General features: G+C 42.8%; 3 protein-coding genes across 5 annotated transcripts; 2 read left to right on the forward strand and 1 right to left on the reverse strand.

The window, feature by feature from the left end:
- Window positions 1-9088: 9088 nt before the first annotated feature.
- Window positions 9089-90834, forward strand: LOC106563177 (Kv channel-interacting protein 1). Of its 2 annotated transcripts, XM_014128483.2 has the most exons (9): window positions 9089-9422; window positions 9780-10139; window positions 86980-87104; window positions 87960-88029; window positions 88155-88225; window positions 88723-88830; window positions 88923-89027; window positions 89170-89232; window positions 89776-90834. In XM_014128483.2, the coding sequence occupies exons 2-9, from the start codon at window positions 10052-10054 to the stop codon at window positions 89821-89823; spliced, it is 678 nt and encodes a 225-aa protein (XP_013983958.1). In that variant the 5' UTR covers window positions 9089-9422; window positions 9780-10051; the 3' UTR covers window positions 89824-90834. The 2 variants fall into 2 exon arrangements, with proteins under 2 accessions (XP_013983958.1, XP_013983959.1); XM_014128484.2 differs by lacking the exons at window positions 9089-9422; window positions 9780-10139 and adding an exon at window positions 77125-77483.
- Window positions 90835-96817: 5983 nt separating this feature from the next.
- npm (Nucleophosmin) lies at window positions 96818-101211 on the forward strand. 2 transcript variants are annotated; one of them, XM_014128465.2, is made up of 11 exons: window positions 96818-96986; window positions 98127-98206; window positions 98330-98449; window positions 98557-98650; window positions 98799-98902; window positions 99177-99205; window positions 99286-99340; window positions 99449-99520; window positions 99724-99846; window positions 100020-100094; window positions 100336-101198. In XM_014128465.2, the coding sequence occupies exons 1-11, from the start codon at window positions 96947-96949 to the stop codon at window positions 100384-100386; spliced, it is 843 nt and encodes a 280-aa protein (XP_013983940.1). In that variant the 5' UTR covers window positions 96818-96946; the 3' UTR covers window positions 100387-101198. The 2 variants fall into 2 exon arrangements, with proteins under 2 accessions (XP_013983940.1, NP_001133620.1); NM_001140148.1 differs by having other exon boundaries at window positions 96932-96986; window positions 99446-99520; window positions 100336-101211.
- A 4395-nt stretch (window positions 101212-105606) lies between these two features.
- LOC106563176 (T-cell leukemia homeobox protein 3) lies at window positions 105607-113392 on the reverse strand. Its single transcript, XM_014128481.2, has 3 exons — window positions 112692-113392; window positions 109885-110122; window positions 105607-107066 (listed from the first exon to the last, which is right to left on the reverse strand). Exons 1-3 carry the CDS (start codon window positions 113131-113133, stop codon window positions 106853-106855), a joined length of 894 nt encoding a protein of 297 aa, XP_013983956.1. The 5' UTR covers window positions 113134-113392; the 3' UTR covers window positions 105607-106852.
- Between the last annotated feature and the right edge of the window lie 19108 nt (window positions 113393-132500).

Here is a 132500-nt window from a genome sequence, read left to right on the forward strand (position 1 = left end):
TAGGTGGCTATACCTGTGTTTGTTGCTTATCATTATAAAGCAGGTTGCTAACGTGGTACACAGCAGTGTATTTGGGTGCACTGAGAGTATAGAGTATATGGCTTTATGAGTGTGTTTCTATGCGATAGTGTTTATATTTGTCCATGCATGTGCCTGTGAGCATGACTGAGCAGTGCTTAATTTGTAAATCGGGATGTTCCGGAACAAACAGTGAACACGAGAGGGGGTTGACCTAGGGAGTTCTGAGGTTCCGGAACGCATAAAATAAAAAATAATAAAGCATTGCATTCATATCATCGCATTTGCGTAGTGACATAGAGCAGTAGAGTAGAGACACTTACAGAAGTGGCACACATGGGAAACATTTTTAGTAGCATAATGTCCTGGAAAATGTTGGCTATTTATAAATGCATTTCATGCAATTCTACATGACTGGATACTTCGGCAGAATCTTTATTAATACAACACAAATGATCGAAATATCAGGCTACATTGACACTGACAAACTGAGAATCAGAGATCAATAAAAACAACCTTGTCTTGAATCCATCAATAGCCTAGGCTAGGTGTGTGAAGACACATATTGTAGGCTACAATATGAGGAGAAAATTATAGTCCTAAAAATGCTTTCCAGTTTCACTGACTCACCCAATGATGCACAGCTCATTCACTGGTGATGGCTCATGCACTCGTGTCAAAAGCTCATCTCTCATTCGGTGGCCTACAGCACGGAGTCTAAATAAATGATTAAGTGCAACGCTTGAGAGATGAGAGTTCAGGCTCATGTCTATCAGAGCAGAGGGAGAGAGATCATAGTAAGTGAATCTCATTTTAGTGTCATGACTTTACTTGAATTAATCTGTAGACTGTTATTTATCTAATCAACTAACTATGTTTAATTGTTACCAGATTAAATTAATCATGTAACAATTAACTCATTAGGATTTGGGGCACCACGAGAGCAGTTCTTTAAAGAGTTACCATCTCCTGAATTAAACATCCATAAACAGTCAACTTATTAATCATAACCTCGTATTATATCATCAGTCTGAACAGTCGTAACCTTGCATGTGCAAAAACCTGAGCCTTACTTATGATTCAGTAATACACAAATTTGTTTAATTATTTATTTACTAGCTAAATAAATGGTAACACAGGATAAACATACACACTTTTTACATTAGAAACAGGTCCCTAGCGGACTGACAACAATATGGCTGCTCATTACAAAATACATGGAGAGGGCGAGAGAGAGAGAGAGAGAGAGAGAGAGAGAGAGGGACAGACATAATATACTGCTCAAAAAATAAAGGGAACACTTAAACAACACATCCTAGATCTGAATGAAAGACATAGTTGAATGTGCTGACAACTAAATCACACAAAAATAATCAATGGAAATCCAATTTATCAACCCATGGAGGTCTGGATTTGGAGTCACACTCAAAATTAAAGTGGAAAACCACACTACAGGCTGATCCAACTTTGATGTAATGTCCTTAAAACAAGTCAAAATGAGGCTCAGTAGTGTGTGTGGCCTCCACGTGCCTGTATGACCTCCGCCAACTCCTGGACAGTCTGTGGTGCAACGTGGCGTTGGTGGATGGAGCGAGACATGATGTCCCAGATGTGCTCAATTGGATTCAGGTCTGGGGAACGGGCGGACCAGTCCATAGCATCAATGCCTGCCTCTTGCAGGAACTGCTGACACACTCCAGCCACATGAGGTCTAGCATTGTCTTGCATTAGGAGGAACCCAGGGCCAACCGCACCAGCATATGGTCCCACAAGGGGTCTGAGGATCTCATCTCGGTACCTAATGGCAGTCAGGCTACCTCTGGCGAGCACATGGAGGGCTGTGTGGCCCCCCAAAGAAATGCCACCCCACACCATGACTGACCCACCGCCAAACCGGTCATGCTGGACGATGTTGCAGGCAGCAGAACGTTCTCCACGGCGTCTCCAGACTCTGTCACATCTGTCACATGTGCTCAGTGTGAACCTGCTTTCATCTGTGAAGAGCACAGGGTGCCAGTGGCAAATTTGCCAATCTTGGTGTTCTCTGGCAAATGCCAAACGTCCTGCACGGTGTTGGGCTGTAAGCACAACCCCCACCTGTGGACGTCGGGCCCTCATACCACCCTCATGGAGTCTGTTTCTGACCGTTTGAGCAGACACATGCACATTTGTGGCCTGCTGGAGGTCATTTTGCAGGGCTCTGGCAGTGCTCCTCCTGCTCCTCCTTGCACAAAGGCGGAGGTAGCGGTCCTGCTGCTGGGTTGTTGCCCTCCTACGGCCTCCTCCACGTCTCCTGATGTACTGGCCTGTCTCCTGGTAGCGCCTCCATGCTCTGGACACTACGCTGACAGACACAGCAAACCTTCTTGCCACAGCTCGCATTAATGTGCCATCCTGGATGAGCTGCACTACCTGAGCCACTTGTGTGGGTTGTAGACTCCGTCTCATGCTACCACTAGAGTGAAAGCACCTTCCAGCATTCAAAAGTGACCAAAACATCACCCAGGAAGCATAGAAACTGAGAAGTGGTCTAGGGTCCCCACCTCCAGAACCACTCCTTTATTGGGGGTGTCTTGCTAATTGCCTATAATTTCCACCTGTTGTCTATTCCATTTGCACAACAGCATGTGAAATGTATTGTCAATCAGTGTTGCTTCCTAAGTGGACAGTTTGATTTCACAGAAGCGTGATTGACTTGGAGTTACATTGTGTTGTTTAAGTGTTCCCTTTATTTTTTTGAGCAGTGTACTTTGGTACATTTAGAAGCTACTCTCACAGTAATCATATACTTTTCACACAAACCCTTCCCTGTAGCTCAGTTGGTAGAGCATGGTGTTTGCAACACCAGGGTTGTGGGTTCGATTCCCACGGGGGGCCAGCACAGAAAAATAAAAAAATGTATGAAATTGTATGAAATGTATGCATTCACTACTGTAAGTCGCTCTGGATAAGAGCGTCTGCTAAATGACTAAAATGTAAAATGTAACCCCCGCCCTCTTTGAGTAAGAAATCATGAATGTATTTAAGTGAAATGCCTTGGTTTGTCATGTATTTCTGTCGGAACCAGTCCGCTTTGGAAAGGGAGTTGGGCCTTTTCGCGGCACAATTGTAAGGATTTGATTGTCCAAAAGGGGTTCCCACCTGTCTTCTACTGTTCTTCTCCTCTGCCATCGTCCGGTGTCTGGTGACTTGTCATGTAGTTCTGAACAGAACTACAGTTTATTCTACTTCCATTCGCTCTGGAAGATGCTTCTTTGAAGATAGGCTAGCCAGCCGTGTCGATGGTTCCCAGTGGGGTGATGAGAGTAGCGTACTACGGTGATTTGAGAACAGTAGTAGAATGGTCCCACTTAAATTCACTTTCGAAGATAATTTACTTAGGACAGCTTATCAGCCGTGACCAGTGATTGTCCGGGAGGTGACTATCGTCTCTACCTCGTGTTGAGATTCAGAGTTCAAACCACTTTAAACGTGAGCTGTAGCCCGACGTCACTCTGGTCTGATATGTTAGTTCTTAACCCACCATTTTATACAGTTCGTTCAAAATTGGCGGTTCTGTCAGGCTAACACGCTCTCTGACAAAGTTATAGAAACTATGTTATAGATTGTTATAGATTTCTGTCACGTCCTGACCAGTAAAGGGGTTATTTGTTATTGTAGTTTGGTCAGGACGTGGCAGGGGTGTGTTTGTTTAGAGTGTTTCGGGGTTTGTTGGGCTATGTTCTGTTTTGAGAGGGGTGTTTGTTTAGAGTGTTTCGGGGTTTGTTGGGCTATGTTCTATGTTAGTATATTTCTATGTTTATCTAGTATGTCTAGTTCTATGTTTAGTTTATAGGGTTGACCTTCAATTGGAAGCAGCTGCTCCTAGTTGCTTCTAATTGAAGGTCATATTTAAGAGGGGTGTTTTCCTGTGGGATTTTGTGGGTAGTTGTTCCTTGTTTAGTGTTTGTGCACCTAACAGGACTGTTTCGTTCTTTTTTTGTATACGTATTTATTTGTTTCTCCTTTTTCAAAATAAAAAGAAGATGAGTATACATATTCCTGCTGCATTTTGGTCCAATCCTTACGACAACCGTGACAATTTCCTCTTATATTTTCTCAAATTTAAACCCGCCATATGCATATGCACACATACTCAGCTGTGGGGCTTACAAGACTCGAATGTCATATACTTTTCAAGATATCAATGTAGCAGTAGAACAAACATATCACAATCACTTGATTTGATATCAGAATATACAGTGCCTTCAGAAAGTATTCAGACCCCTTGACTTTTTCCACATTTTGTTACGTTACAGTCTTATTGTAAAATTGATTAAATACAAGAAAAACCTTCAACAATCTACACACAATAACCCATAATGACAAAGTGAAAACAGGTTTGTAGAATGTTTTGCAAATGTATTAAAAATAAAAAAAACTGAAATACCTTATAAGCATAAGTATTCAGAACCTTTGCTATGAGACTCAAAATTGAGCTCAGGTGCATCCTGTTTCCATTGATCATCCTTGAGTTGTTTCTACAATTTGATTGGAGTCTACCAGCTCCATTCGTCTTTTGTTGGATACGCTATGAAGCACATATAGCCTGTCCATAAATATTTTTAAATGTTTGATAGCTCCCATCTCTTTTACCACATCGCCTACTGTGAGCTCAAGCCTGTGTGCCGAGCAGTGCCAAACAGTTATATTGGGGAAGAGGGCCTGGAGCCTTGCTGTTACTCCGCTCTTGCGTCCCAGCATGACAGACGCACCATCACACGTAATTCCAATTAGAGTTTTGGAGATAAAGTCCTCAGTAAACTTTACACCCTCTAATGCAGATAACAGATTACGGACAATTCCCCCTGCAGATAATTCCTCCAGTTCCACAAGATCAACAAAAACGTTAGCTGGTACGTTCTTATCTGCCAGCTGAAGTTTGATGTATACAATCAAGGCACTCTATTTATTCAAACTAGTAGCTTCATCGAGCATTAGGCTGATTTTGGGAGAGCACTGTACTATTCTTTCAAATAGTTTTCGCTTCAATTCGGATTAAATATGCTGCTGTACAGTGCCTTGCAAAAGTATTCACTCCCTTGGCATTTTTCCTATTTTGTTGCCTTACAACCTGGAATTAAAATAGATTTTTGGGGCGTTTGTATCATTTGATTTAAACAACATGCATACCTCTTTGAAGATGCTAAATATTTTTTATTGTGAAACAAACAAGAAATAACACAAAAAAACTGAAATTTGAGCGTGCATAACTATTCACCCCCCCAAAGTCAATACTTTGTAGAGCCACCTTTTGCATCAATTACAGCTGCAAGACTTGTTTTCCCTTAAACCACTCGAGTGTTACTTTAGCAGTATGCTTCGGGTCATTGTCCTGCTGGAAGGTGAACCTCCGCCCCAGTCTCAAATCTCTGGAAGAGTGAAACAGGTTTCCCTCAAGAATTTCCCTGTATTTAGCGCCATCCATCATTCCTTCAATTATGACCAGTTTCCCAGTCCCTGCCGATGAAAAACATCTCCACAGCATGATGCTGCCACCACCATGCTTCACTGTGGGGATGTTGTTCTCGGGGTGATGAGAGGTGTTGGGTTTGTGCCAGACAAAGCGTTTTCCAAAAAGCTCCATTTTAGTCTCATCTGACCAGAGTACCTTCTTCCATATGTTTGGGGAGTCTCCTACATGCCTTTTGGTGAACGCCAAACGTGTTTGCTTATTTTTTTCTTAAGGCAATGGCTTTTTTATGGCCACTCTTCCGTAAGTCCAGCTCTGTGGAGTGTATGGCTTAAAGTGGTCCTATGGACAGATACTCCAATCTCCGCTGTGGAGCTTTGCAGCTCCTTCAGGGTTGTCTTTGGTCTCTTTGTTGCCTCTCTGATTAATTCCCTCCTTGACTGGTCTGTGAGTTTTGGTGGGCGGCCCTCACTTGGCAAGTTTGTTGTGGTGCCATATTCTTTCCATTTTTTAATAATGGATTTAATGGTGCTCCGTGGGATGTTCAAAGTTTCCGATATTTTTTTATAACCCAACCCTGATCTGTACTTCTCCACAACTTTGTCCCTGACCTGTTTGGAGAGGTCCTTGGTCTTCATGGTGCCGCTTGCATGGTGATGCCCCTTGTTTAGTGGTGTTGCAGACTCTGGGGCCTACACTGAGATCATGTGACAGATCATGTGACACTTAGATTGTATATAGGTGGACTTTATTTAATGAATTATGTGACTTTTGACGGTAATTGGTTGCACCAGATCTTATTTAGGGACTTCATAGCAAAGGGGGTGAATACATATTCACGCACCTCTTTACCATTTTAAATATTTTAACATTTTTTGAAACAAGTTATTTTTTTCATTTCACTTCACCAATTTGGCCTATTTTGTGTATGTCCATTATATGAAATCCAAATAAAAATCTATTTAAATTACAGGTTGTAATGCAACAAAATAGGAAAAACACCAAGGGGGGTAAGTACTTTTGCAAGGCACTGTATGTTGGAACAAGCAACATTGGAATGGAGAATTGTCCCCATGTCAAGTCTATTTAACTCCTGACAGTCAGTATCTTGCTCAAAGCCGTGAGCGGGTCTGTGACATTTAGCATCCTTGTAAGCTGTTCGCAAGACTCTGGCTGTAGTGTCTATGTTTTTATTTTGAGCGTTAGCTACAACCTGTGTGAATAGTCCTCTTTAGTCTTGTCTACAATGCTTGCTGCCGTTAAATGGGACTTGGTTTGGACATGATCAAAATACTTTTTTCTGAGGGCTTTTTGTTGCTTTTTTACATCGGAGGCAGAGGATGTTACTGTGTTACTTTCCACCCACTCTTTTCTTAGTTTCTATGTTGTCCAGCCCAGCTTTGAATTTTGCTTGACAAGCCGGGGGTTATAAGTTTGCTTGGTCTTGAACTGAGCCTCCATCCAAATTACACCTGCTCCAGGGACTTCGTCAGTAGATGGACTACCACCCGCTCCCCGTCCGCCTCTCCCACCAAGTCTGACTTGCTAGTAGGCCTACTAGCTAGTGGAGGTGCCGGTCGTGATGCTGAACTAGCGGGATAAGCTGCGCTGCTAGCTATGTCATCACCATCAGGAGCAGTTTGCTTTTCACTCCTCTCATCCGGCACTGACAATTCTCTGGCTCGTTTCGGGTTCGATTCACCATGTTTTTCAGGATTTTTGGACTTGATAAACTTCACTAAAGTTGATTGCCTTTTCTTATTCTTTTCTGATTTGGCTTTCCCTCAGTTTCAACTTCAGTAGGGAGACGACTAGCCTTGGCTATGTGACGTGTTTACACAGGGACCTCTTCACTGTGCTTTTACATGATGGTTTTTCTGGTAGGCGGGAGAAATAACCAGGAGGCAACTTGATTTAACTCTGATTGCTTTTCCCCCCAAAAAATACAGTGCAAACAGTGAACAAATTGTATAAATAATGCCGTGTGAGGTACGTGAGCCGGGCAAATAGGTGCCTGAACAAACAAGGTCAAATCTGAGAGGTGCCGGATCCTGTCCCGGCAGGATCCAGCTCAAAAGAAGCACTGTGACTGAGATCACCTTTCATGCATGATAAAGTACATCGATGTTTTTCCACATTGTCCCCATGATCAAAGCCAAAAGCCCTACTCCCAAACACCCCTCCCCTCCCCCGTGAGTTTCTAGTAGATAGACCATATGGTTCAAGAGAAAATAGCCTAATTAAAATGAAAATGCATCTAATCAACAGTTCCATTATTTACAATTAACTTTGCAACTCTTCCAACTATTTACTTTTTTCACAACTGCCACCAGTTTGGTGCCACAACATTGCGGAAACTCTATATCACCAATGGTATTCACTAAGTTTATATTTAGGCTAATGTTTTACAGATTTTGTCATTCTATTTTTTATTTTAGAATGATCTTATTTCATTATTTCATACATTTTACACGTGATAAGGACACACAGAGGGCCAGATATAATTACAGACACCTGTTGATAATCTAAAGTACCAAAAATGGCCACTAGATGTCTTGTGATAAATTACATAAAATCCTTGAAAGTTACCAAAATGATGGTAGTTTACTAGTAAACTTTGAAAGTTTCCAGTAATTTACCCTCCTTTGCAACCCTAATCCTGGCTGATGTTTCTGCTCAACCTACCCCCACATACAGTTATGGTATTAGTGTTTGGTTGTGATATTATTATACAATAAATAGTATTCATATGAATAGTTTCAGTAATTGCAATGTGAGATATGCCTTCCCGTGGGGATAATCCACTTCTGAAACTCGTACCATGGACCCAGCAAAGCACAACACTAATCTGGACTTCAAATACAAATGTGAAAGGCTTTTTAAAAGCATATCATCTTCTGACCTCATACCTATTCCCCACCTCCAGCCTTCTATCCATCCCTCTATCCCGTCCTTCCACAGCCTCTTCACACAATAATCCCAATATCTCGTCCTACTTCACTCTTATAAAAAAGGTGCTATCTAGAATCTAAAAGGGTTCTTCAGCTGTCCCCATAGGAGAACCTTTTAAAGAACCCTTTTTGGTTCCAGATAGAACTCTTATGGTTCCAGGTAGAACCATTTTGGGTTCCATGTAGAACCCTTTCCACATAGTAACCCAAAAAGAGTTCCACCTGTAACCAAAAAGGGTTCTTTCTACCTGTAACCAAAAAGAGTTATCTTATTGGGACAGCCGAAGAATCCTTTTGGATCCCTTTTTTCTAAGAGTGTACTGTCATCTCAGTGGCTTCCTCCTCTTGCAGTCACAATCCCTGCAGCTGGCTGGCGTATTAACCCGATGACTGCAAATAATAATCAGTGGCTTAAGGCTCACATAAAATAAATTGAAATAATAAAAAAAGAGATTACATGGTGGAAGGGGAAGATGGAGCAGAGGGATGTCAGTTTTTGGGGGGGCTCATCTGCAAGTGGGTATGCGCCAGAGTGGGGTAGGAAGAGTGTGTATGTGTGTGAGAGAGAGAGAGAGAGAGAGAGAGAGAGAGCGAGAGAGCGCAAGCGGTCGGGGTGGTGGCTGGTGTTCTCTGCTGCAGCGATCTGTCCTGGAGCAGAGCTACACAGATACACTACACAGCAGCACAGCACAGCCGCAGGGCTCCAGCTACAAGCAGCCCAGAGAGGACCAGCCAGCACAGAGAGAGAGAGAGAGACCCCGCTTTCTGTCCACAGGGACATGCAGAGAAACACACCAGAAACTGAGACAGAGAGGGAGAGATAGAGGGTGATCAAATAGACATAAATACAGAGGAGAGGAGGGGAGAGGAGGTACTCGTCATCTCCATGGACACAGGGAACTTTCAGCAGTGCACTGGGCTCTCCACGATGGTTATTCATATTTCCCTTCTCATCCGACAGCAGAAAACAACTTTTCCTTTTAGAAGTTTGAGAGACGGAGGTCTGAGTATTTCTTACCTACCAACATCTGTTTGTGTCACTTGTTGGCTGTTTTGTGTCTGTACAACAGAGCATGTGTGTGTGTGTGTGTGTGTGTGTGTGTGTGTGTGTGTGTGTGTGTGTGTGTGTGTGTGTGTGTGTGTGTGTGTGTGTGTTTTGAGTGTTTGAGTGAGTGGGTGGGTGGGTGGGTGAGTTAGTGTTGGTGAGGAAGTGTATTAGTGAGTGTGTGATTGAGTGTATAAGTGATTAAGTGAGTGTTTGTCTGAGTGAGTAAATGATTGAGTTTGAATGCATCAGTGTTAGAAAGGCTGGAAGACGGGTACCTCTAACTTACAAGCAACTTCATCTTTCCTCACAGTTTTCCCAGTGAGGATCCAATCTCTTCTCTTAGGACCGTATCAAGAAGATTTGTGTTTTCTACCAGGATCATTTTAAAGGGTACCTCCTTCGCGTGTAAGGAACCAGTGGATATATTTATCCACCTTAGACTCCCATCAACACTTTGAAGGAGGCATTCCTCTCTCCTATAAGGACCCTTTGAGAGACTCGTTTACCTACTCTACTCTATTAGGAGTGGGTGAGAAGGACAGTGGCAGATTTTCTCCAGGGATTTTCTCTGTCTCTGTCAGGATGGCTGGCTGTACCTGCCGCTGCAGACAGGGGGTGCTCAAGTTCATCCAGTCTTTACGCAGACTTGTCTTTGGGACCCTCACTAAAGGTACTGCACCCTCCTCAACTAACACTCATTTAGCTCTTCTGCTTTTTTTTTGTTCTTTTATCCTTCTTTACCTCCACCTTACGTATCGTAGATAAGATATTGTACATAATATAAATAATATATGGAAGAGGAAGTAACTAATGGTCTGTCTTTGCATAATGTCCTCTGTAGGGTAGGTCAACTTTCCTGTAACACTATATCTTATAAAGAGAGGTCATATGAACTATAGGTTAATGTAAACTTTAGCTAAACATTGACATTAGCTAGTCTAATATTGACATTAGCTAGGGTAAAAGTGACATTAGTGAGGGTAAAAGTGACATTAGCTAGGGTAACAGTGACATTAGCTAGTGTAATAGTGGCATTAGCTAAGGTAACAGTGACATTAGCTAGTGTAATAGTGACATTAGCTAGGGTAACAGTGACATTAGCTAGTGTAATAGTGGCATTAGCTAAGGTAACAGTGACATTAGCTAGTGTAATAGTGACATTAGCTAGGGTAACAATGACATTAGCTAGTTTAATAGTGACATTAGCTAGGGTAACAGTGACATTAGCTAGTGTAATAGTGACACTAGCTAGGGTAACAATGGCATTAGCTAGTGTAATAGTGACATTAGCTAAGGTAACAATGACATTAGCTAGTGTAATAGTGACATTAGCTAGGGTAACAATGACATTAGCTAGTGTAATAGTGACATTAGCTAGGGTAACAGTGACATTAGCAAGTGTAATAGTGACATTAGCTAGGGTAACAATGACATTAGCTAGTGTAATAGTGACATTAGCTAGGGTAACAGTGACATTAGCTAGTGTAATAGTGACATTAGCTAGGGTAACAATGACATTAGCTAGTGTAATAGTGACATTAGCTAGGGTAACAATGACATTAGCTAGTGTAATAGTGACATTAGCTAGGGTAACAGTGACATTAGCTAGTGTAATAGTGACATTAGCTAGGGTAACAGTGACATTAGCTAGTATAATAGTGACATTAGTTAGGGTAACAATGACATTAGCTAGTGTAATAGTGACATTAGCTAGGGTAACAGTGACATTAGCTAGTGTAATAGTGACATTGGCTAGTGTAATAGTGACATTAGCTAGGGTAACAGTGACATTAGCTTGGTGCTGGGTCAAGCTTGAGGCTGACAGTAGTGAACAGTGGTGTCACATCCATCCAGTGATGCCCCGTTGTTGCCCCGTCATCGCCCCTGAGGAACTAAGTGATGAGCTCAAGTTGTGACACTGGCGTATCCTCTGTTTACTCCCCATAAGCAACTTCTTTGTCTTTACTCTCTACCTCCCCCTCCTGTTTCACCAGGTCCTCTCCTACGCCTGTCCTTTATCCTTGCATTTTCCTCTCTCCTTACCTCCTTCACACAGCTATCTGATTGTATCTGTCTCTTCTCCCTCTGGTGTCAGTGGCCTGCTGTCTCTATCCCTCACCTCCTATCACAACATCAGCAGAAAAGCGCTGCATGCTGTGTCACGATGGCAACACAGCTCATGGAGACCTGACAGATAGCTAAATGCTGCTCTATTTCTATATACAGCACTTGGCCACTCTGACTAATAAAGCTCCTCTTATCACATACAGTCTATTGTCCACTTTATCATTCTCTTCTTCACACACTGCCTGCTCTACCTGGTGTCTGCAGAGGGCTGTGAGAGTGGCTGGAGACACGGGCTCTGGCTTCTCAGGATCAGCACCCTTTTATTGAGCTTCTTCAATGAAGAATAATCAAATGATTCAGATGCTGGACCATTAGTGTATGTTCTCAATGATATCACAGGCTGGAAAAAGTGAGAACAACCTGTGCACTTTCTCTGGGCTGCAAAATCTACACTAGTCATTCCATCACTGTCAAATGAACCAGGCAGTATTAGATGGCAGTTAAATTAAACCACAATTGTGAACATTTCACTGGAGCTAAGACTTTCTGACAGAGCTTGATAACACTCAGTGGTATTTGAGCAGTCCCTCTAACTGACAGTTTTGGTTTGATGCTTGGTAATGCAAGTGTTGAAAACTAAGCATAAAGGCTGGCTAGTTCCTGGCACTACTGTCAGAGTCTCTCTCTCTCTCTCTCTCTCTCTCTCTCTCTCTCTCTCTCTCTCTCTCTCTCTCTCTCTCTCTTCTGCAAAATGAACACACTCTGGTTCCTCTCTGGATATGCTGTAACCTTTGAACTCTCCTCCGAGGGACAGTCAGTATAATGGAGTGTGAATTTACATTTTACGTTTTAGTAGACACTCTTATCCAAAGCAATTTACAGGAGCAATTACATTCAATTAGATTAGATAACTTTATTAGTCACATGCACAGGGTCACAAAGGTAATCGTAGGGTACAGTGAAATTCTTAGCTCCAACAGTGCAGGTTAAAAAAAAGAAAAGTGAACGAGACAATAATAAAAAATAATCATTGTAATAAAAATAATATATTTTTTATTTTTTACCAAAAAAATTTGCCCTTATTTTACAAAGTAAGTTGACTGAGAACACATTCTCATTTACAGCAACAACCTGGGAAGTAGTTACAGGAGAGAGAAGGGGGGATATAGAGTACCAGTCAAGAGTTTGGACACACCTACTTATTCAAGAGCTTTTCTTTATTTTGACTATTTTCTACATTGTAGACATCAAAACTATGAAATAACACTTATGGGATCATGTAGTAAACAAAAAAGTGTTAAAGAAATCAAAACATATTTTAAATGTCAAATTCTTCAAAGTAGCCACCCTTTGCCTTGATGACAGCTTTGCACACTCTTGGCATTCTCTCAACCAGCTTCACCTGGAATGCTTTTCCAACAGTCTTGAAGGAGTTCCCGCATATGCTGAGCACTTGTTGGCTGCTTTTCCTTCACTCTGCGGCCCAACTCATTCCAAACCATCTCAATTGAGTTGAAGTTGGGTGATTGTGGAGGCCAGGTCAGCTGATGCCGCACTCCATCACTCTCCTTCTTGGTCAAAAAGCCCTTACACAGCCTGGAGGTGTGTTGGGGGTAATTGACCCGTTGAAAAACAAATGATAGTCCCACTAAGTGCAAACCAGATGGGATGGCGTATCACTGCAGAATGCAGTGGTAGCGATGCTGGTTAAGTGTGCCATTAATTCTAAATAAATCAATGACAGTGTCACCAGCAAAGGACCCCAACACCATCACACTTCCTCCTCCATGCTTCACAGTGGAAACCACACACGCAGAGATCATCCGTTCACCTACTCTGCGTCTCACAAAGACACAGCGATTGGAACCAAAAATCTCTAATTTGGACTCATCAGACCAAATGACAGATTTCCACAGGTCTAATATCCATTGCTTGTGTTTGTTGGCCCAAGCAAGTCTCTTCTTCTTATTGGTGTCCTTTAGTAGTGTTTTCTTTGCAGCAAATCGACCATGAAGGCCTGATTCACTCTGTCTCCTCTGAACAGTTGATGTTGAGATGTGTCTGTTACTTGAACTCTGTGAAGCATTTATTTGGGCTGCAATTTCTAAGGCTGATAACTCTAATTAACTTATCCTCCGCAGCAGAGGTCTTCCTTTCCTGTAGCGGATCTCATGAGAGACAGTTTTATCAGCGCTTGATGGTTTTTGCAACTGCACTTGAAGAAGCGTTCAAATTTCTTGACATTTTCCACAATGACTGACCTTCATGTCTTAAAGAATTTATGGACTGTCTTTTCTCTTTGCTTATTTGAGCTCTTCTTGCCATAATATGGACTTGGTGTTTTACCAAATAGGGCTATCTTCTGTATACCATCCCTACCTTCTCACAACTCAACTGTGCATATTTACAGCTGTTACAATGATAAGTGTCCATTGGGAGGTTGGGGCAGGACAAATGTTTTTGACTGTTTCCACTGTGGCCCTGTTGATGAGGATGGGGGAGTGCCCAACCTGGTTCCTCCTGAAGTCCACAATCAGCTCCTTTGTTTTGCTGATGTTGAGGGAAAGGTTGATTACCTCATTTTTGCACTCAAGCCTTGCTTAAGGGCACATCCACATATATTGCTCAAAAAAATAAAGGGAACACTTAAACAACACAATGTAACTCCAAGTCAATCACACTTCTGTGAAATCAAACTGTCCACTTAGGAAGCAACACTGATTGACAATAAATTTCACATGCTGTTGTGCAAATGGAATAGACAACAGGTGGAAATTATAGGCAATTATGCAAAACACCCCCAATAAAGGAGTGGTTCTGCAGGTGGTAACCACAGACCACTTCTCAGTTCCTATGCTTCCTGGCTGATGTTTTGGTCACTTTTGAATGCTGGCGGTGCTTTCACTCTAGTGGTAGCATGAGACGGAGTCTACAACCCACACAAGTGGCTCAGGTAGTGCAGCTCATCCAGGATGGCACATCAATGCGAGCTGTGGCAAGAAGGTTTGCTGTGTCTGTCAGCGTAGTGTCCAGAGCATGGAGGCGCTACCAGGAGACAGGCCAGTACATCAGGAGACGTGGAGGAGGCCGTAGGAGGGCAACAACCCAGCAGCAGGACCGCTACCTCCGCCTTTGTGCAAGGAGGAGCAGGAGAAGCACTGCCAGAGCCCTGAAAAATGACCTCCAGCAGGCCACAAATGTGCATGTGTCTGCTCAAACGGTCAGAAACAGACTCCATGAGGGTGGTATGAGGGCCCGACATCCACAGGTGGGGGTTGTGCTTACAGCCCAACACCGTGCAGGACGTTTGGCATTTGCCAGAGAACACCAAGATTGGCAAATTCGCCACTGGCGCCCTGTGCTCTTCACAGATGAAAGCAGGTTCACACTGAGCACGTGACAGACGTGACAGAGTCTGGCGACGCCGTGGAGAACGTTCTGCTGCCTGCAACATCCTCCAGCATGACCGGTTTGGCGGTGGGTCAGTCATGGTGTGGGGTGGCATTTCTTTGGGGGGCCGCACAGCCCTCCATGTGCTCGCCAGAGGTAGCCTGACTGCCATTAGGTACCGAGATGAGATCCTCAGACTCCTTCTGAGACCATATGCTGGTGCGGTTGGCCCTGGGTTCCTCCTAATGCAAGACAATGCTAGACCTCATGTGGCTGGAGTGTGTCAGCAGTTCCTGCAAGAGGAAGACATTGATGCTATGGACTGGTCCGCCCGTTCCCCAGACCTGAATCCGATTGAGCACATCTGGGACATCATGTCTCGCTTTAGTCCAGGATGCTTTAGTCCAGGTCTGGGAGGAGATCCCTCAGGAGACCATCCGCCACCTCATCAGGAGCATGCCCAGGCGTTGTAGGGAGGTCATACAGGCACGTGGAGGCCACACACACTACTGAGCCTCATTTTGACTTGTTTTAAGGACATTACATCAAAGTTGGATCAGCCTGTAGTGTGGTTTTCCACTTTCATTTTGAGTGTGACTCCAAATCCAGACCTCCATGGGTTGATAAATTGGATTTCCATTGATTATTTTTGTGTGATTTTGTTGTCAGCACATTCAACTATGTAAAGAAAAAAGTATTTAATAAGATTATTTCATTCATTCAGCTCTAGGATGTGTTATTTTAGTGTTCCCTTTATTTTTTTGAGCAGTGTATTTTCCAACTAGTCGGCTCGACCCAGAAACCTTTCGGTAACTGGCCCAACGTTCTTAATCGCTAGGCTAACTGCCACTCCTAAATCCAAGAAGCCCATAGTGTGTGTGTGTGTGTGTGTGGGCGTGTGTGTGTGTGTGTGTGTGTGTGTGTGTGTGTGTGTGTGTGTGTGTGTGTGTGTGTGTGTGTGTGTGTGTGTGTGTGTGTGTGTGTGTGTGTGTGTGTGTGTGTTTGAACACCTGCACACAAGCAAAAACTATCACACATGGACAAAGAGACTCAATAACTGAAAAAAGAGTTCCCAAAAACGGCCCGCAACAATTACAATCAGCCATTGAAAATATGCTAATTGTGAGCTGTTTCCCAGTTTCCCATGGCAACACTAATCTAGGTGCCACGGTCGGTTTAGCATGGCCTATCGTGGAATGGTGTGTCTCTGTTTGATGGTATTTTACAGTGAGCAAAAACAAGACTGGCTCTCCTATTTTTCACCCTGCTACAGCTTCGTGTGGTACAATAAGATCAGTGTGGTACAGTAAGGTCTATGTGGTACAGTAAGATCTATGTGGTACAGTAAGATCTATGTGGTACAGTAAGATATATGTGGTACTGTAAGATCTATGTGGTACTGTAAGATGTGTGGTACAGTAAGCTCTGTGTGGTACAGTAAGATCTATGTGGTACAGTAAGATCTATGTGGTACAGTAAGATCTGTTTGGTACTGTAAGATCTATGTGGTACAGTAAGATCTATGTGGTACAGTAAGATCTGTGTGGTACAGTAAGATCTATGTGGTACAGTAAGATCTATGTGGTACAGTAAGATATGTTTGGTACTGTAAGATCTATGTGGTACAGTAAGATCTATGTGGTACAGTAAGATCTATGTGGTACAGTAAGATCTGTGTGGTACAGTAAGATCTATGTGGTACAGTAAGATATATGTGGTACAGTAAGATCTGTGTGGTACAGTAAGATATATGTGGTACAGTAAGATATATGTGGTACAGTAAGATCTGTGTGGTACAGTAAGATCTGTGTGGTACAGTAAGATCTGTGTGGTACAGTAAGATCTATGTGGAACAGTAAGGACTGGAGGATAATGAAAAAGTGCTTGACATTTTTTGAAAATCAATCAATCTGGCCCTTTTGGAGGTAACACCAGAAGTAAAACCATTTCCCTCACGCTCTGACGAAAAGCATTGTTACCTGAGTGCTTTTTACCCTTCAGGGGTTTGTGTGTGTGTGTGTGTGTGTGTGTGTGTGTGTGTGTGTGTGTGTAGGTGTGTGTAGGTGTGTGTAGGTGTGTGTAGGTGTGTGTAGGTCTGTGTAGGTGTGTGTAGGTCTGTGTGTGTGTGTGTGTGTGTGTGTGTGTGTGTGTGTGTGTGTGTGTGTGTGTGTGTGTGTGTGTGTGTGTGTGTGTGTGTGTGTGTGTGTGTGTGTGTGTGTGTGTGTGTGCGCGCGTGTGTGCGTGTGGCCACATTACTTTTACTTAAATGCTGTATCAGCCTTCAATGTGATTTTTCAGCATAAGCTTGTCTGCGTGCCTGCGCTGCCTTTGTGGATTGTGCAAAGTAGTGTGTGTGTGGGGGCGCGTGTGCGCATCTGCGTGTATGTGTGTGTGTGTGCATATAAGTGTGTGTGTGTGCGTGTGTGGATTCTAAACCTGAATTCATGCAGGACTAAGACCTTCCTCTCACAACCCTCTCCTTGAGGCTAAAGACACAATTGAAGTGTCAGTTTACAAGATGTTCTTTACTGTTCCCATTTCAGGCTTCTTTATCTTTCGCACCCTCTCCCTCCAACTCTCTCCTGTTTATTTCCTTATGTTCCAGTATCTTTCCTTTTTTACTGTACCCTCTGTCCTTTCATCCTCTCGTTACAAATACTTTTTCTTCTCTCATTGGCACAGCTGGAATGTTCTGATGCCAAATCTTCTCCGGCAGTGTCTTATGTAACATTAGATCCAGCAAAAAAAAAAATCAGGCTCACAACACTACCTCCCTTCTCTTCCACCTCTTCTCTTTCCTCACACAATGAGTAAATAATGAATACAAGATGATTGTGCGTATACAGGTATTTACGTAGGTTTGTGTGTATTTCTGGATTAGTGTGTATGTGTATGCCTGGGGTGCATCGTGACCTCAGCCATAAACACAGGCTGATAGGACCTGACCTGAGTTGCCACCTATCTGCGGGGCTGGCTAGGGTGTCTCTTATCTGCAGGCTACATGGTGCTGGCTAGGGTGCCTCTTATCTGCAGGCTGTATGGTGCTGGCTGGGGTGCCTCCTATCAGCAGGCTGCAGGGACTGGCTGGGGTGCCTCCTATCATCAGGCTGCAGGGACTGGCTGGGGTGCCTCCTATCAGCAGGCTGCAGGGACTGGCTGGGGTGCCGTGGGACTGCTCCTCTGCTACACCAGTCATCCACTCAGCACACACAGAAACACTTAGAGAGAGCAGGTGGAATGAGAGGAGGGAAAGTTATAGAAAGAGGGAGCAATGGAGTGAAAAAATGAGAGTGCACTAGCTTCCTGGGGGAGGAGGAGAGAGAGAGAGAGAGAGAGACAGAGAGAGAGACCACAGATACAATTAGCTTGTTAGCGGCTGGTGTGCACAACAGGTTCTTCTTTCTCGACCTTGGAGGAAACCCTCCCTAACTTAGACTCAATGGATTCTTACAAAGATTTGATACCAGTCAGAGAAAGTATTTAGTTTGGCACATTAGACATCATTGCTCAGTGCTCACTGTCCATTTGAGCTTACAAATTAAACACACATATTTAAATATGTTGACAATGACACATCATTGTGGTCTATTGCTATATGGTATTGCTATTGCAAATCGCTATGACCCCCCCCCCCCATGTTTAAGCCTTTATTACATTCAATGGCAGTGGGGGTACTAAACTCTTAAAATGACTTATGACCTCCTTGGCCCAACGCCTATCAATTCTTTACAATCACAGCAGGTCCAAGACAACAGTAAAGGTCCATGTTTTCTATTCAACCCATTGATATAATTAAAGGGCATTTTTGTGTCTAAGGTTAAAGCAGCTGTATGATATTCCAGTGTTTTTACTCTGGATTGAGAAACGTATTTGATCCGACAGAATTGTCACTTTAGTCTCTCCTTGTACATTACTCCAAATGTGAAGACAAGGTGTAACTATTTCCTAGAACACCAACACCGCCATACGGACAAGCTAAAATCCTTTTTCTACGGCTTTGAGCATAACAACTCGGAGCTGACGAGGAGAGCCCCTGAGGACAACGAGGGATACGTGCTGACGGTCTCCACGGAGGACGTATGGAAGACATTCAAGCATGTTAACTCTCGCAAGGTATGACTAGCCGCACCCTCAGAGCATATGTAGACCAGATAGCTGTTGTGTTTTCAGACATTTACAATCTCTAGCTCAGGCTGTTATCCCAACCTGCTTCAAGATGTCGACTATCATCTCTATGCCCAAGAAAGGGAAAGTAACTGAACTGAATGACTACCGACCCTTAGCATTCACTACTGTCATCATGAAGTGCTTTGAGATGCCAGTCATAGACTACATCACCTCCTCCGTCCCCGACACACTCGACCCTCTCCAATTCGCCTACCGCACTGACAGATCCACAGATGACACAATTGCCATTGCACTGCACACTGCCCTCACCCACCTGGACAAAAGGAATGCATAGTATGTGAGGATGCTGTTCATCAACTACAGCTCGGCCTTCAATACCATAGTGGCCTTTAAGCTAATCACAAAGCTCACGACCCTGGGACTGAACTCTACCCTATTCCCTATTCCTAGACTTCCTGACGGGCTGGACCCATGTGGTGAAGGTGGGAAACATGATCTCCTCCACACTGATCCTCACCACTCGGGCCCCACAAGGGTGCGTCCTCAGTCCCCTCCTGTACTCCCTGTATACCCATGAATGCGTTGCCTCATTCAGTTTCAACTCCATTATCAAGTTTGCTGACGACATGACAGTACCAGGCCTGGTTACCAACAACAATGAGATGGCCTACAGAGAGGAGGTAGGCACTCTGGCTGCATGGTGCCAGGTAAACAACCTCTCCCTCAACGTCAGCAAAACAAAGGAGCTGATTGTGGACTTCAGGAGGAACCAGGTTGGGCACACCCCCATCCTCATCAACAGGGCAGCCGTGGAGACGGTCAAAAACGTAATGTTCCTCAGCATACACATCTGCGGTAAGCTGAAATGGTCAAACCACACAGACACTGTGGTGAAGAAGGCATGGCAGAAGCTGAAGAAATCCAGCCTGTCCCAGAAGGCCCTCACAGTGTTCTACAGGAGCACCATCGAGAGCTGTTGGGCTGCATCACTGCATCTGACCGCAAGGCTCTACAGAAGGTGCTCACTGGCTGCCCTCCAGGACACCTACAACACCAGGTGTCACAGGAAGGCCAAGAAGATCATAAAGGGCCTCAAACACAGAGCCAAAGCCTGTTCTCCCTGTTTCCATCACAGACATGGGCAGTATAGGAGTATCATGGCAAAAACTGTTAGACTGGCAAATAACGTCTACCCCCAGACCATCAGGCTGCTGAATAGCCACTTTACCTGCTACCTTCCACCCCCTCCTTCCCCCCGGACCTCCTACCCCTGCCCCATCACCCCCATTTCTGCTACCCTTATTAAAAATCTATCCCCCCCTTAACATTTACCCTGCCCCCACACCCCAATGGACTTTTATAATTGTTACCGCTGTAAATATGTATTTTTATTTTTTTATTGTTTCATTCACTTTTCAGTTCCTCCCCTGCTATGTTACAGTCTGAATTAAAACAAAAATAATTCACCCATCTACACACAATACCGCATAATGAAAAAGAGAAAACATGTTTTTAGAATTTCTTTGACATTTATTGAAAATGAAATAACACATTTACATAACTATTCACAACCCTAAGTCAATACTTTTTAAAAGCACCTTTGGCGGGGATTACAAGTGTGAGTCTTTCTGGGTAAGTCTCCAAGAGCTTTCCACACCTGGATTGTGCAAAATTTGCCCATTATTATTTTCAAAATTCTTCAAGCTCAGTCAAATTGTAACGGTCGTCGTACGTAATGGACCAAGGCGCAGCCGGTTGAGTGCTCATCTTAACTTTATTTGAACACATACGAAACAAAACAAGAAAACGATCGAACGAACTGTATTGCAGGCTACACACAGCTATGCAACAACAACTTCCCACAAAGGGACAGGTGAAAACAGGGCTACTTAAGTATGACTCTCAATCAGAAACAACGATGTACAGCTGTTCCTGATTGAGAGCCATACCAGGCCAGCAAAGAAATACACAACATAGAAAAACATAGAAATACAAAACAAGAACATTACCCAAAAACCCCGGAACACATAAATCAAACACCCCTCTTACATAAATGCATATCCCATAAACCCCGAACCACATAAAACAAATACCCCCTGCCACATCCTGACCAAACTACAATAACAAATAACCCCTTATACTGGTCAGGACGTGACACAAATTGGTTGTTAATCAACGCTAGACAACCATTTTCAGATCTTAACAGATATTCAAGTAGATTTAAGTCAAAACTGTAACTCGGCCACTCAGGAACATTTATGGTCTTCTTGGTAAGCGCCTCCAGTGCAGATTTGGCCTTGTACTTTAGGTTATTGTCCTGCTGAAAGGTGAATTCATCTCCCAGTGTCTGATGGAAAACAGACTGAACCAGGTTTTCCTCTAGGATTTTGACTGTGCTTAGCTCCATTCTATTTGTTTTTCATCCTGAAAAACTCCCCAGTCCTTAACGATTACAAGCATACCCATAACATGATGCAGCCACTCCTATGTGTGAAAATATGGAGAGTGGTACTCAGTAATGCGTTGTATTGGATTTGCCCCAAACTTAATTTTGTATTCAGGACAAAAAGTGAATAGCTTTGCCACATTTTTTGCAATATTACTTTAGTGCCGTGTTGCAAACAGGATGCATGTTTTGTAATATTGTTATTCTGTACAGGCTTCCTTCTTTTCACTCTGTCAATTAGGTTAGTATATTGGAGTAACTACAATGTTGTTGATCCATCCTCAGTAACTGTTTTAAAGTCCCCATTGGCCACATGTTGAAATCCCTGAGCGGTTTTCTTCCTCTCCGGCAACTGAGTTAGGAAGGACGCCTGTATCTTTGTATTGACTGGGTGTATTGATACATCATCCAAATTGTAATTAATAACTTCACCATGCTCAAAGTGATATTCAATGTCTGCTTTTTATATTTTTAACCATCTACCAGTAGGTGCCCTTCCTTGTAAGGTATTGGAAAACCTCCATGGTCTTTGTGGTTGAATTTCACTGCTCGACTGCGGGACATTACAGATAATTGTATGTGTGGGGTACAGAGAGGAGGCAGTCATCCAAAAATAATGGTAAACACTATTATTGCACACAGAGTGAGTCCATGTGACTTTTAAGCATATTTTTACGCCTGAACTTATTTAGGCTTGCAATAACAAAGGGTTTGAATACTTACGGACTCAAGACATTTCAGATTTTCATTTTTAATTCATTTGTAATAAATTCTTTAAATTCTTAAAACATAATTCCACTTTGAAGTTATGTGGTATTGTTTGTAGGCCAGTGACCAAAAAAATCTAAATTTAATCCATTTTAAATTCAGGCTGTAACACAACAAAATGTGCAAAAAGTCAAAGGGTGTGAATACTTTCTGAAGGCGCTGCACCCTGCCCCCACCCCCCCAATGGACTCTAATTGTATTTATTTGTTTAACCTTTAACTAGGCAAGTCAGTTAAGAACAAATTCTTATTTACAATGATGGCCTACCCCGGCCAAACCCTCTCCTATCCCGGACAATTCTGGGCCAATTGTGCGCCGCCCTATGGGACTCCCGATCACGGCCGGTTGTGATACAGCCAGGGATCGAACCAGAGTCTGTAGTGACGCCTCTAGCACTGAGATGCAGTCCCTCTGATTTACTTACCTGCACTGTTGGAGCTCGGAGCAAAATAAGTTCACTGTACCCTGTGATGACATCTGCGACCCTGTGCATGTGACTAATAAACCCATCTAATCTAAATTCTAATCGCACAAATTACATCCCTTGGAGTCGTGAGGTGTTATTTTTAGCAAATCTGTCCATTGGACTGTGGCAGATCTGATTTCCTCAGGCATATCTAAACTGCTGAATTAATAAATAAAATAATTCCAAGCTAATTACCATGGATGTGCTTGAGCTGTATCGGTTACCATGGTTATGGTTAACAGTTATTTTTGAAAGACCTTTCAGGGGTCTTGAGGGGGAAGCTGGAGGGAGTGAAGCGAAACATTGAAGTGGGAGTGAGGGCAACAAGAGTGGTGCTGCTGACTGCATCTTCTGCCCAATCACTCAGCTCTCTCCCAGAGGAGTATGGGTAAAGGTGGGCGATTCTCTGGAGAGACCAGAGTAGCACAAACTGAAAACAGACTCACACGCTTGGACACACACAGAGATACAGACACATTCTCTCATGAACAGGCAAACACAATGAAGAGTCTTACGCACGCAGACACACACACACACACACACACACACACAACACATGCAAAACTCTCATGGGCCCACACACCTTGATACACACATCTATGTTCATATGAATGTTATAAGGTCTGATCACGCATATTGTCATACACTTCGGTGAGTTTAGCTAGAAGACCTGGACTCAGGTCCCATTGGGTGTGGTGTGGGACCAGAGTAAGCCCATTTCCCCCCTATCCCTGACCCTTACGTATTCAACCCCCCTCCATCTTACCCCCCACTGCTCTCTGCTGAATCATCTGACTCTGCCCTTCCAAGACATACTCACTGTGACTCAACCTTCTCAACAGTACATCCTGGACCACTCTCCTTTCCTCTCCTCCGCTTACACTCTGGTTTCTACACCTCCCCAGTCCCCACTCTGCATTCTACACGTTCTCTCTCTCTCTCTCTCTCTCTCTCTCTCTCTCTCTCTCTCTCTCTCTCTCTCTCTCTCTCTCTCTCTCTCTCTCTCTCTCTCTCTCTCTCTCTCTCTCTCTCCAGTTGAATTTGAAAGTTTGCATACACTAAGCTTGGAGTACCACTCCACAAATATTTTGTTAACAAGTCAGTTAGGACATCTAACTGGTAAGTCTAACTGGCAACTCAGTGCCTCTTTGCTTGACATCATGGGAAAATCAAAAGAAATCAGCCAAGACTTCAGAAAAAAGTCTGGTTCACCCTTGGGAGCAATTTCCAAACGCCTGAAGGTATTGTACAAACAATAGTACGCAAGTATAAACACCATGGGACCACGCAGCCGTCATAACGCTCAGGAAGGAGAGGCGTTCTGTCTCCTGGAGATGAACGTACTTTGGAGCGAAAAGGCCAAATCAATCCCAGAACAACAGCAAAGGACCTTGTGAAGATGCTGGAGGAAACAGGTACAAAAGTATCAATATCCACAGTAAAACGAGTCCTATATCGACATAACCTGAAAGCCGCTCAGGTAGGAAGAAGCCACTGCTCCAAAACTGCCATACAAAAGCCAGACTACGGTTTGAAACTGCACATGGGGACAAAGATCGTACATCTTGGAGAAATGTCCTCTGGTCTGATGAAACAAAAATAGAACTGTTTAGCCATAATGACCATCATGTTTGGAGGAAAAAGAAGGACGCTTGTAAGCCGAAGAACACCATCCCAACCGTGAAGCACAGGGGTGGCAGCATCATGTTGTGGGGGTGCTTTGCTGCAGGAGGGGCTGGTGCACTTCACAAAATAGATGGCATCATGAGGTAGGAAAATGATGTGGATCTTTTAAAGCAACATCTCTAGACATCAGTCAGGAAGTTAAAGCTTGGTCGCAAATGGGTCTTCCAAATGGACAATGACCCCAAGCACACTTCCAAAGTTGTGGCAAAATGGCTTAAGGACAACGAAGTCAAGGTATTGGAGTGGCCATCACAAAGCCCTGACCTCAATCCTATAGAGAATGTGTGGGCAGAACTGAAAAAGCATGTGTGAGCAAGGAGGCCTACAAACCTGACTCAGTTACACCAGCTCTGTCAGGAGGAATGGGCCAAAATTCACCTAACTTATTGTGGGAAACTTGTTGAAGGCTACACGAAAGGTTTGACCCAAGTTAAACAATTTAAAGGCAACGCTACCAAATACTAATTGAGTGTATGTAAACTTCTGACCCACTGGGAATGTGATGAAAGAAATAAAATATGAAATAAATGATTCTCCCTATTATTATTCTGACATTTCACATTCTTAAAATAAAGTGGTGATCCTAACAGACCTAAGGCAGGGAATTTTTACTAGGATTAAATGTCAGGAATTGTTGCCTTACAACCTGGAATTAAAATAGATTTTTGGGGCGTTTGTATCATTTGATTTACACAACATGCCTACCACTTTGAAGATGCAAAATATTTTTTTCTTGTGAAACAAACAAGAAATAACACCAAAAAAACAGAAAACTTGAGTGTGTATAACTGTTCACCCCCCAAAGTCAATACTTTGTAGAGCCACCTTTTGCAGCAATTACAGCTGCAAGACTCTTGAGATATGTCTCTATAAGCTTGGCACATTAGCCATTGGGATTTTTGCCCATTCCTCAAGGCAAAACTGCTCTAGCTCCTTCAAGTTGGATAGGTTCCTGCTGCTTTACAGCAATCTTTAAGTCATACCACAGATTCTCAATTGGATTGAGGTCTGGGCTTTGACTAGGCCATTCCAAGACATTTAAATGTTTTCCCTTAAACCACTCGAGTGTTACTTTAGCAGTATGCTTTGGGTCATTGTCCTGCTGGAAGGTGAACCTCCGCCCCAGTCTCAAATCTCTGGAAGAGTGAAACAGGTTTCCCTCAATAATTTCCCTGTATTTAGCGCCATCCATCATTCCTTCAATTATGACCAGTTTCCCAGTCCCTGCCGATGAAAAACATCCCCACAGCATGATGCTGCCACCACCATGCTTCACTGTGGGGATGGTGTTCTCGGGGTGATGAGAGGTGTTGGATTTGCGCCAGACAAAGCGTTTTCCTTGATGGACCAAAAGCTAAATTTTAGTCTCATCTGACCAGAGTACCTTCTTCCATATGTTTGGGGAGTCTCCCACATGCCTTTTGGCGAACACCAAACGTGTTTGCTTATTTTTTTCTTTAAGCAATTACTTTTTTATGTCCACTCTACCGTAAACCCAACTCTGTGGAGTGTACGGCTTAAAGTGGTCCTATGGACAGATACTCCAATCTCCGCTGTGGAGCTTTGCAGCTCCTTCAGGGTTATTGTTGGTCTCTTTGTTGCCTCTCTGATTAATTCCCTCCTTGCCTGGTCCGTGAGTTTTGGTGGGCGGCCCTCTCTTGGCAGGTTTGTTGTGGTGCCATATTATATTTTTAATAATGGATTTAATGGTGCCCCGTGGGATGTTCAAAGTTTAGGATATTTTTTTAGAACCCAACCCTGATCTGTACTTCTCCACAACGTTGTCCCTGACCTGTTTGGAGAGCTCCTTGGTCTTCATGGTGCCCCTTGCTTGGTGGTGTTGCAGACTCTGGGGCCGTTCGGAAGAGGTGTATATATACTGAGATCATGTGACACCTAGATTGCACACAGGTGGACTTTGTTTAACTATGTGACTTCTGAAGGCAATTGGTTGCACCAGATCTCATTTAGGGGCTTCATAGCAAAGGGGGTGAATACATATGCACGCACCACTTTTCCATTTTGTTTTTTAAGAATTTTTTGAAACAAGTTATTTTTGTTCATTTCACTTCACCAATTTGGCCTATTTTGTGTATGTCCATTACATGAAATTTAAATTACAGGTTGTAATGCAACAAAATAGGAAAAATGCAACAAAATAGGAAAAACGCCAAGGGGGATGAATCCTTTTGACTGGTACTGTATATATATATATATATATATATATATATATATATATATATATATATATATATACAGTACCAGTCAAAAGATTGGACACACCTAGTCCTTCCAAGGTTTTTCTTAATTCTTTAAATATTTTCTACATTGTAGAATAATAGTGACGACATCAAAACTGTGAAATAACACATTTGGAATCATGTAGTAACAAAAAATGTGTTAAACAAATGAAAGTGTATTTTATATTTGAGATCTTTCAATGTAGCCACCCTTTGCCTTGACGAATGCTTTGCACACTCTTTTTTATTTGAGTTACTGTTTGTTTTGGCAAATGTTTCTTTGAAACAACGCAACCGTATTTTCTTCTAACGTGGTTCCTGCTATCGATATTTGCAACCGTTGTGTACGTGTGCTGCTTCTGTGAGCCACAGCCGAGGCGTTCATATTTGAAAAACTTTCCTTCACACCACCATCGGTAGTGTAACGCAACACATAAGACATTTGGGCTACATTGCTGATGTCTGTCATCTCGTCAACCATGATGGTTACAAAGGGGGTTTTCTTCAATTCTTCCTTCATGACATCTGTCATTAAATTTACAACCGTGTGTATCAGGTCATTTTGGATTTTGCTGGAAGTGCCTGTGAACACGGTAGCCGTAGCCAAATGGTAGTTTAACGTGCTGTCGTACTCAACCAAGAAATCCAATATTTCCAATTAGTTTCCCTTATTACCTGATTCTTTACCCTCATCATGTCCTCTGACTGTTTTTTCTTTCTTGCCTAAAAACACAACTGTATGAATAAGGCACTTTAGAATCTCCCAGTTGTGCCTGACTTTATCATTGAGAGCAAGTGTCTCATTGCACCACTGCTCGTTAAGAAGGTCTACTCTTGTTTCCCCAAATGGTTTTAAAATCACTGTAGCTCGCAGGTGTGAAGAGGCTAAATCTTTGAAACCAGTTGTCCAGGTTGAGCTATTATCAGTGTTGAAGAGAAAGCAATTCCAACTGTAAGCTTTTTTGTCAGCTCACAGCCGGTTATCCACGGATAGCGCTCATAATTATTAACTTGAAAATGCCTTTCAAAACTCTTTCCTCATTGCACCAAATAGGCAGTGCAGGAGTTGGTCTCCCGGTCTGTATAAGATTTAACTTTTCATAAAAAGTTAGTATTGAAAAGGGCAATGCTAACAATTTAGCCACCACATTGTCCTCGATTACTCTCTCTGCAGTTGCCATCGTCATCGTTACATACACTCACTGCAAAGAGCTAGCCAGCTAGCTAGGCTCAAGCGTGAGAAAACAAGATAATGCTCACTATTGGCTCTGAATTAGTGACTTATACTTAGGCCTTGAGGCATCATACAATTGTCCTACCTATTACAAGACAATTTGTGATTGGTTGATTCTACTGTCATTCCAAAATGCTGCTCTAATTGAAGTCAATGTCTTCTTTTTCCAACACAAACTGAAGAAATTCAATAGGAAGACCATTACAATTAAGACAAAAAAAGATTAAATCAATGAAAACAAAATTACAAATGATAATATATAAAAATATATACAGATAAGCATCTATCCTAAGGCCCTCTCTGAGGGCGTAGAGGGCCCTGACGGTTCCCCACTGTCAGATACTGATCCTGTCATTGACAAGATCTTCACTGCCCTTTTCTCACCCCTGTTCCTAGTTGTAGGCTCAAACATAGGTGTTATTTAATTATTAGGTCGATTGTACAGGAGGGTATGGCACTACGCTCGATTCGGTATGGTATAGTACTTTATAGTATGGTATGGCAAGGTACACTACACAATTATATAGTATAGTATAGAATGAGACAAATAGAGGGAAGAAATGCACTCTTTGTGTTCTATTACGTTAGTTAATTTGTTGTACTTCCGGTATTCCATTCAATCATAAGGAAATGAGAGATCATTGGCTAGACGTGATGATGACAGGAGGATGATTAAAGCTATTATATTGGGTCGATATATGATTAAATAGAATATTGTTATATTTTACATTTGATTATATATTGTGATATGGAAGACTATACTCTATTTGAACTTTACAAATCAAAACTGTGCAGTTTTATCAGTTAGGCTGTATCAATATGTTGGAAATGAAGTCTAAGTGAATTATCTAAGCCATGTTTTTTCGCCACAACAAAGATTCTTTAATGAGAATCCGACTATAATATGTTAAATAAGCACAAAAATTGCACAGGCTGGAATTATTTAGTTATTAACGCCACAAAGTGATTATATCGGATATGGCCATATTTGGAGTAGCATATCATAGAAGAGATCTCACCCAACCTTAATTGCAATTGTCTACAATGCTGCCACCTGTTGGTCATGAATTGGCACCACAACAACTTATTACAGGCACTGCTACACTGTGTGTGTTTGTGTGTTTTCTGTGTACCAGTGTGTGTGCTCTGTGTTTATGTGCTTTTATGTGATAAGTATGTATGCTTCATTGTAATGCAACTCTTATAATCTCAACAGCTTTGGTAGAGATACATTGATCTATTAGAGATGCAACTCTCAAATACAGAAACCTGAGTTTACAAAATGTGAAGAAAATAGAGCAATACGTTTTTTCTCCTTTGTCTGAGGGAGAGGTGGGAGGAGTGCTTGATTGATGATAAGTGAAGGATGCTCTCTGTTAGGAGCTGGATCAAGATATGTATGGCATGGTGATCTCATGTTTGTGGCGCTCATAGTGGCCGGGGACTTTAATGCAGGCAAACTTAAATCAGTTTTACCAAATTTTTACCAGCATGTCACATGTGCAACCAGGGGGGAAAAAAATCCTAGACCACCTTTACTCCACACACAGAGATTTTTTTTAATTTATTTTTTTATTTAACCTTTATTTAACCAGGAAGGGCTCATTGAGATTTAAAATGTCTTTTTCAAGAGCGTCCTGGCCAAGATAGACAGCACCAAGTCATTACAAAAATGACAGACAAACAACATCAAAAACTACAAGTAATCTAGTAAAAACCATAGAATTCACAAAAGTATAACAAAATCAAAAACAGCAAATTAAAAACATTGACAGGTCAGGGAATCAGACTCAAGATCATTCATCAGTGATTTAAAAATACCAATTGGGACAAGTTCTTCCAGTTTAAAAGTATTTTGTAAGGCGTTCCAAGACGATGGCGCAGAGTACATAAAAGCCCTTTTACCAAATTCAGTTCGGACATTTGGAACAGTTAGCAGGATAAAGTCCAGCGAACGAAGAGTGCCCACCACATTTCTGAACAATAAAGATGCCCAAATAAAAAGGTAGTAAACCCAAAATGGCTTTGTAAATAAAAGTATACCAGTGACTGAGCCTACGAGTGACTAGAGAAGGCCAGCCAACCCTGGTATACAAAGTGCAGTGGTGCGTAAGGGTTTTGCAGTTTAAAATAAATCTCAAAGTGCCATGGTAAAGGGTGTCAATTGATCTCAAACACTGAGCGGAAGCATTCATATATAAAATATCCCCATAGTCTAGTAAAGACATAAATGTAGCTGATACTAGCCTCCTGGCTTCAAAAGAAAAACAAGCCTTATTCCTAAATCCCAATTTCAGCTTACATTTTTTTGTAAGTTGTTGAATATGCATTTTAAAAGAGAGGCCATCATCAATCAAAATTCCAAGATATTTATATGAGGTTACAACCTCAATCTCCTTGCCCTGACAGGTAGTAATAGGTGAAAGGTTCAGAGGTCTATTTCTTGCTTTAGAAAACACCATTAGTTTAGTTTTGTCAGTATTGAGGATAAGGTATGTTGAACTGTATAAAAAGCAGTTTGCAAGTTCTGGAAAGCTTTTGTAAGAGACGAGGCACAACAGTAAATAACAGTATCATCAGCATTTTGGACATTTTTGTCTAAATTATTTATATAAATAGTGAATAAGAGAGGACCAAGTACAGAACCTTGGGGCACTCCATTAAAGACAGATAATTTAACAGACCTAAGCCCATCAAATTGAGTGCACTGAGTTCTATCAGACAGATAGTTAACAAACCATGCAACTGCATGCTCTGAAAGACCTACACTCGACAATCTCTGCCTTAGTATAGCATGATCAACTGTATCAAAAGCCTTAGAGAGATCAATAAAAAGTGAGACACAATGCTGTTTTTTGTCAAGAGCTTCAGTGATATCATTTAAAACCTTCATGGCTGCTGTAATTGTGCTATGCTTCTTCCTGAAACCCAATTGGTACATTGATAAAATAGAGTTAGTAAATAAAAACTATTTTAGCTGTTCACTCACAAGGGTTTCAAGTATTTTCACCAGGGGTGACAGCTTTGAGATTGGCCTATAATTATTTAAAAGAGTTGGATCTCCCCCTTTTAAAAGTGGCAGGACAAATGCTGATTTCCAGATCTTTGGAATTTCATTACATTCCAGTGTTAGATTGAACAGATATGTAAGTGGTTCAGCTATGCAATCCGCTGCCAGATTTAAAAAGCAGGGATCCAAAAGATCAGGACCTGCAGGCTTTCTCTGATCTAAGGATTTCAGGGCTTTATGTACCACCTGCACTGAAAATGGCAAAAAGCTAAAAGTTAGACCAGCTCTCACTGGTTCATCTACACAAGGTTGTACAGAGACAGAGGACACTGAATCAAACAGCCTACCAGATGATACAAAGTGCTCATTGAAACAATTCAGCATTTCAGTTTTGTCATATATAGCAACAGAGTCCTTCAAAGCACATGACGGTAATTCATTAACATTACTGTTACCAGACATAGACTTAATAGCATTCCAAAACTTTCTAGGGTCATTCAGGTTATCAGTGGTAACAGACATAAAATATTCAGACTTGGCCTTCCTAAGAAGAAAAGAACACTTGTTTCATAACTGCCTAAAAACAAGCCAATCAGCCTCAGAGCACGATTTCCTTGCTTTAGCCCAGGCTAGATTACGGTCGTGAACAATACAAGACAGCTCAGAAGAAAACCATGGATTATCCCTCCCTTTAACCCTGAACCTGCGGAATGGAGCATGTCTGTTTACTATTTGGAGAAAACCATCATGATAGAATTTCCAGGCAGTTTCCACATCAGGGATAAGCTCAATCTTGCTCCAGTCAAAATAAAACAAATCCTGAAAGAAAGCCTGCTCATTAAAACACTTCAGATTTCTCTTACGAATAAAACGTGGGTTTGTCTTAGGAATCTTAGTATTTATAACAGCAACAACAGAACAATGGTCACTTAAATCATTACAAAAAACACCAACTGCAGAATATTTATGTGGAACATTTGTCAATATCAAATCAATCAGGGTAGATTTGTCTGGGCATTATAGATTTGGGCGAGTGGGTGAGTTAATCAACTGGGTAAGATTCATAGAATTACAAAACATTTTTAAATCATCAGACACCAGCATTAGCCAACACCAGTTGAGATCACCAATCAAGATCATTTCACTGTAAAGAAGTTTAGACATAAGGTGCGTCAAAGAAGAAAATGCATCACAGAGAGCAGAGGGGGGTCTATAACAGCCAATCACAGTTACAGAAAGACCCTTTGAAACCTCAATATTCAAAGCAAGAAATTCCAAATGTTTACAAATAGTTTCAGACTTTGCCACACTTACAGGGAATTTCGTTTTTACATATATAGCCACACCCCCACCTTTCTTAACTCGATCAGTGCGATAAACATTGTAACCACTTATACAAATATCCTTATCAAGAACAGACTTGCTGAGCCAGGTTTCAGAAAACACAATTACATCAGCATCAGTTGATTTAGCCCAAATCCTAACCCCATCCTTTTTTGACAACAGGCTGCGTACATTTAAATGAAAAATACCAAAACCAGATCTTGATTTAAAATCAGAGGGGGTTTGGAGACATTGCATATCAGGGCCAGGGTTAGGCTGCACGTTACCTGATATCAACAAAAGAAGAATAACTAGGCACCTCTGTTTAATAACTTTGCACGGCTTCTCTTTTTTAAGAGACCTACTGCAAGTGAAGTCTACAAGTGAGTTTCCAGACAATACAAAACAGTCATTTAAAACCATTAGACTTTGGTAGTGACACAAATTCGTACTGTTCATATCATGCCACAAATAAATCGGCACTTGGACAAGTGGAACGAGTGAAAAAGAGCGAGTTCCTGCAGACAAAATGTCCAATGGATGGAAGAGCACATTGTCAGATGTACTCACCCAGCGACAATGTTCGTTTTCTCCAGAGCTCAGTAAAGTCAGTGCACAAAGCAATACCACGAAAATTGTCATTTTCTCTGACAAATGTAAATAATAGAGCCCAACGAAGGTAAGGGGAGAGAGGGACAGCGTATATGTAAGTCTGAATGTGAGTATTTGCACGTGTGAGTAGATTGGGTGTTGAGGTCGATTGAGAGAGCGGGTTGGGGATTGTTGAGCTGCCACTGACAGCCAGGCGAAGAGCAAAAAGCAGCGGCTTGGACGAGACACTCCGTGGACGAAGAAGGAACTCAGGCCAGCCAGAGATAGGGTTACTTTGGTAAACTTCAAGTAATGAAGTGTCGAGTTGAGGAAGACCCGTCCTCCATTTGGCAAATCTGACCATAATTATATCCTCCTGATTCCTGCTTGCAAGCAAAAACTAAAGCAGGAAGTACCCGTGACTCGCTCAGTACGGAAGTGGTCAGATGACGCGGATGCTAAACTACAGGACTGTTTTGCTAGCACAGACTGGAATATGTTCCGGAATTCATCCAATGATGAATCCTGTAGATTTGTCTAAAGCTTTTGACACTGCAGACCATGCGATACTTTTGGTTATGCTGTCGTCAATAGGAATGGGATTGGATGCCTGTTGTTGGTTTCATGACTAAAGGATAGAAGTCAGGCTGTTGGAGTCGACGGCATCCAGTCGGAGCCATTGGAGTTGGTTAAAGGGGTCCCACAAAGTTCTATACATGGTCCATTACTGTTCACTCTCTACATAAACAATATCGGTGATGAGATATGAAAGTATCTGAATTCATTTAAATGCTGATGACACTGTCATGTACTCTATCGCTTCAATGGCTGACCAAGCATTATCACTATTGGAGACAGATTTTAAGATATTACAAAGGTCTTTTATACAGCTGAAACTTGTTTTAAATGCAAAGAAAACACATTTTATGATTTTTAATTGGTTCAAAAAGTTGGTTGAAAATACACTTGCACTTACGAGCTTAGATGGTTCTCGAATTAATCAGGTCTCTGCATATAAATACTTAGGGATATGGTTGGATGATAAACTGTCTTTTAAAATCCATATTGACAAACTTTGTAAACGGCTAAAAATCAAGCTAGGCTTCCTCTATAGAAACAGGAGATGTTTGCCGTCTACAAATAGAAGACAAATTGTGCAAGCAACTTTTATGTCTGTTATAGATTATGGGGATATTATCTACATGCATGGTACGGCATCAACACTTAAATCGCTGGATGCTACTTATCATTGCGCACTTACGTTTATTACGGGTGCTAGCAACAGAACTCACCACTGTGTTTTATATCAAAATGTGGGTTGGACTTCGCTGTCCATGAGACGAGAACAACATGCTCTCGTGTTTGTCTATAAAGTACTTCTGAATAAACTACCTTCTTATTTATCATCACTCATCAATATTAGAATTAGAGTTCCTAAAACCAGGTTTCAAGCATGGTGTAAGGGGGTGAGTGACTGGTTGCCGAGAAGTCAGGCGCAGGAGAGCAGAGATGGGTGATAACAGGAGAACTTTAATATACACCCTGGCCCAAAGGCACAGGCGAGGCAGCACAAAGCACAACCACGGTAACATGAACCGGATAAACAAAACAAACCAACCTATAGCGTATCACCCTACACAAAGAACAATTCCACACACAGACATGGGGGAAACAGAGGGTAATATACATTTAGTCTGATGAGGAAATGTGAACAAGGTGTGTGGGAAAACAAGACAAAACAAATGGAAAATTAAAGGTGGAGCGGCGATGGCTAGAAGACCGGTGACATCGACCGCCGAACGAACAAGGAGAGGGACCGACTTGAGGCCCATGCGATTTCCACAGAGTTGGGTATGGCTGCCTTTTCCTGTTATGCTCCTTGCCTATGGAATACCCTGCAGACTAACTTAAACTTGAGACTCTTGTCCCCCTTGCCCATTATAAACATTTATTGGAGGATTTTTATTTTTGTATTGCTTGTAGCTGTTTCGGGTAATGCAAGTTCTTGTGCTGTTAGGGGAATAACCTATGTGTGAGCGGACCAAGTCATTTGGTGTCCCTCTAAAGTGGAAAGGTGGAATAAACGAGTCCAGAGTAGGTTTTCTTGATTCAACACAGTTCTCTATTGAGGGATTTCTGACAATACAAACACTCCAACACAGTCAATGAGAATCTCCAAAGGAACAACATACATCTTCTTTAGATTACACAGGATCACATTACGATTATCTTCAAACTATAACAACAATCACATATTCGTCACCGTCTTAATGGCTCTTCTTGGATAGCACCTCTCTCTCCATAGCCATTCTCCAGAGATAGTTTATCTTCCCCCCTTCTTGCTGGTTCCATCCTCTCTCTTGTAGGGGAAAGAGAATATCTCATTAGTACCGTCAGCTGTGCTTAATTGACTCTGGTTACCTTGTCTCACATGCCTTGTTGGGCTACTATCCGTGAGCCCAGCTTGCCCTCTGGTGGTCCTTCCACATATGTGTAGATGTAATAATCTGCTGCTGTATTTTTTGTGATCGTTTTGTTTGTCTTGTGTACAGTAGTTTCTTAATCATTGTACCTAAACTGTATGTGTAAACAATGTATATGCAGGGCCCTGCTGTAAAAGAGACCTTGGTCTCAGTCTGTGTTCCTTGTTGAAATAAAGGTATAATAATAATTTAGGAATACACCACCTCAGTCATCGGCTTCATCAATAAGTGCAACGATGACGTCGTCCCCACAGTGACTGTACGTACATATCCCAACCAGAAGCCATGGATTACAGGCAACATCCGTATCGAGCTAAAGGCTAGAGCTGCCATTTTCAAGGAGCAGGAGACTAATCCGGATGCTTATAAGAAATCCCGCTATGCCCTCAGACGAACCATCAAACAAGCAAAGCGTCAATACAGGATTAAGATTGAATCCTACCACACTGGCTCTGATGCTCGTCGGATGTGGCAGGGCTTGAAAACTATTATGGACTACAAAGGGAAACCCAGACTCGAGCTGCCCAGTGACGCGAGCCTACCAGATGAGCTAAATGACTTTTATGTTCGCTTCGAGGCAAGCAACACTGAAGCATGCACGAGAGCACCAACTGTTCTGGATGACTGGTAGCCAATGTGAACAAAACCTTTAAACAGGTCAACATTCACAAAGCCGCTGGGCCAGACGGATTACCAGGACGTGTACTCAAAGCATGCGCGGACCAAATGTCAAGTGTCTTCACTGACATTTTCAGACCGAGTCTGAAATACCAACATGTTTCAAGCAGACCACCATAGTCCCTGTGCCTAAGGAAGCGAAGGTAACCTGCCTAAATGATTACCGCCCCGTGGCACTCACGTCGATAGCCATGAAGTGCTTTGAAAGGCTGGTCATGGCTCACACAACAGTATCCTCCCAGACACCCTAGACCCACTCCAATTTGCATACCACCCCAACAGATCCACAGATGACGCAATCTCAATCACACTCCACACTGCCCTTTCTCAGCTGGACAAAAGGAACACCTATGTGAGAATGCTGTTCATTGACTACAGCACAGCGTTCAACACCATAGTGCCCAAGAAGCTCATCACTAAGCTAAGGACTCTGGGACTAAACACCTCCCTCTGCAACTGGGTCTTAGACTTCCTGACGGGCCGCCCCCAGGTGGTAAGAGTAGTCAACAACACATCTGCCACGCTGATCCTTAACACTGGTGCCCCTCAGGGGTGTGTACTTAGTCCCCTCCTGTATTCCCTGTTCACCCATGACTGCGTGGGGAAACACGACTGCTGCTTCTCAGTGTTTGTTTGTTACCTATGCATATGCTTCGCCCCCACCTACATGTACAGATTACCTCAACTAGCCTGTACCCCTGCACACTGACTCGGTACCGGTGCCCCCTGTATATAGCCTCGTTATTCTTATTCTTATTGTGTTACTTTTTATTATTACTTTTTATTTTAGCCTACTTGGTAAATATCTTCTTCTTCTTCAACTGCACTGTTAGTTAAGGGCTTGTAAGTAAGCATTTCACGGTAAAGTCTGCACTTGTTGTATTCGGCACACGTGGCAAATAAAGTTTGATTTGATTTAATAGTTATGTATGAGCTAATGTATTTATCTGTATATGCTGGTGGTGTGGTGTGTGTGCATATAAAGCAAATTGTTGTAAAGTTGAGAGAGAAATAGGCTTTTGTTGGGGTTGTAAATGATCAAGTGTCAAGTACACGAGGTGTGTAAATCAATATTAAGAAAAGGGCATGAGGGGGAACGTAGAGAGAGAGAGATACAGGCTCCTCTTCTCTACCCTCCTCTCCTCCTAATTCCTCTTTGCTGGTTGGTGTCCTCTCCTCTATCCTCCTCTCCTCCTAACTCCTCTTTGCTGGTTGGTGTCCTCTCCTCTATCCTCCTCTCCTCCTAACTCCTCTTTGCTGGTTGGTGTCCTCTCCTCTATCCTCCTCTCCTCCTAACTCCTCTTTGCTGGTTGGTTTTCCTCTCTCTGTCAGGACCCGATGTGACGAGAGGGAAAACGAGAACAGAGCAGGAGAGGGATGGATGTTAAGGTTAAAATTATAGAGAGGGGGGGAGAGTTATAGGAAGATGAAATGATGAGGGTTCTTGTGTGGACAGATTAAAGGGGGTTCGATTGAGGCCCAGCAGCACTGAGGCTTGTTACACATATGGCAGCTGACTGTACCATCCACATAGACAGGGGAAAATGCAAAGTCTCATAATTTCCCCCTGATCTCCAGCACTCCCTCCTCGCTTTCTGAAGATATTTTCTCGTCAGATCATCAGTTTCTCTATTCCCTTTTCTCCGTGGAGCCATCTTTTTCCCTCATTTAAATGTTCTCTACCAACTCATAACCTTTTCTTCCTCACATCATTACACCATCCAAGGATGACGACACACAGCGAGAAAGTGAACAAATGTTATAGTTTTTTCCTCATAACAATTATTGTCCCTTCCAGTGCACTCCAATCTCCACTGTATTGTCCTGTGTGATGATCATCCCTCTGTTCTCCCTGTAGGGGGAGATTTAGTCAGTGATACACAGATTAACACATCTTTTCACCCTCCTCCCAGAGGTTTCTAATTAACTATCTAATTTAATCTATGTTTAATCTTCACAGCTCTGGGCCCGTATCCACAAAGAGTCTCAGAGTAGGAGTATAATAAATAATAATAAATAATGTATTTTTCATTACGATCTAAAATTCAAAACTGATCCAAGATCAGCACTCCTACTCTGAGACGCTTTATGGATACGGGCCCTGATCTCTCCTCAGTGTCTGAAGAGCACTGGGCGTGTTCGACTCGCATCCCTGACAGATGCATACAATAGCTAGTGTGGGACTGTTGTCATTGGCAAAGGGTAGGGGAACTATCTCTGTGAATACTGTTGTACTGAAACTGAGCGTGTGTGGAGAAAAAGGACAGGACATGGTCAGGAGCATTCTGGGATGTGTTAATTAATCTGCTGTCAACTTTTCATTATGAAGTACTGCTGTAGTTTGTTGCATTTGAATGAGCGTGTTGGCCAACTGTTCCCAAGTACTGTATGTTGTGTTAATTAGTGCTGTTGACTTTCATGAACGAAAGATGAAGGGATGAAGAGTTCTTAGGAGGGAAAGAGAAACCATTGATCTATCACAAAAAAGGGTTTAACAATAATCTCGTCTCCTTCACATCTTTAGGGATTGTGTGAGATAGTGGGTACTGAAGAATTTAGACGAGAAGGAGAGAAGTACAAACTGTGTTAATCAAATGTGTATCCCTGCAATACGTGCATATGTGAAAATCCACAATAAAGTAAAGGAGGGGGAACTAGAGAGGAGGATTCAGGGAGCAGAAAAAACAGTCGGAGAGAGGGAGAGAGGAAGAGTGAGGATCACAGATTTTTGAAACAAAGACAATGCTTTACAACAGAGAGGAGCATACACTTGTGTATTAGAGCAACAGAGACTGAGAGGTATAGAGAACAGAATAACAGAGAGGAACTCAGAAAGACAGGGACGGAGAGAGGTAGAGAACTCAAAATTCTTGAGAAGAAGACCTAGACATTGAGATGGGGGTTGTGCTGGGGACTTTCCCCATGCACACCAAACAGGTTGACTACAGATGACAAGGTATGAGAATGTATCATCATATACATAAACGTGTGTGTGTGTGTGTGTGTGTGTGTGTGTGTGTGTGTGTGTGTGTGTGTGTGTGTGTGTGTGTGTGTCTGTGTGTGTGTGTGTCTGTGTGTGTGTGTGAGTGTGTGTCTGTGTGTGTGTGTGTCTGTGTGTGTGTGTGAGTGTATGTGAAATGACCAAGTCAATAGTGCAGCACTATCCAAGAGACGTATTTCAGGGCTTGATTATAGACTGTTCACTTATTGATCATTGATTTTGTTTATGAGGATTCAGGACATCAGTCTTTACACACATTTAAACTTTGATGTGAGTGGACCACTTGAATTTGTTTTAGAGGAGTTACTTTGTGTGAATGTGTTTAATACAGTGTGAGGGTGCTGTGAGTGTGTTTAATACAGTGTGAGGGTGCTGTGAGTGTGTTTAATACAGTATGCGGGTCCTGTGAGTGTGTTCAATACGGTATGAGGGTGCTGTGAGTGTGTTCAATACAGTATTATGGTCCTGTGAGTGTGTTTAATATAGTGTGGGGGTCCGGTGAATGTGTTTAGTACAGTATGAGGACGCTGTGAGTGTGTTTAATACAGTATAAGGGTGATGTGAGTGTGTTTAATACAGTATCAGTGTGCTGTGAGTGTGTTTAGTACAGTGTGAGGGTCCTGTGAGTTTGTTTAATACAGTATGAGGGTGCTGTGAGTTTGTTTAAAAAGTATGAGGGTGCTGTGAGTGTGTTTAGTACAGTATGAGGGTCCTTTTGGTGTGTTTAATACAGTATGAGGGTGCTGTGAGTTTGTTTAATACAGTATGAGGGTTCTGTGAGTGTGTTTAATACAGTATGAGGGTGCTATGAGTGTGTTTAATTCAGTGTGGGGGCACTGTGAGTATATTGAGTACAGTATGAGGGTGCTGTGAGTGTGTTTAATACAGCATGAGGGAGCTGTGAGTGTGTTTAATACAGTATGAGGGTGCTGTGAAAGTGTTTAATTCAGTATGAGGGTGCTGTGAGTGTGTTTAATACAGTATGAGGGAGCTGTGTGTTTGTTTAATACAGTATGAGGGTGCTGTGTGTTTGTTTAATACAGTATGAGGGTGCTGTGAATGTGTTTAATACAGTATGAGGGAGCTGTGAGTGTATTTAATACAGTATGAGGGTGCTGTGAGTGTGTTTAGTACAATTTGAGGGTGATGTGAGTGTGTTCAATACAGTCCGAGGGTCCTTTTAGTGTGTTTAATACAGTATGAGGGTGCTGTAAGTGTGTTTAATACAGTATGAGGGTGCTCTGAGTGTGTTTAATACAGTGTGGGGGCGCTGTGAGTGTGTTTAGTACAGTATGAGGGTGCTGTGAGTGTGTTTATTACAGTATGAGGGTGCTGTGAGTGTGTTTAATACAGTATGAGGGTGCTGTGAGTGTGTTTTATACAGTATGAGGGCGCTGTGAGTGTGTTTAATACAGTATGAGGGTGCTGTGAGTGTGTTTAATACAGTATGTGGGAGCTGTGAGTGTCTTTAATACAGTGTGGGGGTGCTTTGAATGTGTTTTATACAGTATGGGGGTGCTGTGAGTGTGTTTAATACAGTTTGAGGGTGCTGTGAGTGTGTTCAATACAGTATGAGGGTGCTGTGAGTGTGTTTAATACAGTATGAGGGTGCTGTGAGTGTGTTTAATACAGGATGAGGGTGCTGTGATTGTGTTTAATACAGTATGAGGGTGCTGTGAGTGTGTTTAATACAGTATGAGGGTGCTGTGAGTGTGTTTAATACAGTATGTGGGTGCTGTAAGTGTGTTTAATACATTATCAGGGCGCTGTGAGTGTGTTTAATACAGTATGAGGGTGCTGTGAGTGTGTTTAATACAGTATGTGGGAGCTGTGAGTGTGTTTAATACACTATGAGGGCGCTGTGAGTGTGTTTAATACAGTTTGAGCGTGCTGTGAGTGTATTTAATACAGTATGTGGGTGCTGTGAGTGTCTTTAATACAGTGTGGGGGTGCTTTGAATGTGTTTTACACAGTATGGGGGTGCTGTGAGTGTGTTTAATACAGTTTGAGGGTGCTGTGAGTGTGTTTAATACAGTATGAGGGTGCTGTGAGTGTGTTTAATACAGTATGAGGGTGCTGTGAGTGTGTTTAATACAGTATGAGGGTGCTGTAAGTGTGTTTAATACAGTATGAGGGTGCTGTGAGTGTGTTTAATACAGTATGAGGTTGCTTTAAGGGTGTTTAATACGGTATGAGGGTCCTTTGAGTGTGTTTAATGCAGTTTGAGGGTGCTGTGAGTGTGTTTAATTCAGTATGAGGGTCCTTTAGTGTGTTTAATACAGTATAAGGTGCAGTGAGATTGTTTAATACATTATTATGGTGCTGTGAGTGTGTCCTGTGAGTGTGTTTAATACAGTTTGAGGGTGCTATTAATACAGTATGAAGGACTGTGAGTGTGTGCAATACAGTATGAGGGTGCTGTGAGTGTGTGCAATACAGTATGAGGGTCCTGTGAGTGTGTTTAATACAGTTTGAGGGTGCTATTAATACAGTATGAAGGACTGTGAGTGTGTGCAATACAGTATGAGGGTGCTGTGAGTGTGTGCAATACAGTATGAGGGTCCTGTGAGTGTGTTTATTACAGTATGAGGGTGCTTTGAGTGTGTTTAATACAGTATGAGGGCGCTGTGAGTTTGTTTAATTCAGTATGAGGGTGCTGTGAAAGTGTTTAATACAGTATGAGGGAGCTGTGAGTGTATCTAATACAGTATGAGGGTGCTGTGAGTGTGTTTAATTCAGTGTGGGGGCACTGTGAGTATATTGAGTACAGTATGAGGGTGCTGTGAGTGTGTTTAATACAGTATGAGGGTGCTGTGAGTGTGTTTAATACAGTATGAGGGTGCTGTGAGTGTGTTTAATACAGTATGTGGGAGCTGTGAGTGTGTTTAATACAGTATGAGGGTGCTGTGAGTGTGTTTAATACAGTATGAGGGTGCTGTGAGTGTGTTTAATACAGTGTGGGGGTGCTTTGAATGTGTTTTATACAGTATGGGGGTGCTGTGAGTGTGTTCAATACAGTTTGAGGGTGCTGTGAGTGTGTTTAATACAGCTTGAGGGTGCTGTAAGTGAGTTTAATACAGTATGAGGGTGCTGTGAGTGTGTTTAATACAGTATGAGGGTGCTTTGAGGGTGTTTAATACAGTATGAGGGTGCTGTGAGTGTGTTTAGCACAATTTGAGGGTGCTGTGAGTGTGTTCAATACAGTCCGAGGGTCCTTTTAGTGTGTTTAATACAGTATGAGGGTGCTGTAAGTGTGTTTAATACAGTATGAGGGTGCTCTGAGTGTGTTTAATACAGTGTGGGGGCGCTGTGAGTGTGTTTAGTACAGTATGAGGGTGCTGTGAGTGTGTTTATTACAGTATGAGGGTGCTGTGAGTGTGTTTAATACAGTATGAGGGTGCTGTGAGTGTGTTTTATACAGTATGAGGACGCTGTGAGTGTGTTTAATACAGTATGAGGGTGCTGTGAGTGTGTTTAATACAGTATGTGGGAGCTGTGAGTGTCTTTAATACAGTGTGGGGGTGCTTTGAATGTGTTTTATACAGTATGGGGGTGCTGTGAGTGTGTTTAATACAGTTTGAGGGTGCTGTGAGTGTGTTCAATACAGTATGAGGGTGCTGTGAGTGTGTTTAATACAGTATGAGGGTGCTGTGAGTGTGTTTAATACAGGATGAGGGTGCTGTGATTGTGTTTAATACAGTATGAGGGTGCTGTGAGTGTGTTTAATACAGTATGAGGGTGCTGTGAGTGTGTTCAATACAGTATGTGGGTGCTGTAAGTGTGTTTAATACATTATGAGGGCGCTGTCAGTGTGTTTAATACAGTATGAGGGTGCTGTGAGTGTGTTTAATACAGTATGTGGGAGCTGTGAGTGTGTTTAATACACTATGAGGGCGCTGTGAGTGTGTTTAATACAGTTTGAGCGTGCTGTGAGTGTATTTAATACAGTATGTGGGTGCTGTGAGTGTCTTTAATACAGTGTGGGGGTGCTTTGAATGTGTTTTACACAGTATGGGGGTGCTGTGAGTGTGTTTAATACAGTTTGAGGGTGCTGTGAGTGTGTTTAATACAGTATGAGGGTGCTGTGAGTGTGTTTAATACAGTATGAGGGTGCTGTGAGTGTGTTTAATACAGTATGAGGGTGCTCTAAGTGTGTTTAATACAGTATGAGGGTGCTGTGAGTGTGTTTAATACAGTATGAGGTTGCTTTAAGGGTGTTTAATACGGTATGAGGGTCCTTTGAGTGTGTTTAATGCAGTTTGAGGGTGCTGTGAGTGTGTTTAATTCAGTATGAGGGTCCTTTAGTGTGTTTAATACAGTATAAGGTGCAGTGAGATTGTTTAATACATTATTATGGTGCTGTGAGTGTGTCCTGTGAGTGTGTTTAATACAGTTTGAGGGTGCTATTAATACAGTATGAAGGACTGTGAGTGTGTGCAATACAGTATGAGGGTGCTGTGAGTGTGTGCAATACAGTATGAGGGTCCTGTGAGTGTGTTTAATACAGTTTGAGGGTGCTATTAATACAGTATGAAGGACTGTGAGTGTGTGCAATACAGTATGAGGGTGCTGTGAGTGTGTGCAATACAGTATGAGGGTCCTGTGAGTGTGTTTATTACAGTATGAGGGTGCTTTGAGTGTGTTTAATACAGTATGAGGGCGCTGTGAGTTTGTTTAATTCAGTATGAGGGTGCTGTGAAAGTGTTTAATACAGTATGAGGGAGCTGTGAGTGTATCTAATACAGTATGAGGGTGCTGTGAGTGTGTTTAATTCAGTGTGGGGGCACTGTGAGTATATTGAGTACAGAATGAGGGTGCTGTGAGTGTGTTTAATACAGTATGAGGGTGCTGTGAGTGTGTTTAATACAGTATGAGGGTGATGTGAGTGTGTTTAATACAGTATGTGGGAGCTGTGAGTGTGTTTAATACAGTATGAGGGTGCTGTGAGTGTGTTTAATACAGTATGAGGGTGCTGTGAGTGTGTTTAATACAGTGTGGGGGTGCTTTGAATGTGTTTTATACAGTATGGGGGTGCTGTGAGTGTGTTCAATACAGTTTGAGGGTGCTGTGAGTGTGTTTAATACAGCTTGAGGGTGCTGTAAGTGAGTTTAATACAGTATGAGGGTGCTGTGAGTGTGTTTAATACAGTATGAGGGTGCTTTGAGGGTGTTTAATACGGTATGAGGGTCCTTTGAGTGCGTTTAGTACAGTATGAGGGTGCTGTGTGTGTGTTTAATACAGTATGAGGGAGCTGTGAGTGTGTTTAATACAGTATGAGGGTGCTGTGAGTGTCTTTAATACAGTGTGGGGGTGCTTTGAATGTGTTTTATACAGTATGGGGGTGCTGTGAGTGTGTTCAATACACTTTGAGGGTGCTGTGAGTGTGTTTAATACAGTATGAGGGTGCTGTGAGTGTGTTTAATACAGCTTGAGGGTCCTGTAAGTGTGTTTAATACAGTATGAGGGTGCTGTGAGTGTGTTTAATACAGTATGAGGGAGCTGTGTGTTTGTTTAATACAGTATGAGGGTGCTGTGTGTTTGTTTAATACAGTATGAGGGTGCTGTGAAAGTGTTTAATACAGTATGAGGGTGCTATGAGTGTGTTTAATTCAGTGTGGGGGCACTGTGAGTATATTGAGTACAGTATGAGGGTGCTGTGAGTGTGTTTAATACAGCATGAGGGAGCTGTGAGTGTGTTTAATACAGTATGAGGGTGCTGTGAAAGTGTTTAATTCAGTATGAGGGTGCTGTGAGTGTGTTTAATACAGTATGAGGGAGCTGTGTGTTTGTTTAATACAGTATGAGGGTGCTGTGTGTTTGTTTAATACAGTATGAGGGTGCTGTGAATGTGTTTAATACAGTATGAGGGTGCTGTGAGTGTGTTTAATACAGTGTGGGGGTGCTTTGAATGTGTTTTATACAGTATGGGGGTGCTGTGAGTGTGTTCAATACAGTTTGAGGGTGCTGTGAGTGTGTTTAATACAGCTTGAGGGTGCTGTAAGTGAGTTTAATACAGTATGAGGGTGCTGTGAGTGTGTTTAATACAGTATGAGGGTGCTTTGAGGGTGTTTAATACGGTATGAGGGTCCTTTGAGTGCGTTTAGTACAGTATGAGGGTGCTGTGTGTGTGTTTAATACAGTATGAGGGAGCTGTGAGTGTGTTTAATACAGTATGAGGGTGCTGTGAGTGTCTTTAATACAGTGTGGGGGTGCTTTGAATGTGTTTTATACAGTATGGGGGTGCTGTGAGTGTGTTCAATACACTTTGAGGGTGCTGTGAGTGTGTTTAATACAGTATGAGGGTGCTGTGAGTGTGTTTAATACAGCTTGAGGGTCCTGTAAGTGTGTTTAATACAGTATGAGGGTGCTGTGAGTGTGTTTAATACAGTATGAGGGAGCTGTGTGTTTGTTTAATACAGTATGAGGGTGCTGTGTGTTTGTTTAATACAGTATGAGGGTGCTGTGAAAGTGTTTAATACAGTATGAGGGTGCTATGAGTGTGTTTAATTCAGTGTGGGGGCACTGTGAGTATATTGAGTACAGTATGAGGGTGCTGTGAGTGTGTTTAATACAGCATGAGGGAGCTGTGAGTGTGTTTAATACAGTATGAGGGTGCTGTGAAAGTGTTTAATTCAGTATGAGGGTGCTGTGAGTGTGTTTAATACAGTATGAGGGAGCTGTGTGTTTGTTTAATACAGTATGAGGGTGCTGTGTGTTTGTTTAATACAGTATGAGGGTGCTGTGAATGTGTTTAATACAGTATGAGGGAGCTGTGAGTGTATTTAATACAGTATGAGGGTGCTGTGAGTGTGTTTAGTACAATTTGAGGTTGCTGTGAGTGTGTTCAATACAGTCCGAGGGTCCTTTTAGTGTGTTTAATACAGTATGAGGGTGCTGTAAGTGTGTTTAATACAGTATGAGGGTGCTCTGAGTGTGTTTAATACAGTGTGGGGGCTGTGAGTGTGTTTAGTACAGTATGAGGGTGCTGTGAGTGTGTTTATTACAGTATGAGGGTGCTGTGAGTGTGTTTAATACAGTATGAGGGTGCTGTGAGTGTGTTTTATACAGTATGAGGGCGCTGTGAGTGTGTTTAATACAGTATGAGGGTGCTGTGAGTGTGTTTAATACAGTATGTGGGAGCTGTGAGTGTCTTTAATACAGTGTGGGGGTGCTTTGAATGTGTTTTATACAGTATGGGGGTGCTGTGAGTGTGTTTAATACAGTTTGAGGGTGCTGTGAGTGTGTTCAATACAGTATGAGGGTGCTGTGAGTGTGTTTAATACAGTATGAGGGTGCTGTGAGTGTGTTTAATACAGGATGAGGGTGCTGTGATTGTGTTTAATACAGTATGAGGGTGCTGTGAGTGTGTTTAATACAGTATGAGGGTGCTGTGAGTGTGTTTAATACAGTATGTGGGTGCTGTAAGTGTGTTTAATACATTATGAGGGCGCTGTGAGTGTGTTTAATACAGTATGAGGGTGCTGTGAGTGTGTTTAATACAGTATGTGGGAGCTGTGAGTGTGTTTAATACACTATGAGGGCGCTGTGAGTGTGTTTAATACAGTTTGAGCGTGCTGTGAGTGTATTTAATACAGTATGTGGGTGCTGTGAGTGTCTTTAATACAGTGTGGGGGTGCTTTGAATGTGTTTTACACAGTATGGGGGTGCTGTGAGTGTGTTTAATACAGTTTGAGGGTGCTGTGAGTGTGTTTAATACAGTATGAGGGTGCTGTGAGTGTGTTTAATACAGTATGAGGGTGCTGTGAGTGTGTTTAATACAGTATGAGGGTGCTGTAAGTGTGTTTAATACAGTATGAGGGTGCTGTGAGTGTGTTTAATACAGTATGAGGTTGCTTTAAGGGTGTTTAATACGGTATGAGGGTCCTTTGAGTGTGTTTAATGCAGTTTGAGGGTGCTGTGAGTGTGTTTAATTCAGTATGAGTGTCCTTTAGTGTGTTTAATACAGTATAAGGTGCAGTGAGATTGTTTAATACATTATTATGGTGCTGTGAGTGTGTCCTCTGAGTGTGTTTAATACAGTTTGAGGGTGCTATTAATACAGTATGAAGGACTGTGAGTGTGTGCAATACAGTATGAGGGTGCTGTGAGTGTGTGCAATACAGTATGAGGGTCCTGTGAGTGTGTTTAATACAGTTTGAGGGTGCTATTAATACAGTATGAAGGACTGTGAGTGTGTGCAATACAGTATGAGGGTGCTGTGAGTGTGTGCAATACAGTATGAGGGTCCTGTGAGTGTGTTTATTACAGTATGAGGGTGCTTTGAGTGTGTTTAATACAGTATGAGGGCGCTGTGAGTTTGTTTAATTCCGTATGAGGGTGCTGTGAAAGTGTTTAATACAGTATGAGGGAGCTGTGAGTGTATCTAATACAGTATGAGGGTGCTGTGAGTGTGTTTAATTCAGTGTGGGGGCACTGTGAGTATATTGAGTACAGTATGAGGGTGCTGTGAGTGTGTTTAATACAGTATGAGGGTGCTGTGAGTGTGTTTAATACAGTATGAGGGTGCTGTGAGTGTGTTTAATACAGTATGAGGGTGCTGTGAGTGTGTTTAATACAGTATGAGGGTGCTGTGAGTGTGTTTAATACAGTATGAGGGAGCTGTGAGTGTGTTTAATACACTATGAGGGCGCTGTGAGTGTGTTTAATACAGTATGAGGGCGCTGTGAGTTTGTTTAATACATTATGAGGGTGCTGTGAGTGTGTTTAATACAGTATGAGGGAGCTGTGAGTGTGTTTAATACAGTATGAGGGTGCTGTGAGTGTGTTTAATACAGTATGAGGGTGCTGTGAGTGTGTTTAATACAGTATGAGGGTGCTGTGAGTGTGTTTAATACAGTATGAGGTTGCTTTAAGGGTGTTTAATACGGTATGAGGGTCCTTTGAGTGTGTTTAATGCAGTTTGAGGGTGCTGTGAGTGTGTTTAATTCAGTATGAGGGTCCTTTAGTGTGTTTAATACAGTATAAGGTGCAGTGAGATTGTTTAATACATTATTATGGTGCTGTGAGTGTGTCCTGTGAGTGTGTTTAATACAGTTTGAGGGTGCTATTAATACAGTATGAAGGACTGTGAGTGTGTGCAATACAGTGTGAGGGTGCTGTGAGTGTGTGCAATACAGTATGAGGGTCCTGTGAGTGTGTTTAATACAGTTTGAGGGTGCTATTAATACAGTATGAAGGACTGTGAGTGTGTGCAATACAGTATGAGGGTGCTGTGAGTGTGTGCAATACAGTATGAGGGTCCTGTGAGTGTGTTTATTACAGTATGAGGGTGCTTTGAGTGTGTTTAATACAGTATGAGGGCGCTGTGAGTTTGTTTAATTCAGTATGAGGGTGCTGTGAAAGTGTTTAATACAGTATGAGGGAGCTGTGAGTGTATCTAATACAGTATGAGGGTGCTGTGAGTGTGTTTAATTCAGTGTGGGGGCACTGTGAGTATATTGAGTACAGTATGAGGGTGCTGTGAGTGTGTTTAATACAGTATGAGGGTGCTGTGAGTGTGTTTAATACAGTATGAGGGTGCTGTGAGTGTGTTTAATACAGTATGTGGGAGCTGTGAGTGTGTTTAATACAGTATGAGGGTGCTGTGAGTGTGTTTAATACAGTATGAGGGTGCTGTGAGTGTGTTTAATACAGTGTGGGGGTGCTTTGAATGTGTTTTATACAGTATGGGGGTGCTGTGAGTGTGTTCAATACAGTTTGAGGGTGCTGTGAGTGTGTTTAATACAGCTTGAGGGTGCTGTAAGTGAGTTTAATACAGTATGAGGGTGCTGTGAGTGTGTTTAATACAGTATGAGGGTGCTTTGAGGGTGTTTAATACAGTATGAGGGTGCTGTGAGTGTGTTTAGCACAATTTGAGGGTGCTGTGAGTGTGTTCAATACAGTCCGAGGGTCCTTTTAGTGTGTTTAATACAGTATGAGGGTGCTGTAAGTGTGTTTAATACAGTATGAGGGTGCTCTGAGTGTGTTTAATACAGTGTGGGGGCGCTGTGAGTGTGTTTAGTACAGTATGAGGGTGCTGTGAGTGTGTTTATTACAGTATGAGGGTGCTGTGAGTGTGTTTAATACAGTATGAGGGTGCTGTGAGTGTGTTTTATACAGTATGAGGGCGCTGTGAGTGTGTTTAATACAGTATGAGGGTGCTGTGAGTGTGTTTAATACAGTATGTGGGAGCTGTGAGTGTCTTTAATACAGTGTGGGGGTGCTTTGAATGTGTTTTATACAGTATGGGGGTGCTGTGAGTGTGTTTAATACAGTTTGAGGGTGCTGTGAGTGTGTTCAATACAGTATGAGGGTGCTGTGAGTGTGTTTAATACAGTATGAGGGTGCTGTGAGTGTGTTTAATACAGGATGAGGGTGCTGTGATTGTGTTTAATACAGTATGAGGGTGCTGTGAGTGTGTTTAATACAGTATGAGGGTGCTGTGAGTGTGTTTAATACAGTATGTGGGTGCTGTAAGTGTGTTTAATACATTATGAGGGCGCTGTGAGTGTGTTTAATACAGTATGAGGGTGCTGTGAGTGTGTTTAATACAGTATGTGGGAGCTGTGAGTGTGTTTAATACACTATGAGGGCGCTGTGAGTGTGTTTAATACAGTTTGAGCGTGCTGTGAGTGTATTTAATACAGTATGTGGGTGCTGTGAGTGTCTTTAATACAGTGTGGGGGTGCTTTGAATGTGTTTTACACAGTATGGGGGTGCTGTGAGTGTGTTTAATACAGTTTGAGGGTGCTGTGAGTGTGTTTAATACAGTATGAGGGTGCTGTGAGTGTGTTTAATACAGTATGAGGGTGCTGTGAGTGTGTTTAATACAGTATGAGGGTGCTCTAAGTGTGTTTAATACAGTATGAGGGTGCTGTGAGTGTGTTTAATACAGTATGAGGTTGCTTTAAGGGTGTTTAATACGGTATGAGGGTCCTTTGAGTGTGTTTAATGCAGTTTGAGGGTGCTGTGAGTGTGTTTAATTCAGTATGAGGGTCCTTTAGTGTGTTTAATACAGTATAAGGTGCAGTGAGATTGTTTAATACATTATTATGGTGCTGTGAGTGTGTCCTGTGAGTGTGTTTAATACAGTTTGAGGGTGCTATTAATACAGTATGAAGGACTGTGAGTGTGTGCAATACAGTATGAGGGTGCTGTGAGTGTGTGCAATACAGTATGAGGGTCCTGTGAGTGTGTTTAATACAGTTTGAGGGTGCTATTAATACAGTATGAAGGACTGTGAGTGTGTGCAATACAGTATGAGGGTGCTGTGAGTGTGTGCAATACAGTATGAGGGTCCTGTGAGTGTGTTTATTACAGTATGAGGGTGCTTTGAGTGTGTTTAATACAGTATGAGGGCGCTGTGAGTTTGTTTAATTCAGTATGAGGGTGCTGTGAAAGTGTTTAATACAGTATGAGGGAGCTGTGAGTGTATCTAATACAGTATGAGGGTGCTGTGAGTGTGTTTAATTCAGTGTGGGGGCACTGTGAGTATATTGAGTACAGAATGAGGGTGCTGTGAGTGTGTTTAATACAGTATGAGGGTGCTGTGAGTGTGTTTAATACAGTATGAGGGTGATGTGAGTGTGTTTAATACAGTATGTGGGAGCTGTGAGTGTGTTTAATACAGTATGAGGGTGCTGTGAGTGTGTTTAATACAGTATGAGGGTGCTGTGAGTGTGTTTAATACAGTGTGGGGGTGCTTTGAATGTGTTTTATACAGTATGGGGGTGCTGTGAGTGTGTTCAATACAGTTTGAGGGTGCTGTGAGTGTGTTTAATACAGCTTGAGGGTGCTGTAAGTGAGTTTAATACAGTATGAGGGTGCTGTGAGTGTGTTTAATACAGTATGAGGGTGCTTTGAGGGTGTTTAATACGGTATGAGGGTCCTTTGAGTGCGTTTAGTACAGTATGAGGGTGCTGTGTGTGTGTTTAATACAGTATGAGGGAGCTGTGAGTGTGTTTAATACAGTATGAGGGTGCTGTGAGTGTCTTTAATACAGTGTGGGGGTGCTTTGAATGTGTTTTATACAGTATGGGGGTGCTGTGAGTGTGTTCAATACACTTTGAGGGTGCTGTGAGTGTGTTTAATACAGTATGAGGGTGCTGTGAGTGTGTTTAATACAGCTTGAGGGTCCTGTAAGTGTGTTTAATACAGTATGAGGGTGCTGTGAGTGTGTTTAATACAGTATGAGGGAGCTGTGTGTTTGTTTAATACAGTATGAGGGTGCTGTGTGTTTGTTTAATACAGTATGAGGGTGCTGTGAAAGTGTTTAATACAGTATGAGGGTGCTATGAGTGTGTTTAATTCAGTGTGGGGGCACTGTGAGTATATTGAGTACAGTATGAGGGTGCTGTGAGTGTGTTTAATACAGCATGAGGGAGCTGTGAGTGTGTTTAATACAGTATGAGGGTGCTGTGAAAGTGTTTAATTCAGTATGAGGGTGCTGTGAGTGTGTTTAATACAGTATGAGGGAGCTGTGTGTTTGTTTAATACAGTATGAGGGTGCTGTGTGTTTGTTTAATACAGTATGAGGGTGCTGTGAATGTGTTTAATACAGTATGAGGGTGCTGTGAGTGTGTTTAATACAGTGTGGGGGTGCTTTGAATGTGTTTTATACAGTATGGGGGTGCTGTGAGTGTGTTCAATACAGTTTGAGGGTGCTGTGAGTGTGTTTAATACAGCTTGAGGGTGCTGTAAGTGAGTTTAATACAGTATGAGGGTGCTGTGAGTGTGTTTAATACAGTATGAGGGTGCTTTGAGGGTGTTTAATACGGTATGAGGGTCCTTTGAGTGCGTTTAGTACAGTATGAGGGTGCTGTGTGTGTGTTTAATACAGTATGAGGGAGCTGTGAGTGTGTTTAATACAGTATGAGGGTGCTGTGAGTGTCTTTAATACAGTGTGGGGGTGCTTTGAATGTGTTTTATACAGTATGGGGGTGCTGTGAGTGTGTTCAATACACTTTGAGGGTGCTGTGAGTGTGTTTAATACAGTATGAGGGTGCTGTGAGTGTGTTTAATACAGCTTGAGGGTCCTGTAAGTGTGTTTAATACAGTATGAGGGTGCTGTGAGTGTGTTTAATACAGTATGAGGGAGCTGTGTGTTTGTTTAATACAGTATGAGGGTGCTGTGTGTTTGTTTAATACAGTATGAGGGTGCTGTGAAAGTGTTTAATACAGTATGAGGGTGCTATGAGTGTGTTTAATTCAGTGTGGGGGCACTGTGAGTATATTGAGTACAGTATGAGGGTGCTGTGAGTGTGTTTAATACAGCATGAGGGAGCTGTGAGTGTGTTTAATACAGTATGAGGGTGCTGTGAAAGTGTTTAATTCAGTATGAGGGTGCTGTGAGTGTGTTTAATACAGTATGAGGGAGCTGTGTGTTTGTTTAATACAGTATGAGGGTGCTGTGTGTTTGTTTAATACAGTATGATGGTGCTGTGAATGTGTTTAATACAGTATGAGGGAGCTGTGAGTGTATTTAATACAGTATGAGGGTGCTGTGAGTGTGTTTAGTACAATTTGAGGTTGCTGTGAGTGTGTTCAATACAGTCCGAGGGTCCTTTTAGTGTGTTTAATACAGTATGAGGGTGCTGTAAGTGTGTTTAATACAGTATGAGGGTGCTCTGAGTGTGTTTAATACAGTGTGGGGGCTGTGAGTGTGTTTAGTACAGTATGAGGGTGCTGTGAGTGTGTTTATTACAGTATGAGGGTGCTGTGAGTGTGTTTAATACAGTATGAGGGTGCTGTGAGTGTGTTTTATACAGTATGAGGGCGCTGTGAGTGTGTTTAATACAGTATGAGGGTGCTGTGAGTGTGTTTAATACAGTATGTGGGAGCTGTGAGTGTCTTTAATACAGTGTGGGGGTGCTTTGAATGTGTTTTATACAGTATGGGGGTGCTGTGAGTGTGTTTAATACAGTTTGAGGGTGCTGTGAGTGTGTTCAATACAGTATGAGGGTGCTGTGAGTGTGTTTAATACAGTATGAGGGTGCTGTGAGTGTGTTTAATACAGGATGAGGGTGCTGTGATTGTGTTTAATACAGTATGAGGGTGCTGTGAGTGTGTTTAATACAGTATGAGGGTGCTGTGAGTGTGTTTAATACAGTATGTGGGTGCTGTAAGTGTGTTTAATACATTATGAGGGCGCTGTGAGTGTGTTTAATACAGTATGAGGGTGCTGTGAGTGTGTTTAATACAGTATGTGGGAGCTGTGAGTGTGTTTAATACACTATGAGGGCGCTGTGAGTGTGTTTAATACAGTTTGAGCGTGCTGTGAGTGTATTTAATACAGTATGTGGGTGCTGTGAGTGTCTTTAATACAGTGTGGGGGTGCTTTGAATGTGTTTTACACAGTATGGGGGTGCTGTGAGTGTGTTTAATACAGTTTGAGGGTGCTGTGAGTGTGTTTAATACAGTATGAGGGTGCTGTGAGTGTGTTTAATACAGTATGAGGGTGCTGTGAGTGTGTTTAATACAGTATGAGGGTGCTGTAAGTGTGTTTAATACAGTATGAGGGTGCTGTGAGTGTGTTTAATACAGTATGAGGTTGCTTTAAGGGTGTTTAATACGGTATGAGGGTCCTTTGAGTGTGTTTAATGCAGTTTGAGGGTGCTGTGAGTGTGTTTAATTCAGTATGAGTGTCCTTTAGTGTGTTTAATACAGTATAAGGTGCAGTGAGATTGTTTAATACATTATTATGGTGCTGTGAGTGTGTCCTGTGAGTGTGTTTAATACAGTTTGAGGGTGCTATTAATACAGTATGAAGGACTGTGAGTGTGTGCAATACAGTATGAGGGTGCTGTGAGTGTGTGCAATACAGTATGAGGGTCCTGTGAGTGTGTTTAATACAGTTTGAGGGTGCTATTAATACAGTATGAAGGACTGTGAGTGTGTGCAATACAGTATGAGGGTGCTGTGAGTGTGTGCAATACAGTATGAGGGTCCTGTGAGTGTGTTTATTACAGTATGAGGGTGCTTTGAGTGTGTTTAATACAGTATGAGGGCGCTGTGAGTTTGTGTAATTCAGTATGAGGGTGCTGTGAAAGTGTTTAATACAGTATGAGGGAGCTGTGAGTGTATCTAATACAGTATGAGGGTGCTGTGAGTGTGTTTAATTCAGTGTGGGGGCACTGTGAGTATATTGAGTACAGTATGAGGGTGCTGTGAGTGTGTTTAATACAGTATGAGGGTGCTGTGAGTGTGTTTAATACAGTATGAGGGTGCTGTGAGTGTGTTTAATACAGTATGAGGGTGCTGTGAGTGTGTTTAATACAGTATGAGGGTGCTGTGAGTGTGTTTAATACAGTATGAGGGAGCTGTGAGTGTGTTTAATACACTATGAGGGCGCTGTGAGTGTGTTTAATACAGTATGAGGGCGCTGTGAGTTTGTTTAATACATTATGAGGGTGCTGTGAGTGTGTTTAATACAGTATGAGGGAGCTGTGAGTGTGTTTAATACAGTATGAGGGTGCTGTGAGTGTGTTTAATACAGTATGAGGGTGCTGTGAGTGTGTTTAATACAGCTTGAGGGTGCTGTAAGTGTGTTTAATACAGTATGAGGGTGCTGTGAGTGTGTTTAATACAGTATGAGGGTGCTTTGAGGGTGTTTAATACGGTATGAGGGTCCTTTGAGTGCGTTTAGTACAGTATGAGGGTGCTGTGTGTGTGTTTAATACAGTATTAGGGAGCTGTGAGTGTGTTTAATACAGTATGAGGGTGCTGTGAGTGTCTTTAATACAGTGTGGGGGTGCTTTGAATGTGTTTTATACAGTATGGGGGTGCTGTGAGTGTGTTCAATACACTTTGAGGGTGCTGTGAGTGTGTTTAATACAGTATGAGGGTGCTGTGAGTGTGTTTAATACAGCTTGAGGGTGCTGTAAGTGTGTTTAATACAGTATGAGGGTGCTGTGAGTGTGTTTAATACAGTATGAGGGTGCTTTGAGGGTGTTTAATACGGTATGAGGGTCCTTTGAGTGCGTTTAGTACTGTATGAGGGTGCTGTGTGTGTGTTTAATACAGTATGAGGGAGCTGTGAGTGTGTTTAATACAGTATGAGGGTGCTGTGAGTGTGTTTAATTCAGTATGAGGGTCCTTTAGTGTGTTTAATGCAGTATGAGGGTGCAGTGAGTGTGTTTAATACAGTATGAGGGTGCTGTGAGTGTGTTTAATGCAGTGTGAGGGTGCTGTGAGTGTGTTTAGTACAGTATGAGGGTGCTGTGTGTGTGTTTAATACAGTATGAGGGAGCTGTGAGTGTGTTTAATACAGTATGACGGTGCAGTGAGATTGTTTAATACATTATTATGGTGCTGTGAGTGTGTCCTGTGAGTGTGTTTAATACAGTTTGAGGGTGCTATTAATACAGTATGAAGGACTGTGAGTGTGTGCAATACAGTATGAGGGTGCTGTGAGTGTGTGCAATACAGTATGAGGGTCCTGTGAGTGTGTTTATTACAGTATGAGGGTGCTTTGAGTGTGTTTAATACAGTATGAGGGCGCTGTGAGTTTGTTTAATTCAGTATGAGGGTGCTGTGAAAGTGTTTAATACAGTATGAGGGAGCTGTGAGTGTATCTAATATAGTATGAGGGTGCTGTGAGTGTGTTTAATTCAGTGTGGGGGCACTGTGAGTATATTGAGTACAGTATGAGGGTGCTGTGAGTGTGTTTAATACAGTATGAGTGTGCTGTGAGTGTGTTTAATACAGTATGAGGGTGCTGTGAGTGTGTTTAATACAGTATGTGGGAGCTGTGAGTGTGTTTAATACACTATGAGGGCGCTGTGAGTGTGTTTAATACAGTATGAGGGTGCTGTGAGTGTGTTTAATACAGTGTGGGGGTGCTTTGAATGTGTTTTATACAGTATGGGGGTGCTGTGAGTGTGTTCAATACAGTTTGAGGGTGCTGTGAGTGTGTTTAATACAGTATGAGGGTGCTGTGAGTGTGTTTAATACAGCTTGAGGGTGCTGTAAGTGTGTTTAATACAGTATGAGGGTGCTGTGAGTGTGTTTAATACAGTATGAGGGTGCTTTGAGGGTGTTTAATACGGTATGAGGGTCCTTTGAGTGAGTTTAGTACAGTATGAGGGTGCTGTGTGTGTGTTTAATACAGTATGAGGGAGCTGTGAGTGTGTTTAATACAGTATGAGGGTGCTGTGAGTGTCTTTAATACAGTGTGGGGGTGCTTTGAATGTGTTTTATACAGTATGGGGGTGCTGTGAGTGTGTTCAATACACTTTGACGGTGCTGTGAGTGTGTTTAATACAGTATGAGGGTGCAGTGAGTGTGTTTAATACAGTATGAGGGTGCTGTGAGTGTGTTTAATGCAGTGTGAGGGTGCTGTGAGTGTGTTTAGTACAGTATGAGGGTGCTGTGTGTGTGTTTAATACAGTATGAGGGAGCTGTGAGTGTGTTTAATACAGTATGAGGGAGCTGTGAGTGTGTTTAATACAGTATGACGGTGCAGTGAGATTGTTTAATACATTATTATGGTGCTGTGAGTGTGTCCTGTGAGTGTGTTTAATACAGTTTGAGGGTGCTATTAATACAGTATGAAGGACTGTGAGTGTGTGCAATACAGTATGAGGGTGCTGTGAGTGTGTGCAATACAGTATGAGGGTCCTGTGAGTGTGTTTATTACAGTATGAGGGTGCTTTGAGTGTGTTTAATACAGTATGAGGGCGCTGTGAGTTTGTTTAATTCAGTATGAGGGTGCTGTGAAAGTGTTTAATACAGGATGAGGGAGCTGTGAGTGTATCTAATACAGTATGAGGGTGCTGTGAGTGTGTTTAATACAGTATGAGGGTGCTGTGAGTGTGTTTAATACAGCTTGAGGGTGCTGTAAGTGTGTTTAATACAGTATGAGGGTGCTGTGAGTGTGTTTAATACAGTATGAGGGTGCTTTGAGGGTGTTTAATACGGTATGAGGGTCCTTTGAGTGAGTTTAGTACAGTATGAGGGTGCTGTGTGTGTGTTTAATACAGTATGAGGGAGCTGTGAGTGTGTTTAATACAGTATGAGGGTGCTGTGAGTGTCTTTAATACAGTGTGGGGGTGCTTTGAATGTGTTTTATACAGTATGGGGGTGCTGTGAGTGTGTTCAATACACTTTGACGGTGCTGTGAGTGTGTTTAATACAGTATGAGGGTGCAGTGAGTGTGTTTAATACAGTATGAGGGTGCTGTGAGTGTGTTTAATGCAGTGTGAGGGTGCTGTGAGTGTGTTTAGTACAGTATGAGGGTGCTGTGTGTGTGTTTAATACAGTATGAGGGAGCTGTGAGTGTGTTTAATACAGTATGAGGGAGCTGTGAGTGTGTTTAATACAGTATGACGGTGCAGTGAGATTGTTTAATACATTATTATGGTGCTGTGAGTGTGTCCTGTGAGTGTGTTTAATACAGTTTGAGGGTGCTATTAATACAGTATGAAGGACTGTGAGTGTGTGCAATACAGTATGAGGGTGCTGTGAGTGTGTGCAATACAGTATGAGGGTCCTGTGAGTGTGTTTATTACAGTATGAGGGTGCTTTGAGTGTGTTTAATACAGTATGAGGGCGCTGTGAGTTTGTTTAATTCAGTATGAGGGTGCTGTGAAAGTGTTTAATACAGTATGAGGGAGCTGTGAGTGTATCTAATACAGTATGAGGGTGCTGTGAGTGTGTTTAATTCAGTGTGGGGGCACTGTGAGTATATTGAGTACAGTATGAGGGTGCTGTGAGTGTGTTTAATACAGTATGAGGGTGCTGTGAGTGTGTTTAAAACAGTATGAGGGTGCTGTGAGTGTGTTTAATACAGTATGTGGGAGCTGTGAGTGTGTTTAATACAGTATGAGGGAGCTGTGAGTGTGTTTAATACAGTATGACGGTGCAGTGAGATTGTTTAATACATTATTATGGTGCTGTGAGTGTGTCCTGTCATTGTATTTAGTCCAGTTTGAGGGTGCTATTAATACAGTATGAAGGACTGTGAGTGTGTGCAATACAGTATGAGGGTGCTGTGAGTGTGTGCAATACAGTATGAGGGTCCTGTGAGTGTGTTTATTACAGTATGAGGGTGCTTTGAGTGTGTTTAATACAGTATGAGGGCGCTGTGAGTTTGTTTAATTCAGTATGAGGGTGCTGTGAAAGTGTTTAATACAGTATGAGGGAGCTGTGAGTGTATCTAATACAGTATGAGGGTGCTGTGAGTGTGTTTAATTCAGTGTGGGGGCACTGTGAGTATATTGAGTACAGTATGAGGGTGCTGTGAGTGTGTTTAATACAGTATGAGGGTGCTGTGAGTGTGTTTAATACAGTATGAGGGTGCTGTGAGTGTGTTTAATACAGTATGTGGGAGCTGTGAGTGTGTTTAATACACTATGAGGGCGCTGTGAGTGTGTTTAATACAGTATGAGGGTGCTGTGAGTGTGTTTAATACAGTGTGGGGGTGCTTTGAATGTGTTTTATATAGTATGGGGGTGCTGTGAGTGTGTTCAATACAGTTTGAGGGTGCTGTGAGTGTGTTTAATACAGCTTGAGGGTGCTGTAAGTGAGTTTAATACAGTATGAGGGTGCTGTGAGTGTGTTTAATACAGTATGAGGGTGCTTTGAGGGTGTTTAATACGGTATGAGGGTCCTTTGAGTGCGTTTAGTACAGTATGAGGGTGCTGTGTGTGTGTTTAATACAGTATGAGGGAGCTGTGAGTGTGTTTAATACAGTATGAGGGTGCTGTGAGTGTCTTTAATACAGTGTGGGGGTGCTTTGAATGTGTTTTATACAGTATGGGGGTGCTGTGAGTGTGTTCAATACACTTTGAGGGTGCTGTGAGTGTGTTTAATACAGTATGAGGGTGCTGTGAGTGTGTTTAATACAGCTTGAGGGTCCTGTAAGTGTGTTTAATACAGTATGAGGGTGCTGTGAGTGTGTTTAATACAGTATGAGGGTGCTTTGAGGGTGTTTAATACGGTATGAAGGTCCTTTGAGTGCGTTTAGTACTGTATGAGGGTGCTGTGTGTGTGTTTAATACAGTATGAGGGAGCTGTGAGTGTGTTTAATACAGTATGAGGGTGCTGTAAGTGTGTTTAATTCAGTATGAGGGTCCTTTAGTGTGTTTAATGCAGTATGAGGGTGCAGTGAGTGTGTTTAATACAGTATGAGGGTGCTGTGAGTGTGTTTAGTGCAGTGTGAGGGTGCTGTGAGTGTGTTTAGTACAGTATGAGGGTGCTGTGTGTGTGTTTAATACAGTATGAGGGAGCTGTGAGTGTGTTTAATACAGTATGAGGGTGCAGTGAGTTTGTTTAATACAGTATTATGGTGCTGTGAGTGTGTCCTGTGAGTGTGTTTAATACAGTTTGAGGGGGCTATTAATACAGTATGAAGGACTGTGAGTGTGTGCAATACAGTATGAGGGTGCTGTGAGTGTGTGCAATACAGTATGAGGGTGCTGTGAGTGTGTTTAATACAGTATGAGGGTGCTTTCAGTGTGTTTAATACAGTATGAGGGTGCTGTGAAAGTGTTTAATACAGTATGATGGAGCTGTGAGTGTATTTAATACAGTATGAGGGTGCTGTGAGTGTGTTTAATTCAGTGTGGGGGCACTGTGAGTATATTGAGTACAGTATGAGGGTGCTGTGAGTGTGTTTAATACAGTATGAGGGTGCTGTGAGTGTGTTTAAAACAGTATGAGGGTGCTGTGAGTGTGTTTAATACAGTATGTGGGAGCTGTGAGTGTGTTTAATACAGTATGAGGGAGCTGTGAGTGTGTTTAATACAGTATGACGGTGCAGTGAGATTGTTTAATACATTATTATGGTGCTGTGAGTGTGTCCTGTCATTGTATTTAGTCCAGTTTGAGGGTGCTATTAATACAGTATGAAGGACTGTGAGTGTGTGCAATACAGTATGAGGGTGCTGTGAGTGTGTGCAATACAGTATGAGGGTCCTGTGAGTGTGTTTATTACAGTATGAGGGTGCTTTGAGTGTGTTTAATACAGTATGAGGGCGCTGTGAGTTTGTTTAATTCAGTATGAGGGTGCTGTGAAAGTGTTTAATACAGTATGAGGGAGCTGTGAGTGTATCTAATACAGTATGAGGGTGCTGTAAGTGTGTTTAATTCAGTATGAGGGTCCTTTAGTGTGTTTAATGCAGTATGAGGGTGCAGTGAGTGTGTTTAATACAGTATGAGGGTGCTGTGAGTGTGTTTAGTGCAGTGTGAGGGTGCTGTGAGTGTGTTTAGTACAGTATGAGGGTGCTTTGTGTGTGTTTAATACAGTATGAGGGAGCTGTGAGTGTGTTTAATACAGTATGAGGGTGCAGTGAGTTTGTTTAATACAGTCTTATGGTGCTGTGAGTGTGTCCTGTGAGTGTGTTTAATACAGTTTGAGGGGGCTATTAATACAGTATGAAGGACTGTGAGTGTGTGCAATACAGTATGAGGGTGCTGTGAGTGTGTGCAATACAGTATGAGGGTGCTGTGAGTGTGTTTAATACAGTATGAGGGTGCTTTCAGTGTGTTTAATACAGTATGAGGGTGCTGTGAAAGTGTTTAATACAGTATGATGGAGCTGTGAGTGTATTTAATACAGTATGAGGGTGCTGTGAGTGTGTTTAATTCAGTGTGGGGGCACTGTGAGTATATTGAGTACAGTATGAGGGTGCTGTGAGTGTGTTTAATACAGTATGAGGGTGCTGTGAGTGTGTTTAAAACAGTATGAGGGTGCTGTGAGTGTGTTTAATACAGTATGTGGGAGCTGTGAGTGTGTTTAATACAGTATGAGGGAGCTGTGAGTGTGTTTAATACAGTATGACGGTGCAGTGAGATTGTTTAATACATTATTATGGTGCTGTGAGTGTGTCCTGTCATTGTATTTAGTCCAGTTTGAGGGTGCTATTAATACAGTATGAAGGACTGTGAGTGTGTGCAATACAGTATGAGGGTGCTGTGAGTGTGTGCAATACAGTATGAGGGTCCTGTGAGTGTGTTTATTACAGTATGAGGGTGCTTTGAGTGTGTTTAATACAGTATGAGGGCGCTGTGAGTTTGTTTAATTCAGTATGAGGGTGCTGTGAAAGTGTTTAATACAGTATGAGGGAGCTGTGAGTGTATCTAATACAGTATGAGGGTGCTGTGAGTGTGTTTAATTCAGTGTGGGGGCACTGTGAGTATATTGAGTACAGTATGAGGGTGCTGTGAGTGTGTTTAATACATTATGAGGGTGCTGTGAGTGTGTTTAATACAGTATGAGGGTGCTGTGAGTGTGTTTAATACAGTATGTGGGAGCTGTGAGTGTGTTTAATACACTATGAGGGCGCTGTGAGTGTGTTTAATACAGTTGGTGCTGTGAGTGTGTTTAATACAGTGTGGGGGTGCTTTGAATGTGTTTTATACAGTATGGGGGTGCTGTGAGTGTGTTCAATACAGTTTGAGGGTGCTGTGAGTGTGTTTAATACAGCTTGAGGGTGCTGTAAGTGAGTTTAATACAGTATGAGGGTGCTGTGAGTGTGTTTAATACAGTATGAGGGTGCTTTGAGGGTGTTTAATACGGTATGAGGGTCCTTTGAGTGCGTTTAGTAAATCAAATCAAATCAAATTTATTTTTATATAGCCCTTCGTACATCAGCTGATATTCTCAAAGTGCTGTACAGAAACCCAGCCTAAAACCCCAAACAGCAAGCAAAGCATGTGAAAGAAGCACGGTGGCTAGTAAAAACTCCCTAGGAAAAACTCCCTAGAAAGGCCAAAAACCTAGGAAGAAACCTAGAGAGGAACCAGGCTATGAGGGGTGGCCAGTCCTCTTCTGGCTGTGCAGGGTGGATATTATAACAGAACATGGTCAAAATGTTAAAATGTTAAAATGTTCATAAATGACCAGCATGGTCAAATAATAATAATCATAGTAGTTGTCGAGGGTGCAACAAGCACGTCCGGTGAACAGGTCAGGGTTCCATAGCCGCAGGCAGAGCAGTTGAAACTGGAGCAGCAGCACGGCCAGGTGGACTGGGGACAGCAAGGAGTCATCATACCAGGTAGTCCTGAGGCATGGTCCTAGGGCTCAGGTCCTCCGAGAGAAAGACAGAAAGAGAGAAAGAGAGAATTAGAGAGAGCATATTTAAATACACACAGGACACCGGATAAGACAAGAGAAATACTCCAGATGTAACAGACTGACCCTAGCCCCCGACACATAAACTACTGCAGCATAAATACTGGAGGCTGAGACAGGAGGGATCAGAAGACACTGTGGCCCCATCCGATGATACCCCGGACAGGGCCAAACAGGCAGGATATAACCCCACCCACTTTGCCAAAGCACAGCCCCCACACCACTAGAGGGATGTCTCCAACCACCAACTTACCGTCCTAAGACAAGGCCGAGTATAGCCCACAACGATCTCCGCCATGGCACAACCCAAGGGGGGGGCGCCAACCCAGACAGGAAGACCACGTCAGTGACTCAACCCACTCAAGTGACGCACCCCTCCCATGGACGGCATGGAAGAACACCAGTAGGCCAGTGACTCAGCCTCTGTAAAAGGGTTAGAGGCAGAGAATCCCAGTGGAAAGAGGGGAACCGGCAAGGCAGAGACAGCAAGGGCGGTTCGTTGCTCCAGCCTTTCCGTTCACCTTCACACTCCTGGGCCAGACTATACTTAATCATAGGACCTACTGAAGAGATAAGTCTTCAGTAAAGACTTAAAGGTTGAGACTGAGTCTGCGTCTCTCACATTGGTAGGCAGACCATTCCATAAAAATGGAGCTCTATAGGAGAAAGCCCTACCTCCAGCCGTTTGCTTAGAAATTCTAGGGACAATTAGGAGGCCTGCGTCTTGTGACCGTAGCGTACGTGTAGGTATGTACGGCAGGACCAAATCGGAAAGATAGGTAGGAGCAAGCCCATGTAATGCTTTGTAGGTTAGCAGTAAAACCTTGAAATCAGCCCTTGCCTTAACAGGAAGCCAGTGTAGGGAGGCTAACACTGGAGTAATATGATCAAATTTTTTGGTTCTAGTCAGGATTCTAGCAGCCGTATTTAGCACTAACTGAAGTTTATTTAGTGCTTTATCCGGGTAGCCGGAAAGTAGAGCATTGCAGTAGTCCAGCCTAGAAGTAACAAAAGCATGGATTAATTTTTCTGCGTCATTTTTGGACAGAAAATTTCTGATTTTTGCAATGTTACGTAGATGGAAAAAAGCTGTCCTTGAAACAGTCTTGATATGTTCTTCAAAAGAGAGATCAGGGTCCAGAGTAACGCCGAGGTCCTTAACAGTTTTATTTGAGACGACTGTACAACCATCCAGATTAATTGTCAGATTCAACAGAAGATCTCTTTGTTTCTTGGGACCTAGAACAAGCATCTCTGTTTTGTCCGAGTTTAAAAGTAGAAAGTTTGCAGCCATCCACTTCTTTATGTCTGAAACACAGGCTTCTAGCGAGGGCAATTTTGGGGCTTCACCATGTTTCATTGAAATGTACAGCTGTGTGTCGTCTGCATAGCAGTGAAATTTAACATTATGTTTTCGAATGACATCCCCAAGAGGTAAAATATATAGTGAAAACGGAACCTTGAGGAACACCGAAATTTACAATTGATTTGTCAGAGGACAAACCATTCACAGAGACAAACTGATATCTTTCCGACAGATAAGATCTAAACCAGGCCAGAACTTGTCCATGTAGACCAATTTGGGTTTCCAATCTCTCCAAAAGAATGTGGTGATCGATGGTATCAAAAGCGGCACTAAGATCTAGGAGCACGAGGACAGATGCAGAGCCTCGGTCTGACGTCATTAAAAGGTCATTTACCACCTTCACAAGTGCAGTCTCAGTGCTATGACGGGGTCTAAAACCAGACTGAAGCGTTTCGTATACATTGTTTGTCTTCAGGAAGGCAGTCAGTTGCTGTGCAACAGCTTTTTCTAAAATTTTGGAGAGGAATGGAAGATTCGATATAGGCCGATAGTTTTTTATAATTTCTGGATCAAGATTCGGCTTTTTCAAGAGAGGCTTTATTACTGCCACTTTTAGTGAGCTTGGTACACATCCGGTGGATAGAGAGCCGTTTATTATGTTCAACATAGGAGGGCCAAGCACAGGAAGCAGCTCTTTCAGTAGTTTAGTTGGAATAGGGTCCAGTATGCAGCTTGAGGGTTTGGAGGCCATGATTATTTTCATCATTGCGTCAAGAGATATAGTACTAAAACACTTTAGTATCTCCCTTGATCCTAGGTCCTGGCAGAGTTGTGCAGACTCAGGACAATGGAGGTTTGGAGGAATACCCAGATTTAAAGAGGAGTCTGTAATTTGCTTTCTAATGATCATGATCTTTTCCTCAAAGAAGTTCATAAATTTATTACTGCTGAAGTGAAAGCCATCCTCCATTTGCGAAGGCTGCTTTTTAGTTAGCTTTGCGACAGTATCAAAAAGAAATTTCGGATTGTTCTTATTTTCCTCAATTAAGTTGGAAAAATAGGATGATCGAGCAGCAGTAAGGGCTCTTCGATACTGCACGGTACTGTCTTTCCAAGCTAGTCGGAAGACTTCCAGTTTGGTGTGGCGCCATTTCCGTTCCAATTTTCTGGAAGCTTGCTTCAGAGCTCGTGTATTTTCTGTATACCAGGGAGCTAGTTTCTTATGACAGATGTTTTTAGTTTTTAGGGGTGCAACTGCATCTAGGGTATTGCGCAAGGTTAAATTGAGTTCCTCGGTTAGGTGGTTAACTGATTTTTGTCCTCTGACGTCCTTGGGTAGGCAGAGGCAGTCTGGAAGGGCATCAAGGAATCTTTGGGTTGTCTGAGAATTTATAGCACGACTTTTAATGCTCCTTGGTTGGGGTCTGAGCAGATTATTTGTTGCAATTGCAAACGTAATAAAATGGTGGTCCGATAGTCCAGGATTATGAGGAAAAACATTTAGATCCACAACATTTATTCCATGGGACAAAACTAGGTCCAGAGTATGACAGTGGCAGTGAGTAGGTCCAGAGACATGTTGGACAAAACCCACTGAGTCGATGATGGCTCCGAAAGCCTTTTGGAGTGGGTCTGTGGACTTTTCCATGTGAATGTTAAAGTCACCAAAAATTAGAATATTATCTGCTATGACTACAAGATCCGATAGGAATTCAGGGAACTCAGTGAGGAACACTGCATATGGCCCAGGAGGCCTATAAACAGTAGCTATAAAAAGTGAGTGAGTAGGCTGCATAGATTTCATGACTAGAAGCTCAAAAGACGAAAACGTCATTGTTGTTTTTTTTTTTGTAAATTGAAATTTGCTATCGTAAATGTTAGCAACACCTCCGCCTTTGCCGGATGCACGGGGGGTATGGTCACTAGTGTAACCTGGGGGTGAGGCCTCATTTAACACAGTAAATTCATCAGGCTTAAGCCATGTTTCAGTCAGGCCAATCACATCAAGATTATTATCAGTGATTAGTTCATTGACTATAACTGCCTTGGAAGTGAGGGATCTAACATTAAGTAACCCAATTTTGAGATGTGAGGTATCACCATCTCTTTCAATAATGGCAGGAATGGAGGAGGTCTTTATACTAGTGAGATTGCTAAAGCGAACACCGCCATTTTTAATTTTGCCCAACCTAGATCGAGGCACAGACACGGTCTCAATGGGGAAAGCTGAGCTGACTACACTGACTGTGCTAGTGGCAGACTCCACTAAGCTGGCAGGCTGGCTAACAGCCTGCTGCCTGGCCTGCACCCTATTTCATTGTGGAGCTAGAGGAGTTAGAGCCCTGTCTATGTTCGTAGATAAGATGAGAGCACCCCTCCAGCTAGGATGGAGTCCATCACTCCTCAACAGGCCAGGCTTGGTCCTGTTTGTGGGTGAGTCCCAGAAAGAGGGCCAATTATCTACAAATTCTATCTTTTGGGAGGGGCAGAAAACAGTTTTCAACCAGCGATTGAGTTGTGAGACTCTGCTGTAGAGCTCATCACTCCCCCTAACTGGGAGGGGGCCAGAGACAATTAATCGATGCCGACACATCTTTCTAGCTGATTTACACGCTGAAGCTATGTTGCGCTTGGTGACCTCTGACTGTTTCATCCTAACATCGTTGGTGCCGACGTGGATAACAATATCTCTATACTCTCTACACTCGCCAGTTTTAGCTTTAGCCAGCACCGTCTTTAGATTAGCCTTAACGTCGGTAGCCCTGCCCCCTGGTAAACAGTGTATGATCGCTGGATGATTAGTTTTAAGTCTAATACTGCGGGTAATGGAGTCGCCAATGACTAGGGTTTTCAATTTGTCAGAGCTAATGGTGGGAGCCGTCGGCGTCTCAGACCCCACAACGGGAGGAGTAGAGACCAGAGAAGTCTCGGCCTCCGACTCCGACTCGCTTAATGGGGAGAACCGGTTGAAAGTTTCTGTCGGCTGAATAAGCGACACCGGTTGAGCATTCCTACAGCGTTTCCCTCCAGAAGCCATGAGAAAGATGTCCGGCTGCGGGGACCGTGCGAGGGGGTTTATACTAACGTTACTATCTGTACTTACTGGTGGCACAGACGCTGTTTCATCCTTTCCTACACTGAAATTACCCTTGCCTAACGATCGCGTCTGAAGCTGGGCTTGCAGCACAGCTATCCTTGCCGTAAGGCGATCGTTCTCCTGTCTATTATAAGTACAACGACTGCAATTAGAAGGCATCATGTTAATGTTACTTAGCTTCGGCTGTTTGAAGTCCTGACGAACCATGTCCAGATAAAACCTCCGAGGTGAAAAAGTTGAATGAAAAAAGTTGAGTGAGGGAAAAAGTAAAAATATACGGTAATTGAAAAGTAAAAAAACCGTCAGGTATCAAAGTAAGATCGGCAACAAAAACGCACAGCAGCGTAAACAAGTCTGCAGTATGAGGGTGCTGTGTGTGTGTTTAATACAGTATGAGGGAGCTGTGAGTGTGTTTAATACAGTATGAGGGTGCTGTGAGTGTCTTTAATACAGTGTGGGGGTGCTTTGAATGTGTTTTATACAGTATGGGGGTGCTGTGAGTGTGTTCAATACACTTTGAGGGTGCTGTGAGTGTGTTTAATACAGTATGAGGGTGCTGTGAGTGTGTTTAATACAGCTTGAGGGTCCTGTAAGTGTGTTTAATACAGTATGAGGGTGCTGTGAGTGTGTTTAATACAGTATGAGGGTGCTTTGAGGGTGTTTAATACGGTATGAAGGTCCTTTGAGTGCGTTTAGTACTGTATGAGGGTGCTGTGTGTGTGTTTAATACAGTATGAGGGAGCTGTGAGTGTGTTTAATACAGTATGAGGGTGCTGTAAGTGTGTTTAATTCAGTATGAGGGTCCTTTAGTGTGTTTAATGCAGTATGAGGGTGCAGTGAGTGTGTTTAATACAGTATGAGGGTGCTGTGAGTGTGTTTAGTGCAGTGTGAGGGTGCTGTGAGTGTGTTTAGTACAGTATGAGGGTGCTGTGTGTGTGTTTAATACAGTATGAGGGAGCTGTGAGTGTGTTTAATACAGTATGAGGGTGCAGTGAGTTTGTTTAATACAGTATTATGGTGCTGTGAGTGTGTCCTGTGAGTGTGTTTAATACAGTTTGAGGGGGGCTATTAATACAGTATGAAGGACTGTGAGTGTGTGCAATACAGTATGAGGGTGCTGTGAGTGTGTGCAATACAGTATGAGGGTGCTGTGAGTGTGTTTAATACAGTATGAGGGTGCTTTCAGTGTGTTTAATACAGTATGAGGGTGCTGTGAAAGTGTTTAATACAGTATGATGGAGCTGTGAGTGTATTTAATACAGTATGAGGGTGCTGTGAGTGTGTTTAGTACAGTATGAGGGTGCTGTGAGTGTGTTCAATACAGTCCGATGGTCCTTTTAGTGTGTTTAATACAGTATGAGGGTGCTGTAAGTGTGTTTAATACAGTATGAGAGTGCTGTGAGTGTGTTTAATACAGTGTGGGGGCACTGTGAGTGTGTTTAGTACAGTATGAGGGCGATGTGAGTCTGTTCAATACAGTATGAGGGAGCTGTGAGTATGTTTAATACAGTATGAGGGTGCTGTGAGTGTGTTTAATAGTGTATGAGGGTGCTGTGAGTGTGTTTAATACAGTGTGATGGTGCTTTGAGTGTGTTTAGTACAGTGTGAGGGTGCTGTGAGTGTGTTCAATGCAGTCTTAGGGTCCTTTTAGTTTGTTTAATACAGTATGTGGGTGCTGTAAGTGTGTTTAATACAGTATGAGGGTGCTGTGAGTGTGTTTAATACAGTATGAGGGTGCTGTGAGTGTGTTTAATACACTATGAGGGCGCTGTGAGTGTGTTTAATACAGTATGAGGGTGCTGTGAGTGTGTTTTATACAGTATGAGGGCGCTGTGAGTGTGTTTAATACAGTATGATGGTGCTGTGAGTGTGTTTAATACAGTATGTGGGAGCTGTGAGTGTGTTTAATACACTATGAGGGCGCTGCGAGTATGTTTAATACAGTATGAGCGTGCTGTGAGTGTATTTAATACAGTATGTGGGTACTGTGAGTGTCTTTAATACAGTGTGGGGGTGCTTTGAATGTGTTTTATACAGTATGGGGGTGCTGTGAGTGTGTTTAATACAGTTTGAGGGTGCTGTGAGTGTGTTTAATACAGTATGAGGGTGCTGTGAGTGTGTTTAATACAGTGTGATGGTGCTTTGAGTGTGTTCAGTACAGTGTGAGGGTGCTGTGAGTGTGTTCAATGCAGTCTTAGGGTCCTTTTAGTTTGTTTAATACAGTATGTGGGTGCTGTAAGTGTGTTTAATACAGTTTGAGGGTGCTATTAATACAGTATGAAGGACTGTGAGTGTGTGCAATACAGTATGAGTGTGCTGTGAGTGTGTGCAATACATTATGAGGGTGCTGTGAGTGTGTTTAATACAGTATGAGGGTCCTGTGAGTGTGTTTAATACAGTATGAGGGTGCTGTGAGTGTGTTTAATACAGTATGAGGGCGCTGTGAGTTTGTTTAATACATTATGAGGGTGCTGTGAGTGTGTTTAATACAGTATGAGGGAGCTGTGAGTGTGTTTAATACAGTATGAGGGTGCTGTGAGTGTGTTTAATACAGTATGAGGGTGCTGTGAGTGTGTTTAATACAGTGTGGGGTAGCTGTGAATGTGTTTAATTCAGTATGAGGGTGCTGTGAGTGTGTTTAATACAGTATGAGGATGCTGTGAGTGTGTTTAATACAGTATGAGGGTGCTGTGAGTGTGTTTAGTACAAGGTCCTGTGAGTGTGTTCAATACAGTATGAGGGTGCTGTGAGTGTTTTCAATACAGTATGAGGGTGATGTGAGTGTGTTTAATACAGTATGAGGGTCCTTTTTGTGTGTTTATTACGGTATGAGGGTGCTGTGAGAATGTTTAATACAGTATGAGTTTGTTGTGATTGTGTTCAATACAGTATAAGGATGCTTTGAGTGTGTTTAATACAGTGTGGGGGTGCTGTGAGTGTGTTCAATACAGTCCGAGGGTCCTGTGAGTGTGTTCAATACAGTATGAGGGTCCTGTGAATGTGTTTAATACAGTATGAGGGTGCTACTAATCTGTGTTTCATACAGTATGAGGGCGCTGTGAGTTTGTTTAATACAGAATGAGGGAGCTGTGAGTGTGTTTAATACAGTATGAGGGTGCTGTGAGTGTGTTTAATACAGTATGAGGATGCTGTGAGTGTGGTTAATACAGTGTGGGGGCGCTGTGAATGTGTTTAATACAGTATGATGGTGCTGTGAGTTTGTTTAATACAGTATGAGGGTGCTGTGAGTGTGTTTAATACAGTATGAGGGTGCTGTGAGTGTGTTTTGTACAGTGTGGGGGTGCTGTGAGTGTGTTCAATACAGCCTGAGGGTCTTGTGAGTGTGTTCAATACATTATGAGGGTGCTGTGAGTGTGTTTAAAACCTGTTGGGGCTAGGGGGCAGTATTTGCACGGCCGGATATTAAAACGTAACCGATTTAAACTGGTTACTACTCTTGCCCAGAAATGAGAATATGCATATAATTAGTTGATTTGGATAGAGAACACTCTAAAGTTTCTAAAACTGTTTGAATGGTGTCTGTGAGTATAACAGAACTCATATGGCAGGCCAAAATTTGAGAAGATTCCATACAGGAAGTGCCCTGTCTGACAATTTGTTATCCTTCTGTTGCATCTCTATCAAAAATACAGCATCTCTGCTGTAACTTGACATTTTCTAAGGCTTCCATTGGCTCTCAGAAGGCGCCAGAAAGTGGAATGAGTCTCCTGTCTCTGGGCGAAGAACAGCAGGAGATTTTGTGAGTGGTCAGGCTGGGAATAGTGACACTGGAGATGCGCATTCATGAGAATTCTCCATTTCTTTCTTTCAGCCTTTGAATGAATACAACGTCGCCCGGTTGGAATATTATTGCTATTTTACAAGAAAAATAGCATAAAAAATGATTTTAAACAGCGTTTGACATGCTTTGAAGTACGGTAATGGAATACAGTATCAGGGTGCTGTGAGTGTGTTTAGTGCAGTGTGAGGGCGCTGTGAGTGTGTTTAATACAGTATGAGGGTTCTGTGAGTGTGTTTAATACAGTATGAGTGTGTTGTGAGTGTGTTCAATATAGTATGAGGGTGCTGTGAATGTGTTTAATACAGTATGAGGGAGCTGTGAGTGTGTTTAGTACAGTATGAAGATCCTGTGAGTGTGTTTAGTACAGTATGAGGGTCCTGTGAGTGTGTTTAATACGGTGTGGGGTTCCTGTGAGTGTGAGGGGAGGATGTGACCAAACTGAGCATGTTTTTAGGGAAATGTGTGTGTGTGTGTGTGTGTGTGTGTGTGTGTGTGTGTGTGTGTGTGTGTGTGTGTGTGTGTGTGTGTGTGTGTGTGTGTGTGTGTGTGTGTGTGTGTGTGTGTGTGTGTGTGTGTGCGAGCGAGAGAGAGAGATGTTCAGGTGTTGTGCTGGTGTTTCTGTGTCTTTTCCCTATGTTTTGGAGCAGTTATCAAAGTGTTACTGATCGGCTTTTTCAAAAACGATTATCTCTTAATGTTTACTATTGGCCGTGAGCTGTTTTAATGAGGAAAGAGAGGGAGCGAGACTGGGGGGATAGAAAGCAGAGAAAAAGAGGGAAGAGGCTGTAAACATGAGATAAGAATGGGAGATACAGGAAGAGAATGGTGGGAGAGGCCGATGTTTACACATCCATGATTATTCATGCCTTGATGTTTAATTAAAGGCTGCTGCATGTCTGCTAAGATTCTGTTTCATCTCAACCAGGGCACTCACGTACCATGCAATCCATCCCATGCATACACACTCACACACACGCACACAGGGTTGGGGAGTAATTGATTACATGTAAGATTACAGATTATTTTGAAAAACTACATGATTACTTTTTGGATTCCTTTTAAATTCAGAAAGGATGTTTGCGAAAAAATACATTATGATGTTTGTCTTTTCAATGACATTCAATTCAGCATTGAAAAAAGGTGCAGGCTTAAGTTTGTTCCACCTGAGCGAGTCTGACCACAAGTCAAAGACCACTATGATGACACAGCACATGCATTTGATGGATCCTTTTTGTCTTCTTCTAGGGAAAGTAATCCAAAAGCAACTGCAAGTAATCCGATTATGTTACTGAGTTTGGGTAATCCAAAAGTTACATTACAGACTACAATTTTAGACAGGTAAATAACTAGTAACTAATGGATTACATTTGGAATGAAACCTACGCAACCATCCACGTGTACACGTGCACAAACACACGGACACACACACACACACACACACACACACACACACACACACACACACACACACACACACACACACACACACACACAGCCACACACACAGCCTAAAAACATTCTTACTTTAGTAACTAAGAGACTAACATTAGCTTTCAAGTGAAAGTGTGTGTAACCTGTTGTCTTTCAGATGGTTGGCTATACTAACACTGCCTGATTATTTACTTCTACTGGCTATGCTGACATTCTGCACATGACAGTGTTTCAAACTAGTGGAGCAACACTGATCTATTGTCAATACTGAGATTAGTACAAAGGGCATCTGACAGAGCCCAAGGCCATAACACAAACTGATGTAAAGGGAATACTGAATGTATTAGCTATTGATATCAAGGGTAGTTGTCTGTTGGATCTCTTCTCATCACAGTTATCAACAGCCTGTCCAGTAGTTAATGGAATAGAATGAATGCATCATTTAACCATTTGACGTATCTACACTTTGTTTTTGCCCAATTGAGAGGGAATGCATTTTAAACAATGTGAGATTTTTAGAACACTGGCACACACATACAGAGAGACAGAGACAGAGACAGAGAGAGAGGGAGAGAGGGAGAGAGGGAGAGAGAGAGAGAGAGAGAGAGAGAGAGAGAGAGAGAGAGAGAGAGAGAGAGAGAGAGAGAGAGAGAGAGAGCGAGAGCGAGAGCGAATGCAGGCTGTTGGTACAGAGTTAATGGGATTAGAAATTCTGGGCAAAAACACAAAACCCCTTAGAATGTTTGAAGCCCTTGATTCAAATCCCCTGGAGCTTTCTGGTGGGAAATGTATTGTCTTATTGTAACTCTGTCTGTCTGTCTGTCTGTCTGTCTGTCTGTCTGTCTGTCTGTCTGTCTGTCTGTCTGTCTGTCTGTCTGTCTGTCTGTCTGTCTGTCTGTCTGTCTGTCTGTCTGTCTGTCTGTCTGTCTGTCTGTCTGTCTGTCTGTCTGTCTGTCTGTCTGTCTGTCTGTCTGTCTCAAAATGAAGATAGGGGTGCTGTTGCATGCTTCTGAGTCCTGGATCCTGAGTAGACTGGTTATGGTTCATTTCTTTGTTTCTGTGTATGCCTAGTTCAGATTAACTTCTTTAGTGAGGAGCCTGATTTTGATTGCCTGCTTAAGGACTAAATAGACTGGGTTGTGGTTGTGAGAGGACTGTCTATTAATGGCGTGTTAAGAATCAGACACAGCTGCCTAGGTATGGTAGGCTCTGAATTTCCTAATATTTCTCTAACACATATTTCAAGCCCAGAGGGGATTCAGACATTCTAACAACTTACTACTCAACGAGCTATATAAGGCCACAAGCAAACAAGAAAATGCTCATCCAGAAGTGGCGCTCCTAGTGTCCAGGGACTTTAATGCAGGCAAACTTAAATCCTTTTTACCAAATTTCTACTAGCATGTCACATGTGCAACCAGAGACGTCACACACAGAGACTCTCCCTCGCAAAGCTCTCCCTCGCCCTCCATTTGGCAAATCTGACCATAATTATATCCTCCTGATTCCTGCTTACAAGCAAAAACTAAAGCAGGAAGTACCAGTGACTCGCTCAATACGGAAGTGGTCAGATGACGCGGATTAATACGCTACAGGACTGCTTTGCTAGCATAGACTGGAATATTTTCCGGGATTCATTCGATGGCGTTTAGGAGTATACCAACTCAGTTACCGGCTTCATCTATAAGTGCATCGACGACATTGTCCCCACAGTGACCGTTCATACACTATCGTTCAAAAATGTGGGGTCACTTAGAAATGTCCTTGTTTTTGAAAGAAAATCCCATTTTTGTCTAATAAAATAAGATCAAATTGATCAGAAATACAGTGTACACATTATTAATCTTGTAAATTACTATTGTAGCTGGAAACGGTAGCAACCATCACTCCTGTCTTCCAATGGCACGTTGTGTTAGCTAATCAAAGTTTATAATTTTAAAAGGCTAATTGATCATTAGAAAACCCTTTTGCAATTATGTTAGCACAGCTGCAAAATTTTGTGCTGAGTAAAGAAGCAATACAACTGGCCTTCTTTAGACTAGTTGACTAGTCAGAACAAGAATAGACTGACGAGTTTCAGAAGAAAGTACTTTGTTTCTGGCCATTTTGAGCCTGTATTCGAACCCACAAATGCTGATGCTCCAGATACTCAACTAGTCTACAGAAGGCCAGTTTTATTGCTTATTTAATCAGGACAACAGTTTTCAGCTGTTTTCAGCCTTTTAAAATTCTAAACTTGGATTAGCTTACACAATGTGCCATTGGAAAACAGGAGTGATGGTTGCTGATAATGGGCCTCTGTACGCCTATGTAGATATTCCTTAAACAAATCTGCCGTTTCCATCTACAATAGTCATTTACAATATTAACAATGTGTACACTGTATTTCTGATCAAATTGATGTTGTTTTAATGGACCAAAAATTAGCTTTTCTTTCAAAAACAAGGACATTTCCAAGTGACCCCAAACTTTTGAACGGTAGTGTACATATCCCAACCAGAAACCATGGATTACAGGCAACATCCGCACCGAGCTAAAGGCTAGAGCTGCCGCTTTCAAGGAGTGGGACACTAATCCGGACACTTATAAGAAGTCTTGCTATGCCCTCAGACAAACTATCAAACAAGCAAAACGTCAATACAGGACTAAGATTGAATCCTGCTAAACCGGCTCAGATGCTCGTCGGATGTGGCAGGGCTTGAAAACTATTATGGACTACAAAGGGAAACCCAGCCGCGAGCTGCCCAGTGACGCGAGCCTACAAGATGACCTAAATGCCTTTTATGCTCACTTCGAGGCAAGCAACACTGAAGCATGCATGAGAGCACCAGCTGTTCCAGACTACTGTTTGATCACGCTCTCCATAGCCGATGTGAGCAAGAACTTTAAACACGTCAACATTCACAAGGCCGCAGGGTCAGGCGGATTACCAGGACGTGTACTCAGAGCATGCACGGACCAACTGGCAAGTGTCTTCACTGACATTTTCAACCTCTCCCTGACGGAGTCTGTAATGCCTACATGTTTCAAGTAGAACACCATAGTCCCTGTGCCCAAGAAAGCGAAGATAACCTGCCTAAATGACTACCGCCCGTAGCACTCATATCAGTAGCCATGAAGTGCTGTGAAAGGCTGGTCATGGCTCACATCAACACCATCATCCTGGAAACCCTAGACCCACTCCAATTCAAATACCACCCCAACAGATCCACAGATGATGCAATCTCAATTGCACTCCGCGCTGCCCTTTCCCACATGGACAAAAGGAACACCTATGTGAGAATGCTGCTCATTGACTACAGCACAGTGTTCAACACCATAGTGCCCAAGAAGCTCATCACTAAGCTAAGGAACCTGGGACTAAACACCTCCCTCTGCAACTGGATCCTGGACTTTCTGACGGTCCGCTCTCAGGTGGTAAGGGTAAGCAACAACACATCTGCCACGCTGATCCTCAACACAGGGGCCCCTCAGTGTGCTTAGTCCCATCCTGTACTCCCTGTTCACCCAAGATTGTGTGGCAAAGCATGACTCCAACACCATCATTACCACCACCAACACCATCACTTCTTGCCATCTAGGACCTATACACTAGGCAGTATCAGAGGAAGGCCCAAAAAATTGTCAAAGACTCCAGTCACCCAAGTCATGGAATGTTCTCTCTGTTACTGCATGGCAAGTGATACCGGAGCACCAAGTCTAGGTCCAAAAGGCTCCTTAACAGCTTCTACCCCCAAACCATAAGACTGCTGAACAATTAATGACATTTTCATCCAGACTATTTTAAATTGCCACTGCTGCTGCTTGCTGGCTATTATCTATGCATATTCACTTTACCCCATGCCTACATGTACAAATTACCTCCACTAACCCCTGCACATTGACCCTGTATATAGCCTTGTTATTGTTCTTTTATTTATTACTTTAGTTTATTTAGTAAATATTTTCTTAACTGTATTGTTGGTTAAGGGCTTGTAAGTAAGCATTTCACGGTAAGGTACCTGTTGTATTTGGGGCATGTGACAAATCAAATTGTATTTGATATTACCCCCTCTCTATTTCTCTTCTCTCCCTATTCCCCCTCTCTGAATACTAATTGTGCCCATCATAATAATGCAGTTACTTATATATTTCCTCAGCATGTAGAACCATGACAGTTATTCAAAACAATATTCACCCCTGGAATGCAACAGAGATAGGGTTGTGCAGAATCCCGTCATGTGCAGAGGAAAGACTGTATTAGTCTATAATAGGCAGCACTGTGCTCTGCAGCCAGAAATTCACCATCATTGGGAGGAACTGGAATCTCAGTCCTCAAAAAAAGTTAGTTTTTCTTATAATTAATTAAGATGTGAAGTTTTGATTTGACTTGAAGAACATCCCCCCTCTGCTCTCGCACATATATCCCCTCCCTCTCCTTCTTTTCCCATATCCCTCCTTCTACTTCTCTCTCTCTCTCTCTCTCTCTCTCTCTCTCTCTCTCTCTCTGGGGTCATGTGAACCCTCTCACTTAATTGATAAAAAAATGATTTAACCTATATTTAACTAGGCAAGTCAGTTCAGAAGAAATTCTTATTTACAATGACGGCTTAATGGGACTTAATGAGAGCAAACGTCAGACCAAAAACAAGCAGCTATTTATACAGACCGTTAGAGATAGAGAAGGACACTCCAGCTGGAGGAACTGGGTTGCCCTCTGAGACACACACACAGCATGTGCACGCCTGTATACGTGAGTGTGTGTTTGCATGCGTACGTGTGTGGGAGGGTGCATGGGATTGTGTCTACGTTTTTACATAAAATCAGTCGTCATTATAATTTCCATCATTATCTTTTTTCTCATGAAATGAAGAATCCACATCTCCCCTTCTCATTCCTCCTAGCTGTCACTGACATGCTGTTCTCAGGCAAAATACACATAACATGCAACACCAAGGCAGGACACTGCCATATGTCGAAGCAATCATGCAAAAATAGGAGCAGAGACGTATTTTAAAGGTAATCTTTCACATAATCGCTTCTCACTTATCCCCGTGTGTGTGTGTGTGCGTGCGTGCGTGCATGTGTGTGTGTGTGTGTGTGCATTTGTGCTGTTAGAGGGGATTAGAAATACAGAGAGCTCTAAGGTAACAGGAGGAGAGGCCCACTTAGCTTTAGATATTCCACTCTGTCATAGGGTAGACATGGAGGGAAGGTCAGTAGGAGAGAAGACGCAGCACCATGGTGAAATGTGGACAGTATGGAACACTCTCAGCCTTACATACTCTACATCCATACCATTCACTAGTATGGGGGTGTGAGCACAGCAACAGTTATTGACACTGCATAACAACAGGGTATGGAGAGAGAGGTAGAGGGTGGAAGGGAAGGATGGAGGCAGGGAAAGGGAAGGAAGGAAGGAGGAATGGAGAGTGAAAAAGAGGGAAAGAGAGAGAGCGGTGACCGAGGAGTGGAGAGAAGGGTGGGAGGGGCATGGAGAAGCAGGAGCAGCTTGTGTGTGTTTGGGGAAGGAGAATTTGAGCTATCTTTCATTCACACAGAAACAACGGTAAAGGAACGGGGGCACCACCATAGAGAGACCCAACGTGGACCAGACTGAGAGACGAGACAGGAGGGGGGCAGGGGCTTATTCAGAGAGATAGGGAGGGAGGAGAACAGAAAAGGGAAGAGAAATAGAGAGAAGAGGACTGCTCAGCCATTTGTTTGAACAAGCAGGTTTTCACGGCGACAACATGGGCGCAGTGGTGGGCACTTTGACCATGCAGACCAAGCAGAGGAGACGACCGTCCAGAGGTACGTCAACAACATCAACCAGACAGACAGAGAGACACAGACAGACAGACAGACAGACAGACAGACAGACAGACAGACAGACAGACAGACAGACAGACAGACAGACAGACAGACAGACAGACAGACAGACAGACAGACAGACAGACAGACAGACAGACAGAGACAGACAGACAGACAGACAGACAGACAGACAGACAGACAGACAGACAGACAGACAGACAGACAGACAGACAGACAGACAGACAGACAGACAGACAGACAGACAGACAGACAGACAGACAGACCAGAGAGACAGACAGACAGACCAGAGAGACGAGGAGAGAGAGACAGAGAACGACAAACTAGAAAGACAAGACTCATAGAGGGACAACCAAACAGAATAGAGCACCTGAACTACACACTCATGCCTGAGTGAATAACCATCAGCATGGCTGTGACATGTCTTAGTCCCTATAGTAAGACACATACTTAAAGCTGGCATGTACAATGATATGATATTATAATCTATTGGATCGTTCTCTGTGACTTCATTGTTTAAATCTGATGGTCAATGATTATCGATTCAGATCATAACTCATCACAATGAGATGATAAAATCACAATATAAGGGAGATCTTCTTGCTTAGAACAAGTCTTAGACTGCTTTCTTTGCAACATTATATTGCATTATACTTGTGGGCTTCACAAAGGTTTACCTTCTCTAATATGTCTGATAGACAGACAGACAGATAAGTCAATAAGGAGACAGACAAAGTACAATAGTCCCACATAAATGAATTCCATTACTGCTGACAGACAAACATACAGGAATGAGTTCCACTCGTGCTACCCTAATGATTGTACATTAACAAGTGTAGACAAAATGAGAAATCAGGGGACGGCACGGCACAACAGAGAAAATGAAAGAGTGAGACTGACTAACAGAAAAAAAAGGAGAGAGAGATGGATAGCATTGCTAACACATAAGTTTAAACAGAGGAGACTGAGGAACAGTGATCAGGGGAGACTGTGAAATATGTCATTTCTTGCTGTGGTGCACGTGGCTGTACCACGGTCATGGTTGAGAGATGCCCTTGAGAAAGACAGGGTTCAGAATCATTGCCCATGACTCAATGGTTTTTCATTACACTGTGTGTACGTGCGTGAGCTCTTGCTTGTGTGTGCACAGATACGCATGCATGTGTACTCGGTAGAGAAAGAGTGTGTGTGGGTGTGTTTGTGTGTGAGCATGTACATTAGCACTCTGCTCACATCTCATAACTCTTCCTTTCCGTATGCTTGAGAGGGCCGTTGTCATGGAGACTGCAGGGTTGTGGGGGCATAAGGGGAATGTGAACAATACTCTGTGGTGCCTATTGGATGGATGATGAAGTTATGGCGCTATGTTATGGAGCAGGGTTCCCAAACTTTTTCACTCAGTCCCCCCTTCCAGCGTTGGAAAAGATCCTGCGGCCCACATCTATTTCTATGGGCACAAGCACTGTTCATGACATAAACTGTTCACACCCCTCTTGTTGGCAGAGCGAAAAAATTGCAGGTTTAAGGCTTATTTCCTGCAATTCGACACATTTTGTCATGGGGTGCAGAGAACATTTAGCAGTTTTAAGGTAATTTTCTTGCATTTCTATACTTTTTTCCATGTCTAATGTGTATTCATGTAATATTTGAGCGACTCGAACGTTACTACAAAATCTATGGGCTAAAAAACCTAGCTATGGCTTCTTGATCTGGACATTTTTGACAAGTTATAAATAGCTCTCTAAGTTATGCAATGACTAACATGACCAGAGTAAAACTGATGATGCACTATCCAATCTACTATTCCAACTTTCAATTGTTTTTGGGGGGACACACCGCGACCATTTCCAAACTGTTGACAATCTAAAACATTTTAATACTATATTAGTTATGGCTTGGGGCTAGGGTTGCCAATTCTACATGTATACATAATCTCATGGGCAATCAACTAGGAGGATTGATCTCCTTGATTAAAATCCCGTCAGTGATTAGGACTGATGTTAGTTTTGATCATGTGACCTTGCTTCCCAGAGATTAGACGCAGTGATATATTCAGATTAATCTCAAAAACCACTTGGCAACACATAGTAAATCATTTGACCATCACTAACACATCCAATCCCCTTCAGCAGTTTGTGAGAGAAAAAGCTTCTTCAGACAGCTTGTTTTTCTACTGGGGAGGAGAGATGGACTGTGTTTTTCTACTGGGGAGGAGAGATGGACTGTGTTTTTCTACTGGGGAGGAGAGATGGACTGTGTTTTTCTACTGGGGAGGAGAGATGGACTGTGTTTTTCTACTGGGGAGGAGAGATGGACTGTGTTTTTCTACTGGGGAGGAGAGATGGACTGTGTTTTTCTACTGGGGAGGAGAGATGGACTGTGTTTTTCTACTGGGGAGGAGAGATGGACTGTGTTTTTCTACTGGGGAGGAGAAATGGACTGTGTTTTTCTACTGGGGAGGAGAGATGGACTGTGTTTTTCTACTGGGGAGGAGAAATAGACTGTGTTTTTCTACTGGGGAGGAGAGATGGACTGTGTTTTTCTACTGGGGAGGAGAGATGGACTGTGTTTTTCTACTGGGGAGGAGAGATGGACTGTGTTTTTCTACTGGGGAGGAGAGATGGACTGTGTGACACAGAGGTGCTTACAGCATGTCAGATACACAGTCACCTCGTGCCGCCTTGGGGATGTAGACCCTTACTCATTATGTACTCATCTCTGACATTCTCTCTGACTGTCTGATTTACCCACAAACCTGTGTCCAGACCTATTTCCACAGAGGTTTTATTTGGTCCTGTCGCCATGGGACTCAGTAATGGGAATGTTTGTCTTTCAGTTAATTGTTTTTATTTTTGCAGTGATATATGGTTTTGAAGCTCTAGGCTATGTTGTGTAGGCTATGTAGGCTATGTTATGTAGGCTATGTTGTGCATTAGTAATCAGACTGTAGTTGTGTCAGTATTGTAGTTGTGTAGGATAAAAGCATTGAGGCCATGTTAGAATTGAGAGGCCAAGCTGGTTTCTCCATGTAACCAGGCTGAGCAGAATGAAGGTATGTTCCCTCACCATCCTGCTGGGCTCGGTCTGATGAGGTTCTCATTCTCTGTTTCTAAATCTTCCACCCGGTTCTTCTCATCCCTGTCCCATCTTCCAAACACTCTTAGAAAAAAAGGAGCTACCTACAGTAGAAACCTGAAAGGGTTCTTTGGCTGTGCCCATAGGAGAACCCTTTGAAGAACCCTTTTTGGTTCCAGGTAGAACACTTTTGGGTTCCAGGTAGAACCCCTTTCACAGAGGGTTCTACATGGAACCCAAAAGGGTTCTACCTAGAACCAAAAATGGTTCTCCTATGGGGACAAACAAATAACCCTTTTGGAAACCTTTTTCTAAGAGTGTAAACTGGATTCCTCTATTGTTCTCTGCCTCCATGTGTTTGTGTCGTCCTCTCCTCTCTTTCACTCTCTCCCTCTTTTTTTCTTCATCACTACAGCTTTCTTCTTTTTCACACATTCACTCCGTCCTACCACCCACTATTTCCTACCCTCTTTTCATCCTCTTTCATTCCCACTTTATCTCTCTCCCCTTTCCCTAGCTCTGTGTTAATTACTCTATAAGTAATTAACTGATGTTATTCAGGTTGTCCTCTGTACTCTTTTTCATGATTACTGGTATGTGTGGTGTGAGTGTGTGTGTGTGCCTGTTTGTGTTATAGGAGTAGCTAGTTATCTGCAGCAAGGCAAGGGCTTTCTGAGGTGTGTGTATGCTGCAGAGTTTTATAGTAAATAGCCTGTCAGTATCCATGATGAAAATCTTGTTCAGTCAGGCTGACAGTTGATAAACACACAGAACAATAAGCCAGCCACACACGCATTCAGTGAAGCTCTCCTTACCAATGTTGGTTTACGTGGGAGGAGGTCTTACGCATGCGCTTTGCTGGTTTACATGTTAATCTTTTTAATACATGTATTCAATTAGTGCCTGTGTTCAAAACAGGTTGGAAATCTGTCTGTCTCCATGACAAAAATAAATGTCTAAAATGTCAGAGATTCCGACAGTGAGCGAGAGAAAGATTGATAGAGAGATTGGTGAGAAGGATTGAAGGATTGAGAGAGTGTATTTATTGACCAAAAGGTAAAGTGGAAATTAAAACAAGAAGAGTAGAATAACCAATATTGGAAGAGAGGGGGACCAGGATAGAGAAGGTGGATAAATTCTCAGCAGTCGTTTTAAGAATTTGCCAATTTCACAGCAATCACAGTAAATTAACTTCACATAGTGTGATAAAGATATCTCTCGTAACAAAGTTAGTGAGGAAGGAGTGTCTTTGTGAGAATGAGTCTGTGGTGAGTGTGTGAAGTCTGTCTCTTGAAGAAGAGCCCTCTAACGTGTACGCTTCATTATCTCATCATCTTTAATCCAGATGATCATAAACCTGTAATCTGTCCTCTTCAACTGCATGATTAGTTTTCGTACCAGTGGAGGCTCCTCAGAGGAGGTACCATCCTCCTCAGCAAATTTCATAAAAATAAAAATAGGAAAAATATTTTTAAAGTTATTGTTTTTAGATAAAACTATACTAAATATAATCACATCACCAAATAATTGATTAAAACACATTTTGCAATGAAGGTCTACAGTAGCCTCAACAGCACTCTGTTGGGTAGCACCATGGTGTAGCCGGAGTACAGCTAGCTTCCGTCCTCCTCTGGGTACATTGACTTCAAGACAAAACCTAGGAGGCTCATGGTTCTCACCCCCTTCCATAGACTTACACAGTAATTATGACAACTTCCAGAGGACGTCCTCCAACCTATCAGAGCTCTTGCAGCATGAACTGACATGTTGTCCACCCAATCAAAGGATCAGAGAATGAATCTAGTACTGAAATCATAAGCTACAGCTAGCTAGTACTTTCTTTTTTACTTTCAGTTTCACTTAACGTTACTTAGCTAGCAAATGCAGCTAGCTAGTTTACCCTTCTGGAACACCCTGATTAAACAGAGGGATTATATGTTAGCTAGCTCAGTATGACTTTCCAACACAGCATTGTAACTCTTCCAAGTCAATGTAAGCTTTTGGTTTTACAAATATATTGCAATGGGGCCTGCCGGTGTAACTGCTTACTGACTGTACACTGTAACGTTACTGTATGAATGTAGCGGGTTGACTAATGTTTTGGTCCCATTAGCCATGCTGACTATGACATTACTTTAGCTAATGGTGACAACGATGTAAGCTGTGTGTAACGGTTTGGCTTGGAAAGGTTTTTTTGACAGTCACATACAGCTGATATGTTGTGCATTGAAGTCCACAAGCGAAGTGAAGAAGTGAGAGGAGAGCGCATAGATACAAGAATGACTACAACGTGCCTGCTATGAAAGTGAACTGTGTTTACGTGTGACCAGAGGTGTATTCATTTTGCTGATTCTGTTGAAAAACGTTTCTTAAACGGAAGCAAACGGAACAAAATGGGGATAAACATACCTGAATTTGTCCAATAGAAACTCTTGTTTGAAACTGTTGGACTAATGATTACACCCTATATCAGCTAGATGCAGGCAGAGTGTGCAAGACTGTATTGAATGTCACTGTCTGTCCATGTGTCACTGTCTGTCACCTCAAATTTGTCTCTCGACCTGTGTGCACCTACGTTGTAAACTTTCATTCATAGGCTAGGTTGTAGCAACCTCAGGATGGATACAGGGAAAATTCTAGCATCATGTAGTATCATGAATGGAATATGAATGAAAGTCATCCAATATGCTGTAATAGAAATAAGGCCATGCTCATTAAAAATAAATCGTCCTCCCTCATCTTAAACGGCACTGTCCGCCACTGTTTGGTACTGATACGTGATCTGAATTCACTAACATCCTCATTTGATCAGTTCAAGTATGGATTCAAATTAAATCAAGTCTCCCTGATACAGTAATGAGCAGAGGACTTAACCCTCTAACAACCAAAACACAATATATCAAGATTCAATATGAGCTGTACTGCACAAATGGATTCAAAGGATAAAGAAAAGTCTATCCAGCAAGGATGTCCAGGATGGTAGAGTGGTAATTACACAGTGTGTTAAGGGACCTATTACCATGGAGCTGCGTGTAGGAGCGAGGCACTAAAGGCCACTCCACACTTCACGCAAACAGAGCGATGGAGCGTCATATATGGTCCGTTCCCAAATTCTTACCACACAAAAGTATGTAGAACTATGTGTGAAAGCGACGCTCTATCTCTGAGTTTGTGTGAAGTGTGTAGGGCCCTTAAGACACAGCTGTAGGGGGATTAAAGTTTTGTCAGATTCTGCTGTAATTATGAGTTATACCCAAGACGTACAGACAGACACCCATTGTGATGCAGTAAGATCTGTCAAGTGTGGCTCATTAGGAGTTACGGGAAGGTCAGTACAGCAGTCAGTAAGTCTTTTCAGTCTGAATGATGGGGGGGGGGCTCACTGACTAACTCTGCAAAGTACCACCTTCCACATGCTCCATTTCCTCTGCATCAGTCTCATTTCTTTCATTTTGTCCCTCCCTAGCACCCTTTCCCTCCCTCGCACCCTGTGTGTGTGTGTGTGTGTGTGTGTGTGTGTGTGTGTGTGTGTGTGTGTGTGTGTGTGTGTGTGTGTGTGTGTGTGTGTGTGTGTGTGTGTGTGTGTGTGTGTGTGTGTGTGCATGTGCATGTGTGGGTGAGCACATGCATATGTGAGTGTATAGATTAGATTAGATTCAACTTTAACATTTTAACTGTACAAGTGAAACAATTAATTACAATGTATATCATTAAGTGGGATGTATAAATGTGCAATGAAGGCAAATGGCAAGTACAAATGGCAAGTCTAAATGTGCAATGAAGGCAAATTGAAAGTGCAAGGAGGCATGCAACTGAAATGCAGGAATAGCAGCAATGAGGTTACCGAGGTAGACATGTACATGTATAACTGAATAACGTCCTTAATCAGACTTTGCAAAGCAATATCAGAGTCCAGTAGTACCGTGAAGAGTGCATAGAGAGTAATGCAACAAGGTCACTGAGAGGCAGTACTAAGCGGTGGGCGGGTGAATATGGCTAGTGCCATGTCACAGAGTTCAGCTGGAAAGAAACTGTTCTTGAGCCTGCTAGTGCAGGAACGTAGAGACCTGTACCGCCTGCCTGATGGTAGCAGGACAGTTTGTGGCATGGATATGAAGTGTCCCTGATGATGCCGCGCGCCCTATGCAGACACTGCTTGCGCTGGAGTTCTACGATGGCAGGGAGCTGGGCACCAGTGATGTGCTGGGCGGTTTTCACCATCCGTTGCCGGGCCTTCCGGTCGGCCACGGAGCATCCGCCAAACCACACTGTGGTGCTGTTAGTCAGAATGCTCCCAGCTCCCTGCCATCGTAGACCTCCAGCGCAAGCTGCATAGGGCGCGGCATCATCAGGGACCCTTCACATCTATGCCACAAACTGTTTGCCCTCCTAGTCATTCCAATGTGGTCTTTTCCCCCCTCAGCAGTTTCCCTCTCCTAACAGTTGGACTGTATATAAAGATCGCCCAACCTCATAATTAGCTACCAAGAAGCCATTTCAGGCTATCAATCAAGTCAGAGTAGGTACTCACTGGGCACACACTGGTTGAATCAGCATTGTTTCCACCTCATTTCAATGAAATTACGTTGAACCAATGTGGAATAGACTTTGAATTGATGTCTGTGCCCAGTGGGTAGCTAGTCTAACTATTGTATCTTAGCTGGCATGCCTGCTGGAAAGGTTGGTAGACTTTAGAAAAACAATAACTAAATGTACAGAATAAGACTCACATTCCTTTCAATCTTTTACCCAGATTTTAGCAGCGATGCAGAGAAGCATATTTAGTTTCTTAAAAAATAGAACCACCAGTCGGATACAGGCAGCTCAAGAGGTATGCTCAGATATGCAGAAAAATAGACATAGTGTATTTTTTACATAGAATTAAGCATAATGATAATGGCTCGAGATTGTAGGAAAGAGCTTTTTGAAAATGCCAAATTCTCCAATTTACGGACAGGGAGGGGTACCCGGACCACCCCTGAGCCATCCTCACATACTTTGTGCCTCCTCAGATTTTTGGGGTGCGTGACACCCCTATGTGTGTTCTGAGAGGAGCACTGATGTGTCTGTTTCCTCTCCTTCAGTAGACCAGAGGCTGTCTGAGTGATAAACAACACCCCCTGAGAGGACACCAGCTCATCACATCATTACCCAACATCCATCTATCTCTGGCACCCAAAGCACAAAGTTACCATCAGTACAGTTCCCCAAGTCAATGGAGGAGTCCAATTTGCAATACCTCTCGTCCCTCCTCCCTCCCTGCAGGTTGACGTGCGTCCTCCGAAACACAACCCAGCCAAGCTGCACTGCTTCTTGACACAATGCCCACTTAACCCAGAAGCCAGCCGCACCAATGTGTCGGAGGAAACACTGTACACCTGGCGACCGACCCGCCACAGGAGTTGCTAGAGCGTGATGGGACAAGGACATTCCGGCCGGCCAAACCCTCCCCAAACCCGGACGACGCTGGGCAAATTGTGTGCCACCCCATGAGTCTCCCAGTCGCAGCCAGCTGCGACAGTGCCTGGACTCGAACCAGGATCGCTAGTGGCACAGCTAGCACTGTGATACAGTGCCTTAGACAACTGCACCACCCAGGAGGCCCAGGCTGATGTTTATTGGGAGGAGTCTTGTCCAGGAGGCAGAACGAAGTAATTTCCACTAGATGGGCCAGCTGCAAAGTCAAAATTGGCTATATTGTAAAAATTCATGAAATCAAACATTTGCTTTTTGGTCTTCATTTAAGGTTAGGGTTAGGCATTAGGATTAGCGGTGTGCTTAGGGTTAAGGCTAGGGTTAGGTTTAAAATCAGATTTTGTAGCTGAAAATCTGATTTCCCCTTAGCTGATCATTGTCGGCAGCCGGCTCTGATCGTAGTGTAATGAAACAGGCAGAGAGAGTGAGCTCATCTCTGGTGGTTGGCGAACCCCCAACCTTCTGGCCTGTAGCCCCGTGTGGCATCAACTGTTCCACAAAAGCTTGCTGAAGTGGTGAAGTTGATATCCGCATTTATAAACATAGGGTTACTACAGTTATTGTTTTTGTGATCGTAAACATTATTTGTAATTAATTCTATGGCGGGAGGGTGTTCCATTTATTTTACTCTACAAGGGGAGGGTCTTGTGAAAATATATTTTGCGTTAGGGAGGGGGGGCGCATTTTTTTATGACACATTAAGTTGTAACAGCCCCTCCCCACAATACATTTCGATCTGTCCCTTATATAAACACACAATTAATCTCTCTCTCTCTCTCTCTCTCTCTCTCTCTCTCTCTCTCCCTCTCTCTCTCTCTCCCTCCCTATCTCTCTCCCTCCCTATCTCTCTCCCTCCCTATCTCTCTCTCTCTCTCTCTCTCTCTCTCTCTCTCTCTCTCTCTCTCTCTCTCTCTCTCTCTCTCTCTAGACAAGATTGATGATGAGTTGGAGATGACCATGGTGTGTCACAGGCCTGAGGGTCTGGAGCAGTTGGAGGCCCAGACCAACTTCACCAAGAGAGAGCTACAGATCCTCTACCGCGGCTTCAAGAATGTACGCACAGCCTCCTCCCTCCTTCTCCCTTTCTTCACTGTCTGTCTATCTTTATCTTCTTTTCCTCTCTCATTCTACCTGTCTTTACTCCGCTATCTCTCTCATTTACATTTACATTTACGTCATTTAGCAGACGCTCTTATCCAGAGCGACTTACAAATTGGTGCATTCACCTTATGATATCCAGTGGAACAACCACTTTACAATAGTACATCTATATATTTTTTTTGGGGGGGGGGGTTAGAAGGATTACTATATCCTATCCCAGGTATTCCTTAAAGAGGTGGGGTTTCAGGTGTCTACGGAAGGTGGTGATTGACTCCGCTGTCCTGGCGTCGTGAGGGAGCTTGTTCCACCTCCCTGCCACTCTTATGTATACTTCTGCTTATGTTGATTCTCATCTTTACAAGTGTTTGTCAAAGCTCTGTTCTCTTTCATCTCTGACTCCAATATGTAAATGATTTTAGCTTCGCGCCTTCATCACTTCATATGGTGCTAATCAGATTGTACGGCCTGCAGACAGAACAACTAAGCCTATCATACACCATAGCAACAATTACATGCTGCATTACCCATATAAACCAAACATTGTGAAAATAAAATATATGTAAACATATATTCTCTACATACACACATGCTCAAATACCCACCTACACATTGACATACACCCACATACAAGTTATATGGAAATTGATAGTTAATTTCCAGTTATTTAGCTGTCAGATTTGATTGACGCTAATTCTCTGTAACCATGGGTGGTGCCATTCGAGTGTAAATGATTGGTTGATCTGGCCGTTACCCAGAAGAAGCTGCATTATTTTAGCTTGAAATAGTGTTTTCACATGGTTTCCACAGGAGTGTCCGAGTGGAGTGGTGAATGAAGAAACATTTAAACACATCTACGCCCAGTTCTTCCCCCATGGAGGTACAGTACAGCCAGATACCTCTCATTTAGACACATAACATGCCCTTACTTACTTGTTTGGGACTCATTTACTAGCACTACTATGGGATTATAAAATATCATGCCTGTATCTGGTTGTGTTGCAGATGCCAGCACTTACGCTCATTATCTCTTCAATGCATTTGACACAACAAACAATGGATCCATTAAGTTTGAGGTAAAAACCAAACACCATCAATATTACTCAGTGGACAGTTTAAATCAAGGGAGGCAACTAGATTCAGCTGTGGGGCGATTTTTGTTGGAGCGGATGAACGGGGGACCAGAGCATATTTATAATAATTTGTACACTGCAAATTGACCACAACTAAGCCCAAAAATAGATTGTATTTGTAAATGAAAATTTATTCATACCTTGATGACATTGAGATACAATCACAATGTATATTTTTTTATTCATGGGAATACTTGGGAACAGATTTCCTAAATTCAACATTTTCTTTTCCTCAATTAAAAAAACTAAAATCCCCCCCAAAAAACTAAAAACGACTAAAAACTTTCAGGCGCCGAAAGAAATCACTCGTGGGCCACCTGTTGCCGACCCCTGCTTTAAATGAAGGAATATGAAGAATTATGTCTATCTTATTTACTGTTATCACTCAGTCTTTACTAAGTATTTTATCTTTAATCTCGCTCACGTGGTGACTCTCTCAGGAGTTTGTAATGGGACTGTCTACACTGCTGCGGGGCACTATGAGAGAGAAGCTGGAGTGGACTTTTCATCTTTACGACATCAACAACGATGGATACATTAACAGAGAGGTCTCTGTTTGTATTTACATGTCAGTTATATATTGAAAGATTCACATATGAAGTAATCTTGTTTTAATACAGTTTGTATTTATGTGTTTCAGGAGATGACTGAGATTGTGAGGGCCATTTACGACATGATGGGGAAATATACCTACCCTGCACTCAAGGGAGATGTCCCTAAACAGCATGTGGATGCTTTTTTCCAGGTGGCTTGATATCCTAGAGTATAATGTAATATTAAAGCACATGCATACTCTACCCCTTAGTAGGGCACAACAGTTTAAACCACATAATCATTTCATACTTACCTAAAAATGTACATTTCACTCACTTTTTCCCTTCCCACAGAAAATGGATAAAAACAAAGCTGGAGTTGTGACTTTAGAGGAGTTCATTGTCGCATGCCAGGAGGTATGTATAGAACATGCATGTTTATACATTTTATATTGCTGTTGGTGTCCACAGTGCATTCGGGAAGTATTCAGACCCCTTCCCTTTTTCCACATTTTGTTACATTACAGCCTTATTCTAAAATGGATTAAATAAAACAAATTATCATAAATCTACACACAATACCCCATAATGATAAAATGAAAACAGGTTTTTATAGATTTTTAAAACATTTGTTTTATTATTGAATATTATTAAAACATACAATCTACGTGCAGTGAAGCTGCTCAACATTTACATTACATTCAGTCATCTAACCGGCTCCTGTCCAGAGCGACCCACAAGAGCAACCAGGGTCAAGCACCTCGCCCAAGGGCACGTCGACAGATCTCCCACCAAGTCAAAATGGGGACCCGAACCAGGGACCTATCGGCCTCCGGCCCAAGCTCCCAACCGCCAGGCCACCAACCATCCAAGATCCTCCAACAGTTCTCAGAGAGCTGCCCCTCAACCATCCGAGCTGCAACATTCTGTCTTACTGTCTTTCTCCTCTTCTCCCCTCAGGATGAAATGATGATGAGATCCATGCAGCTCTTCGAGAATGTGATGTGAAAAAGGAGCCGATGGAAGGAAGGAGAGAATTAGATAACGAGAGAGATTGTGTGTGTGTTTCAGTGCATTCGTGTGAGTGCATGTGCGCGTGTGCGCATATGCTTGTGCGTGTGTGTCCATGCATGTTTGTTTATCCGTGCGTGTCTGTCAGAGTGGATGAATGTGGATGTATATCTATCTCTCTCATCCTCTCATCTAACTTGTCAGCATTCATGTGTTTGCCAAATAATGTCTCTGCCTGGCTACCTGCCTGGGTATGGATCAGACGAAGCCAGAACCGCTGAGAGAACCCTGGACTTGCTAGTCATATTGCTGAGCCTGGGAGTATGCAGACGAATTACCTGGAAATGCTTTCTGCCTTTTTATGTGACATAAAGGTTTGTAAATCAGATGGTCATACAATATAGACTGCAGTGTGATACAGCTGAGAAAACTCAAACCCATACGCTGCTCCCCGATTAGGCCTATGTGGAAACTCCTGAAAGACTCCTGCCCCCTACCTGTCAAACACTGAAACTACGCCGGGATACTTTGGGTTCTTTTGACTCCGTTCTTTTTGCCAAAATAGATGCATGCTTGAGCCAGAAGGATTCCTCCCTCCCTACCATAGAAATAGAATCATGATTCTACGTCTATGCGCCCTACCAACCATTTGTTTGTCCAGGACTTGGACCTTTAACCTCATGCATTCAGTGATTGATTTATCGACAGCTATGATCTACATATCTGCTTATTTATTCATGTGTTTATGCTCGAAAAATATGAGGTTGTCCTAATGTATTATTTGTTTGTTTCTGTTTTACTATTGTCGTGGTGACCTCTGTACCTCTGTTGGCTTGGCTGTCGCACTCCTGTCTATCCTTGTAATTGTGTCTGTCCCTGGCTGATGCCTGTTCTATTGTATGCTTAAAAATACACCTAATAGACTTGGTTTATGACTATGATGATACATCCTGTTGTATGATGGCTGGATCTAAATAATGATGGAAAATGAACATCTGAGTAATGCAATGTGAATGGTGTTGGTCATTGGTGTTGTGACTTGTCTGTTGGAGTGTGTAGTGAGGGACACAGGAGTTGAGCTATAGACACAGGAGTTGAGCTATAGACACAGGAGTTAAGCTAAAACCCCAAACTCATCACAGGACAAAACCAACATTCTTCTAATGTGAAACAACTATAATTGTTCTTCAACAAATGACTAATTGGTGTTGACTTTGTCAGTTCCTCCTCAGTGTACAATATGGCAAATAGATACAGTGCATTCGGAAAGTATTCAGACCCCTTCCCTTTTTCCACATTGTGTTATGTTACAGCCGTATTCTAAAATTAATTAAATCATTTATTTTTCTCGTCAATCTACACACAATACCCCATAATGACAAAGCCAAAACAGGTTTCTAGAAATGTTTTCTAATTTATTAAAAATAAAAAACAGAAATACCTTTATTTACATAGGTATTCAGACCTTTTGCTGAGTCTCGAAATTGAGCTGAGGTGCATCCTGTTTCCAATGATCATCTTTGAGATGTTTCTTCAACTTGATTGGAGTCCACCTGTGGTAAATTCAATTGTTTGGACATGATTTGGAATGGCACACACCTGTCTATATAAGGTTTCACAGTTGACAGTGCATGTTAGAGCAAAAACCAAGCTATGAGGTCGAAGGAATTGTCCGTATAGCGCAGAGACAATATTGTGTTGAGGCACAGATTTGGGGAAGGGTACCAAAAAATGTCTGCAGCATTGAAGGCCCCCAAGAACACAGTGGCCTCCATCATTCTTAAATGGAAGAAGTTTGGAACTACCAAGACTCTTCCTAGAGCTGGCCGCCCGGTCAAACTGAGCAATTGGGGGAGAAGGGCCTTGGTCAGGGAGGTGTCCAAGAAGCCGATGATCTCTAGAGTTCCTCTGTGGAGATGGGAGAACCTTCCAGAAGGACAACCATCTCTCAGACGGAAGCCACTCCTCAGTAAAATGCACATGACAGCCTGCTTGGAGTTTGCCATAAGGCACCTAAAGACTCTGAGACCATGAGAAACAAGATTCTCTGGTCTTATGAAACCAAGATGGAACTCTTTAGCCTGAATGCCAAGTGTCACATCTGGAAGAAACCTGGCACCATCCCTACGGTGATGCATGTTGGTGGCAGTCATCAGGACCTCAGACTGTAGCGAAGGTTCACCTTCCATCAGGACAACAACCATAAGCACACAGCCAAGACAACGCAGGAGTGGCTTCGGGACAAGTCTCTGAATGTCCTTGAGTGGCCCAACCAGAGCCCGGACTTGAACCCGATCCAACATCTCTGGAGAAACCTGAAAATAGCTGTGTAGCGACGCTCCCCATCCAACCTGACTGAGCCTGAGATGATCTGCAGAGAGGAATGGGAGAAACTCCCCAAATACAGGTGTGCCAAGCTTGTAGCGTCCTACCCATGAATACTTGAGTTTGTAACATTAAAAAAATGAGGGAAAAGTGAAGGGATCTGACTATTTTACGAATGCACTGTAGATATATATTGATTATATTGCAATTACTTTTGCCTCAGGTTTCAAAGGGGTAACTAATGATGAATGATAATCAGCGCTTAAAACAATCTGAATATAAAATGTAACAAAGAGGTGCACCTGACTGGGACAGATAGAAAGACCGAGATAGGAGAGAGCTTAAGCTTTCATGTTCTGTTGTACATTGCAAACGCTACCAATAAAATGTTTAGAGAAAATGTGTGTGTGTGTGTGTGTGTGTGTGTGTGTGTGTGTGTGTGTGTGTGTGTGTGTGTGTGTGTGTGTGTGTGTGTGTGTGTGTGTGTGTGTGTGTGTGTGTGTGTGCGTGCATATACAGAGGGAGAGGAGAGAAAGAGGGATCTCTGGATTAAATAAAATATGAAGTTAGTCAATCAAATTAAATCAAATTTTATTGGTCACATACACATATTTAGCAGATGTTATTGCAGGTGTGGCAAAATGCTTGTGTTCCTAGCTCCAACAGCGCAATAGTATCTAACAATTCACAACAATACACACAACCCTAAAAGTAAAATAATAATATTAAGAAATATATAAATATTAGATTGAGCAATGTCGGAGTGGTATTGACTAAAATACAGTAGAATAGAATACAGTTTATACATATGAGTTGAGTAAAGCGGTATGTAAACATTATTAAAGTGGTCAGTGATTCTAAGACTATGTAAATTGGGCAGCAGCCTCTAAGGTGCAGCGTTGCGTAACCGGGTGGAAGCCAGCTAGTAATGGCTATTCAAGCAACTAGATGCATCACAAACACCCAAAACACAGCTAAATGAAGCACTAACTTTTGACGATCTTCATCAGATGACACTCCTAGGACATTATGTTACACAATACATGCATTTTTTTGTTCGATAAAGTTCACATTTATATCTAAAAACAGCATTTTACATTGGCGCGTGACGTTCAGAAAATATTTTCCCTCAAATTCCCGCACAACAATTTACAAAAATACTCGTCATAAACGTTGATAAAATATTAAAAACTGTCATTCAAAGAATTATAGATGAACATCTCCTTTATGCTAACGCTGTGAAAGATTTCAAAATAACTTTACTGGGAAAGCACACTTTGCAATAATCTGAGTACTGCGCTCAGAAAAATACACTAGGCAATACAGATAGCTGCCATTTTGGAGTCATCTAAAATATTAAATAGCATTAGAAATATTCACTTACCTTTGATGATCTTCATCAGAAGGCACTTCCAGGCATCCCAGGTCCACAATAAATGTTGCTTTGTTTGATAAAGTCCATAATTTGTCCAAATAGCTCCTTGTCGTTAGCGCGTTGAGTTAGAAAATGTCACGACGAAAAGTTAAAAAAAGTTATATTTACGTTCGTTCAAACATGTCAAACGTTGTATAGCATCAATCTTTAGGGCCTTTATCACTTAGAACTTCAATAATATTCCAACCACACGATTCCAGTGTCTTGAAAAACGTTTTGGAACACAGCTAACTCTCACGTAAATGCGCGCCAATGAACTGATGTCCTTCCCTGGGTCACCAACTTCCCCACCTTCTTGTTCGCTCTCTGTTCATCATAGACGCCTGAAACAACTTTCTAAAGAATGTTGACATCTAGTGGAACCCTTAGGAAGTGCAAAATGAACCCTAACTCACTGTGTGTTCGATTGGCAATGACTTGAAAGCACCTGAATTCTCACTTCCTGGTTAGATTTTTCTCAGGTTTTTGCCTGCCATATGAGTTCTGTTATACTCACAGACATCATTCAAACAGTTTTAGAAACTTCAGAGTGTTTTCTATCCAAATCTACTAATAATATGCATATTCTAGTTCCTGGGCCCGAGTAGTAGGCCGTTTAATTTGGGTACGTTTTTCATCCGGCCGTGAAAATACTGCCCCTTACCCTAGAGAAGTTAACTAGCCTCTCAAAGCACTTCATGATGACAGAAGTGAGTGCTACGGGGCGATAGTCATTTAGTTCAGTTACCATTGCTTTCTTGGGTACAGGAACAATGGTGGACACTTTGAAGCAAGTGGGGACAGCAGACTGGGATAGGGAGAGATGAATATGTCCGTAAACACTCCAGCCAGCTGCTCTGAGGACGCGGCTAGGGACGTCGTCTGAGCCGGCAGCCTTGCAAGGGTTAACACCCTTAAATGTCTTACTCATGTCGGCCATGGAGAAGGAGAGCCCACAGTCCTTGGTAGCGGGCCGCGTTGGTTGCACTATCCTGACAGTGGGCGAAAAAGGTGTCTAGCTTGTCTGGAAGCAAGACATTGGTATCCGTGATGTGGCTGGTTTTCCCTTTGTAGTCCCTGGACCCTGCCACATGTCTCGTGTCTGACATGCTGACCACACCGCTTGTGTAGCGTGCACGAGCTTTGCAAAATAAATGTACACATACATGTTATCCAATCATTTCTCCAACACTGCTTGCAAGTGTCTGCGTAGCCAGGCTCTAAAATAGAACTTTGTTCTATTTGTGGCCCTTGACCACTGGATACGTCCCTTCCGTCCTCAAGAGAGCGAGAGTTGCACCCCTTCTCAAAAAACCTACACTCGATCCCTCCGATGTCAACAACTACAGACCAGTATCCCTTCTTTCTTTTCTCTCCAAAACTCTTGAGCGTGCCGTCCTTGGCCAGCTCTCTTGCTATCTCTCTCAGGACCTTCTTGATCCAAATCAGTCGGGTTTCAAGACTGGTCATTCAACTGAGACTGCTCTTCTCTGTGTCACGGAGGCTCTCCGCACTGCTAAAGCTAACTCTCGCTCCTCTGCTCTCATCCTTTTAGACCTATCTGCTGCCTTTGATACTGTGAACCACCAGATCCTCCTCTCCACCCTCTCCGAGTTGGGCATCTCCGGCGCGGCCCACGCTTGGATTGCGTCCTACCTGACAGGTCGCTCCTACCAGGTGGCGTGGCGAGAATCTGTCTCCGCACCACGTGCTCTCACCACTTGTGTCCCCCAGGGCTCTGTTCTAGGCCCTCTCCTATTCTCGCTATACACCAAGTCACTTGGCTCTGTCATATCCTCACATGGTCTCTCCTATCATTGCTATGCAGACGACACACAATTAATCTTCTCCTTTCCCCCTTCTGATAACCAGGTGGCGAATCGCATCTCTGCATGTCTGGCAGACATATCAGTGTGGATGACGGATCACCACCTCATGCTGAACCTCGGCAAGACGGAGCTGCTTTTCCTCCCGGGGAAGGACTGCCCGTTCCATGATCTTGCCATCACGGTTGACAACTCCATTGTGTCCTCCTCCCAGAGTGCTAAGAACCTTGGCGTGACCCTGGACAACACCCTGTCGTTCTCCAATAACATCAAGGCGGTGACCCGATCCTGTAGGTTCATGCTCTACAACATTCGCAGAGTACGACCCTGCCTCACACAGGAAGAGGCGCAGGTCCTAATCCAGGCACTTGTCATCTCCCGTCTGGATTACTGCAACTCGCTGTTGGCTGGGCTCCCTGCCTGTGCCATTAAACCCCTACAACTCATCCAGAATGCCGCAGCCCGTCTGGTGTTCAACCTTCCCACGTCACCCCGCTCCTCCGCTCTCTCCACTGGCTTCCAGTTGAAGCTCGCATCCGCTACAAGACCATGGTGCTTGCCTACGGAGCCGTGAGGGGAACGGCACCACCGTACCTTCAGGCTCTGATCAGTCCCTACACCCAAACGAGGGCACTGCGCTCATCCACCTCTGGCCTGCTGGCCCCCCAACCTCTGAGGAAGCACAGTTCCCGCTCAGCCCAGTCAAAAATGTTCGCTGCTCTGGCACCCCTATGGTGGAACGAGCTCCCTCACGACGCCAGGACAGCGGAGTCAATCACCACCTTCCGGAGACACCTGAAACCCCACCTCTTTAAGGAATACCTAGGATAGGATAAAGTAATCCTTCTAACCCCCCCCCCCACACACAAAAAAAAAGATATAGATGTACTATTGTAAAGTGGTTGTTCCACTGGATATCATAAGGTGAATGCACCAATTTGTAAGTCGCTCTGGATAAGAGCGTCTGCTAAATGACTTAAATGTAAATGTAAATGTAGTGCACCTTAAAACTGGCTGCCAACCGCCATATAAAGTCAAAAAAATAAGAAGCCCGAAGGAGGAGAGATTACCAGAAATTAACTGTGGGATTAATTGTAGAGGACCTTGTGCATTTCAGGTAAAATAACAACCCGATGTTAATATCCCAGGACAAATTAGTTAACAACAGCAAGCAGCTAGCTAAATTGCCATACATATCTTTTTGAGCTGTCCCCAAATTTATATAGTTGGTTCAGAGTTCGTTTTGACATTTCAACCTGTGTCCTGGTCGCATCTGGTGTTGGTGGACAAAATCAAGAAGCGCGATGGCGGACGCACGTGCGCGAGCGGTCTGGTCAGCGGTTGAATTGGACTCCACTTTGTCTCTAATGATCATGAATATTTATAAATACGCCTCTTTCACTAAATAACTGTGATGATTGGACTATACCAAAGAACATTTTCCATCAATCTAGTAAGGGGGTGTGGCCATTGAGTCGTGTAACGTTGCCTGCGTAGAAAGAGGTATTTCAGTTCATATTAGAAGAGCCCGCTGTTAGTAATCAAATTGAACAGGATGGACGAGGAACAAATGGGGCCACAGACCTTTCTCTACGGTGAGATGTTTTTTTTTTAAAGTAACATAATGTGGTGTTTTCAGTATAGTTTCAATTCCATGTTAACTAGGTAGCAAGAAAAAGTGCTGTTCATCAGACACCAACATCGCACGAGGTAGCTACACAGCCAGCACAATGGCTAGCTACAGTAACTAACGTTAGTTAGCTGAAATTAATTGGGGGATGTGAGTTTCGTCAATGTATGGTTCAATAACTTTACGATATCTGAATACAATGTCATTAGTTACAATGCTTGGAAATGGAAATAATGTACCCAGTTGTCAGCTTGGTAGTTAGCCACGAGACATGAACGGTATTATAGTAGTTAGCTTGCAAACCATCTTGAGACCTTTTTAAGTAGTTAACTAAATTGGGCAAAATGTGGGTAATGCTTGGTTCCCTAGTTGATTTAATTTGTTGTGGTAGTTGGGCCAGACTGATAAGTTTACATTGCTCGACAAAGTTGACATTACAGGCGAGGTTCCATAAACTACCAGGCTAACTAGTTGGCCCTCCATGCGTCTGAACACGTGGTTTAAAAATGGCGCACAAGGCCGTCTAGAAATGTGCTCATGCAGTGCAGCAAGATGTTAACTTTGCCTAAGTTGCTAGTTTTGGCTAAAGCTGTTTTAACTAGTTACCTGTTAAAGACTTGGCATTAACTGCCGGATTGAAATGGTAATTTCACAATTAAAATAATACGTGAATTCCAAATGGTACATGTGATGTTTTTGTAAGTAGTTTGACTCGCATAATATGTTCATAGCAGCATGTCTAAGAGCTAGTTGCATTGAACACGTTCCCTTTGTCAGGGCTCACAATTCTTCCATATTTTGGCCCCACCTCAGTCAGAATTAACTGGGAGATGTCCAGTAATGGGCCACCTTATCCACAAGTTACCGGTTTGGGTGCATGCTTTTCCTCCAGCCAAAGCAGAAACGCAAGTGATTCAACATAGCATAGTCTTCAATTGAGTCGTTATTAGTTGCATCAGCCGTTTTACTGGCTGGAGAAACGCCTGAAGACCCACCATTTTATTACAGGATAATAAATTGCCCAGACCAACATTGTACCCCTTTCCCTTAGTTGATAACAATGTAGTACTTCTTCATGTAATTTACAGTTTTTTTGTTTCAATAGGGTGCGAGTTGAAATCTGGGAAGGATGTTGTCTTCAACCCAGAAGAGGATGACTTTGAGCACCAGCTAGACTTAAGGATGGTGAGGGTTACTGGTGCTTATTTTATATAATATGAACTAATGGCAATATTTGTCTGTTTAACCATTTGTTATTGGTATGATAAACTATTTCTGAACTTGGTGTCTCCTGTTGATTGGTCTTAGGTGTGTGTGGACCCCAGCACCAAGGATGAGCTGCATGTTGTGGAGGTGGAAGGACAGGACGCAGAGGGTGAGAAGGTGAAGGCTGTGCTAGCTGCACTCAAACCCTCCACCTTGCCAAGTGTGAGTAGTCAGTCTTCAATACTTATATTCTATCCCTAAGTGGGAGATGGTGGTTGTATGGCCTGTGTAGAGTTAATGCTTATTGAGCAGTTAATTGTGTGTTGCAGGTGTGTCTTAGTGGGTTCGCAATCACATCCCCAGCTGTTTTCCGTCTCAAGGCTGGTTCTGGTCCAATCCACATCAGTGGTCAGCACCTTGTCAGTGAGTATGGCTTATCTCAGGACTGTGTTACTCCCATGGTATCTTTGGTGCTGCCCTGGCCTCTGTAGTCAGATGATACTTTTGGGGTGATTTACTGATGTGTTTTCAACACTGCATACTCAAAGTTAACTCGTTGTTTTTCCACCAGTGATGGGAGGAGACCAAACTTTCGACGAGGACGACGATGATGAAGAGGAAGGGGTACAAACGTCCAAGAAAAGGGCTGCATCAGTACCAGCACTTAAATCTCAGGTTGGTCCCGGATACTGGCCTTTGAGCCAACACTCCAACTGGGGAATAACTTGAGTTACAAAATGTGTACATCTGGTGCCCTAATATTGCATGGCCTCCCTAGTCAAAGATGATCTTTGTTGAGCTGATTTACTGATGCATTTTCAACACTGCTTACCAAAAGACTGAGACTGAAGAGGGTCATTCCCATTTCTGAATGTTATCCACTCTTTACTCTTGCTTCACACATCCTCACATGACACTTACCATGTCCTTCCCTTTCTCCTCTTCACAGAAGAAGATGAAGATGGATGACGATGAGGAGTAAGTGTAGTGTTTGACTGACTAACCAATGTTCCATGGTGAGGTTTAATCTAAAGTTGATTTGTAACACATCTCTTTAGGGATGATGATGATGATGATGAGGAGGAGAGTGAGGCTGAAGAAAGTCCCGTTAAGGTGAGTGCGTTTATTTGCGCACCTGTAAAATGGAGTTTAGTTAAGCCTATTTTCATTCTACCTTTGAAAATGACACAAGAAACCTCTGTTTTACTCGGGGTTAAGAAGACTCCATCCAAACCTCAGACTCCTGCCCAGAATGGAAAGGGCTCAAAAGCCAACACACCAGCTAGCAAACAGGTAGTCCTCTTTACATCTTCTGCCCTACCATCACATGGTTTCTAGTCGAAGATGATATTTGTTGCGCTGATTTACTGATGCATTTTCAACACTGCTTACCAAAAGACTGAGACTGAAGATGACCACTCCCGTATCTGAGTATTATTGTAGTGATGCATGTTAGTCATGTTACATGTCTTGTCTAACAATTTCTTGCTTTTCAGTCAAAGATGCCTGATGGCAAGGGTGACAAAAATGGCCAGACCCCCAAAGCAACACCTCAGACCCCCAAACCAGTCCTCACCATCCCTGAGCTGAAGGCCAAGATGAAGGCGACTGTGGAGAAGGTGGGTGTATGTGTTTATGTATATATTATCTGGAAATACACTTGCCAAAAACAGCGATTGGATGAACTGATCTAGCTGATGTACGTTAAAGAACTGTTAACCAAAAGACTGTCCGAACACAAGACTAAAGGGACATATCTGAATACCTATAGTAATGTCATATGTTATTTCAGGGAGTGAACCTGCCTAAACTCCAGCCCAAGTTCGAGAGCTTTGTGAAGAACAGCTTCAGAGTCACAGACACCAAGGTATGGTAATGCTCCTCAGAAATGTGAAATTTGACATGTCTGTCTGGACCACAATGTGGTTCAATTGGATGTTTATGAAATGACAACCAAAGTGCTGTCAGGGAAAACATCCCTGAAGAGCAGTGAAGACAATTTTGGTTTTGATCAGCAGTGAGAAACACCAGCACCTCTAAGAAGTTGAGCTCTCGCGATGACCATTATGATTTATGCTTTGGTAAATGTTTTCCCTGTCTTTTTTCAGGCAATAGCTGAACTGTGGAAGTGGAGACAGACTGTGGAAGACAAAAAATAAATGTTTTTGTTAAGCCTTTTTTTTATTTGTTATTTTGCAACAACAAAAAAAACACCAACTTTGACCTGCTCTGGCCTCTCCTGGCCCTTCCCATGTCTGAATTAAACTGCCGCAGCCCGTCCAGTCCCCGGTGCACTGCTGTGGCACACCGACTAGTATGGAACTAATAAGACTGAACCCCTATCACCCCTGACCCTACCAGCACCATGACCCCCCCTCAGAGGGTGGGAGTGGTTATACTATTCCTGCTTTCATGTGGACGGACCTGGGAAAACCCACTTGGAACATAACATTTTGTAAATGTGTAAAATACATCCTTGCTACTGTGTTGAATGTAGCATTTTAAAGTCTGGTCAGTTGGTTTTGAAGGACTGTCCCTCTGGCAGTTTGGAAGGTATCTGTTCATGCATGTTCTTTTTGGGGGTATGTTTGTAAATGGGTCAAGTGACTTGATGGCTGTTCATGTCATCCATAAGCTGTTGGGTGTGTGGATGCTCCTGTCCTTCCCTTCCAGAGGGTAGGTTCCTCAGGGTCTGAGATGTTAACATTGAACAGTTAAATTAAGACAATGACTGGTCCAATCATGTTTTAAGTCATGCTCACGGTTTTATTATATTTTGCCGTAAGGGTAGAGTGAAGCAGCTAATGCACCGGTGTCATAAATGTCATCTGAAAGTTAATAAATAATTATATTGTATCATACCTGCTTTGTGACCTTGTAACTTCTGTTCTGTTGAATTGCTATACAATGTAAAAAATTAACAGCTCTAGCCACAGGAATATTGTGATCTGCAATAAAAATATTGGGAACACTTTTGCCTATTATTGATGACTACATGGTACAATATCATTGTGACCCATTTATCCACAGGGCTGTTAATGAGCGTAAGGATGAATGTGGATGGTGTTCCAGTTTAATACCATAATACAGACATGATGTCTGAATTACAAGACAGTATGGTTGATAAACTTGGCCTACTCTGATCATACTCATTCTAATGTGAAAAGGGGCATTAATGTCTGACCAGAAACTACAAGACAGTTGCTTTGTCTTCATTGGGAAAGCCTGCCGATAGCAACCACAGATAACTACACAATTTGTGAATTAGGCTTTTTATTAGTCCTGTATGAGCAGAGAAACTCCTCAGCACCCCCACCCCAAAACATGGTCTGCACTGTCACTACTGGTGTCCACTGGGGGGGGTTGTATTAGGTCTCATTTGGTTGCCTGCATACACAATCACTTGTCACATCCTCAAAAGGTCTCATCACTGTTATGCAGATGGTTTCCAACTTTGTCTCACCTCAGGCTAAATGTCAATCTGTCTGGCAGACATCGCTGAGACTACACAGTGCTGCTATTCCTTGAAGGCCTGCCACCTCCAGGACCTCTCCATCACCGATGACAACTCCATTGTGTCCACTTCCATGACTGAGGGATGACACCCTTTACTGGACAAAGTCAGTAAGTTCGTAGGTTTGGGATGTCAGTGTCTCATTCCCCTACGTGTCAGTATTGGCTCTGGCCAGCAAAGGGGCTAGTGTACAAATCATCCCTTTGCCCGGCAGCCTTGGTTGTGTTGCATCCATGAGGGGTGATCTCTTCCCCCCCCCCCCAGATCTGGAGACTTCCTGTATCAATTAACCTGAGCAGTTACTCTTTATTGTCTGCTCTCCCTAACGGCATCAAACTGTCAGGAAGAGGGTTAGTACTGTTGCACCATCATGTCTGCTCAGCTCTACTGTGTGTGGCTATGAATAGTCCTGCCATACAAATGGCTATTGGTGATTCTGTAGCTTTATATGGTGATCCTGAGATATACAGTACCAGTCAAAAGTTTGCACACACCTACTCATTCAAGGGTTTTTATTTTTACTAGTTTCTACATCGTAGAATAATAGTGAAGACATCAAAACTATGAAATAACACATATGGAGTCATGTAGTAGCCAAAAAATATTAAACCAAAATTTGTTTTACACACTGCTCAAAAAAATAAAGGGAACACTTAAACAACACAATGTAACTCCAAGTCAATCACACTTCTGTGAAATCAAACTGTCCACTTAGGAAGCAACACTGATTGACAATAAATGTCACATGCTGTTGTGCAAATGGAAGAGACAACAGGTGGAAATTATAGGCAATTAGCAAGACACCCCCAATAAAGGAGTGGTTCTGCAGGTGGGGACCACAGACCACTTCTCAGTTCCTATGCTTCCTGTCTGATGTTTTGGTCACTTTTGAATGCTGGCGGTGCTTTCACTCTAGTAGTAGCATGAGACGGAGTCTACAACCCACACAAGTGGCTCAGGTAGTGCAACTCATCCAGGATGGCACATCAATGCGAGCTGTGGCAAGAAGGTTTGCTGTGTCTGTCAGCGTAGTGTCCAGAGCCTGGAGGCGCTACCAGAAGACAGGCCAGTACATCAGGAGACGTGGAGGAGGACGTAGGAGGGCAACAACCCAGCAGCAGGACCGCTACCACCGCCTTTGTGCAAGGAGGAGCAGGAGAAGCACTGCCAGAGCCCTGCAAAATGACCTCCAGCAGGCCACAAATGTGCATGTGTCTGCTCAAACGGTCAGAAACAGACTCCATGAGGGTGGTATGAGGGCCCGACGTCTACAGGTGGGGGTTGTGCTTACAGCCCAACACCGTGTAGGACATTTGGCATTTGCCAGAGAACACCAAGATTGGCAAATTCGCCACTGGCGCCCTGTGCTCTTCACAGATGAAAGTAGGTTCACACTGAGCACGTGACAGACGTGACAGAGTCTGGAGACGCCGTGGAGAACGTTCTGCTGCCTGCAACATCCTCCAGTATGACCGGTTTGGCGGTGGGTCAGTCATGGTGTGGGGTGGCATTTCTTTGGGGGGCCGCACAGCCCTCCATGTGCTCGCCAGAGGTAGCCTGACTGCCATTAGGTACCGAGATGAGATCCTCAGACCCCTTGTGAGACCATATGCTGGTGCGGTTGGCCCTGGGTTCCTCCTAATGCAAGACAATGCTAGACCTCATGTGGCTGGAGTGTGTCAGCAGTTCCTGCAAGAGGAAGGCATTGATGCTATGGACTGGCCCGCCCGTTCCCCAGACCTGAATCCAATTGAGCACATCTGGGACATCATGTCTCGCTCCATCCACAGTGCACCACAGACTGTCCAGGAGTTGGCGGATGCTTTAGTCCAGGTCTGGGAGGAGATCCCTCAGGAGACCATCCGTCACCTCATCAGGAGCATGCCCAGGCATTGTAGGGAGGTCATACAGGCACGTGGAGGCCACACACACTACTGAGCCTCATTTTGACTTGTTTTAAGGACATTACATCAAAGTTGGATCAGCCTGTAGTGTGGTTTTCCACTTTAATTTTGAGTGTGACTCCAAATCCAGACCTCCATGGGTTGATAAATTGGATTTCCATTGATTCTTTTTGTGTGATTTTGTTGTCAGCACATTCAACTAAGTAAAGAAAAAAGTTTTTAATAAGATTATTTCTTTCATTCAGATCTAGGATGTGTTGTTTAAGTGTTCCCTTTATTTTTTTGAGCAGTATATTTTAGATTCTTCAAAGTAGCCACCCTTTGCCTTGACAGCTTTGCACACTTGGCATTCTCTTAACCGGCTTCACCTGGAATGCTTTTCCAACAGTCTTGAAGGAGTTCCCACATGCAAATAGTCTGGGAAGCCATTTGACTAGATGTTCAGGAGTCTTATGGCTTGGGGGTAGAAGCTGTTTAGAAGCCTCTTGGACCTAGACTTGGCGCTCCGGTACCGCTTGCCGTGTGGTAGCAGAGAGAACAGTCTATAACTAGGGTGGCTGGAGTCTTAGACAATTTTTAGGGCCTTCCTCTGACACCGCCTGGTATGGAGGTCCTTGATGGCAGGAAGCTTGGCCCCATTTTAAAATCTGACATAGCGATTGCATAAAGGAGTTCTGTATCTATAATTCTTTAAAAATTGTTATGTATTTTGCCAATGTTTATGATGAGTAATTTAGTAAATTCACCGGAAGTTTTCGGTGGGGATACATTTTCTGAACATCACACGCCAATGTAAAAAGCAGTTTTTTGATATAAATATGAACTTGATTGAACAAAACATGCATGTATTGTATAACATAATGTATAACATAATGTCCTAGGAGTGTCATCTGATGATGATCATCAAAGGTTAGTGCTTCATTTAGCTGTGTTTTGGGTTTCTGTGACATATATGCTTGCTTGGAAAATGGCTGTGTGATTATTTGTGACTATGTACTCTCCTAACATAATCTAATGTTTTGCTTTCGCTGTAAAGCCTTTTTGAAATCGGACAATGTGGTTAGATTAACGAGAGTCTTATCTTTCAAATGGTGTAAAATAGTGATATGTTTGAAAAATTGAAATTATTGCGCCACGCGGTTCCACTGGCTGTTGAATAGACAGGTTAAGAACAAATTATTATTTACAATGACAGCCTACCCCGGCAACGCTGGGCCAATTGTGCACCACCCTATGGGACTCCCAATCATGGCAGGATGTGATGCTGCCTGGATTTGAACCAGGTACTGTAGTGACCCCTCTTGCACGGAGATGCAGTGCTTTAGACCACTGTGCCAATTGGGACCCCAAAGAGAATGGTTGAGAGAATGTCAAAGCTGTCAGAGTGTGCAAAGCTGTTATCAAGGCAAAGGCTGTCTACTATAAAATATATTTTGATTTGTTTAACACTTTTTTGGTAACTACATGATTCCATATGTGTTATTTCATAGTTTTGATGTCTTCACTATTTTTCTTCAATGTAGAAAATAATAAAAATAAAGAAAAACCCTGGATTGAATAGGTGTGCCCAAACATTTGACTGGTACTGTATGTTATAATTTTGTTTGGATCACATTCATAATGGACACAACACTCAGACCTATCCATCTCCCCCAGGTCAGCTGAATGTGAGTCAGCAGCACTCAGGGAGAGGGGCTTTGATGGGGAGAGTCTTTTTATGGTCTCTGTGGATCTCCTCACAAGTGCCTTAGATCTGTCGAATAGGCAAAATCTGCCCTGGTCAATGTGTTGTGTCCAAGAGAGCATTAGTGATATGGATCTTTATGGTGGAGTTCAGTTTGCATTGTAGTTGTGTGTAATGACCATGTTGTGCAGATATTACATTGTATATGTAAACAACACAGTAGCTATGGAGACCAATAGAACGACACAGGAAAATAAAGAGAGTGATTCAAAGCAAAAACAAGATAATACTTTTTAGTCATTAGGTTTTGGTTAGTTATTTACATATTTATCAAATACAAAGTATAATACATAGGGAGGCCTCTTGTTATCATCCATCTATTGCACTACCTCAAACATTCTCAGATGTCTCATAGGACTCAGGTCTAGTATGCCACTCTCATGTCCGTCCCAGTGAATGGGTCCAGCCTGACACGAATAAAACAGCTTCCTCTTACTGGATTGCTTCTTGCCCCACTGGCAAATGTTATTCTTCTAAAATAGCCCTTGAGCTGTGTATTAACCCTTCAATTAAATATATTTAATTGAAGGGTTAATATATTGAAGGTTAATATATATTTAATATATATTTATGTATTGCTAGTATTCCGGGTGGATCCTGTTTAAGAAGGTAGGGGTTATCTAGTTTTGGATGTCCAGACAAAACTAAACACTACCCCAATAGAACAGTAAGCAGTCGATCCTACAAAATCTCACTTGTAGATATCTGGTTTTATAGTTTCCCTTCTTATTTAAATGTAACCACTGTATGACCCCTAATAGAGCTTTAGAGTGATAATAGATTGGAATTGAAGCCTGCACGTGTACCTACATTCAGTGGCTTTCTAGGATCAGTGTTGCCTATGTCCGCCAATACAAAAATCCTTCTTACTAGCAGTCCAGAGAGGAAACAATTCGATTTAATTCAAGATGGAAAAGGAGAGGATGATTAGATTGATTCCATGCAACAATAAAGGTTTATATATTCTCAAAATATTAGTGTATTCTCACTCTCTCTCCATTTCCCATCAATTTTCTCCTTTGCAGACTGATCAGCTTTTAGATGCAAGGGCACAGAGCTGGTAGTGTAACTAGTGGTGAATGAACAGATGGGACGTGGGAGGAAGAAATGTTCCAATCTGTGCTGCGTCAGTCAGTCAATATGTCCATTTGGAATTATGGGGCTGGCTCAGTGATGTGTGTCACATACATCGCCACAGGTCATTAGCTACCACCCATGTCTTATCTGACACAAGGGCCCATGCAGTGTACGTTCTGCATGGCCAGATCATATCAGGGTAGGAAACTACAGAGTTTTTGTTTCATCTTCAGACTCACTTTGGCTATGTTCTGGAAGGACAATAATAAATCACTCAATTCACTTTGCTCACCGGTCAGTCACCTTGGTGCAGTTTCTTAGATATCAGTCAGTAAGCTTTTGGGCAAGTCAGTGTGTAATGTCCAGAGGGCCCCACCCTGTCCCTGTCACACTAGAGCAGTGACACGGCCCATCTTTGCTGCTTCCTCAGAAGCCCACGGCTGCAGGTTCTGCAGTGCGAACAGGGAGGAGTTGTGGATGCAGAGTGGATCGGATGGAACTGAGTCGCTCAGGGACTTCTGAAAGGCATCATGCTGCAGCTGGATAATCAGCCGATTGGCCTGCTGACGCTCCGCTTCCCTCTCCTCGGCCGTCTGTCGCCTGGCAACGAAGACAGGGCGGGTAGGGAGAGGACAGGGACAGACGCAGAATGGACACTTATTAAGATTCACTGTTAGAGGACTTGGCTATACAGAGAGAAAATGTGAGGCTCCCAGAGACATCAGAACAGGGACACTGATGACAACCACCTGTCAGCAGCTATCATATGGTTGGTACAGTACAGCAGGAGAGACACCACACTGGCATGAGCCATAATGACACATGGGAGAAACCAGAGAGGACACTAACCAATGTTGCCAAACAAAACCTGATTGCACATGATTGCACTCAAGATGGAGCCACTCTTGCAGACAATCTTGCAGATAATATTTGTAACAGAACTTTTCAGTGAATATTTTATACTTTGTAGAAAGCACTATCAAAAAGGTAACATATTGGTGTTATCCTTATTTTTAGGTAAATTTGCAAACATCAAATTGGTAGGCCTAATTTATAATTTGTTGTTTGACCTTTGACACGTTCCAACAGCGACCTGGTGTCGGTAAAGTAGCTGGACTAGGCTACAGTATCATTGCATTAATAATCACTTGTTTCCGAAAATATAAGAAAGGTTGGTGTATTTCAGTACAATAAATCTAGCGGCAAATTGTTTCATAATACGCCTACAACGTAAATGCTAGGTTAGGATATGTTAAACTACGTTTCATAATGATATTACCATAAAATAGGCTAGTTACACTTGTTGGCTATATAACCTGTGGTTTTCTTTGTCGAATAGAAATAATAATGCAGATACAGTGGCAAGAAAAAATATGTGAACCCTTTGGAAATACCTGGATTTCTGCATAAATTGGTCATAACATTTGTCTGATCTTCATCTAGGTCACAACAATAGACCAACACAGTCTGCTTAAACTAATAACACACAGACAATTATACGTTTTCATGTCTTTATTGAACACACCGTGTAAACATTCACAGTGCAGGGTGGAAAAAGTATGTGAACCCTTGGATTTAATAACAGGTTGACCCTCCTTTGGCAGTAAAAACCTCAACCAAATGTTTTCTGTAGTTGCGGATCAGACCTGCACAACAGTCAGGAGGAATTTTGGACCATTCAACTTTACTAAACTGTTTCAGTTCAGCAATATTCTTGGGATGTCTGGTGTGAACTGCTTTCTTGAGGTCATGCCACAGCATTTCAATCGGGTTGAGGTCAGGACTCTGACTGGGCCACTCCAGAAGGCGTATTTTGTATGTCCTCCCATGAACACCATTCTTGTTTTACGCATCGTAGACTCGTCAACAGAGATGTTAGCATGTAACCAGAGATTTCTGTAAGTCTTTAGCTGACACTCTAGGATTCTTCTTAACCTCATGGAGCATTCTGCGCTGTGCTCTTGCAGTCATCTTTGCAGAACGGCCACTTCTAGGGAGAGTAGCAACAGTGCTGAACTTTCTCCATTTATAGACAATTTGTCTTACTGTGTGGACTGATGAACATCAAGGCTTTTAGAGATATTTTTGTAACCCTTTCCAGCTTTATGGAAGTCTACAATTCTTAATTTTAGGTCTTCTGAGATGTCTTTTGTTCGAGGCATGGTTCACATCAGGCAATGCTTCTTCTGAATAGCAAACTCAAATTTTGTGAGTGTTTTTTATAGAGCAGGGCAGCTCTAACCAACATCTCCAATCATGTCTCATTGATTGAACTCCTGGTTAGCTGACTCCTGACTCCAATTAGCTTTTGGAGAAGTCATTAGCCTAGGGGTTCACATACTTTTTCCAACCTACACTGTGAATGTTTAAATTATATATTCAATATAGACAAGAAAAATACAATAATGTGTGTGTTATTAGTTTAAGCACACTGTGTTTGTCTATTGTTGTGACTTAGACGAAGATCAGATCAAATTTGATGATCAATTTATGCAGAAATCCAGGCAATTCCAAAGGGTTCACATAAATTTTCCTGCCACATAACATACATAGATGAGTCCTAGCTCAACATAAGATAGACTATAGGCAAAACGTGTTTTGGCATGAGTCAATTGGTTGGCCTACTGCAGTACATCTTACTTACTCAACAAATCAAACAGACGAAACTAGAGCCATAACAATAGTTGGCGATACTCATAAACCTAGCCCTATCAAACTAACTCTCTTAACATTGTTTATTGTATTCTGGTTTATTGCATTTGTTCCAAAAATACTCTTTCCCAGATATAACATCACATGTTATTGTGTTGCCTACATTACATGTTATTGTGTAGCCTGCCCTGCAGTGTGCGTGTGCAAGTGATCCAGTTCATATTTGATAAGCTATTAAATCTGAATGTTTTACCGCCAACACTGTCAAGAGATATTTTCCATATACCACAAACTCTTTGATCCAAACACTTAGTCCAACATTAATGACACTCTATAGAGCTGAATGAAAGGTGTTCGGAAAAGTACAATCCATGGACTGTCCCCAGACTTCTGTTCTGACTGTAGATGGTTATGGAAGGTAAAGACAGGTTGGGCTGGTGAGGCTGAGCTGTCAGTGACATAAAGGGTGTGAATATTCCTGTTAGGTTGAGTGCACATGAATTATTGGGTGCCCATTAGCGTTGATAAACAGTTATCTAGGGCCTTAGCACACCTCTACTGGTGATATTGCAGTTTTATTCAAACTATAATTCTCAAATTTGGAAAGTGACATTAGAAAGTGGTAACTGATGATGTGCTGCTGTGTTAGCCACTGATAGAGAGTAAACCCAGACTAGATCCTCCTCTTTCTCCAGAGAAACCACTCAGAAAACAACTCATCCTCATCTCTCTTCCTCCCCTCCCCTTCTCCAGCTCAGTGTCTCACCTCCACTTGGTCCTGCGGTTCTGGAACCAGGTCTTGACCTGAGCGTCGGTCATCTTGAGGGTCTTGGCGAGAGCAGCCCGCTCAGCGCTGGCTAGGTACTTCTGTCTGTGGAAGCGTTTCTCCAGCTCACAGATCTGCACCCGGGAGAAGGACGTCCGCGGCTTCTTCCTCTTCGGAGGGGTGCGGTTCTGGTAGGGGTGACCAATTCGCCGGGCCACTGTGAATGGCGTCAGTGCAGCTATGTGTGTGTAGGTGTGCGTGTGTGAGGAAGGGACATTGCACAAACAAAGAGAGCAGGTCATGCACAGGTTAACAGGATCTTGTGTTGTGTTCAGTTTGTTGAAGGACATTACATTCCGCATTGCAATCTCTACATGTGATCTAAAATGTAAATAAATTCACACGCTCATTGGTTTGACCTACTAATATACCCCCTAATATACCCCCCTCCTCTCTGTCATAGAGCTAGAATGTTTGAGTGTTTTATGGGTCTTTAGAGGCCTATTTCTTCCCATTGGATAATGTTATTCTAATTCTAATCCAAACAAAATCAATGTTCAACATATTTTTTAAGTATTATCTATTTTTTCTTCAAACAAAATGATAACTTCTGTCTAAGTCCATGGTTAGTTAAATACAAGTCAAAATCCAGATATTTTATTTCCTCATACAATGGGGTTTTATAGTAGTTTATAGTAGCAGACAGATTGCTGTAATAGTGGTGTAATATTCCGAATATGTATAGGTCTATACGTTGACAGTTAATTATGCTGAGGATGTCGATGAAAAGAGGTGAGTGTTAATGACACTTTACATCGTCATAGTTCCCCCCAGAAGTAAACAAAGGTGCTGAAAAATATTACAGGCCACCCACTGGAACACAGAATGGGAAACATTTACGTTTCAGATGAGAGGTTCTCCTCTTTTTATTTTTTGGAGTGTCCCGATTATTTTATTACAACTTGATAATAAAATAACGGATAAGGCAAACAGTAGTCTACCATATTGGCCAATTATGTGTTTTAGAGTTAATTTCTGTTGAAAATAATAAGTAGTTGTAACTTAATAAGAATCATCTACTCTCAGTTACTCTAGATGTTCCATGTAAACATTTAGTTTAAATAAATATAGACAGAAATACAAAAAGCTAATTCATGAATTTATTAATAAATGCACATTGTGTTAGGCTATACCTCATTATATAATAATAATACACTTATAATTGTAATATTTCCCGTTTAGCAAAACACGCACACTAATAACGGGGACTGTGAAGAAACACACACACACACACAGGCATAGACTGTCGCATACACATACACACGCTAACACACGCACTCTACACACGCCTACACATAGATGTTGTGTTGTAGATATGTGATAGTAGAGTAGTGGCCTGAGGGAACACGCTTAATGTGTTATGAAAAGTGTTATTAAATGTAATGTCATGTAATATTTTAAATTGTAAATAACTGCCTTAATGTTGCTGGACCCCAGGAAGAGTAGCTGCTGGAGCTAATGGTGATCCTTAATAAATACAAATACACGCACGCACGCACGCACAGAGACACACACAGAGACACACACACAAACAAAAGTGTTCCTTCAGTAGTAACTGAATACAATTAGGTTTAGTTGCGGGAGACAAGTGTTGTAGCTAATAGCCAATATAAAGATGTCTGAAACACTTGTGCAATGTATCGTAGCAATTTCGATAAGAGCGCACCCCTCCTATCGATTTAATCAATCAAAATATTATTCCAAATTTGATAAAAAGCTAAATAATTATTGTTCAATGCGAGTCTACAATTTGTGTTTGTTTATTAGAATTACACTGTTTGCAATTTGATATTTGTGATCAGTTGATATTTGCTTGTTACATTGTGTGGTAAACCTGTCAAAAAGTTGTGTCAGGCCATTAATTGGCATAGTTCTAATGGTGCAAATTGCAAGTATTGTAACTTGTGCCAAATGTACCGCATTGAGAACAGCCCTAATTCAGCGAGTATTTCTACAGGCCTACTCCAGATTTAAAAGTATTTTTTATTGTTTTATGTCAAATAAAATTAAATTGTATTCGTCACATGCGCCGAATATAACATTGAAATGCTTACTTACAAGCCCTTAACCAACAATGCAGTTTTAAGAAATATAAGGGTTAATTGAAAAATAGATAAGTAAAAAATACTAAATAAAAATAACAAATAATTAAAGAGTAGCAGTAAAATAACAATAGTGAGGCTACATACAGGGGGTACCGGTACAGAGTCAATGTGCCGGTTAGTCGAGGTAATTGAGGTAATATATACATGTAGGTGGAGGCTTTATCCTTTGAGTTAAACCTTACTTTCAAATATTACATAATATGATGAATAATTAAATGTTTAATTATTTGTATCTGTTTTCATCAAATATTTGTTTTTATGCTATGTTATTGTTGATTTTATTTCTGTCAACATGCAGCCCAGGCCTACACATTTTCCCTCAAAATAGAGATTTCAGAATTAGACTAAAATGCAAGTTCATCTGGTGAACTGATTAGACTAGTCCAGTATACTTTATTTGTGGACCAGTTCCATTCCGTTTCAACTCCATGAGTGAAATGAAAATTCATCTTTGAAAAATAATAGGCTAGCATACGAAAACCCTGAATTTACCGATTTAAAATGGAAATTACCACATCCTGGTGAATAGGCCGACCTACTGACCTACATCCCAACTAGCCAATGTGCTTTTATGGCCGGTTTCCCAGACATTAAGCCTAGCTACTCCTGGAGTAAAACACACTTTGAATGGAGATAGTTTACCTGCGAATCTTTCCTTTGCGAATCTTTGGCTGCTCTCCATCCAGGGGAAGCTGATGCTCCCTAGCCCTGGTACCGCGCTGGCTAAAGAAGGAGGCACTGCGGCGGCCAGCGGCCTGTGCGCCGGGACGCGTATCACCCCTCCTGGGGTGAAAGTCAAGTTCACTCCGTATGCACTTGGTTCCTCGTATGGTGATGCAAGGCCATGAAAAGAACCGGAACGCGAAGTAAAGGGCGCTGCACTGGCTCCAGTTGGACTATCGAGGTGGTAACCTCCTCCACTTGTGGAGTTGCCAGTATCCGAACCACTCCGGGTTGTGTTCTGTGATCCTTCCTGGTCAGTACAACTGAGAATCTGGTCAATGCCAAAACTAATAGGTTCATGCTGGGCAGGTTGTGAGGGCTGACTTACGCCGCTGGGGCTTGTGCTTGGCGCCCGCTCCATTCTCGCTCCCAGAACCTTTCCAGCCCCTTTATGCAGTCCTCTCGGTCAGAGCCGATGATGCAAAAGGAACGACGTGTACAAGTAAAAATTGCTTATGTTGGGTTAAGTATCTAAATCTTTCCCTTTTAAAGCTCGTTTTGGATTATGCTTTCTATGGCCTTCTATGGCAGCGAGTTTTCCACCATCCTTCGCGGCTCTAAAGGATCCGTCCATCTGAAATTTGATGACGTTTTAGACGTCGATTTTGCTGTGCAGGGCAATCGTTGCTTGGGGCAATTCTCCTCTGCCCACACCCCCGCCGCAATAATGTTTCCTCTTTCCCTCTTCCTATTGGTTGGAGGAGCTTTTCCGCCACATCATTGGTTGAAGTATTAACTTCAACCAATTTAATGCGATCTAAGGGAATATTCCAAAGTGACATAATTTCTTAAAAAAAGGCACATTGTGGCGGATTCATTAATATCTTTATTGTCTGTATAGTCGACGATCAATGATGCGTTGTTATAGTGTATCATAAACACGGTTTATAAAAGGAGATTTAATGACACTGCATAATGAATATGCGTGCATTCCTAATTAGACTAGTTCTACATTAGTGGTTTATCCAAATTCTGATTTGTATCATTTGAGTTTCTACTTTAAAAGTTCATAGCCTATTTTGTGTTTTGATAGGCTATGGGTTTATTTTACAAACGTTATGCATTCGGTTTGGATCGAAAATAATGTAGGACTATTAATTACAATTAAGTGGAAGCCTACACAAAATGACACTAACAAAACGCTTTCATGCCAGCAAACCTATAAAGGAGGCATCATATTGGCATCGTCGCACACACCATTGGTGGTGGTGGCATGGCGACGATGTTCAATTCCGATGGTCAATGCAAGCAAAATAAGAATGCAGGCTTATGTAGAATTTATTATCACTCGCCACTAGTCGTGGATTGGACGCAACATAGGCTAAATTAACTTATTTACAGACCTTGTGCAATGGCTTTTCACTGGGGAAGCGGTTATCTTGATTATTTTTTATTTATTTAACTAGGCAAGTCAGTTAAGAACAAATCATTATTTACAATGACGGTCTATCGAGGAACAGTGGGTTAACTGTCTTGTTCAGGGGCTATGCTTTATCTTGGCCAGGTCGCAGTTGCAAATGAGAACTTGTTCTCAACTAGCCTACCTGGTTAAATAAAGGCGAAAAAAATAAAAATAAATGACAGATTCGATCAGACTCATATATCAACAGCGAATTTGAACTTTGAGCTCGCAAGTCGAATTTGGGCAGTGTACGCATGATAGCCTATAACTTGTATTATCCCTGATATGTACAAATTGATGGGCACGTAGACTATGGCTTTGTGCGTAAAAGCCATGGTTTCTTTTAGTTTGAAAATAACTAGACTATTAAACATCACATGCATCGCAACCGTTTATTATGCCAATGTTTTAGGTTAGGCTATATGCTAGAATTAGGCCTGGTGTTTGGTCTATTTGATTCATAGAAAAATATTGCCATTTATCCTAATGATTCGTTCGTTATGCGAATTCATTTTAAACGAAGCTCATGTTTGTTTAGTTTTTTAAGATTTCGTGGCTTTACTTTGTGCGGCTGGTCAAGAGTGGCAGTGGGACACTTTATTTCCACTCCACGCGCCAACTGAATGGGGAGCACAGGACACCGGACCTGCTGACATAGGATCTAAGTGGCTCCTTGTAATCTGCCGAGTAAAAGCGATTATGCTCCTTGGGCCTGGACGCGGCGTTTGATTAGCTTCAGAGCATTGGAGCTGGCCGAGGAAAAATCAGTTTACTTTGAAGTAGTTGATATTTTAAAGACTATTAGTAAGTGCTGATGTCAACCCGTGGCGCTTAGTGGTTCACATGGATAACCCTTCATGGGCAGTCCAGAGCCCTCCCGACCCTCGCTTTATGTGCATATTTTTAGAATTTCCATTTATTGTTTCCAATGCATATTGCGTTAAACCTCCAATTTTAGTTTAATGTATTATGTATAGCAATTTACAGGAGCATTTAGGGTTAAGGGTCTTGCTCAAGGGCACATCGACAGATATTTCACATAGTCGGTTCCTTCTATGTAGGGCATTGAAAATGCCTTGGAATAAATAGGGGGAACAACTGAAGGATGAGGGAAAAGCTTGCCACATTCTGTATACTCGGCCGTTAACCTCAAATCCCTCAGTAAAATGTACTATTTGACAATCTGACTGCACACAACAGAAGGCACACAGGACGCACAATGTAAACTAAATTAAAAGCTGCTCCATTACAGCCCAGAAAATAATATGGTAGAGAACAACAAGAAAACCCAAGCCAACCGAAACCTAAGAAAGGGCATTCAACTTTAGAGTTTTATATACAAACGTAGTTAATATTTCATAAGAGGAGACAAGAGTGCCGCAGAAAAATAGCGAGAGACGGTAAACTTTCATTAAGCAGGTTATTTCGCTGGGAGGGAATTTCGGCTCTTTTCTCGTCCTTTCCTTTTATTGCATTCATACTGATATCTCTCTCACTCCAACCCCTCCTCATTCAACCCATTTCCCGCGCTCCGTCTCCCTCGTTCTGGGCTTTTTAAAACGTAGTAATAAAAACATACTAGATCCTTTCTAAATGCACTATTACTTATCATAGCCTTTTCATATTGTACCATCACAGGCGTTTTAGAGGCGCTATAAAAGCGCATCATTTATTATTCAAAAGCAGCGTAATCTTTCTGCATACTTGTCTGCTGCGCTTTAGCTGCATGCCTGCCAGACTTCCCATTACCCATGCATGGAGAAAATTGATAAAGGCAGACACACACAATAAAAACAGCGCCAGGGGCGGTCTAGCACGCGCACCCTCATATGCAGATCGCAGTAATTAGGCTACTCCAACATCTTGAATGCACCTATTCTTTTATTTGTTTTTTGAAAGATGGATGGATTTCATGCTTTTAATTTATGTAGGTCAATCCATCGGTTTGATCCCCCATTAGTCAGTGGGTTTCAAAAGATGTTGAGACTATGAAGGGAAAATAAGTGTGTCGCACACGTGCACCCAGGGTTACACAGTTTGGCATGCTGGAGGTATGAGGTGCCATCAACATGTGTTATAATAATGTACATTAATGTGTGTTTGGCTTGAACTCAGGATTACATTACCACCCAACACAATGACATGCAGTTCTGTAATGTTAACATTATTTAACTGAAAAAAAATCTCTGTTTCTTTCTGTCTCTGTATGTGTGAATGTTGTCCCTTTTTTTTACCACAGCTTGTGTTAGCTTGTTCCATTGGTGGCAAGTGTCAATACCACAATATAATTAAATGTAGAAATGGATTGAACAGAGCTATACTTTTCCTTGCAGTCAGCAGATGAGAAAGGACATAGAGAACTGATTAGGTTGACAGTTGCTGCATTTGCTGACTCTAAGTCGCTCTAAAATGTCAAATGTAAATGTAATGAATGAAAGTTGTTGTCAATTAACTCCTGTTATGGACACGCACAAACACATGCTCACTTACTCCTCACACACACACACACACACAGACAGACAGACAGACAGACAGACAGACAGACAGACAGACAGACAGACAGACAGACAGACAGACAGACAGACAGACAGACAGACAGACAGACAGACAGACAGACAGACAGACAGACAGACAGACAGAGACACACACAGACAGACACACACAAATAAGAATTATAGTGCTTTTCAGTTCTAATCTTATGTTCATCTGCCTCTGAGTTTCTGAGAGTAAGACCAATCTAAGAGGCGAGTTCTGCAGCAGGAACTCACAAATGTTCACACCAATCATTTCTCCAATGCATATGCAGTCCTAGTTATACAGTGCCTTCGGGAAGTATTCAGACCCTTTCACTTTTTCCACATTTTGTTACAGCCTTATTCTAAAAAGTATTAAATTGTTTTAAAAAACAGAAATACCTTATTTACGTAAGTATTCAGACCCTTTGTGCTATGAGACTCAAAATTGAGCTTAGGTGCATCCTGTTTCCATTGATCATCCTTAAGATGTTTTTACAACTTGATTGGAGTCCACCTGTGGTAAATTCAATTGATTGGACATGATTTGGCACACACCTGTCTATATAAGGTCTCACAGTTGACAGTGCATGTCAGAGCAAAAACCAAGCCATGAGGTCGAAGGAATTGTCCGTAGAGCTCTGAGACAGGATTGTGTCGAGGCACAGATCTGGGGAAGGATACCAAAAAATGTCTGCAGCATTGAAGGTCCCGAAGAACACAGTGGCCTCCATCATTCTTAAATGGAAGAAGTTTGAAACCACCAAGACTCTTCCCAGAGCTGGCCGCCCGGCCAATCTGACCAATCGGGGGAGGAGGGCCTTGGTCAGGGAGGTGACCAAAATCCTGATGGTCACTCTGACAGAGCTCTAGAGTTCCTCTGTGGAGATGAGAGAACCTTCCAGAAGGACAACCATCTCTGCAGCACTCCACCAATCAGGCCTTTATGGTGGAGTGGCCAGATGGAAGCCACTCCTCAGTAAAAGGCACATGACAGCCTGCCCGGAGTTTGCCAAAAGGCACCTAAAGACTCGCAGACCATTAAAAACAAAATTGTCTGGTCTGATGAAACCAAGATTGAGCTATTTGGCCTGAATTCCAAGCATCACGTCTGGACGAAACCTGGCACCATCCCTATGGTGAAGCACGGTGGTGGCAGCATCATGCTGTGGGGATGTTTTTCAGTGGCAGGAACTGAGAGACTAGTCAGGATCGAGGGAAAGATGAATGGAGAATAGTACAAAGGGATCCTTGATGAAAACCTGCTCCAGAGCGCTCAGGACCTCAGACTGGGGCAAAGGTTCACCTTCCAGCAGGACAATGATCCTAAGCACACTGCCAAGACGTCCCCTTGAGTGGCTTAGCCAGAGCCCGGACATGAACCCGATCGAACATCTCTGGAGAGACCTGAAAATAGCTGTGCGGCAATGCTCCCCATCCAACCTGACAGAGCTTGAGAGGATCTGCAGAGAAGAATGGGAGAAACTCCCCAAAGCTTATAGCGTCATACCCAAGAAGACTCGATGCTGTAATTGCTGCCAAAGGTGCATCAACAAAGTACTGAGTAAAGTGTCTGAATACTTATGTAAATGTAATATTTCAGTTGTATATTTTTAATAAATGCACAAATTTCTAAAAACCCGTTTTTGCTTGTCATTATGGGGTATTGTCTGTAGATTGATGAGGGATTCAAAAAATATATATCTTTTAGAATAAGGCTGTAACATAACAATATGTGGAAAAAGTCAAGGGGCCTGAATACTTTACGAATGCACTGTTGCTAGCAACAATACTTACATTTGTGTTTTGAAACATTCATTAAGTAATTGTATGATTAATCAAATAGAATAGAAATAAAATGGTTTAAAGCAAAGGGAAGGCTTTAAATATAAACACCAGTTGTTTTGTTTTACAGCTGTTGTGTCAGTCTGATTACCTGTTGATATTAGGCATTGGACAGTATTCAAACTAATTTGGTAAAATAGGGACATAGTTCCATGTTATTGTTTGTGTATAGTTATTTGATTGTAATAAAAGTTAAATGAAAATAAAATGAAAAATGATGTTTTTGACCACAATTACTCAGGGAAATTGGTATATAAAGGTCATGTAAACTGCAGTGTGTTTCCCAATGTTATCAAATTGAAGTTTATCCTGAAATGATGAACCTAAAATTAAACTTTCTCAAGAAAGCAGAAATGTGATTTCGATTAGCAACAAGTCTGTTTTCACCGGGGTTAAGAAAAGGAAAAATGTTGACCATTACCCTGGAAGTTTACAGAGTAATTCAATTACAGTGACTGTGATGGTTCCATGGACAAAAACTGGTAAATGTACATCGTAGTAATGCAGTGTTCCTCTAACAGTCTTCTAACCATCCCATGGCAAAGGGAGAGGAGGAAGAGGGAATAAGAGGAAGCAGACCTCAGCATTCGTGGCCTCCAGCAGAGTTCAGTCTGACTGTTAGTGCTGCAGAAATGCCTGCTGCACTTGATGATGGAGGCTGAAAGAAAAAAAGTAATCGCTACACCGTGGAAGGGAGACAGATAATGGTAGTGCGACTGACAGCTATTTAAGACAATGGGCCATATTTCAGAGTAACCTGCTCGTTGGGAGTATTTAAGGAACAAAGAGCAGAAAGAGGATCTGCCTGAGGGAGGGAATGGATACCCTCTCTGTCCCACTACCCCCTGGAGAGATCCCCTGCTTCTCTCTCTCTCTCTCTCTCTCTCTCTCTCTCTCTCTCTCTCTCTCTCTCTCTCTCTCTCTCTCTCTCCTGTCTCCTGTCTCCTGTCTCTTGCTCTGAGTTGCAGCAGGGTATGAGGGTTGGTGGAGTGGAGATTGACAGGCAGACAGACTAACAGGTGAGTCATGTTTACAGGGCTGAGTGTGTGTGTGTGCATCACATTACCAAGCTGAACCCCCTATGTCCCTGTTAGCAGAGCCACGCTCCATTGAGCCCAGTTTAACATGCCACGCTCTGTGGAGACGAGCTGCAATCGGAAGCGATCTCCGTGTCTCCCTCATGGCTGCTCGTGTGTCTGTAACCTTACTTAACACAGTGGTACATGGCTTTGGTTTCACTGAATGGCCCGGTCGCCTAAGACAGCTTAGCACGTCACTCTGCAGACAGATGACACCAACGCAGGGTTGGTTGTGTCTCAGGTCGGGATTTGGATAGTTGTCTTTAGTAGTTTTCTGCTTCTTGTTGTTGGGGATTTGTGCCCAAGGGTAGTGTGTGTTATTGGGTATAGTATGATAGTGGAGATTGGATGTATTTGTTTCATGTTTGAGTGTCTCTGAGCTCTAGAACACAGTACAACATGGAGGAGAGACGGGAGGGGTGTTTTGGGCTGTAAGGCAGAGTATAGCATGACAGTGAGAATGATGAGAGGCACCATATGTTGAGATGTACAGTGTTGACATGAAAATAAATCCTTAGCTCATATGTTTTTAAGGAAAGGCTTTGTATGAACATTTTCATGATTTGTTTTCTAATATCTCGATTTGGATCGAATAAAGAGTAAGGAGTTAGATTTAAGTAGTTCTAGATGACAGGTTAGTGAAGGATATGGTGCAGATCTCTGATGTTAAGTACTGTGGAGTGCAGATCCGATCACTTGATGGCTGAACGTGTGGCTGCTTACCATGCTAATGAAAAAAAAGGAAGAAGGGATGAGGGGTCATGGGTCGGGGTGGGGTGCCGTGTTAAAAAGCAAAAGGGGGGCAAGGGTCATACTGACAAATATGGACCAATAATGTGTGTTACTTTGTGTGTGCTTACGTGCTTGCGTGTGCATTAGTGTGTGTGTGTGTTATTGTGTGTGTGTGTGTGTGTGTGTGTCCGTTCGTGTGTTCGTGTGTGTTTTGCTCACGCCCGCCCACCGGGCAAGGTATGTTTGTGTGTGTGGTGTCAGTGTCGGCAGCACTGTGTGCCTTGTCAACGGCACTCAATAAAAGACGATTATCCTCTCTTGTCGCTGTGCCTCCCTTTGTCCTCCTAACGACTGGCTTTTGACCTTCTCACCCTGCCTGCTGCCTGCTGGTGGGGGGGGGGGGCAGGACCAGCTGCCACCAGCAGCAGCCTCCCTCTCCTTGGCAGCAGCGTTACTCCAGCCCCCTGCTTACTCCTGGCCTGCTGGGCCCTCAGGGTGGAGCAAGCTGTTGAGCCACCAGTCTCCCCCTGCTGTCCCACCTGCCCTGCCTGGGGGCAGCAGCCCACTGAGCCCAGAGCCCTGCCCTCTGTCTCTCCTGCCTTCATCCCCTATCTGAGTGCCTCGCCTGGGGTGACCAGCATCCCACCACCTCCCTCATCCATCCATCTCTCTCATGTCTTTCTCTCTCGTCCTCCATCTAATCAATCCAACTCATAAATGCTCTCTTTATTCCACCCTTTTTTAGCACTTTGTTTGTCTATATCACTCATCCATCTCTTTCTCTCCTTTTCCTCTCTCATAGCTCTCCATTTTTCATCTTAGCTTGAAATTTCCCTCAGAGGGATGGATAATATATCCGATAGAAGCAAGGTACTGTCAGTCCATCCAAACACTATGCATTTTGTGTGTGTGTGTGTGTATGTATGTGTGTGTATGTGTGTGATCAGCCATGAACTCCACTGATATTTTTGTGTAAATGTAGGATATCACCTGATATCACCTGCTTTTTGTGTTTGAAGGCACACACAAATATACTGTCATACTTACACGTTGCTATTTCAAGAACACACACACTTGCATATCAGGAATGGAGAGGACCCCCACCCCTCATCACACACCCAAGCAGATAAAAACACAACACATACATGCACGCACACACACACGCACGCTCACACGCACACACTCACACACGCACGCACTCACTCACACACGCACGCACTCACACGCACGCACTCACACACAATGCACGCACACCTGTTTCTCTCCTCTCCTCTCCTCTCCTCTCCTCTCCTCTCCTCTCCTCTCCTCTCCTCTCCTCTCCTCTCCTCTCCTCTCCTCTCCTCTCCTCTCCTCTCCTCTCCTCTCCTCTCCTCTCCTCTCCTCTCCTCTCCTCTCTCACACAACCATGATGGATGGGTCTCAAACACACACTTTATGAGCTCTGGATTCATCTGGAGTCAGAGTACTCCGATAGAGGGAGGGAAGGGGAGGGAGAGGGATGTAGCGGTGAATGGAGGAGTAAGGACTTAGTGAATGGCCTGAAAGATTAGTGGATTTAATACAGAATCACAATTAGGTGAAGTAAAGTTCACGAAAATGCAGAAAGAAAAACACATGAATTTTGGCCTCATACATCAACAAGATCTCACAGTCTCAATGCAGCATCCGACATTTGTTCTAAACATCACATTACAAAGTTTAAGTTTAGGCATTCATTCTGAATGGTTAAGGTAAGGGTTAAGGTTTGGGATAGGGCACATTTTTTAAAAATGGGATTGAACACGTGACCCTCAGAGCCGCTCCACAACACCCTAGCAAACCCATAGTGGCTGGTTTTTGAAGTAATCTCCCAATGTCCTTCTTACCTGGATGGATGTCAAATTTCACAATGGATGATGAACGACCTGGCTGCATACATAAAAATGCAATCCTAAAGACACTTAATATACTGAGACTATCCGTTTCCCTGGTGTATCAGAGGCTGTGTGTAACATGTCCTGTTTGACTCCTCATTATCTGAGCCACTGAACTTTACCAGAACAAAGTTTCATCTAGTCTCCTCCACACTGGGTCTCAGAGATGCGAACAGGCAATAAAACCTCAGTTACTGTTGGTTACAAAGGACCTGAGAAACCTGTGTCTTGTAGTCCGCTGCTAATTCAACGAACGTGCGCGTGTGTGTTTGTGTATGTGTATGTGCGCGTGTGTGTTTGTGTATGTGTATGTGTGTGTGTGTGTGTGTGTGTGTGTGTGTGGTTGGGTAGTCTCTCCTACTCACACTCTCCTTCCTCTCTCTCTCTCTCCTTCTCTTTCCGCTCTTCCTTTATTTCTCCCCCCCCTCTCATAGCGATTAACGCCTGAAGGAAAATACAATAAATCAAGGAGGTGCTGAATGAACGCCATTCATCATATTCATTTTCCTGTCGATACAATTATGAAAAGCCTCTGGCCTTTTTCTCTTTCTCTGGAACTCAATTCTGCTTTGGGAAAACACAATTAGTTTGGGAGGAGTGGGAGAGGGATATCTAATTTTTTTGTTGTTGAAATTCCACATTGGTTGGAAATACCTTGTGTGAATATTGTCAGCGTGTATCTTTTGATACAGAGTCTTTTCCGCCCTGTCCCACCAGTGTCAGCCCCTCATCCTGTGGATATGTGGCGCAGGAAGCAGAGCATTTCCCCAGACGGACTGACACCCACTGGTCTAATGCAGTATTGCAGTAAGTGCTAAGGTTTCCTCTCCAAGGCATGTCAATATGAATTGAGTGTTATGTGGAGCTCTCTCTGTGTTCTCTGTCAGCTACTGCATCCTAGCTTGTCAATTAGTGTGTTTGTCAATGGGTCAGTAAATCTCTGAGAATTTAAGTGAATATCACCCAGTAATGGTCTGAGTGATCAATACCATCTTAAGCCAACGAGAGAGAGAGCGAGAGAGAGGGAGAGAGAGAGAGGGAGCAAGATAGGGGGGGGGGGGGCAGAGGGCCAAAGTCCTGAACTCTGACCACAGATTATACTGTACCACCTGTTCATGCAGCTGAATGCACTTTACAAATGTATGATAAAAGCTGTGTTATAGTTACTGTGAGATGCATCACATAGGAACATACTGTATGAATGAGAACTGTAGACGTGGGATGAGTAGCGATGAAAGGAAGGGAAAGGAATGAGAGGCTGAAGTAAATCAAGGACATGGGGAATTCTGGAAGTCCCTTTGCATTCCCTTTGCAAGCTAAATTATTAATTCCTCAGTTTATGCAGAGAGAGCGAGAGAGAGAAGAGGAAAGATAGATGGTGGAATGAGAGAGCGAGAAATGGAAAGAAAGATGGGAAGAAGAGGAGGATGGGTGGGGCCAAGTAATAAAAGAGGTGACTCCAGGCCCTCTAGCTGTCCTATTTAACATTTATTATCACACATCTGTAACTGGTTTCAATTGTAGTTTCAGCAGCAATAAAGACCAAGCGTTCCTTAAGCCTCTTTAACTTCCTCTCTCTCGTTCACCCCTCCTTTGTCTTCAAGTCTTCCTCTCATCTCAGGTATTTCATGAGGGTTCCACTCTGACTCTATACTTCAATTTCATTTCCCTCCTCTGTCATAATATATAGCTCTTTCATACCATTATTAATAAAGGCAGAGATGGACGGAAGGATGAAATAAAGACATTGTAAACAATTGAAAAGACAGATGAGAAAAAGTAGATATAAAGAGAGGGAGGAAAAGATGAAATACTGATACAGTGGGGGGAGGGGGGATGAGCACAATACTGATACAGTGAAGGGGATGAGAACAATACTGATACAGTGGGGGGATGAGAACAATACTGATACAGCGGGGGGATGAGAACAATACTGATACAGTGGGGGGATGAGAACAATACTGATACAGTGGGGGTATAAGAACAATACTGATACAGTGGGGGGATGAGAACAACACTGATACAGTGGGGGGATGAGAACAATATTGATACAGTGGGGGATGAGAACAATATTGATACAGTGGGGGGATGAGAACAATACTGATACAGTGGGGGATGAGAACAGTACTGATACAGTGGGGGGATGAGAACAATATTGATACAGTGGGGGAGATGAGAACAATACTGATACAGTGGGGGGATGAGAACAATACTGATACAGTGGGGGAGGGGGGATGAGAACAATACTGATTCAATGGGGGGATGAGCACAATACTGATACAGTGGGGGTGATGAGAACAATACTGATACAGTGGGGGGATGAGAACAATACTGATACAGTGGGGGGAGAACAATACTGATACAGTGGGGGGGGGATGGAGACAATACTGATACAGTGGGGGGATGAGAACAATACTGATAAAGTGGGGGGATGAGAACAATACTGATACAGTGGGGGGTTGAGAACAATACTGATACAGTGGGGAAAAAATGTAAGCATTCACTACTGTAAGGCGCTCTGGATAAGAGTGTCTGCTAAATGACTAAAATGTAAATGTAAAAATGGGATGAGAACAATACTGATACAGTGGAGGGATGAGAACAATACTGATACAGTGGGGGGATGAGAACAATGCTGATACAGTGCGGGGATGAGAACAATAATGATACTCTGGAGGGATGAGAACAATACTGATATAGTGGGGGGATCAGAACAATACTGATACAGTGGGGGGATGAGAACAATACTGATACAGTGGGGGGATGAGAACAATACTGATACAGTGGGGGGATGAGAACAATACTGATACAGTGGGGAGGATGAGAACAATACTGATGCAGTGGGGGGATGCGAACAATACTTATTCAGTGGTGAAAAAATGTATGCATTCACTATTGTAAGTCGCTCTGGAAAAGAGCGTCTGCTAAATGACTAAAATGTAAATGTAAAAATGGGATGAGAACAATACTGATACAGTTGGCGGATGAAAACAATACTTATACAGTGGGGGGATGAGAACAATACTGATACAGTAGGGGGATGAGAACAATACTGATACAGTGGGGGGAGTTGGGATGAGAACAATACTGATACAGTTGGGGGGATGAGAACAATACTGATACAGTGGGGGGATGAGAACAATACTGATACAGTGGGGGGATGAGAACAATACTGATACATTGGGGGGATGAGAACAATACTGATACAGTGGGGGGATGAGAACAATACTGATACAGTGGGGGGATGAGAACAATACTGATACATTGGGGGGATGAGAACAATACTGATACAGTGGGGGGGATGAGAACAATTCTGATGCAGTGGGGGGATGGGAACAATACTGATACAGTGGGGGGATGGGAACAATACTGATACAGTGGGGGATGAAAACAGTACTGATAGAGTGGGGGGATGAGAAAAATACTGAAACAGTGGGGGGATGAGAACAATGCTTATACAGTGGTGGGGAGGGGGGGATGAGCACAAAACTGATACAGTGGGGGGTTGAGAACAATACTGATACAGTGGGGGATGAGAACAATACTGAGTCAGTGGGGGGATGAGAACAATACTGATACAGTGGGGGGGGGGGTGACAACAATACTGATACAGTGGGAGGGGGGGTGAGAACAATACTGATACAGTGGGGGGATGAGAACAATATTGATCAAGTGGGGGGGGATGAGAACAATATTGAGTCAGTGGGGGGATGAGAACAATACTGATACAGCGGGGGGGTGACAACAATACTGATACAGTGGGAGGGGGGGTGAGAACAATACTGATACAGTGGGGGGATGAGAACAATAATGATACAGTGGGGGTATAAGAACAATACTGATACAGTGGGGGATGAGAACAATACTGAGTCAGTGGGGGGATGAGAACAATACTGATTTAGTGGGGGGATCAGAACAATACTGATACAGTGGGGGGATGAGAACAATACTGATACAGGGGGGATGAGAACAATACTGATACAGTGGGGGGATGAGAACAATACTGATTTAGTGGGGGGATGAGAACAATACTGATACAGTGGAGGGATGAGAACAATACTGAGTCAGTGGGGGGATGAGAACAATACTGATTTAGTGGGGGGGATCAGAACAATACTGATACAGTGGGGGGATGAGAACAATACTGATTTAGTGGGGGGATGAGAACAATACTGATACAGTGGGGGGATGAGAACAATACTGAGTCAGTGGGGGGATGAGAACAATACTGATTTAGTGGGGGGATCAGAACAATACTGATACAGTGGGGGGATGAGAACAATACTGATTTAGTGGGGGGGATGAGAACAATACTGATACAGGGGGGATGAGAACAATACTGATACAGTGGGGGGATGAGAACAATACTGATACAGTGGGGGGATGAGAACAATACTGATACAGTGGAGGGATGAGAACAATACTGATACAGTGGGGGGATGAGAACAATACTGATACAGTGGGGGGATGAGAACAATACTGATACAGTGGGGGGGAGAACAATACTGATACAGTGGGGGGGGGATGGAGACAATACTGATACAGTGGGGGGATGAGAACAATACTGATAAAGTGGGGGGATGAGAACAATACTGATACAGTGGGGGGTTGAGAACAATACTGATACAGTGGGGAAAAAATGTAAGCATTCACTACTGTAAGGCGCTCTGGATAAGAGTGTCTGCTAAATGACTAAAATGTAAATGTAAAAATGGGATGAGAACAATACTGATACAGTGGAGGGATGAGAACAATACTGATACAGTGGGGGGATGAGAACAATGCTGATACAGTGCGGGGATGAGAACAATAATGATACTCTGGAGGGATGAGAACAATACTGATATAGTGGGGGGATCAGAACAATACTGATACAGTGGGGGGATGAGAACAATACTGATACAGTGGGGGGGATGAGAACAATACTGATACAGTGGGGGGATGAGAACAATACTGATACAGTGGGGAGGATGAGAACAATACTGATGCAGTGGGGGGATGCGAACAATACTTATTCAGTGGTGAAAAAATGTATGCATTCACTATTGTAAGTCGCTCTGGAAAAGAGCGTCTGCTAAATGACTAAAATGTAAATGTAAAAATGGGATGAGAACAATACTGATACAGTTGGCGGATGAAAACAATACTTATACAGTGGGGGGATGAGAACAATACTGATACAGTAGGGGGATGAGAACAATACTGATACAGTGGGGGGAGTTGGGATGAGAACAATACTGATACAGTTGGGGGGATGAGAACAATACTGATACAGTGGGGGGATGAGAACAATACTGATACAGTGGGGGGATGAGAACAATACTGATACATTGGGGGGATGAGAACAATACTGATACAGTGGGGGGATGAGAACAATACTGATACAGTGGGGGGATGAGAACAATACTGATACATTGGGGGATGAGAACAATACTGATACAGTGGGGGGATGAGAACAATTCTGATGCAGTGGGGGGGATGGGAACAATACTGATACAGTGGGGGGGGATGGGAACAATACTGATACAGTGGGGGGATGAAAACAGTACTGATAGAGTGGGGGGATGAGAAAAATACTGAAACAGTGGGGGATGAGAACAATGCTTATACAGTGGTGGGGAGGGGGGGATGAGCACAAAACTGATACAGTGGGGGGGTTGAGAACAATACTGATACAGTGGGGGGATGAGAACAATACTGAGTCAGTGGGGGGATGAGAACAATACTGATACAGTGGGGGGGGTGACAACAATACTGATACAGTGGGAGGGGGGTGAGAACAATACTGATACAGTGGGGGATGAGAACAATATTGATCAAGTGGGGGGGATGAGAACAATATTGAGTCAGTGGGGGGATGAGAACAATACTGATACAGCGGGGGGGTGACAACAATACTGATACAGTGGGAGGGGGGGGGTGAGAACAATACTGATACAGTGGGGGGATGAGAACAATAATGATACAGTGGGGGTATAAGAACAATACTGATACAGTGGGGGATGAGAACAATACTGAGTCAGTGGGGGGATGAGAACAATACTGATTTAGTGGGGGGGATCAGAACAATACTGATACAGTGGGGGGGATGAGAACAATACTGATACAGGGGGGATGAGAACAATACTGATACAGTGGGGGGATGAGAACAATACTGATTTAGTGGGGGGATGAGAACAATACTGATACAGTGGAGGGATGAGAACAATACTGAGTCAGTGGGGGGATGAGAACAATACTGATTTAGTGGGGGGATCAGAACAATACTGATACAGTGGGGGGATGAGAACAATACTGATTTAGTGGGGGGGATGAGAACAATACTGATACAGTGGGGGATGAGAACAATACTGAGTCAGTGGGGGATGAGAACAATACTGATTTAGTGGGGGGATCAGAACAATACTGATACAGTGGGGGGATGAGAACAATACTGATTTAGTGGGGGGATGAGAACAATACTGATACAGGGGGGATGAGAACAATACTGATACAGTGGGGGGATGAGAACAATACTGATACAGTGGGGGGATGAGAACAATACTGATACAGTGGAGGGATGAGAACAATACTGATACAGTGGGGGGATGAGAACAATACTGATACAGGGGGATGAGAACAATACTGATACAGTGGGGGGATGAGAACAATACTGATTTAGTGGGGGGGATCAGAACAATACTGATACAGTGGGGGGAGGAGAACAATACTGATACAGGGGGGGATGAGAACAATACTGATACAGTGGGGGGATGAGAACAATACTGATACAGTGCGGGGATGAGAACAATAATGATTTAGTGGGGGGGATAAGAACAATACTGATACAGCGGGGGGGATGATAACAAAACTGATACAGTGTGGGGGATGAGAACAATACTGATACAGTGAGGAGGATGAGAACAATACTGATGCAGTGGGGGGATGCGAACAATACTTATTCAGTGGTGAAAAAATGTATGCATTCACTATTGTAAGTCGCTCTGGGTAAGAGCATCTGCTAAATGACTAAAATGTAAATGTAAAAATGGGATGAGAACAATACTGATACAGTTGGCGGATGAAAACAATACTTATACAGTGGGGGGATGAGAACAATAATGATACAGTAGGGGGATGAGAACAATACTGATACAGTAGGGGGATGAGAACAATACTGATACAGTGGGGGGAGTTGGGATGAGAACAATACTGATACAGTTGGGGGATGAGAACAATACTGATACATTGGGGGATGAGAACAATACTGATACAGTGGGGGGATGAGAACAATACTGACACAGTGAGGGGGATGAGAACAATACTGATACAGTGGGGGGATGAGAACAATACTGATACATTGGGGGGATGAGAACAATACTGATACAGTGGCGGGATGAGAACAATACTGATACAGTGGGGGGGATGAGAACAATACTGATACAGTGGAGGGATGAGAACAATACTGATACAGTGGGGGGGATGAGAACAATACTGATACATTGGGGGGATGAGAACAATACTGATACAGTGGGGGGATGAGAACAAAACTGATACAGTGGGGGGATGAGAACAATACTGATACAGTAGGGGGATGAGAACAATACTGATACAGTGGGGGAGGGGGGATGAGAACAATACTGATACAGTGGGGGAGGGGGGATGAGAACAATACTGATACAGTTGGGGGGATGAGAACAATACTGATACAGTGGGGGGATGAGAACAATACTGATACAGTGGGGGGGATGAGAGCAATACTGATACAGTGGAGGGATGAGAACAATACTGATACAGTGGGGGGGTGAGAACAATACTGATACAGTGGCGGGATGAGAACAATACTGATACAGTGGGGGGATGAGAACAATACTGATACAGTTGGGGGGATGAGAACAATACTGATACAGTGGGGGGATGAGAACAATACTGATACAGTGGGGGGATGAGAACAATACTGATACAGTGGGGGGATGCGAACAATACTGATTCAGTGGGGGAAAAAATGTATGCATTCACTACTGTAAGTCGCTCTGGATAAGAGTGTCTGCTAAATGACTAAAATGTAAATGTAAAAATGGGATGAGAACAATACTGATACAGTGGCGGGATGAGAACAATACTGATACAGTGGGGGGGATGAGAACAATACTGATACAGTGGGGGGGATGAGAACAATACTGATACAGTGGGGGGGATGAGAACAATACTGATACATTCGGGGGGATGAGAACAGGAGAAAAGATTGAAGGGATCTGGGAGGAGAGGAAGAGAGTGAGAGAGACAGAGGATAATGGATCCGATGAAAGTGAAGTGAGGTGCTGTGTGGAGGCTTTGGGGGTGCTGAAGTGAGACAGTGTCCAGAGACTCCCTCACTCTGACATGGCCACACTAGCTTTCCCTTTTGGGCTGGAGCAGAACTGCACCATCCCCAGTCCTGTCCCAACCGCAGACCTGACTCAACTCAAGAACTGCCCCAACCCCAGACATGCTCCAACTCAAGAACTGCCCCAACCCCAGACATGCTGCAACTCAAGAACTGCCCCAACCCCAGACATGCTCCAACTCAAGAACTGCCCCAACCCCAGACATGCTGCAACTCAAGCACTGTCCCAACCCCAGACCTGCCCCAACTCCAGACCTGTTCCAATCACAGATCTGCCCCAACTCCAGACCTGACCCAACTCAAGAACTGTCCAAACCTCAGACCTGCCCCAAACCCAGAACAACCCCAACACCAAACTTGCCCCAACCCCAACCCCAGACCTGCCCTAATCCCAGAACTGCCCTAACCCAAGACCTGCCCCAACCCCAGCCCTGCCCTAACCCCAGAACTGTCCCAATCCAACCCCAGCCCTGCCCTAACCCCAGAACTGTCCCAATCCAACCCCAGCCCTGCCCTAACCCCAGAACTGTCCCAACTCAAGAACTGTCCCAACCCCAGACCTGAATGGAAAAGATCTGGGAGTAGGTGATATATTTTTTAAATGCTGTTATGGAGACAGTATGGATTGTAGATAGACATTCAGGTACATCTCAAACAAGGTGTTTAAATCAGAAGGCAATAACATGAAAAGTAGTTTTACTGGTTGAAATCAAAGTATCAACAGATATGTTGATGTGACAGTGTGTACCAAGTGAATCAATGCATGTAGGAACACATGTGAAAGGAAACAGAGCAAAACAGAAACAAAGCCAAGAGTGTGTGCTGTTTTTCGTGAGATTGTGTGTGTGTTTGGTAATTGGCTGAATAGTGAAGATAGTTTTGGTGCTGTCCTCACTTACATGGCAATAAAGCCCACTTAAGCAGCATTGTTAAGAAACACGCAGCTGAAAGGCACAGAGGGTTTGGGAAATAAAAAAGGAAGCACTGAAAAATATCAGACTTTTTCTTTGCTCTTTTTTTGTCTTAAAAGTCCAAATGACCACTCAAATTGGGTAGTGCATCATTTTCTGTCAAGCTGGTGAAAGGGTGGTGGACAGCTCTAATTCATCATTTGGTGATTTAACAGCTCAGAAATATATTAAAATAATAAAAAGAAGGCTGAAATGTCCTGGATTTGCGGTGATAAATAGCCCTCCCTGTACTGATCGGATTAGGGGCGCTAACAGATATATTGCGGTCAAGATTCACGCAGGCACGCGTGATTGTTTTCCAATATAAGTTGCATATTAAATTCCGACACAGAAGAGGAGGGGAGAGGTCCTATCTCTAAACCATCTCCCCAGCTTGTGCTCAAAAGCACACACACAGACACAGACACACACGCACACACACGCACACACACACACACACACACACACACACACACACACACACACACACACACACACACACACACACACACACACACACACACACACACACACACACACACACACACACACACTTGTGCGTAAAGTGCTGTGTGGAGTCTCACTTCAGGGATAATAATACTCTAATTGTACAGACTCATCAGAATGTGCTTAATTGTAATTAATTAGCTAATTTGTTTATGCAAATGTGTGCAATTAAGTTATATAGTTCACTAAACAGATCATTGTCTAAATCAGTGAGGAATGCTGTGAATTTGAAAGCAAACGCTGTTCTGGTAATTAAGTCCATTAGTCAATAAGTGTAGTTAACAGTTCCTAATTAGGAGATTCTTCATTTCTGAGAAGATCTGATATGTATGGACTTCTCAGCTGGAGGCCGACCGACAGACAGACAGACAGACAGACAGACAGACAGACAGACAGACAGACAGACAGACAGACAGACAGAC

This window comes from Salmo salar, chromosome ssa11 (genome assembly GCF_905237065.1).
Source record: "Salmo salar chromosome ssa11, Ssal_v3.1, whole genome shotgun sequence".
In the NCBI taxonomy this organism is placed as follows: domain Eukaryota; kingdom Metazoa; phylum Chordata; class Actinopteri; order Salmoniformes; family Salmonidae; genus Salmo; species Salmo salar.

Coding starts and splice junctions, on each gene's coding strand:
- LOC106563177 (XM_014128483.2), top strand. CDS start 10,052: ATGGCTGGCTGTACCTGCCGCTGCAGACAGGGGGTGCTCAAGTTCATC. Junction 89,028..89,169: donor ATGTGGATGCTTTTTTCCAG/GTGGCTTGATAT, acceptor CCCTTCCCACAG/AAAATGGATAAAAACAAAGC. Junction 89,233..89,775: donor TCATTGTCGCATGCCAGGAG/GTATGTATAGAA, acceptor TTCTCCCCTCAG/GATGAAATGATGATGAGATC.
- npm (NM_001140148.1), top strand. CDS start 96,947: ATGGACGAGGAACAAATGGGGCCACAGACCTTTCTCTACG. Junction 98,651..98,798: donor CAGTGGTCAGCACCTTGTCA/GTGAGTATGGCT, acceptor TTTTTCCACCAG/TGATGGGAGGAGACCAAACT. Junction 99,521..99,723: donor ACACACCAGCTAGCAAACAG/GTAGTCCTCTTT, acceptor CTTGCTTTTCAG/TCAAAGATGCCTGATGGCAA.
- LOC106563176 (XM_014128481.2), bottom strand. CDS start 113,133: ATGGAGCGGGCGCCAAGCACAAGCCCCAGCGGCGTAAGTCAGCCCTCA. Junction 110,123..112,691: donor CGCAAAGGAAAGATTCGCAG/GTAAACTATCTC, acceptor ACACACACATAG/CTGCACTGACGCCATTCACA. Junction 107,067..109,884: donor AACCGCAGGACCAAGTGGAG/GTGAGACACTGA, acceptor CTTCGTTGCCAG/GCGACAGACGGCCGAGGAGA.